The sequence below is a fragment of the Temnothorax nylanderi genome, unplaced genomic scaffold (genome assembly GCF_030848795.1).
Source record: "Temnothorax nylanderi isolate EJ_2023f unplaced genomic scaffold, tnyl_v1.0 TNYL_tig0537_pilon, whole genome shotgun sequence".
NCBI classification, from domain to species: Eukaryota; Metazoa; Arthropoda; class Insecta; order Hymenoptera; family Formicidae; genus Temnothorax; species Temnothorax nylanderi.
Window position 1 is genome coordinate 1 of NW_027249599.1, and position 105000 is coordinate 105000.

Sequence of the window (105000 nt, forward strand, 5' to 3'; positions counted from 1 at the left end):
TCTGCTACGTTCTACAAAATCTGATGTTTAGTTTTTAGATTCGGCGTATTTTGGAAACTATGTCCAACTAATTAATATTTGCGAGTCATACACGCTTGAAAAGGACCGAATTTTGCGGTTGAAACGTAGCGTCTTTTTAATAATAAAATTGCCAGTTTGGTCGAACAAAACTCCTGTGCTAAAAATTTAAACCATATAATATTTCAAACTCTCTAACGAATTTCTTTAAAAAATTTTCAGCTACATTTATCATTAACGAAGTAATTTTTTCACTATTGAATATAGTTATTGCTGTTACTAAGAGAAGATAATGTTCAAAATAGTCTTGTCGCATTACACCTTTAAGTACAGGAATAGAATAAAAAAAATACCACATTTTAAATTCTGATGCTTTCCAATGAAGTAACTCATCGATGGAACACCCAAAAAAAAATACTCTACTGATAAGTGGGGAATTCCTCTTGACACTTCCTCTAAGCAAAAAATCTTACATGAAGCATATTTTTCTTTAAGTAAGCCGTATTACTTTATAAAAGAGTGGATGCGTGAGATATAATCAAGAGTAAATTCCTCTATAGCAAATTCTACTATAATAATCCGAATAGCCTCTTAAAATAAGAGGATATGCAAGATATTAATGGCACGCTCGTAATTCATAAATATTTCCGTTTATTAAAAAATGAGAAATTATACATATCACAAACATACCAAAGAAATTTAGAAACTCAATCTATATTATTCAATATGTAAACAATAATCTATTTCTATTAAGATCAATTATTTATTTTATTAAAATTAGTAATTGTAATTGCATAAGACTTTGTCGATGTAATGGAGATCATTACGCTGTAATTAAAAAAATTATAACATGGCGTAACGATATACGACAGTCATAATCAGTGGACGTAAGTAACACACAAGCTTTGGCATATCCTGACTGTTAAAATACACCAAAGCTTATGCGTTACTTACGTCTACTGACTATGACTATTTATTAGGGAAGCCATAAGAAAGGTTTCCTTATTTTTGTCTAGTGAGGCCCTTGTAAGGATTTGATAAGGATGTTTTAACTTTATAAATATACTTTTTTCATAAATATATTTACGAACACAAAATTTCGTAATGAGCCGGCACTGGTTTCTGACATTCACCCGACATTAAGAAATATTATATCATATATCCAATTCAAAATTTTATTACTCTTTTTAAACTGAATTTGTTTCTTAAGATGATTTTTGAAAAATTATATATTTGCGCTGGTTATGACATATGTAGACTATATATAACACTTACACTAAATTAAGAAGTAGTCTACCACGTAAGGCAGTTGGCTCACGATCCAGAGGTCCCGAGGTCCCGAGTTCGAATCCCACCAAGGTAAGTGTTTTTTTCAAATACGAGAAAATATTTATAATCATAGACTGCATCTTAAGAAACAAATTTAGTTAAAAAATAGTAATAAAATTTCGAAATAAATAATTTTTTTTGTCGGGTGAATATTCGTTTTTTCTCTAGCATTAAAAGGACTGCAATCTTAATGGACCTGATCATCCAGAGGACTGGAGGCTTTTACGAGGCTTTACTGAAGTCCTCTTTAGAACCTACAAGCGGCATTTTGTGCGTTTTCTGCTATCTTAGAGACGCTAAGTAGGACTAAAGTTTCCGTGTAAATTAAACCTACATTGATCCTCTAGCATCTACAAATGTTAGAAAATTCAGGTCGAAAATAGGTCTAAAATTTCGACTCGGGTAGGTATCTCTCAAAGAATTACTCTTTCTCCACTTAACAGACCGAGAACACTCATCAAAGTCTAAAGATTTTCTGCCACGCTTTTGAGGTGTGAAATCTGCGACGAAATCAGAATCTAACCAGTTCTTGTTATTCGATTCAAATTGTTTTTTATTATAAAATGCTATTTTATATATTTTTTTAAAAGTAGTCAAAAAGCTTTGATAAATTTTTTCTTGTATTATCTTTAGTTCCGTTTCACTAAAATTAAAATGGTGAGTAATGTAATTATAAATCTTTTCTATATCTGTATTATCTCCTTCTAACAGAATGTCCGAAAGGATCCTATTTTTTATCTTAAATTGATCCATATTAACGTTCTTTTAAAACTATTTAACTTATAACTTCTAAAAGTATAACTCAAATTTCGAGAAAATTAATGAACAGAAAACAACGAACTGAAAGAAAAGCAAGGAACAGAAAGTAAATTAAATTTTAATCCGAAATAAATCTTCAAGCCAAAGTTTTAAACGCAAACAATTTTTAATAGACAATCTTTGACGTACACCAAGAAATATACGAAAAATCTGAAAAATAAACCACAATCTTCAAATACACCACAATATATATGCAAATCTTTATCGACTGCCTTAATGTGTTCGGTATATATAACATTGGAAGAGTAATTTTTCTTACGAGTTTGCTAGTGGCGCTGTTCGCCATCTAGTGGTGGAAAAAGGTTCTTTAAATAAATAAAGTCTATCATCTATTATTTATATTATATTTACTTTCTGTTCCTTGCTTTTCTTTTAGTTCGTTTTTTTCTGTTCATTAATTTTCTCGAAATTTGAGTTATACTTTTAGAAGTTATAAGTTAAATAGTTTTAAAAGAACGTTAATATGGATCAATTTAAGATAAAAAATAGGATCCTTTCGGACATTCTGTTAGAAGGAGATAATACAGATATAGAAAAGATTTATAATTACATTACTCACCATTTTAATTTTAGTGAAACGGAACTAAAGATAATACAAGAAAAAATTTATCAAAGCTTTTTGACTACTTTTAAAAAAATATATAAAATAGCATTTTATAATAAAAAACAATTTGAATCGAATAACAAGAACTGGTTAGATTCTGATTTCGTCGCAGATTTCACACTTCAAAAGCGTGGCAGAAAATCTTTAGACTTTGATGAGTGTTCTCGGTCTGTTAAGTGGAGAAAGAGTAATTCTTTGAGAGATACCTATTCTGATACTGAAATACAAAATGCTTTCCTTACTGGCTTAAGAAATGCTGGGAAATCGGCTCTAGCAAATACTATTTCTAAACTGCTTTGTTCTGAAAATGATGAGACAACAAACATAATGAATGATAAAAATATCGCACAATTTACTGATCATGAAGCTTTGACTTTGTTTGAGGATGCTAAATTAACAAAATATCAATACGAAATAATTCGTTTGCATGCAATTGCCAAAAATGCAAATATATTTCCAGTTTATAAAAAACTTTCTGAGATGAAAAAAACATGCTTTCCCTCACCAGATGCATTTCAGGTTTCAGAGGTGGGTGCGGAAATTAATTTACAGCAGCTATTAAATCACACTATCAACCGCATATTACTAATTCCAAGTGTTGAACTACCAATTGCAGTTCAAGGCGAAAGTATGTCATTACGGTTGATAGCAAAATAGGGATGTGATGGAGCATCAGGTCAAAGCAAATATAAACAAAAATTTGCTGATGAAACATTATCAGATGAAAGTATTTTCATGATTTCAATGGTTCCTTTACGCTTGGAAATTAGTACTTCATCCGAGTGGAAAGAGTTGTGGAAAAATCCTCGCCCATCATCAACAAAGTATTGTCGACCTATTAAATTTGAATATGCATCTGAATCTAAACAGAAAACAATATTTGAAGTTAACCAAATAAAGAAACAAATAGATAATCTTGTTCCTACTATTATAGATACTGATACGGGTCATTATGAAGTGAAACATGAAATGATTTTAACAATGATAGATGGAAAAGTGTGCCAAGCCTTAACTGATACATTATCTGCATCAACATGTGTGATATGTGGAGCAAAACCATCCGAAATGAACAATCTTTCTAAGTTAAAGGACAAGCAGGAAATTGTGCAAATTTTGAATATGGGCTTTCAACACTGCATGCGTGGATTCGATTTATGGAGTGTATACTACACATATCTTACCGGCTAAGTTTTTGTAAATGGGCTGCAAGGGAACCTAATAATAATATGGCGATGAAAGAAACCAAGAAAAATATTCAAAAAGAATTTCGAAAACAAATGGCTCTATATGTGGATACTCCAGAACAAGGTTCTGGATCATCAAATGATGGGAACACGGCGAGAAGATTTTTCAGAGACCCTTACATGACTTCAAAGATAACTGGTGTTGATGAAACCCTTATTCGAAGATTCGGAATTATTCTTCAGACTCTCGCTTGCGGAAAAAAAATAAATATTATTAAATTTCAAAATTATGCTTATGAAACAGCAGAACTGTACATTAAACTGTATCCTTGGTACTACATGCCTGCTTCAGTGCACAAAATTCTTTTACATGGGAGCAAGATTATAGACTCACATTTATTACCAATCGGTGAATTATCTGAAGAAGCGCAGGAAGCACGTAACAAATATTTCAAGCGATTTAGAGAATATCGCACTCGAAAACATTGTAGAAATGCAACAAATGAAGACCTTATTAAGAAACTTCTAACTTCGTCGGATCCGTACATAAGTAGTCAACGTAAAGAGTGGAAACAATCTTTCAAAAACTATCGACCTTGAAGCTCAAAGTTATTGTTGGACTTTTGTGAAAGTAACACTGTCGCATAAGAGGAGTATAACTATTTGGAGTATTCGCGTGAATAATCAATTACTTGGAAATCGTTATATGTAATTTTTTATAGAACTAGAAAACAATTTTTATTTAAATATCCGCCATATTGAATGCACCATTTTGATTTTTGCAATTTTGATTGCAGATAATGTAATCAACAATCTCTTAAACGTTTTAATATAATTTTTAACAAAAATTATATTAATTTTTAATTTTGGCATCCACCATACTTCATTTTCGCTATTTGAAATTTCTTAATTGTTGCAACATATTCACAATTAGTGGCCTTAAAAATATTTATTCATATGTATATCTTGTGCAAATCAGTTCATGATACTTACATTTATTCATATTTACTGGTACGATATATAATATATATTTCTTGTTTATGGTGACCATATTAAATTTATTATAATTAATTTTATAATTTTAATATTCTTTATTTGTTGCACTTCTGCAATGTTTTCGAGTGTAATATTCTCTAAATCACTAGAAATTTTTATTACGTTTTTCCTGTACTTCTTCAAATAATTCACCGATTGGTAATAAATGTGAGTCTATAATTTTGCTTCCATGTAAAAGAATTTTGTGCACTAAAGCAAATTCATGATTTGCGACATCAAAAACATACATATACGCAATTTAGTACAAATCGGTTTAATGCTTTCTGTTTTCCAGCCGCTATATTACATCCACCATTTTGAAAGAAAACCCAATTCAAAAATCGGCTTCGACAACATTGTTCGGAATTAAATAAGCTTTAATTTAAAAAAAAATGCATTAAAATTGAATAAGATTTGAAGGCTCTAGACAATTACGAAACACGATTTCTCATTTTGCCCCACTGTGCGTCGGCGAGGTACGGCGAGACACGGCACGGCTCTGAGATACCGCGATTTCCGCGCGAGAGTTGACATGCCGCGCGCGCGGTAGATCGTCGTTGTTGGTCGTTGTGTCAGTGACAGTCGCGCGTGCGACCGCATCGTCCAGCGTTCGCCGCATCGTCTCGGCGTCATTGTCGCCGCCGTTGTAGTGGTGGTGGTGTCGGTGGTGGTCATCGTCGTCGTCGTCGTCGTCGTCGTCGTCGTCGTCGTCGTGGTAGTCATCGTCGTCGTGGTGGTCATCGTCGTCGTGGTGGTCATCGTCGTCGTCGTCGTCGGCGGCGCGTCGAGGAATCGGCGCGAGGACGCCGTCGAGTCGGTAAAATGGTCGCGCTCCACCGCGAGTTTTTCTAACCCCCCAGTAGTGCGATTCTGTAACTCGTTATGAGGTATCGACTATCGTTGCGCAGATATTTTATATGGTAAAAAAGCTGCGCAATTGTCGTTATAGCTCATAACGACGGCATAACGAGTTACAGAATTGCACTACTGCAGGGCTGCCATATTGGGCTATTTAACGCAAATTGGGCTATCTAGAGGACTCTTGTGCGGTATAAATTTTTCAAACGCGGATTTCCGCATTTTGCTATTTTTTAAGCCACGGTGTAAAATATAATTTTTATGTAATCTTACAATTATATCTTACAGTTTCATTACACCGTGTCTTGAGCGAAAATACTCAATTCATCTGGGTTTGAATTTGTGGAAACACCGATAGTTTGGCACTATGAGATTTGCAACACTGGTTTGCAAATCTATGGCTGCATTCTACGCTTGCGCCGCACAGACAAGGAACGCACTTGGACATTGCACAACAGAGATGCCAGGTCCCAGCTTTGCACGAACACGACGAGATGGCACGTCGGTGTGACGCTTCGACAAATTGACGAGCGCCAAGCGCCACACTGACGTGCCTTGTCGTTGTGTCTGTACAAAACCAAGACCACGATTTGGCATCTTTACACAGTCCTCTTCTTGTCTGATCGTTATTGATAGCTTTTATGAGCGGGTAGTTTTAAATTTGTCTTATGGTATCTATATCGTGTGCAATTTAATAAATGTGATATATATATTGTATATTACAATAGTAAAGATGGGTAAATGGGGTAAATATAAGAAACGTTTTCAAAATAAATGGTTAATAGAGCCAGAACTGAAGAGTAAGTATCAAATCTGTACTGTTTTAACTTTATTTTTTTCTGTTTAATGCTTCTATTATATTCTTTGAGATTTAAGTTTATATATGCCCAGTGAGAAATAATAGTTGATAGAATAGATGTTGAATTAGACGTCGAATGCGTCGAAGAGAGGTCTAATTCGACGTCTTTTCATTTTTACTGTGTCCATAGATTGGCTTGAAGAAAGCAATGAGGATGATGTGTTGAATGGCAAGCAGGAAGCGTACTGTAAACTATGCAAATGCCATTTGCGTGCACAGCATAGTGATCTTATCGCCCATAAGAAATCTAATAAACATTGCGAGAAAGAGCAAGTCCTAGACAGAAGAACACAGTCTTCGATGCTACAGCATGGTTTATTATCATATTATATGATTTGTCAATTATTTATTTTGTTTAGTTTAACATACTCGTTGTACATTAAACTTTTCTATCCAAATAAAGCCTATAGTATACAATGCTTTTTTTACCTACTGGATTGCGTGGCACAGAATCACTTTATCTGGAAATTTGCTATGAGCACGCGCAATCGATCTAGTAGATAAAAAAGCTTTGTGTGCCGCAGGCTTTATTCCTATTGCTTTATTTGCTTTATTGTAGACTTTATTTCTATTATTATACAGGATATATAAACAAAACAATGACTAACGACATGAAGACTGTAGATCTGCGGTTAGCTGTCTACATAGCCATGCATACATCTATTACATCTGTGGATCATCTTGGAGAACTTTTGAGAATCTTGGGTAAAAATAGTAAACTTGAACATGTTCGTCTACACAGAACAAAGTGCTCCAAACTCATTTCAGCTGTAGTGTCACTAGCATTATTAACTGAGCTAGTACAGGACGTTGGGGATTTCCCGTTTTCCATTATAGCGGATGAATCGACCGATGTGTCTGTCACGAAGTTTATGGGTCTCTGCATCCGTTTTTACAGTCAGAGAGAAGAATCAATTATGACGGATTTTCTGGGTATAATTAAAGTTACCAAATGCACCGGTGAAATTCTTGCAAAGACACTCTTGGAATATCTTCATAAAATTGGCCTTCCCCCAAAAAATATGTTTGCAATTGGCACAGATGGTGCTTCTAACATGTGTGGGTTGAATAATTCTTTCTATACTCATTTGAAAAAAGAAGTGCCGTGCTTACAAATGATGAAATGTATATGCCATTCTTTGGACAAGTGTGCTCAATATGCTTTCCGCAAGATGCCTGATCACTTAAATTACTTATTGAAAGAGACATACAATTGGTTTGCTCACAGTGCTCTCAGACAACATGAATACAAGGATTATTATAAGGTAAAAAATGATTTTATTTTTAAAATATGTTCATATCTATACTTAGAGATTTTGTTTATGAGACTCTTGACACATGTTGTCTAATTTCAGACTATAAATGAGGGAAAGAATCCCGTAAAGCTGCAGAAACTCTGCGATACTCGTTGGATGTCATGGCTTCCAGTTGCCTCTGGAATTCTCGATCAGTGGACAGAATTGCAAGGATTCTTTAGGATGAAAGCTTCTGAAAATGATTATAAGGCTTTGACTCTTGTGGGAATTTTTGAAGATCCAAGCAATTTATTGTATGTGACTTTCTTGAAGTCAATTTTACGCGAAGTGCATACAGTCAACCTCGCATTTGAGCAAACAAATGCTGATGTCACGAAAGTCTATTCCGATCTTCGTGTTCTGTTCTTCTCTCTTTCTGCTCGTGTGCTAAAATCAAAAACAATTGCTGAAACTAGCAAGCCTGGAGTATTGCGCTCCATCGAGATCCAGATGTTACAAAAAGCTTTGTCAGAGGCACATAATCTTCAGCCCCTGGATCGAGTAAACTTTGGAGATGCATTTCAAAAAGTGCTACTCAATTTGCATATTTCCCCTGAAAAATTAAAAACCGTTCGTGAGAGATGTGCTGATTACATTCTATGTTTATGCAACCAGCTATCAGATAGACTCCCTCACAACATAGAAACTGTTGAAAAGATGAAAAATTTGGCGCCACGCTTTGCTCTTGAAAGAACCGCTAGGCCTTTATTTGAGCAGCTTCCCCTTGATTTAGTCGGTGAATAATCGATCTATAACTCCATAAATGACCCTTATTCCTTGTTTTAAATTCATTTAAATGTAAGATTCTTTTATTTTATTGTAGATTTAGACGCAGACCTAGATCTTTTAGAAAGTCAATGGCGTTCTCTCGGCTCTCTGACACTGCCTGATATATGTCCCCATCCTGATTATAATAGTGATTTACGAGAGATAGATATATAGTGCACTTTTGGAGCTGTGTATTGTCACTAAAAAACGCGGGAGGAATCTATCCTTATAAAAAGCTTGCTCTTCTTGCTTTAAAGTGTTTGACATTGCCAATAAGCAATGCAATTGTTGAACGAATTTTCAGTTTTATGGCAGCAATTAAGACCAAGCAGCGGAACGGGATACAGATGCAAATGTTGGATGCACTTTTGCGGCTACGCGTCCACCTCAAAGTAATATTTTATTATCTTTACCATATTGATATTCTTTTAATCTATTAATTAGGCAGTATTTTGAAATAGTAAAGCTAAGACTCCATTCACGCATTTCAGCTACGGCAACGCATGCGGCAGTGTGTATTGACTAATTAAAAGTCTTGGATAAGGCTTTTGATTAATCAATGCACACTGCCGTACGCGTTGCCGCAACTGAAACGTGAATAGAGTTTTAGGGAAATTCTACAATAAATTGCAATTGCCTTGTTGTCAGTCGCAAATGCTATAATACGGCGATGTGATTTGTCAATTACGTCATTTGCGACTAGCCACAAGGCATTTGCAACTTATTGTAGAACCCCTTTAGCTTAAATCCTATCCTATCCTATATATTTTATCCACAGGTTACCAAAGTGTGCTGTCAAACTTTTATTCCTACTAAGGATATGTTGTCCCGATTTAATTCTTCTATGTATAATGCTTCATACTATGCCAATGCTGGAATTGCAAGTAGTTCTGCACTATCCATTGAAGTTGACGAAGATATTGAAGAGGAAGATTATATCGCACTTACTAATTTTGATAGTAATAATGCAGAGCAATACGCACTTTCTCTTCCGGACATACCTACTGAGTCATAAAGTGCCAATACAAACTATCTTTTCACAAGGTATCTTTTCACGCTTGACGCTCATTTTCAGTGTAAAAAGAACATCAAACCAAAAATAAAAATACTGATTCGTCATTTTTGATCACGTAACGTCTTTTGACACTGAAAATAAGCGTCAGCGTAAAAAGGTACCGTAAATTGCAAATGTATAAATGTAGATTAAGGCTGAGATTTCATACATCCGACAACGACATTGTCGGATGTAGACGATCTAGAGATTCGAGAAATTTTCTATCCCGCAGCCAATCGCTACGTCCGACAATGTCATTGTCGGATGTATGAAATCTCAGGGCCAATTTCACCAACTACAGTTAGCCTTGTATAAGAGGCAGGAGCCAATAAACCCAAGAAGAAGAAGAAGAAGGTGAAATTGGCTCTCAGCCGTTCTCGTCTCTTCTATAGTCTAATCTGTCTAGACTAAAATTAAAAAAAGGTTTTAAAAAAAGGTTTTATGTATGTTAAGACTAAAATGAAAAAAAGATTTTGTTTTCTTTTATTATAGTTTTTCAAGAGAAAAATAAATATTCATTCCTTTTATTGAAGATTTTTCACATTCTAAATTTTTTTTAGTTTTACTTGAAATTTACTCTTGTATATCACACTTATTTTTTATGATTATTTTTTTGCCAAATGTAAGATACGAAAAAAAAGCGATATTGGGCTACATTGCTAGGGAATGTGCGAATTTTGGGCTAGCTCAGCTCGCTCTAGCGGCGGTTTCTGCGGCACACATTCTGGCAGCCCTGCCCCCCTGTCGCTATTTATCGCTCACCCGCGAGAAACGCGGCTTGGTTAGGTTGCTCGAGGGTCCGCGCTGATCCTATGGCACCGGAACGCCGTCACGCGTGTTCCCCGTGGTTGCCCGCGTTGACAATGTGACGTGCCGTTGGGGATTTTACGATTTGGTTAACCTCTGTATTCACGTGCCTAAATTGTTTTATGGAATAGGTAAAACAATTATTTTTTAATGTTTCGCATAAAAATTTGAAATAAATTTTTATTTTTTTCTTAAAAAACAATTATTAAAATGTATCCTATCATTTTTCAGGATTAGATGTACGTATATGTATTGAAAATGCAGTGTAACGGATTAACCCCAGGGGGGTGGCGGTTCAACCCCGGCATTTTTGAGATTTTAATTTTTGCACCGTTGTCGTTTTTGCTCTATACCGGTTAAACAAAGCGACGTAGATAAAAATTTCCTGTATAAATTTTGTAGCTAAAGGTTCACTCTTTACAGTGGTATACCACATTTAACTACAATTATTTATTTTGTTGTTAAAAATCGGCACCGAAAAAAAATAACGGTCTAGCCCCGGTCTCCCCTACTATATTTTCAATTATTCTTATAATATTTCTGCAATGTTGTTCTAATATTTCAACGAAATGTTGCAATTGTCTTTACAACATTACATTGCAACTTGTAACGTTCCTGCAATGTCTTGCAAGCTTCTATGCTGTATGAGTCTGTTTTAATTAAGAAAAACTCAAAAAATGAAAATAAAATTGTGTACCAAATTTGGTCTTAAAATGACGTCTAATTCATGTCCTTTTCATGACGTCATACTTTCGTCCACAATAGGACGCCAAATACACGTCATATAAAGGACATATGACGTCGTGGACGAAATATGACCTTAAATTGACGTCAATAAGACCATGTGTGCTACCTGGGATATTTACATGGGAAGTATATATATATATATATATATATATATATATATACAATTTCTGTAACTTTTAAAGTAAATATCTCAGAAACGGGTCGGACAATCGATCGCAAATTTAACACAGGTTTTTGGGATATATAAGTGCACAATCTTTGTAAATTTCAGTTTTATCCCTTTATTTTGACATAAGCGACATACATCTTTAATTTAGAATATTTCATAATATTTTAAAAATATTTTTGAAAAAAGATTATAAAACCAATAAAAAATAAAAATATTTTTTAAATATTTTGAAACAAGATTATGATACAATAAATATGTAGATTCGAATTAATATTTCAAAAATACATTTCAAATATTTAAGAAAATTTTGTCTGGGTGATAAAAAAGAACGTTTTTAAAAATATTTTTAAAAGATTCTTAAAATATTCTTAAAAATGTTACCACAAAAGGTTTTTAAACCATTTTAAAATATTCCTAAAATCATTTTAAAATGTTTCTCGCAATATTTTTATAGAAATATTTAGAAATATTTTTTGAAAACATTTTGTGCTGTATGGGATTTGATTGGCTGTCGTATTCTCCGGCCGCCATTATGCGCAATGTTACACCTGTCTTCTAACACCATGATATAGGAGTATAAGCAACAAGGAAGCGTCAGAATCAAAGGATCGCCACTAGTCCGTTCGATCATCGATGTCAAGCGACGTTAGGTGCGGCGGTACTGACTCGGATGGGTGACCGTGCGGCTGTATGCACACACGACATATACATAATAAAAATGTTTTTCTTTTTTTTTGTTTTTTTTTCTAAAATTCTTAATTCACAAAAGCATAACGACATATGCATACCTTTAAATGACTCATATTTGTCATTTTTAAAGCATTTTTAAAATTATTATAAACATATTTTATTTTTTAAAACAATATTTCTAAAAGATTTTACAAATATTATTGAATATATTTATTTGCAATCTCTTAAAAATATTTTTGAAAATATTTTTCTGACATGATCTGACGGACATAGAAACATTCTAAAAATATTTTTGTAAATTATTTTAAATTATTTTAATCTTCCTAAAAAATATTTTAAAAATATTTAAAAAACATTTTGTGCTGTATGGGGTTACATTATATCGCAGAACGGCACAGCAAATTCATGTTTACGCGATGGACGTCGGAAACGAACTGAAAATATCGCGTCGTGCTTAGTCTAAATCGAAGGTTGATATAGCACTTGTGACTTTTCTATCAAAATCTCATGAACAGTTGACTGAGAATGGTTTGACTATGGTACATTTTCCTCATCAGGTACTTTCAATTGTTACACACGACTTAAATTCCGTACATTCATTAACCTAACTTATTGACGCTGCGATTCTTATAATTGTTGTTTGTTAGATCATTTGAAAACCCGAAGCCTGGGTCGAAACGTCGTGAAAGTTATGTAATTCTTGCCAATTAGTAGTCGATTAAATATATGCACCTTTTGTTATTTATTATTAGTTTTATAATTTTTTTTCAAATATTTTTGGAATATTATAAAATATTCTTAATTAAGGGGATCCTGGAGCGACGGCAATTATCGATATTTATAGGTGTCCGATTTTCTTCGAATTGGCTTTACAGATTTGAAATCCCATTAACACGTTTAAAGTACGTACAGAAATGATGAGTGGAGTGACAAATTGAAGACTAAAAACTTAAAAAAATTTTAAAAATTATATATGATACTACTTTGGTGTTGCACCTTTTGTACCTATAATAGAGCTGTCACTTCATGGAAACTTTCGTTTAATATACGAATTATATAGCTTACGTGTACAAATCGAAAGTACCCCACTAATGGGACTAGATCAAAGGACAACGTTGAATCATTGAAACTAAGATTAAAAGCCTAATAAGAAAGATTTTCACTGATCGCAGATTTTATGCATGTACACACACCACTGATATATATATATATATATATATATATATATATATATATATATATGTATATATATATATATATATATATATATATATAATGGATTGCCGATAGGCCCTTGGCGATGTACCCAATTGAAGGTTCGCCATTTTACACGTCCGAAGTACGCGCATGCGTGGTGGACTGGTGGTCTGTCGGGTGCGTACGGGTGCGCGTAGTTGCGTAGGTGCATAAAAACACTTATTGAATAATTGTTTTGAGAAATGGTGAGATGTTGCTTTTGCCAAAGCGTCCAAAAAAAAAGGATGTGGACGAACATATCATAAGTAAGTATAAATTGAATAATCTATACACAACATTTATGAAATGTGACAACTACAGGTTATGTTTTCGGGTTTGTCAATTAATTATTTTTACATTTTATATAATAGATTGCTAAAGAAGACTAGTTATTGAAATATTTAACATTTTGTTCTATTCTGTATGATTAATCTTTTACAGGTTTCCTTTAGCAGATACATTTCTACTAAAACAATGGGTTAACAATGTTGTTAAGAATGAGAATCGGGAATAGCGGACTGTCGCGCCGCGCGGCCTAGTGCCGATCGATTTAACTGCTTCGGGCGCGGGGCGTCGACACTGACTATCACGCCGGCGGTGCGTGATCGAACAAGCGTTTGCCACGCGGTGTACTTGTCTACGTAGCGTATTCACTGTCTGTCTGACTAGAAGCGAGGAACCGGCGTTGTAAAATTGAGTCGTTAATAAAAGGACCTTGTTATATTGAGAACTTTGTCGAATCGATTTCGTAGTTTGGTTGCGTTTACTCTACCCTCGTTCGCGAATGTGTGTGTGCTTTCCTTCCAATCGAGAGACAAACGGTTCGCTTAAAATCGTTTGAGAGTGACGAAAGGCGATTGTCGTGGAAAGAACAGGAGCCATTCCAGGCAAGGAGAGAAGGGCGCTACGCCTCGCGAGGCAGCTCGCGTTTCCTTACAAACACTATAATAAAATAAACGCAGAGAAAGACGTGCTCCGGGTAGGACTCGATCGTTTCTCAACACTTGGTGACCCCGACGTGATTAGTGCGAGTGAGGAAGGTTCGTCGCCGGCGAAATACCGTCGAGTTTAGTTAATTAAGCTTTCGTGTTACCTGCGGGACTGAGAACACGATGACGACGTACGAGGAATTGAACAATTCAAGGAAGAGACAGCGCAAGCTATTGAGCACATTATTCGCGGATTTCGATAAGTACGTGTTAACGCCGGAGCGTTCAAATCGAGACTTGATTTGATGGCTACGTATGACCTTCTCGTTAAGGTCAGCGAAAAGGTCGCCGTGACCGACGATTCTATTTTGGCATTATTGATATCAACAAAGGCGGAGGACAGAATCCTGGATGAGGAGCAGATTGACGAGAAGAAATGGATGCTACACGCTGCGAAGAGGAAAGTACAATACGAGGATATTATGAAGAAGTTTGACCCTGCTTCGAAATCTGGAAACGGTGATATGACGAACTCGATGTTTAAGTATCATAAGATCGAGTTGCGCAAATTTGGAGGAGATATTCGGCAGTGGATAACGTGGTGGGCGCAGTTTGAAAAAATCCATGAAGATGGAAGTTTGAGCTTCACAGACAAGTTTAACTTTTTGATTCAGTGTATGGCGGCTGATTCGGAGGCAAAGAGAATTGTGGATTCATATCCGGTCAATGAGGCGAATTACTTGAAGGTGATTGGCGCGCTAAGAGATCGATACGGTCGCCCGGAATTACTGTCGAAGACTTATGTGCAAGACTATATCAGGCTGGTGATTCACCGTGCGACTAGTAAGGAAAAGGTGACCTTGGCAGAATTATACGATGATGTGACCAGTAGAGACAACGCGATTTCATCGCTTAATATCTCGGCGGACAAATACGTTGACATCCTGAAAACAGCGCTTGTGGAGGCGTGTTTGCCTACGGAGATTCTACTGGCTTGGCAACGCAAGGAGAAAGGCGATAGGAAGAGTATCTATGAGCAGCTGGTGGAATTTATCCGACTGGAAGTGCACAACGAACAGAGGCGGTGCTTACAGAAAGACGTGATAGGAGGCGCGGCACAAATCTCGGGCGTGAAGCCGAAATCGAAGAAGGGAATCAATTCGGAAAATGTTCCTACGGCGGCAGGTCTGGTTACACATCAAGGTGAGAAGCGCGAGTGTTGTTTTTGCAAAAGAAATCATCTGTCGGAAGACTGTCATAAGGCCCGCTCGATGTCCTTCGAAGAGAAGAGAAGGTTATTGAGCAAAGCGGGAGTATGTTTCGTATGTATGAAATACAAGCACCTAGCGAGGGATTGCAAGGCGAAAATAACTTGCGCGGTGTGCAAGAGGAGACATCTTCCAATCTTGTGTCCGGATGTAAAAATCAAAGAGCAACCGAAGCCTAAGGACGAAGAAAAGCCGGACGGTGCGGGTGAAAGGGACGCCAAGGCAGTGGATACCCTCATGCGAAGTTCGACGTCAGGTTTAGGCGTTCCGTTACAGACGATGACCGTAGTGATGATCGGAGACGAGAGAAAGCGGGTGCGTGTTTTGCTGGACAGTGGCGCGCAGCGCTCTTGTATATTGGCACGCACAGCGCAGAAGATGGGCTACAAACCTGTCGGCAAAGAAAAGCTGACCCACACGTTATTTGGGGGAGGAAGGACGCCGGAGCGTGAACATACCAAGTACACTATAGTTCTAGAAAGTATGGTCAATGACTATAGATGTAAGTTTGACTGTTTAGATCAGCCCACGATATGCGGGAATATCCCTTCAGTCTATCTAGGGTTTTGCGCGGATGAGCTGAAGCAGAGAAGGGTACGGCTGCCTGAAGGTGACCAAGGTTCGGCGGATATTGAGGTCCTAGTAGGAAATGATGTCTACGGGAAACTGTTGACTGGTAGGGTGGAGCAACTTTCTTGCGGATTGACTGCTGTAGAGACGAAGCTAGGCTGGGTCCTGTCCGGGAAGGTAGAGACACGGCGAAATTTGGTTCGCACAGACGTCGCTATGGCAACCACGATGTCGCTACTTAATGATGCTTGTGTCGCGGAACTCTGGTCATTAGAGGTCATTGGAATCAGGGACGAGGTGGCCCGCAAGACGGACAAGGAGTTGGAAGCAGAAGCAAAGAGGTATTTTTTGGAGACGGTGCGGAGAGATGATGAAGGGCGGTACGTCGTACAACTGCCTTGGACGTTGCCACCAGAGAATTTAGAGGACAATCAAGTTATTGCTGAGAAGAGACTAGCGACGACCACAAGGAAATTGAAAGCTATGGGACTTTTCGACGTTTACGGCCAGATATTTGAGGAATGGGACCGTGACGGGATTATTGAGATCGTGCCGAAGGAAGAGATGTCGACGCACTGCCATTATCTGCCTCATCGAGCGGTCGTGAAACCAGGAAGCACAATGACGAAAGTAAGGCCGGTGTTCGACGCATCGTGCAAGGGAAAACAAAATATTTCCTTGAACAATTGTTTACAAAAGGGACCAAACTTGCTGGAACTATTGCCTGCAATACTTCTCCGATTCAGAGAACGTAAAATAGGAGTCGTGTCCGATATAAGAAAGGCTTTTTTACAGATAGGAGTAGCTGAACACCACCGGGATTACTTGCGATTTTTATGGTGGGAGGACGGAGAAACTCTGCTACGCGTTTACCGCCATAAGCGCGTAGTGTTTGGAGTTAACTGTTCCCCATTTTTGCTCGAAGCAACAATAGACCACCATCTCTCTCGAGGACCAGGCGAGGATCGAGGATCAGACGAGGATCGAGGACCAGGCGAGGATCGAGGACCAGGGGAGGATCGAGGATCAGGCGAGGATCGAGGACCAGGCGAGGATCGAGGACCAGGCGAGGATCGAGGACCAGGCGAGGATCGAGGACCAGGCGAGGATCGAGGGCCAAGCGAGGATCGGGGCTTACGCCGGAAGATAACCAAGTCTATGTACGTGGATAATTGTGTTGCAAGTGTTGATAGCATTCGAGACTTGAAACGATTCGTGGAAGGCGCTGTAAAGATTTTCCAAGATGCGAGGATGGAGCTAGTGGGATGGGAGTCTTCTACGGAGGGTCACCTCGAGATGGCAGAGGGCACAGCACGAGAGACGACGTCAGTACTTGGCTTGAGATGGGATAAGAGAAGAGACATTCTCTGTTTGAATCTGGATTTGGAGCGTATTCATGAAAGCGTCACGAAACGCGTTATTCTGTCAGAGACACAGCGCTTATTTGACCCGTTGGGTTTTATTGCACCGGTGACTTTGAGGCCCAAGCTATTACTCCAGGAGGCTTGGGTTATGAAAATTGGTTGGGACCAACCGGCTCCAGAGGAGATTAAAAAGAAGTTCGAGGCATGGATGAAAGGTTTGAAGGCGCTGGAGGGACTTTCTATTCCACGACGCTTCACTGAAGCGAGGCGTGAGGACGCCAGCTGGGAGCTTCATGTCTTCTGTGACGCGAGTTTAAGGGCATACGCGGCAGTGGCTTACTTACGAAGCGAGGGAGAGAACGGTGTCACGGTGCAAATGCTTATGGCGAAGGCGCGAGTCGCGCCATTGAAGAAAGTAACCATCACGCGTATGGAACTACTTGCGTGCCTGATTGGCGCGAGACTCAAAACGTTTGTTTCGGAAACATTAGATTTGGAAGTTGAGACTGTGATGTGGACTGATTCGTCTACGGCTAGATCTTGGATTCAACGACAGGACAACTGGGGCGTGTTCGTAGCAAACCGGGTGCGAGAAATAAGGAATCTGACCGACCCGGAAGAATGGCGACATGTACCTGGAATTTATAACCCTGCGGATTTACCCTCTCGAGGATGCGACGCAGAAGAACTCGTAAGAAGAAAATGGTGGGAGGGGCCGGAGTGGCTCAAAAGAGAGAAAAGCGAATGGCCGGTTGGAGGGGTAACTCCTGATGAAGAATTGATAGCAGCGGAAAAGAAGAAGACCATTGTTGCGACCGTAGATGCTGTGGCAGAGGACTGATATGATTGGAAATTCTCGCGCTACCGTCAGATTGTACGTATGGTTGCATACATGTTGCGGTGCCGTCGACATGTGAAAACGAAGATTGCTGGAGCATTAACGGCAGACGAGATACATTCTGCTAAGAAGACTCTGTTCCGAATGGTGCAACAGGAGTTTCAGGTCGGGAAGCCGGGTTCGGGGGAGATGAAACTGATGCGGACTGAAGATGGATTGTGGCGCATGGTCACGAAAATTACAGAGAGAAATGATTTGATGACCTTCCAATATCCGATCCTGCTACCTGAAAAAAGTAAGTTGGTGCGCTTGCTTATCCGAGAACTTCACGAAAGGAATTGCCATGCCGGGGTACGGGTGTGTATGCGGCTATTGCGCCAGACGATATGGATCCCGCGCTCTAGGCAAACGATAAAGAAGATCGTTATGTCTTGCATGAGATGCAGGCGGTTTGCCGCCAAATCAATTGTGCGAGAGGAAACGTCGTTACCAGTAGGGAGAGTCAAGGATACAAGAGTGTTCAGCGTTATCGGAGTAGATCTGGCTGGTCCGCTTTACCTGAGAGGAGGCCAGAAGGTCTGGATTGTCCTTTTTACCTGCGCTGTGTATCGTGCAATCCACTTGGAACTGGTAGCGTCTCTGAGTACCGAGGCGTTCTTGAAGAGTTTCCGAAGATTCGTCGCCCGAAGGGGAAGACCAACACTCATCTTTAGTGACCAGGGCACAAACTTTGTCGGAGCGGCGAACCTGTTAGGAGGAATCGACTGGGACGCCGTAAAAGAGAAACACGCGGTGGAGAAGATAGAGTGGCGATTCAACCCGCCAGCGGCACCGTGGTGGGGCGGTTTTTGGGAGAGATTGATTCGTATAGTAAAAGGGATCTTAGTACGGATGCTTGGACGGAACTCTCTGGATATGGAGGAATTATCTACATTACTTTGTGAGGTAGAGGCGGTCGTAAACGCGAGGCCGCTGACCTACATTAGCGAAGATGTAGACGACCTCGTGACGTTAACACCTGGAATGTTTATCACGAGGGCGCAAACTGGAGGGCTACCGGATGTGGGCGAGATTCAAGCGGAAGACCTGAGAGGAAGATATCGACATCGTAAGAGATTGATGGAGGACTTACAACAACGGTTCAGGGATGAGTACCTGTCAACCTTGGCTCAGCGTGTTAAAGAAAAGGGGTTAAGGGCGCGAAAGGGAGTTAAGAGAGGGCGATATTGTTCTTATTGGTTCTGAACTTAATAAGCGACTTTTCTGGCCCTTAGGTAGAATTCTTGAAACCTATCCAGGCAGGGACGGCGTCGTGCGTGTGGTCAAGCTTCGGACTAGCGACGGCGTGCTCGTGCGACCAATACAAAAATTGTATCCCTTAGAGATGGAGGTTCAGGAGAGTGACGTCGTATACGAGGACGCTGAGCTGGAGGAAGGTATCGAATTAGTCTCCGCTAATTAAAAGGTGGGAGAATGTTAAGAATGAGAATCGGGAATAGCGGACTGTCGCGCCGCGCGGCCTAGTGCCGATCGATTTAACTGCTTCGGGCGCGGAGCGTCGACACTGACTATCACGCCGGCGGTGCGTGATCGAACAAGCGTTTGCCACGCGGTGTACTCGTCTACGTAGCGTATTCACTGTCTGTCTGACTAGAAGCGAGGAACCGGCGTTGTAAAATTGAGTCGTTAATAAAAGGACCTTGTTATATTGAGAACTTTGTCGAATCGATTTCGTAGTTTGGTTGCGTTTACTCTACCCTCGTTCGCGAATGTGTGTGTGCTTTCCTTCCAATCGAGAGACAAACGGTTCGCTTAAAATCGTTTGAGAGTGACGAAAGGCGATTGTCGTGGAAAGAACAGGAGCCATTCCAGGCAAGGAGAGAAGGGCGCTACGCCTCGCGAGGCAGCTCGCGTTTCCTTACAAGCACTATAATAAAATAAACGCAGAGAAAGACGTACTCCGGGTAGGACTCGATCGTTTCTCAACAAATGTACTCTTAAAGCATTGGAAACCTAGTAAAGAAAACTTATTGTGTTCAGATCACTTTACTGAGGACTGTTTTGACAGATCTGAATTTAGAGTACGCTTGAAACGTAATAGTGTTCCAACTCGTTTCGGAGATCCCTCATCATCCTGTGTAATATGCAAGCGCAAGCGTTCGCATCAATCTCCTTACTCATTCTTCAGGTATATTCTCCAAATGTTGTATTATTTGACATTAGTTCTAGAGTTTTACATTTCATTTACATTTATTCGATATTTATTCTATATAGGTTTCCCTTGGAAAAACCAGAACTCCTCAATAAATGGTTGGGGAATATGAATATGCTATTGCCAGAACTACTGAGTGGTTTTTCACAGAATGCTATTGCTTATATATGTATATAGCTATGTAATTCGTAAGATTTGGACGAGAATTAAATGTGAAACATGTGGAGCTTTTATGTGTTGTGATATTGAACCTAGTCTTAAGAACTAATTATTCAGATGGTGCTACAGAGTATTTATCGCATAAAAATGCTTTCAGATTAATTGTGACTAAAAGCAGGGGTAATTTCAAGGTTGGGTAGTGTCTAGTTAAAAAGATAAAAGTTAAGTTAAAAAGTTAAAAAGTTAAATATTTTTAACTTAACTTAGTTACATTTTAGACTTTTAACTTTTAACTTAATTTAGTTACATTTTATCGGTAACTATTAACTTTTAATTTAACTTTCTTGAAGTAAACCATGCCATAAATAAAGGCGTCGCGAGATGCCTGCCTACAACTCTACATTTATAGTATAGGACCTTGATTCTCGAACTCAACTGTGAATTTGTTTACATACGAAACGGCCCAATACTGCGCCAGTACTGGTTGTTGCAGTTCGGGTACTGGCGTAGTACTGGCAACACTACTGGCGCGGTACTGGCGCCAGTACCGGATGATAACTTGGGCCCAATACTGGCAGACAGTACTGGCCTAGCCGTTGTCTACTAGTACTGCCCCAGTACAGGATTTATGATCGGTTTAGTACTGCGCCAATACTGGTTGCCAGGTGCCAGATTTCTGATACAATGCTACGTGCCAGTATCGAGCCAGTATCGAGCCGACACTGATTTCCGATATTCACCCGACATAAAAAAAATTATTTATTTTGAAATTGTATTACTATTTTTTAACTAAATTTGTTTCTTAAGATGCAGTCTATGATTATAAATATTTTCTCGTATTTGAAAAACACACTTACCTTGGTGGAATTCGAACTCGGGACCTCAGGACCTCTGGATCGTGAGCCAACTGCCTTACATGGTAGACTACTTCTTAATTTGATGTAAGTGTTATATACAATCTACATATGTCATAACCAGCGCAAATATATAATTTTTCAAAAATTATCTTAATAAACAAATTCAGTTTAAAAAGAGTAATAAAATTTTGAATTGGATATATGATATAATATTTCTTAATGTCGGGTGAATGTCAGAAACCAGTGCCGGCTTATTACGAAATTTTGTGTTCGTAAATATATTTATAAAGTTAAAACATCCTTATCAAATCCTTACAAGGGCCTCATTACACAAAAATAAGAAAAACCTTTCTTATGGCATCCTTAATAAATAATGATCGGGACCTCATCCGGTTAGCCCTAATAAATAAGTAGTTATGAAGTTGAAATATCCTTATTAAATCTTTACAAGGGTCTTACTAGACAAAAATAAGGAAACCTTTCTTATGGCATCCCTAATAACTAATGATCGGCGCCTTATGTTATGTAAGGCCATCCCTAACAAATTTTTACACGGGTGGCTGATAGAACCTTGGCCGGCAATTGACTGCCGTAGCATCGGCCAAGCGTTGGTCTTCATTGTAATGCCAGATTATTCTATATAGGTAGGCAGTCAGTTATTTGCCAGTGATGGCCCAGTACTGTCTGACAGAATGTTGGGCGACGTACGGCTGCCAACCATCGGCCAAGTGTTGGTCTTTGTTGTAATCCCGGATTATTCTATATAGGTAGGCAGTCAGTTATTTGCCAGTGATGGCCCAGTACTGTCTGACAGAATGTTGGGCGACGTACGGCCGCCAACCATCGGCCAAGTGTTGGTCTTCGTTGTAATGCCGGATTATTCTATATAGGTAGGCAGCCAGTTATTTGCCAGTGATGGCCCAGCACTGGCTGATAGAACCTTGGCCGACAATTGACTGCCGTAGCATTGGCCAAGCGTTGGTTTCATTGTAACATCTGGCAACTCCTATATGGGGGGCCATATTCCGTGTAGTGTGATTGGTTGTATGCTTCTAGAAGAATTGACCAATCACAAAGCTCAGAATGCCCCATTTCGTATACGCTAGTCGCAGCACTATTACTTATCTCCGTGAACGCACTAAACGCAGTATAGTCGATCTGGCCACTGGCTTCCACCTCTTTACAACAAACGCTATATTTAATAACTCGCTGGACCAGAACCGAAACGAAAACGTGATTATAATTGATCATATCATTCAACATATCGACTGATACATTTGCGACGGAAAAAGATTTCCCTCAGGCACTCAAACGTGCTTTTATACAATATAATACCTCGATACCATCTTCAGCTCATGTTGAACGGTTGTTCAGTGCAGGAGGACTCGTTTCCGTTTTCGGTCCGTTCCATAATCACGTTTTCGTTTCGGTTCTGGTCCAGCGTGGCGACAAAAAAATTTAACTTTTAACTTTTTAATTACTAATTATTATTAACTTAACTTTTAATTCAATTAATTTCATTATGGATTAACTTGTATCTTAACTAAGTTAAATTTTCAAGGCTGTTAACTTTAACTTAACTTAGTTAAAAAAAAAAGTTAACTTACCCAACCTTGGGTAATTTGATACCTCCATTGTTAGGCGTATATATGTCGTAGGCAAATGGTTATTTTAGGAAAATAGCTTCTGACTAGGCAAATGCTATTTTCCTAGGCAGATGCTATTTGACTAAACCGCTGTTAGGCAAATGGTATTCCGCGGAGCATGCATTGGTGGGTAATTCTTCAGTTTAGCTACCCCAGCACAGAAATCGATGAAATTAAGCTTATTCGACGCGTTTTTGCACGAAACAAAAGAATCTGGCAGAAAAAAGTGTCGCTCTGCCCCGCGAAGCGAGATATTAATCGTTAAAGTTGACAGGAATCAGGTTATGATTCCCGTCATACCGACGAGATGTAGCGACCATAAACATGCCCCGCGACAACTTCTCACTGATTTTAGGACACGCCTTCGGCGTATAGATTAGTGACGCGCTTTAAAAGTATTTAACTGTTTAAGGGGATCCTGGACAGGGGACAATTACCGACAAAAACAGTCAGAGCTCGTTCTTTGAAACGGCTTTATAGATCGCAAAATCCTTTTACAGGAGTAAAGTATAGGTACTAATGAAGAGTGGGAATATAAAAAAAAGTGTGCAAGTAGAAACTTGCACATTGCTTCCTCATAGTTTTTAAGTGTGCAAGTAGAAACTTGCACATTGCTCCCTTATAATTTTTAAGTGTACAAATTATAAATTTGAACATTACTTTCTCACAATTTTCAAGTATGCAAATTATTTTTTTATGTATAATTATTAGTAGATATTTATTAATTTGGCTTCCTCATAGAGGAAGCTTTATGAGCGAAATAAAATGTTGATTAAGCAACGTGCAAATTTATAATTTGCATACTTGAAAATTGTGAGAAAGTAATGTTCAAATTTATAATTTGTACACTTAAAAATTATAAGGAAGCAATTTGCAAGTTTCTACTTGCACACTTAAAAAATATGAGGAAGCAATGTGCAAGTTTCTACTTGCACACTTTTTTTATTGTGATAATCTTTATTGCGACTATTTGTTATACTATTACAATAGTTTTTTATTTCTACTTTAAAATAATTTTTTAAATATATAAAAATTGCTTTTATTAATAAAATTAGAAAATAATAAATATCCTTAATTGGCTTAATTGTCTGGATTTTCTCAATATTTGAGATATCGGTCTATTTTTAATTTTATTATATTCTTCAGTCTTTTCTACTCCTATTTCATATATAATTCTTTAAAATTTGGTTGATTAGACCAAACTTTATAAGGCTTCTATGTATGTACGGATTCTCCGAAATTTCAAACGTCTGTAACTCAAAATATTTTCCACAAAAATATACACGCAAGCTAGTAAGCAGAGATGGCGCAGCAATCGAACAAAGACAGATGTCATTTCGTTAGACAAAGACAGATATAGGAAAAACAAAATTAGAAATGTTGACATTATCGACATCGAGGAAGTTCGGCCGTCACTCCAGCATCCCCTTAAAGCGCGTCACTGAAATGTACCAATGCATGCTTCGCGGAATACCATTTGCCTAACAGCGGTTCAGTCAAATAGCATCTGCCTAGGAAAATAGCATTTGACTAGGAAAATAGCAAGAATAAATGGTGAAAGCTATTTGGCCAGGCAGATAGCATTTGCCTAGTCAGAAGCTATTTTCCTAAAATAACCATTTGCCTACGACATATACACTAGCTTTAGCGACAGAGAAGTTGTTCAGAAGGGCAATAAATTGCAATAGAGGTAAAGTTCCAACTGAGCCTCAATTTGGTGCTATGTTATGCTCAAAGATATTGAGAGAATTGTTATCAAATTCTAGGAGTAATCTTTTTCCTGATTTAAATACTCATATATTTGATGATACGACTGAAGAACTCTCTGGACATGTATTTTTATTATCAAAGTTAATTATCAAAGAGTATTTAGAAATAAGAATGAATGCTTTAGCTAAGATATGTACTAGTCGTCAAACTGGTCGCAATGTTAGACACTATAAGAATCGAGAAATGGTCTGGTTGCACATATAAGGAGCGTTGCATAACTTGAACTTTTATATATATATATATATATATATATATATATATATGGGACGTTCCATGTCAACCGGGACAGGACCGTCTCCAAAATTCTATTGAACCGATTAAAATGGTTAATGGCTTAAAATCTTTGTTTTTGTGTGCTTTATCAAGTACAGTGTGGTACTTTTTAAAATTCAATATGGCGGTCAAAATATGGCGCTTCATATGAGTTAAAAACACAAATCATATGATTAAATTGTTGTTTCTAATGGAAAAAAGAGGATACATAGCTTGTGAGTAGATAGCACTAAGATTTGGATGTGTCTAAAAAAAATGGCGGATCCAATATGGCGGACAAAAAAACCAAACTTTTACCAAAATTTATGAAACTCAGTATTTGGGAGTTTTTGAGGTCGCTGATTACGAATCCGTTCATGATTTTTTAAAATTCAAAATGGCGGATCAAATACGGTAAATAAAAAACAAAATTGTTGACGAAATATGTGAAACTTAGTATTTGGAAAGCTCTCTGCGTTAACAGGGTTGAGACTGTCTTCAAATGTAGATTATGAAGCCCGCATTACTTTTTTTTTAAATTTTTTATTAATTTTTTTTACTTTTTTGAATTCTTTTTGATTTTTAAATTTATTTAACATTGTATAGTAGACATAATTTGCGTTGCATCAGAGTAGCGTTTCACTTGTAATCTTTTTGTGTCAGTCGGAATGAAAGAGTGTCCATGTTGGATTTTGGTAACACTAGGAGCTAGAGAGAATCTTTTTGCAAGTTTTTTTTGCGTCCTACTGTGCATTTCTTTGCTGTACTCAAAAAATGTTATGATTGCAAATTTATTTTTTGCCCAATTAAAAAGGTCATGCGATGTCAAGATTGCCTCGGATGATTGAGCTTGCTCATTAATAAAAAATTTAAAAAAAAATTAAAAAAAAGTAATGCGGGCTTCATAACCTACATTTGAAGACAGTCTCAACCCTGTTAACGCAGAGAGCTTTCCAAATACTAAGTTTCACATATTTCGTCAACAATTTTGTTTTTTATTTACCGTATTTGATCCGCCATTTTGAATTTTAAAAAATCATGAACAGATTCGTAATCAGCGATCTCAAAAACCCCCAAATACTGAGTTTAATAAATTTTGGTAAAAGTTTGGTTTTTTTGTCCGCCATATTGGATCCGCCATTTTTTTTAGACACATCCAAATCTTAGTGCTATCTACTCACAAGCTATGTATCCTCTTTTTTCCATTAGAAACAACAATTTAATCATATGATTTGTGTTTTTAACTCATATGAAGCGCCATATTTTGACCGTCATATTGAATTTTAAAAAGTATCACACTGTACTTGATAAAGCACACAAAAACAAAAATTTTAAGCCCTTAACCATTTTAATCGGTTCAATAGAATTTTGGAGACGGTCCTGTCCCGGTTGACATGGAACGTCCCATATATATATATATATATATATATATATATATATATAAAGAAACCTTGTATTATTTGCTTTTTTTCTATTTTTATATGTTATCCAGAATTTATGTCTGTTTTAGAAATAAAAAGAGTTCTTATATATTCTTCTTTCCAAAATTTTATATCTTTCTTTGCATGCAATCACCTTTCACCCTTCACAAATTATTTACACATTGATATAAAAAAGAATGAAACTTACAATTGATTCATTTCTCAGGTGACTGTCATTCTTCAACCTCCTCTGAGGACTATACAATTTAGGCTGCGCAAAGTGATGACATCATCTTATAGTAAAACCATAATTTTGATTGTTTAAACGTTGAGGTAATTTTTTTAAAATTAATCTAATATAGGTGAACGACAATGGAATACCTCGAATCACGACAAGTTGATTGTAATATCGCAATTACAACGTATAATAGGAATCTTTGTTTTGAATAAAAAAATCTGAATAAAGAATTATTGTCTTATTAAACAAAATCTTGTAATATTTGGGCTATTTTATAATTTGTTTCATCGATAATGCTAATTTTTTCAATTAATGCAAAAACGTTACATAAACGTAAGTTTCAGTCAAACTCATTTGAATTTCCCAATCGGAGGCAAATTGCCGGGTAAGATGGCGGCCGTCCATTTGGGGACGCTATTGAGTCCTACTGACAAAGGCGGTCGGTAATCTATGTATATATATCAGTGACACACACGCAGTGTACATACATGGCGTTGCAATCTGACAAGGACAGATATCTCGTTGGATAAGGACAGATATAGGCCGTAACATAGAAAACGATCAAAATTATTGACCCCGTCGGAGTTCGGCCGTCACTCCAGGATCCCCTTAAGGCTGGACATGGCATGTATTTTCCGCGTAATGCGTAACCGCGTAACCAATTAGAAGCGTTTCGCATTTTCGGTTACGCATATTCGCGCTTCTGATTGGTTACGCGATACGCGTTACGCGGAAAATATCAGTCCATGTAACCGCACCCTAAAAGAAAGATGCATGGTAGCGCAAGACTAACTTGTAAGTAAATTTCAGTTGCGGGCTAATATAAGCTAGAGTTCCTATAATAAAAGTTAGGACACCGTTATAGCTTGTCTCACTCCCACTTACTTCTTGGCTGAAGCATTTATAGGAACTTTAATATAAGCAGGCCTCCGGCGAACCAAAATCATGGGTTAGATTCCAATAACTCTGGCGCCTTAATTTGACGATGGTTTCTGGTAGTACTTTTAATGCTGAACAAAAAATTATATAGGTCTTATAGAGCTAACTGCTCTGGTTTTCGAGATATACAGTGTTAAAGTTAAAAATAAATAATATGAATTTTTAAATAATACTTCAATTGTGTGTGTATAAACAGTACATACGTAAGCGAGGGAGGGGCTACCGCATCTCCCCCGAAAGCAGGGGGTGGGGGTGAACTTAGGTTCGCGTGAAAAGTTGAAAACACGTACCGTGACAATGATAAATTTTGTTTTCTACTATAATAAATGTTTTCTAACTTAATTATTTTTTTTAAATTTAAACGAATAAAAAATTGAAAAATTTGCCAATTTTGGATGAAGACGAGGATGAATGTTTGCGCACATAATGTGAAGGTATGAATAATACTGACTGCTATAGCGAATTGAATATATCTATGCTAATAAGCACAAATACTATTATGCTTCACGTAAAGAATGTACACAAGAACACGCATACCTTTTCCACTCGAGACAAAAACGTAAACAACGTAAGATATTTCGAGGTCTACCCTCTCTCCTCTGACTTGAATGTAGGGCGAAACAAGGTTTATCATTATCACGGTTCGTGTTTTCAACTTTTCACGCAAACCGAGGTTCACCCCCACCTCCCCCCTGCTTTCGGGGGAAGTGCGGTAGCCCCTCCCTCGCTTACGTGTGTACTGTTTATACACACACAATTAAAGTATTATTTAAAAATTTATATTAACTTTCCACGCATGAAAAGTTTACGCATACACTTTTCACGCAAACCGAGGTTCACCCCCACCTCCCCCCTGCTTTCGGGGGAAGTGCGGTAGCCCCTCCCTTGCTTACGTGTGTACTGTTTATACACACACAATTAAAGTATTATTTAAAAATTCATATTAACTTTCCACGCATGAAAAGTTTACGCATACACTTTTCACGCGAACCGAGATTCACCCCCACCTCCCCCCTGCTTTCGGGGGAAGTGCGGTAGCCCCTCCCTTGCTTACGTGTGTACCTATGTAGGTTAGTTGACGCGCTTTAAACACTTAAATATTTTTAAAGCGCGTCACTAACCCATGTGGCACCTCGTTTCGCGCGCCTCGTATTTTTAACTTTAACACTGTATATCTCGAAAACCAGAGCAGTTAGCCCTATAAGACCTATATAATTTTTTGTTCAGCATTAAAAGTACTACCAGAAACCATCGTCAAATTAAGGCGCCAGAGTTATCGGAATCTTGCCAAATCATGACATTCGCAAGACATATCTTTGCCAGTAATACAACGTAAGACGATGATATATATATATACAAAATAATATTTTCCAAAGTAAGATGTAAAGATGTATATTTTTCAAATATTAAAAAAATCTTTCAAACGTGAAACAATTATTGCTGATTGGGTTAAACATATTTCATTTTTCGAAGCAATACTTCTAAAAGATTTTACAAATATTGAATATATTTATTTGCAATCTTTTAAAAACATTTAAAAAATATTTTATAAATATTTTGTGCTGTATGGATTATTATTAAGAAACGTTGTTGTCAATATAAAACATGTATATAACTTGGAAGAAAAGTATTTCTGGATCTATACAACTTTTTTCATTCTTATGGTGAAAATATCTTAAATTTGTCATCTATTTCTGAAATTTTGTACATATATGTATACGCGTTTGTATAGATTTAATTCACATTAAATCTATACAATTTATTTCACAAGATTTAATGGTAATTATGCATAAAAGGGACCTCCTCTCCGATGACCTTGACCTTGACATATGTTGTCAAGGTCACCCTCTTGAGTGACCTTCAGAAGGTTTTAGCCGGCGGTCATTGTTCGTTAAAAAGTTATAAACAAAAAAAGTTTGAAAAATACAGCAGCTATTTTAAGTATTGGAAGGCATAAATGACTAATATACAGGGTGGCCCATTTTAAAAGAGGCAGGCAAATATCTCGAAAAATATGAAACATACGGAAAAACTTTTCGAACAAAAGTTGTTTGGCTCGAAGGGGGACATAAGATGGTGCCATTGGTTTGACCTTGGATGGTCGTTTAAAGCTCACGTGAACGACACCTTTAATTTCTTAAATGGAAACCCCTATTTTTCAATGCATATTCTTGTAGCTAATCTCGCGAGCTTTTCAAAACACTATAATAAAGTATTTTTTCATTAAGAACTTTTGAAATTATAAGGCTTGAAAGTTCTAGTATTTTGACATAAAATACAAAATATCTTGTAAAACATTAAGTTTTCGGTAATGTTACCTTAATACTTTTATGCACAGAATAATGAGACGAATCAATTGGTATAAAAAAAAGACATAGTTGCTTTTAAGAAAAAGTATGCAGATGCGTTTTGCAAATTACATATTTTTTCTTAAAGGAACTATGCCTTTTTTTCATACCAATTGATTCGTCTCATTAATCTGTGCATAAAAGTATTAAGGTAACATTACCGAAAACTTAATGTTTTACAAGATATTTTGTATTTTATGTCAAAATACTAGAACTTTCAAGCCTCATAATTCCAAAAGTTCTTAACGAAAAAATACTTTATTATAGTGTTTTGAAAAACTCTCGAGATTAGCTACAAGAATATGCATTGAAAAATAGGGGTTTCCATTTAAGAAATTAAAGGTGTCGTTCACGTGAGCTTTAAACGACCATCCAAGGTCAATCCAATAACACCATCTTATGTCCCCCTTCGAACCAAACAACTTTTGTCTGAAACGTTTTTTCGTATGTTTCATATTTTTCGAGATATTTGCCTGCCTCTTTTAAAATGGGCCACCCTGTATATGTCGAAATAGTTTACGCATACACTTTCCACGCGAAACGGGGTACCACATAGGTTAGATGACGCGCTTTAAAAGTATTTAAGTGTTTAAAGCGCGTCATCTAACCTATGTAGGTTAGTGACGCGCTTTAAACACTTAAATACTTTTAAAGCGCGTCACTAACCTACATAGGTTAGATGACGCGCTTTAAACACTTAAATACTTTTAAAGCGCGTCATCTAACCTATGTAGGTTAGTAACGCGCTTTAAACAGTTAAATACTTTTAAAGCGCGTCACTCTATATATAATGTTTCATTATGTATATATATGAACGAGCTTGTAAAGCGCGCCACGAACCCATGTGACAACTCGTCTCGCGTGAAAAGTGTATGCGTGAACTATTTCGACATATATATTAGTCATTTATGCCTTCCAATACTTAAAATAGCTGCTGTATTTTTCAAACTTTTTTTGTTTATAACTTTTTAACGAACAATGACCGCCGGCTAAAACCTTCTGAAGGTCACTCAGGAGGGTGAACTTGACAACATATGTCAAGGTCAAGGTCATCGGAGAGGATGTCCCTTTTATGCATAATTACCGATTTAATTTACATTTAATTCACAAGATTTCATTCAGTTTTTACCTAAGCACGCGCGCGATCGCCAATTTAAACATCGAAATACAATATGCTGTCGATAATGAAAAGGAATCGAATTAAATCTCGTCGTTCTATATATAAAAGCTATTTAACGTATGCGCACACGTGCGTAATATATATAAATTGATATATCTCAAAATAAATTGAAACCAAGTAAACAAACAATTAAATTGATTAAATAGACATAAGTACTAATGGATAATACACTAGTTAACAAAATTATCGAAACACTTAATTTATATCAAAATTTCGCATATTTTCAAGTAAACGTATCTCCACGAAAAATTGTCGTATTAAAAAATTTTTTTTTATTTCTAAGGCCAAAGTCTCTTTAAGAAACTACGGTTAGATTTTGATTTTATCCTCCCTCCTCCCGCTATCTCTTCAAAAGTAAGAACGTGTTTTTTATCCAAAAAAATTGCATAATTTGCCACACTCTATGGCGTGGAATAAACTTTTTTCGCAAATGACATGATAACCATCGTAAAATATGAACATACGCTTATTTAAAATTATGCGAAATTTTGATATAGGTAAATTGAGTGTTGAGATAATTTCGTTGACTAGTGTATAATGTAATAATTAATATATGATATCATAGAAACTCACTCATGATCCTTGAAACTTTTAGGTGGCACATATTTTGTAAAAGATAATCTCGCACAAATATCAGCATAATCCTGGTTGCGTCGTTCAAATTCCTCACAATGTGCGGCTAAATGAGCGTTAACAAAGCAAACGGATGTATTGTGAATGCAACAACTTACTGCAACACCACCTTTATTGCCCTATAAGAATTTGCAATTAAAATTTAAACTTAATCAGAATCAGTCTATTAAAATTACGTTAAAAGCCCTCCATTGCCCTTGTTCAGCAAACGAACGTTAGTGCTCTCGTACGAGCGCCGTGCCGCATAGTGGTTCCAAAAACCTGGCCAAAAGCCAAATTTTCAAATATTTAATAGAGTATTCAAATATAAAATTTTATTATCTTAAAAGTTTAGTCAACCAATTTATGCGACAATTGTTTTATGATTATATATTGCAACTTTGAAATACTTCCTCAAAGTTGGACAATTTTATACACGCGTTTCATACTATTTTACAGCTATGACATCATGCTGTATAATATATATTGTAACAGAAAATGCAATATGCTGTTTATTAACATTTATAATATATTCTTTAAACAATAAAAATTTTATGAATGGATATGAATAAAATTGTCAATATAAAAAGTGCGACGCAGAGTGACGCATTCTTTCTTATCTCATAACAAAGATTATAAAGTATAGAAAATAAAAAAAGATTTAGCTGCTCATAGCTGCTCCTTGCAAAATATCAAACCACAATGTGGTGGCGCCTAATAGTAGAATCAAGAGACATAATAATGTCTCCCGCCGAGTATACGCGAAGCGACACACCGCATATATTACTAGTTCATGAGATTAGTAATGACAATAGATAATAGCTTTGTCTTCTTTATTTATTTTTATTTGTTTATTTATCGCAGTACCTAGGTCAATTGTGTATGTATGGTTTGTCAACAGCTCAATAATGCCTTACAGTTAGTTCTTTGTCTTAAGCCGGTTCTACAATACGTTGCAAACGAAAGCAACTGCTAGTTGAAAAGTGTTATTTCCACGTCGCGTTTGTCAACTGCGGTTGTCAAAAGAGAGTTGGCAAACTTTTAATTTTTTTGGCGACAGTAACTGGTAATCGGCAATCAGAATTAACACTTTTTAACTAGCAGTTGCCATCGTTTGCGACGTATTGTAGAACCGGCTTTAGTTCAACGCGAATAGAAGCACAATATATTCGAGAAGTATAAGTCGCCGCGAAATTCACGCAATTATTTTCGAAAGTAAAGGTGAATAATTAAGAGCATGTGCGGAAGCAACGTGTTTTAAATTATTTCATTGATTTATTTAATTTGAGTGAAGATGAAAATAGAAAAAAAAGAACTAGTAATGTATATGAGAAAGGATTTTTTTCATACATACTTTAATAAATGGAGAAGTAGCATGCGTATTAATAAACATTTTTTATCTAAAAATAAATAATATATATCCGCCCTATTGGATCCGCCATTGTTTTTCGTAATTTTGACTTTTTATTCGTAATCTGCGATCTCAAAAACCCCTGTATACCAAGTTTCGACTAAATCTGATATTTTTTAAATATAGGGGTGTGCTGTACCTTGGGTACAGCTGTACGTTGGAACACTCTATCATAATCGAATGGTGTTTGCATTTGGCGACAGTTTATGGTGCCAATTGGAGAGTTATTTGATAATCTTTTTAAATCTGTAGTTTTGTATTGTTGCGATTATTTACACGTAAGTTATGTTGACTTTTGTATTCTATGACGTTTAAAGTAAATTTATTGAAATTTTTACTGTAGTTTTTGTAATTTTTTGTAATAAAAATATTGTTATCAACCAAGGATAGTAAGAATGTGTCAAATATGTAGAATAATGTAGTAAATTATTTATGACCTCTTTTCTAACTGTTGTTCGGGGCGGATTAATCGACACACAATTATTATGGAACGCAAAAGATATGAACCTTTTATTACAGTAATATGCAGAGAGCGGTACAGAACAGAATGTGCTAGAATCAGTAGAACAGCAAAGTCGAACAGAAAGACCAATGCAATAGTACAACTTCAAAAAGTAAAAAGTCAGCCAATAAGAAGGCTTAAAACCCTAGAATAGTTCGAATAATCCCTATACAGTAAGGCGGCAAACTCAAACGTGGTGAATTCTAAATTCAAACACCCCCACTAGAATTCGCATCCGTTGGAGAACGCATCCCAAAGTCGTTGATAAGCTGACGATGCCGTGGTTGCGTCAATGCCTTCGTTATAATGTCAGCAAGCATCTGATCCGTTGGTATGTGGTTGACCCTTATTTCCTCAGCCTCGATCTTCTCACGGATAAAGTGATGCTTGGTATCTATATGCTTGGTACGAGGCTTGTATCCGCTCGTCATCGACAAATCAATCGCTCCTTTATTGTCACAAAGAAGCTCTACGGATCCTTCTGGATTAGGGTGGACTTCTCGTCTACTAACCTTTGCAACCATAATGCCTCTTGGCAAGCCGAAGTTGCCATATACTCAGCTTCGGTAGTGGAGAGTGTTACCGTAGGTTGCTTCTTGCTGTTCCAGGAAATGGCACCTCCTTGTCCTTTGAACAAGTAACCGGTAGTTGATTTCCGATCTTCAGAGTCGCCGGCCCAATCCGCATCGCAGTATCCAATAATCTCGGGGTTGTCCGCTTTTGAAAATTGAAGTTTCATGTCTTTCGTTCCTTTCAGATAACGTAATATCCTCTTTACTGCTTGCCAATGAGCGTTACCAGGATCGTTACTGAAGCGACTTACTACACCAATTGCGTAGGCAAGATCAGGCCTGGTTCCTAGTTGAGCGTACATCATGCACCCGATGGCTTCACGATATGGGATGTCCTTCATGGTTTCCCTTTCTTTGTCCGTTTTTGGACTCATGAGTCAGGATCTGATTCTTGTCAAGGGGCGTTGAGACCGGTTTGCAATCCTTCATGTTGAATTTAGTTAGGATCTGATCAATGTAGTGAGATTGGTCCATCCATAGTAGTCCACGTTGGCGATCTCAAGTTATTCAAACTCCCTATAGACAATTCTTAACTTCACCTAAGTCCTTCAGCTTGAACTCTTCTCTGAGCTTCTCCTTGATGAAGTGTCTTTGCTTTTGATTGTTGCTGAGAATCAACACATCGGTCTACATATATGCCAACGATTAGGATGTTTTCGCCTTGATTCTTTTCATACACACATGGATCCGCCGTCGATCTCTTGAAACCTAGATTTCTCAACACCTTATCGATCTTCTTGTTCCAACAGCGACTTCCCTGCTTCAATCCGTAAACTGCTTTCTTTAACCTACAAATGTCATGTCTGACTATCTTACCATCTTGATCGATTGGAGTGGCGGCGCGAGCCGTCGTGGTCGTCCTCTTCGGCCGCCATTCAACGCTCAGCTCAGAACTGGCACGGACTAGGGGAATCCGACTGTCTAATTAAAACAAAGCATTGCGATGGCCCTCGCGGGTGTTGACGCAATGTGATTTCTGCCCAGTGCTCTGAATGTCAACGTGAAGAAATTCAAGCAAGCGCGGGTAAACGGCGGGAGTAACTATGACTCTCTTAAGGTAGCCAAATGCCTCGTCATCTAATTAGTGACGCGCATGAATGGATTAACGAGATTCCCACTGTCCCTATCTACTATCTAGCGAAACCACTGCCTAGTGCAGTGTCGATATACCAATCCGTAGTATTTATGTTACCTGCGGTGAGAGTTGTGAAGAACGTAGAGTCCGTCTCTTTCTTCGATGTCTTCGAATCTTTGGATTCTTGTGCCGATGGTTTCGTCTTTACTTTGCTGCGACAGTTTTTCGCGAAGTGACCGTATTTGTTGCATTTATAACATCTTAGTCCTTTAGTATTAGTCTCGTTCCGAGGTTTTACTTGCTGCGCTGTGTCACTGGCCGATGACTTACGACAAACATCGTCCTTTACTTCTTGCAATAATTTCGTTTTAATTGAGTCTCCGGTGGTAGAAGTATTCGAATTCTCAATGCCCATAATCATAGGCTTATATTCATCGGGCAAGCCCGCAAGAAGTAGTGTGCCTACCCACTCATCTTTAACCTCAAATCTCATCCCGTTCAGCTTGTGCGACGTTGATACGATTTTTGTGACATATTCCTCTACGAACGCGCAATTCTCCAATCGCGTGGTTACCAGTGCGCGTAGTAAGCCTACCTTCCTTGAGAGTCCCGAATCCTCGTAAACTTCTCTTAGCTTGTCCCAAGCCTCTTTAGCGCTTACTGTGTCTTGAACATGCACGTAGATGGACGAATTAACGGAGAGTATTATTTTCGCTCTCGCACGCCTGACTTTTGCTTCATCGGCGACCGCACCTGTGACGCATCCCCATAAGGGGGGCTTCTGGTTCTCAGAGGCTAAAAAAAAGGAAATTTTTATGAATTTTTTTATTGACAATAATGCAGTTGAGGTTTCTAAACCTTTTACAATATTTAACTGCTTATTTGAAGAAGTAAAAAAAATTTTTATATTGTAAAATAATTGCAAAATGGCGCCGTGGTGTATCTCTAATCGGAACGCCTCGCCAACAATCTGCGGGAAAGATAGAGAAAAAACTAATTGATCAATCGACTTGATTCAAAGTGCGTTAGCTAAAGAATGAACAACCATTCTATGTGAACCTTAAACATTGGTAAAAATATTAATTTAAATAATTGTTATTGCATAAAAACGGAAAATATTTTTTCTCAAAAATGTCATGTTTTTGTTCAAGTGCTAAAAAATTTTATATTTTACCATGTTTTTAACCATGTTCCTGGTTCACATAGAATAAAAATATATAAAAATTAATAATCTTTTTCGTTTTTTTGTCTTAGATCAAAATTGCGGGCTACATTTTTCCCGCAGATTGGCAACTCGGTTGGCGAGGCGCTCCGATTAGAGATACACCACGGCGCCATTTTACAATATAAAAAATTGTTTTTACCTCTTCAAATAAGCAGTTAAATATTGTAAAAAGTTTAGAAACCTCAACTGCATTATTGTCAATAAAAAAAATTCATAAAAATTTCCTTTTTTTAGCCTCTGAGAACCAGAAGCCCCCCATAAGTCCTCGTGTTCGAGATACGTCTTCATGGCGAATGCCCACGTACTGTAGTTCTCTCTGCCAAGCAACTTTTCTATCGGTGGTAATCCGATACTCGCGTTCGATTGTGCCTTCGATGCAGCCTTCCTTTTGCTAGATTAACTCGTTCTACTATCTAGCGAAACCACTGCCAAGGGAACGGGCTTGGAAAAATTAGCGGGGAAAGAAGACCCTTTGAGCTTGACTCTAGTCTCTAATTCGTTCTTTGTGAACAGCGTATCGCTCGATTCTTCTTACTCTGCAAGAAATCCGCACTTTTATCAATATCCGGGCGTTATTCTGGGCCCATAACCTGTTGTTCGGGGCGGATTAATCGACACACAATTATTATGGAACGCAAAAGATATAAACCTTTTATTACAGTAATATGCAGAGAGCGGTACAGAACAGAATGTGCTAGAATCAGTAAAACAGCAAAGTCGAACAGAAAGACCAATGCAAGAGTACAACTTCAGGAAGTAAAAAGACAGCCAATAGGAAGGCTTAAAACCCTAGAATAGTTCGGATAGTCCCTATACAGTAAGGCAGCAAACTCAAACGGGGTGAATTCTAAATTCCAACACTAACCTATAAACTATCAACCAATTTTTTATTAGAAATTGGTTTCTATGTACCTTGGAACATGAAGGTTGATGTACCTTGAAACGCTATTTCAAAAGTATATTAGCTGATTGTTATCTTTATATAACCTTTAGTTATTTGTTTAACCACAATTTTTTCCATTTTTATTAACAGCTCGAATTAGTAGCTATTTTTTATTTTATTTCTATTTTTACCTTTTTGTTTTATTTTATTAATAAATATTTTATCAGAGAGAGAAAAGTAAAAGCAATTAAGAAAAACACGCAAGGTTACTTATCAAATTCATGAAATAAGAGAGTGACTGTTTTTATTTATGATGATAATGATTTATCTCGTCAGATTTAATTTTTTTTTTCAGTTTAATAATTTACCAAAATGTAACTAAATTTAATAAAATATTATATTTCTTTGAAAAAATTTACATTTCTTAAAAAAATTAAAATTTTTTAGTGTTTCGAGGTACAATGAGAGTGTTCCAAGGTACATTAGGCTGCTGTACCTTAGAAGGCTGATGTCGCGGTGGCTGGCGTAGTGGCAGCCATGCGGAGGATAGGCCTCAAGGTGGCTCCCCAAAAAACGCAGGCGACGTTTTTCCATGACCGCGCGAAGGGGAAGCCACCTGGGGCCTACATTAGAGTAGAGAAGATCCGTATCCCCGTGGGGGCCCAGCTGAAATTGCTGGGCCTCTGGTTGGACGGAACTTGGAGCTTCGGCGAGCATTTTGCTCGCCTGACTCCCAGAATCCGGAATGTGGCAAGTAGCCTTGCTAGGCTGATGCCCAATCTGGGAGGGGCGAGCGGCCGTGCTCGTCGGCTGTATGCGACGACGGTGCACGCCGTGGCACTGTACGGTGCCCCAGTCTGGGCACCTGCGGTGGGGGCTTCAAGGCGCATCAAGACGCAACTGCGTCAGGCCTAACGCATTATTGCGCTACGGGTGTCACGAGCGTACCGCACCGTCTCGCATGCGGCGGCCACAATCCTGGCTGGACTCCCCCCATTAGAACTCGCAGCTATGCAACACGCTGAGGCGTATAAGGGAGTGAAGCGGCTGTGAGCGGGGGGAGCCGTGGTACCAGACGGGGCTATAAGAGAGGTCAAGCTCCAAGCAAAGATGGTCCTTGTCGAGAGATGGGCCGTATATCTCGCCGACCCGGCGCTACCCGGGCGGAGGACCATCGATGCCGTCCGACCCTGCCTAGCAGACTGGCTAGGCAGTCGGGGGTATGGACTTTCATTTCACGCTACGCAGATGCTCACCGGGCATGGGTGCTTTGGTGAGTACCTGCGTAGAATAGGGAAGGAAGCCACCACGCGATGCCACCATTGTGACGAGGGTAGGGACTCGGCGCAGCACACGCTAGAATTTTGTCCAGCGTGGGCTGAGCTGCGCCGAGTCTTAAGGGAGGCGGTCGGTGACGACCTGTCCCTCCCGGCTGTTGTGGCGGCCATAGTCGGAAGGGAATAAAAGTGGAAGGCGTTCCTGTCGTATTGCGGACAGGTCATGTCCGCAAAAGAGGACGCCGAGAGGATTCGTCGTGGGGAGCGCGCTGCTCCTGCGGTGGATCCTCCATAGATATTCATACGGGCCACTAGCTCGTTCTTCCCTCCGAGTATTATACGGAGGTACTACCACAGGTAGGAGTAGGTTTACTCCTTTGGCACCCTCCACCGACGTGGAGGTGTCCAAAGGTGGGAGGTCGGCGACCCGGCGGGCAACGGGCGTCGACTATCACTCCCAACGCAATGGGAGGGGTGTCGCGGTGCCGGTGTCCGCACCGCGGCACACAATTGATTAGCCGGCTCACTTGAGTCACCGAGCCTTAACAGGCTCAGAGCTGGAAGCCAAGACTAGGCTCTAGCACCGGGGGGAGTTCCGGATGCATAATAACTGTTCCCGGGCGCCCCCCATAACGGTGCAGCGAAGGACACCGTGAGGTTTTAGTCGGTAGGCCATGCATGCAGTATCGTGGGCGATGTGCATGCATGGAATCCGACAATCCCCCAGTTCCTCTGCGGAGGGCGGGGGGGTCTTCCCCTTCGGGGCTACTGGGTAAACCGGGCTTAGGCCTGGGATCCCAGTAGTAGAAGATTCCCTCACGTTAAAAAAAAAGGCTGCTGTACCTTGAAACAAAAATTCCATTTGTAAAAAAAATGCTGTATTCTCTTACCACATGGTAATAAAAATTTGGGTTTTTTGTATACTAAAATACATAGGTATTGTACTTTAATAATATATTTTTTCGAATTTTTTAGATTAAAACTGTGGCTCAGAAAAATCAAAAACTTAAGTGTTCCGAGGTACAACATCTTCCCCTATATGTTGGATCCGCCATTTTGTTTTTCGTAATTTTGACTTTTGATTCGTAATCAACGACCTCGAAAATCTTAGTATATCAATTTTTATTTAAATTGAAAAACGCCTTCATATTTTGGCCAGGTTTTTGAGATTTGGGATTACTGTGCACCGCACCTATACATGTGTCACTGTATTAGTACGGTGTTGCCACAGTTTTCTTAGATCAACAGTCTTATAAGAAAAATAGGACGAGACATTTATCGACCGATTTATCGAACTGCCATAGTAAAGTTTGGGTTTGACAACAGTGCGAGTCGCGTCAACTGTATGCACGTATTTACTGAATTTGCTCTCTTCAGATATATTGCGCGTTAAAACTTTTAAAGTCTATAATCTAAAAATTGTACTAACGAAATTTTGGAAAACAACCATATAAATATAATCTAGATATTTAGAATATTGTGTGGCGGTTGTGCGCGTCTCTACAGAACGGCTGCCCGACCACAGAGCAAGACGCGCACAGAGGAAGCGTGCTCTTCCGCAAGCTACCCTCACGCGGGCTGGCGTCAACCCCCGCGCTCACCGCTAGGAGTCGCGGAAAAGAAGCAACAAACATAACTCGTAAGAGAAAAACAATCCGAGGAATATAAAAGAGGACCAAAGTCACCTTTCATCTCTCGGAGTGAGACGAGGAAACTCAGAGCTATCGAGAACCTCAGAGCCGGAGCACGATAGGAATTTTTGATAACCGAAGCCATAGAATGCATGGAGCAACGCTCACCGGCGGGCATAGCCCTGGTGAGCTTGTCGCCTCCCCAGCTGGGATCGTAACTGACGCCTCCGCCGTAGTAGTCGACACCAGAACGCCAGCCTCCGGACGAGAACGAGAACGTACCAGCACACAGTACGCCAATTGACGTTGATACCAATAGAGATCTCCCCTCCGAGGAGGACGAGACTCCCATGGATTTACCTCACGCCGTGAAATATAAGAGTGCGGCGCTACACCAGCCCTTGGTACAATCCGAGTTGGCTCCCCTCGCCGGTCTCACCGTTACCGCCTTCACCGCCGAGGAAATTCTGTGAGAGAGTAACACAGACCTCCGACTGGGAGACGACTTCAGAGGAGGACTACACCAAAGCCTACGACCTTCTTGGCCCAATATGGGCTATGCTCACTGAGCCTCTCCTACCGCGAGAGAAAAGTCCCGAAAAGAACTTAACATACTTTTGTCACCGGTGCCGCCAGGTTCCCTAAAGCACACTCAAACAGAATTTAAGCAACTCTGTTAATATTGTACATAGTACACTATAAATAATGACGAATAAATTTTGTGTTATACCATAACCAGGTGTATTCCATTCGAGAACCTCTCTGCGAAACAAACGCTCCCACAATTATAAGTAAAGTCAGAAAGTTTCAGAGTCAACTTTTATGTCACATCTACACAATTAAAAAAATAAAATATGAACTGAGTGTTCGCTTCATACGAGGGCAATAGAGAGTTAGGTTGAATGTATTATACTGTTATAGTATCATACGTATTATGTTTAAGGATGGAATCAAGTCCAATACACTTAAAAATCCGGTCAAATAATTAAATTTCATTTTTTAGGATTCGAGTAATATTTGTAAGAAATAACATTTCATGCATTGTACTTACGAAGTAATCAATCCCGACTAGTTAATTTTGAATTTTAGAATAAGTATCTGCAGGATTCAAGACTACTTATAAGTTCTATCATAAAAATCAAATGTTTTACAAATAGTAATCGACCTATAAGAATAAAACTTAGTTTAAAAAATATATAAATGTGTAAAGATTTTAAGTAACTTAGGATCCCCACACAATCAAAAATATACGTAACAAGAAACAGATATTAGCGTTTAGGAATAAGAAATCAAGAATAAAGCTGGTGTAGCATTGATACGCGGCTTCCGATAAGATAAAAATCTATTCCCTGTTTCTGTTGTCTGTGTTTTTCATTGTGCATCCTTTATTTATGATTCTTTAGTCCTAGAGACCTATAAGCAGAGATGCGCCAATGACTCCCCACCACTTCCCGGCGGCCACCATCTTCTAACCACAGCTGACTACAAGCGTGGTCATGATGCCAGAAACGGAGCTTGGTAGCATGCTAGAGCATGTGGGTGGATGTTTCCCGTGCCTTTTCCGTGCCGTACACAAATGGGTGCCGTGTATATGTACAGCACACATGTACGCAATTGGGATCTGACATTCGTCGCCATGACATCTGGTGGTCGAAAGTGAAAGCACTCTGGGCTTGTATATGAAGTAGGGGTAGAATTTTCCGGGAAGTGCCATAAAGTGTATAGTTTTTGTTACCGATTTTCTGGAAACCAGTTTTTCTAATTTTTCTAATTTTTCGGGAAATAATTGACCGAATTTCAAAGAATTGTATATGAAGTAGGGGTAGAATTTCCCGGGAATTGCCATAAAGTGTATAATTTTTCGTTACCGATCTTTTTGAAAACCGGTTACGAAATTTTTCCAATTTCTCGGGAAATAATTGACCGAATCTTAAAGAATTATATATGAAATAGGAGTAGAAAGAACTAAAGAATGTAATAAAATTAGAAAAATTGCTAATAATAAAAGGGTTTCCGATTTTTGTTTAAAAAAATGTACGTGATTGCTCTAATTTCCGCAAATTTTGAGATATCAAGCTGAATTCTTTTTTATGAATAATTTTTATGGATAATTTTTTGTTACCGACTTTTTGGAAACCCGTTTATATATATATCATACTATAATATAAAATCTGACTGTTTGTCTGTCTGTCCGCGAACTCCTCATTCATTAATGGACCGAATCTTAAAGAATTATATATGCAGTAGGGGTAGAATTTTCCGGGGATTGCCATAAAGTGTATAATTTTTCGTTGCCGATTTTTTGAAAACCGGTTCCGAAATTTATCGAATTTTTCGGGAAATAATTGACCGAATCTTAAAGAATTATATATGAAATAGGAATAGAAAGAACTAAAGAATGTAATAGTATTAGAAAAATTGCTAATAGTAAAGGGGTTTCCGATTTCTGTTTAAAAAAAATGTACGTGATTGCTCCAATTTCCGCAAACTTTGAGATATCAAGCTGAATTTTTTTTATGGATAATTTTTCGTTACCGATTTTTTGGAAACCGGTTTGGAAATTATTAAAATTTTGAGAAATAATAAGTATCTATTAATTGACCGATTTTCTTGAAACCAGTGCCAAATTTTTTAAAATTTTTGGAGGATAAGTTTAATTTTTCATTAATGGATAATTTTTTATTAATGGTTCGATTTTCTTGAAACCGGTGCCAAAATTTTTCTAATTTTTTGTTGATGATTTTGATGAAACTGGTACCAAAAGATTACTAATTTTATGGGGATGGCTACTATGGGGTTGAAAATTGGGTTTCATGGAGTTCTATTGGTGCTCCTAATTAATGGGTGAGTTTGGGGAGAGGGGAATAGATTTTGAGCCCGCGCAAAGCGCTTCGCGCGGGTTCAAAATTTAGTTCTTTATTCTTTTATGCTTTAATATAAATGTTGAATTTTTTTCTCCGCATTGTAAATCTACGAGCAGAATTAATTATTCAGTTCGCGGTTGTGAAAGTAAGGCTCAAAAAACTTTAAATGTTCGATTTTATTGCTTTCCTAACCCCAAAATGAATGCTTCATGTCAAACATTTATTTGGCAATTTAGAGAAAATTGATCGTTTTAAAGTCTGGAAAAATGCATTAAAAATAGGGAAAGTGACCCTTTATATGAGAAAGTGTTAGCTATTCTGCGCCATATTTGGTTAAGCCCCGCCTCCATATCAGATCCCAATAGAGCGCACGATGGCGGAAAAACTACGTAATTCACACTGATCAATCAAAAACAGGTATGTCTATGGCGCATCTCTGATTATAGGGGCGGTATTCATAGTCGGATCTTATTTCAAGACCGTCTTAAGTAATGTCTTAAGTTGCTAATACGGTCATTTGATTGGCTGGACGGAGTCTTAAGACTGCTTTTGACCAGACTTAAGACGATCTTAGATATAAGATCCGACTATGAATACCGCCCTAGGTCTCTTAGGTCGGTATTCATAGTCGAATCTTATATTTAAGCCCATCTTAAGTACAATTTTAAGATGTTATGAACCAATCACAGAGCCGTATTAGCATCTTAAGACATTACTTAAGACGGTCTTAAAATAAGAACCAACTATGATAATTACGCCATTATGCAATACCGGCCTTAGTCCTAATTGCTAAAGGCCTGGGCACATAGAAAAACTTAAGGGAGGATTATAGTGTAACTAAACAAAAAAAAACAATTTTTTTCTTGCATAATGGCGACGCAAAGATTTCGCGAGCGCTCCTGGTGGCAAAATGTAAAACTGGCGTAAAGCAGATAGACTGGTCGTAGGTAGGTTAGCCGTGGTTTAACAGCATTTTCTTATATTTCTTGTACTTTTTAAAATGCTGTCCGTAATAGATGACGTAATGAAAGCTACAGAGGGATTTGTGAGACGTGAAGGCAAAGAGACTAAAAAATGGGTTGGTCATCTTTGTTGGCAAGAAAAATAAGAAAGATCCCACAGTACTTTTGCAAGCGCTTGTCCTCAGAACTTCTGGCTTGAGCAATCAACATCCTTATTTAGTTGACCTTTGGGTTGAGCTGTCTAAGGATTTTGGCTCAAGGCTTATAAGTGAGCAGTCTCTAGAATGTAGATGTCCAGCTGGTTAATCACAAAAGTGTAAACACATTGTTGCAGTGATGCTATATCTGTCCAGGTATGTTACTTTATTTAATTGCTATTATATTGGACACTCATTGCAAAGCTGTATGTCATACAAAGAAGTTTGTTTTAATAATACCAAATTTGTTCTCTTGTTTTCAGAGTTGAAGAGTCAGAACTAGATGACCTTAGTTGCACTGACATTGAGCAGCAATGGGGACTATTAAAATCTGCCACTTTGAGGGAGTACCAAGCAAAATGTCTTTCTGAGTTGTGCCATGTAAAGTCTCAGAAAGATGTATATGTGTCAATAATACCAGAGGTTACAAAAGAGCAAAGATGGTGTAATCGACTAACATGTCGTAAGCGCACTGCATAGTGTTGTATCAATAAATAATTATATCAATAAATTCCTGATTTTTTTTATTGATTTATTTACATTTCTATTAATTGCATCACTAATCATAATAATAAATAAATTTGATTAGATGTTTGCCATAATTATGTGCTTAATTGTTATGATTTTATACTATAAATTTATTTACTTTTAATGAAAAGAAATAAAATTGAAATTTCAATGGAATTAAATAAAATAAAATCAAATTGTGCGAATAGTTTCGTTAGAAAATTTAATAAATGTGTAATTATAATATTTAAGAAATTTTTTATTGCTAATTAGGGTTGCCGCTGACCCAAAAATTATGACAATATTTAGTCATGTAATTTAAAATTTGTAAGTTTTGTACAATAAAACATTTTCAAAACAAAATATCTTGTGTATGTTATTGCTCACTACTAGTTAAGCTGTTCCTTTGAAAGTTTGGTTTGTACCATCCTTATTTACAACTTTCTATTATAACTCTCTGTACTAAAGAAACTATTCTTAATTTGGGTGTAGTTCCGAATGACCCCTGCTCCCGATCGACTTAAAATTTTACAGATAAGTTGTTTTTGATGTGAAAAATAAATTGCGCGTGGTCCCAACTTCGGGAAATAAAATTTTTTTTTATAATAGCATTTATCGACTAAAATCGATTCTATATGATATATATGTTACTATAAAAGTGATAAATTCGATAATTATACATAATTACCGGTTATTATGCATAATTTTCAACATACGGTGATAAATGTGATAATATAGCAAATTTATCAATTTTACCAATAATAACCAAGACTTTTTGGTAAAAGTAATGGTAATTATTTAGTTTAGGGGCCTCACCTCAAATATCGATGTAATTATGCTCAATCGACGCGTTTTTGCACGAAACGAAAGAATATGGCAGAAAAAAGTGTCGCTCTGCCTCGCGACGCGAGATATTAAACGTTAAAGTTGACAGGAATCAGGTTGTGATTCCCGTCATACCGACGAGATGTAGCAACACTGAACATGCCCTGCGGCCACATACGCATGCTCAGTGGGCGCACGCGCATGCTCAGTGGCCGCACGCGCATGCAAAAGTGCGCCAATTTTAAATATGATGACTATTGACTGGTCAATCGTGCGGAATAACCAAGCGTCTTGATTCAAGCAGTTAGGTATCACGCTGGGAGTTTGTTTAGTTTTATTATGCGGGGGAAGGGGTTCCGCCGCAGGCTACTTCTATGTAAAAATCACAACTTCTATAAAGCAGGGCATATACACACGTGTGTGCCCTGTTTTAACGAAAATCACAACTTCTATAAAGCAGGGCATACACACGTGTGTGTGTGTGTGTGTGTGTGTGTGTGTGTGTGTGTGTGTGTGTGTGTGTGTGTGTGTGTCTGTGTGTGCGCAGTACATGCGTGGGCGGGGAAATTTTGCTCCCCTGCACCCCCCTTCCCATGCATGTACTTTATAATTTCGCTTTACAACTTAGCATGTACTTTAAGTTGTAAAGCGAGTTCCACGCTTTCAACCACGGGGGGGTGCGGGGGGGCCGAAGGCCCCCCCCTCGCACCGCCTCGTCTGTGTGTGTGTGTGTGTGTGTGTGACCACGCGAAACGAGGTGCCACATGGGTTCATGACGCGCTTTACAACTTAAAGTACATGCTAAGTTGTAAAGCGAAATTATAAAGTACATGCATGGAAAGGGGGGGTGCAGGGAAGCAAAATCCCTTCGCCCACGCATGTACTTAAACGAGCTTGTAAAGCGCGTCAAGAACCCATGTGGCACCTCGTTTCGCGTGGACACACACACACACACACACACACACACACACACACACACACACAGACGAGGTGGTGCGAGGGGGAACCTTCGGCCCTACACACTGCCCGTCGCTACTACCGATTGAATGATTTAGTGAGGTCTTCGGACTGGTGCGCGGCAATGCGTCGGCATTGCCGATGTTGCCGGGAAGATGACCAAACTTGATCATTTAGAGGAAGTAAAAGTCGTATCAAGCTGAATTCTTTTTTATGAATAATTTTTATGGATAATTTTTTGTTACCGACTTTTTGGAAACCCGTTTATATATATATCATACTATAATATAAAATCTGACTTCGGCCCCCCCCCCGCACCCCCCGTGGTTGAAAGCGTTGAACTCGCTTTACAACTTAAAGTACATGCTAAGTTGTAAAACAAAATTATAAAGTACATGCATGGGGAGGGGGGTGCAGAAAAGCAAAATTTCGCACGCAAGCACGCAAGCACGCACGCACGCACGCACGCACGCACACGTGTGTATGCCCTGCTTTATAGAAGTTGTGATTTTCGTTAAAGCAGGGCACGCACACACGTGTGTATGCCCTGCTTTATAGAAATTGTGATTTTCGTTAAAGCAGGGCACACACACGTGTGTATATGCCCTGCTTTATAGAAGTTGTGATTTTTACATAGAAGTAGCCTGCGGCGGAGCCCCTTCCCCCGCATAATAAAACTAAACAAACTCCCAGCGTGATACCTAACTGCTTGAATTAAGACGCTTGATTATTCCGCATGATTGACCAGTCATCATATTTAAAATTGGCGCAGTTTTGTATGCGCGTGCGGCCACTGAGCATGCGCGTGCGGCCACTGAGCATGCGCGTGCGGCCACTGAGCATGCGTATGTGGCCGCAGGGCATGTTCAGTGTTGCGATATCTCGTCGGTATGACGGGAATCATAACCTGATTCCTGTCAACTTTAACGTTTAATATCTCGCGTCGCGAGGCAGAGCGACACTTTTTTCTGCCAGATTCTTTCGTTTCGTGCAAAAACGCGTCGATTGAGCATAATTACATCGATATTTGAGGTGAGGCCCCTAAACTAAATAATTACCAAAGTAATAAATATTTCATTAATTTTGTTATGGGTGGAAAAGTGTAATCTATTGTATTCACGCATATATTTTTTCATCCACACAACAATTAGGTTGGGTTAGGTTAGGTTAGTTTTTTTGGAGGTGGAGCCCAGGGGGGCGGAACCTACTGCCTCCACGCATACACTTTCCACGCGAAACAAAGGGCCACATGGGTTTACAATTTTCCACGCGTGGAAAGTTCACGCATGTACTTTACAAGGCACACTATGTGTCTAGTTTAATGGTAGTGGAGCCCTCCGCAGGGGGGCGGAGCCTACTGCCTCCACGCATACACTTTTCACGCGAAACAAGGTGCCACATGGGTTTATAACTTTCCACGCGTGGAAAGTTCACGCATGTACTTTACAAGGCACACTATGTGTCTAGTTTAATGGTCGTGGAGCCCCCCGCAGGGCTTTTACTTTTACCAAACGTACTATTACTTTTACCAAAAAGTCTTGGTTATTACCGGTAAAATTGATAAATTTGCTATAATTTATCACATTTATCACCGTATGTTGAAAATTATGCATAATAACCGGTAATTATGTATAATTATCGAATTTATCACTTTTACAGTAACATATATATCATATAGAATCGATTTTAGTCGATAAATGCTATTATTAAAAAAAAAATTTATTTCCCGAAGTTGGGACCACGCGCAATTCATTTTTCACATCGAAAACAACTTATCTGTAAAATTTTAAGTCGATCGGGAGCAGGGGTTATTCGGAACTATATCCCTTAATTTTTCTTTATTCATACCTTAAAATAACATGATGTGAGAAAAATACGATTTTGCTTCAAAAAGCTAGTATTCATTGTTTACGAATTTTAACTTTCATATGACAATTTAAATCTGTCTGATTTACGTTAGTTCAACTTGCGGTCGCCAGGCGCGCTGGGGAGAATCTTTGCATCACCAATAAGGCTTCAAGAATATATTCCCAAAGTGCTATCGTTGAATTCACAAAATTGATGAAACTAGAACCCCTTTAGTGAGACGCGCTTTGGATCGATACAGCACAAATATGCGTCTGTACCGACTTTGCAGTTTCCTCAGCATTCTATCGTTGTGGGAATAAAATTTTGTATATACCTGCCTAGATTCTCAACTATAGTACTCTGTCTGGTATAAACGTGTGTTTGTATTTACGTGTATTTTTGTGTGTATGTGTCTGCAAACCGTGATAAAAACCGCCGAACAAGAATTCTTCGAGGAAAAGGAAGGCATTTTATGGGCCCGGAATAGCGGACTGATTTAACTGTAAGTATCGTGAAAATATCAAAAACTTTATTTCTTTATTTAACTGTGTTTCTTTTGATTCGCTATAATAAATCCACCATTTTCAATATTGAAAATCTGATATCAGATTCTGATTCAGCGACATTAAAAACCTTTTATACTGAAATCTTCATGCATCTTTATGTGCTTTTTCGCCTGACAGCAAAGAAGTAAACTTTAAACGCATTTTTCTCAAAACTAATTTTTCCAACTTGGCGTGCAGGATAACTCAAAAAGTGATTAATCAATAACTTTTGCAAAGTACGATTCGATTCCTTATAATTTTTTCTAGAAATTGATCCTACTGTTATAACTTTATTGTTTATTTATAGCATTTTTATTAATAATAGAAAATTGATTTTTTGATTGAAAAAATGTCACTTTTCTTGCGATTGCTGTGACTCCGTCAATTTTTCATATTTTTATTTGCAAGTAGGTTCAATCTCCGCGAAATTGACTAATAGCGAATTTGGTTGGACGCAGCAGTGCACATTAAAGCCGTTGTACACTGATTTAATCTCTAAAATTTAAAATAAAATGCAAATATTTCGACTGATAAAATGCCCAATACACATTTTACCAAATAGTACAGTAAAGAATATTAAAGATTTCGTGACTCAACCCGTTTATATTAAACATACACTTCACGTTTATTTGTGCGACGGCTTTAATGTGCACTGAGTGCGCACTGGTGTGTCCAACCGAATTCGCTATAAGCTTTAACGAAAATATTGGTTTTTTGCTTTCAGATAAATCAGCTCGTTGCTACACTGTACACCGAAAACCGATGCGCTACCGACATTGTGTCACAAAGTTGTACGCCAACACGACAGAAATTAAAAAATTTGAAAAACCGACATATCTTTTTCTTCTTTAAGAATGCCTTTTTATATTTAAAAAAATTAATCTATCACTTATAATTTCCTTTAAAAAAAAATTCCTAAAAATTGTAATTTTTTGCCCGGTTACACTAGAATTCCCCCTTAAGGATGTATTGGGTATCTTCCAAATGATGCGAAGTCGATAATTTGTGAGATTGTTCTTTTAGTCTTCCTGATGTGCTGCAAGAAAGTTTAAACGAATCCACTAAATGGTTTCTGAGTTATAACGATTTTAAGGATGTATTGGGGGTAGGGGAGACCGGCGCGGAGTCGTCACCGGGGCGGAGTCGTCAACAATTATCTCGAAATCTGTATGTTGTGTAAACTCGCCATTAATATTGTAAACACTACTTATGGTGCCCATGTGACTGACGGAGTTTAGTGAGATTATAAGCCATGTTGTGATTTTCATTAAAGCAAACGTGTTTTGGGAGGTAAAAAGTAAAATTTTTTGCGCGTCAAAAATTTTAAATATTTTAAATATTTTCTCTCCGAATCTCGAGATAAGTGATTCTAAAGAGTAATGCATGCTAAACACAAATCCAGTAAAATTTTTTATTTTTGTTGATTTCTAATATTTCATGAGCGATCAAACTTAAAATCTGTGTCCGGGGCAAAGTCGTCACCAAGCCATATCATGGAGGCTTCGGGCGAAAATCAAAGTCGAAGAAGCAGCAGTGGTCGGATTCCGGCGAGGACTTAGATAATATGTGCTGTGTGTGCTCAGAGATAACAGAATAGAGCTGAGACGAAAAACAGTGCATTTCGTGCGAGCGTAGGGCACATAAGTGTGTGCGCTTTTCTTGTAATTATTTTCGCCATCGTGTTTTTAATTAATGTTTCCATTTTTCTATTAAAAAATAATTAATAAAATGTATCCTATCATTTTTCATGATCGGAATTATAAATTTTCATTTAAAATTTAGTCCAAGAATGACGACTCCGCCCCGGCAATTTTGACATTTCAATTTTTGCACCTTCGTCGTTTTCACTCTATACCAGGGGGCCTATTACGTATCTTTTCACGAGGTGAAAATGCGAAAAGTGAGAGAATTTACTAGAGTATCTACAATTTTATTGGTCGAAATCTAGTAAATCTGTTCACTTTTCGCATTTTCACCTCGTGAAAAGATACGTAATAGACCCCCAGTTGAACAAAGCGACGTAGACTAAAAATGTCCTTATAAATTTTGTAGCCAAGGGTTTACTCTTTACAACGGTATATCACATTTTACTAAAATTATTTGTTTTGTTGTTAAAAATCGGCACCGAAAAAATAGTGACGACTTCGCCCCGGTCTTCCCTACTTCAAATATATTCAGAAATAGCTGAAATTTTGAGATGTTTCTTTTAAATTAAATTAAAAATACTCTGTAACTGATTTATTAAACGATTTAAAAGTTATTTAAGTTTAAAGTTGATAAAATTAACATTATCCCTTATGGAGAATCGAGATTTTTGCTGTAAATTTAGAAGAGGATATAAAGGGTCTGGCCAGTTTTCCTATGGCGGAATGCCTTCCACGATATCGAGCTGATTTTCATACATAAAGTAACCTCATGACCCAACACTAAATTACCGTTTATACCAGCTTCTAGAACAACATGGTTCCGGAGTTATGACGTCAAATTAAATAATCAAAAAGTTTTTTTTCTCCGGAACGAGAAAAGCTAGGACCTTGGAAAAAATATGGGTAGTAGGATACCTTAGGAGGGTTCACACAAATATGGTTTAATTTGATTCCGACATCTATAGGGTGTCCAAAAAAATATTTTAATTTTCAAAACGATATTTTTTTAATACCCGATAGAGATACCACTATCATATTTTATATGCAACATCACTACTTACCCATGTATAATATATTTTACTCGAGATGATCGTAGCGGTACAACATAGTTAAAAACACAAAAAATCAAAAATATCCCTTCTTTTACACTTGAGTTACAATGAGTCCTCTGATTTTTCTTTTTGATTTAATTTTACTATTTTTTTATTTAATTTGGATTTCACAGTACTTTTAAAATTGTAAATGGCACTCACTTTCTTCAAAAAAAGAGGATATTTTTGGTTTTCTTTTATGTTTTTAACCATGTACCACCACGATCATCTCGAGTAAAATATAAATCCAAAAATCCAACCTAAGTGGTAGTAGTTTTATTTCTTTTTAACAAAATTATTATATCAGAAAATTGCGTCACGTAGCTCAACTCAAGTGATATGTATTTTTCAAAAAATATATAAAATCTTTAAATTGCGCCAATTACATCTATGTATTACCTTAAAAATAACTTTTGCGCTTTTAAAAAATTAAACCCAAGTGGTACGTATCTTTGTATTCCCATTCAAGGATCTTCCTATTCTAATTCAAGTGGTAGTAGCTTATTTAATTCTTCTTAGAAGAATAATATTATAAAATTGTGTTACTTTACTCAACCTAAGTGATATATAAAAATTAGTACAAAATTAAACATTTATTTAAAAGAAGTAAGAAGTAAGAATAAATAATTGTTTCATAAAAGTTTCAAAAGTTTTAATTTAAAAAACTTGGCGCTTCTAAACAAAATAGTATATTAATAAAACAATTTCTATAAATGGAAAAAATACTTTACTTTAAACTCTAAACTTTAAACTTTACTTACTTGGTACATGGTTAAAAACATAAAAGAAAACCAAAAATATCCTTTTTTTGAAGAAAGTGAGTGCCATTTACAATTTTAAAAGTACTGTGAAATCCAAATTAAATCAAAAAATAGTAAAATTAAATCAAAAAGAAAAATCAAAGGACTCATTGTAACTCAAGTGTAAAAGAAGGGATATTTTTGATTTTTTGTGTTTTTAACTATGTTGTACCGCTACGATCATCTCGAGTAAAATATATTATACATGGGTAAGTAGTGATGTTGCATATAAAATATGATAGTGGTATCACTACCGGATGTTAAAAAAATATCGTTTTAAAAATTAATTTTTTTGGACACCCTATAGATGTCGGAATCAAATTAAACCATACTATTTAGAACCCTCCTAAGATATCCTACTAGCCTTATTTTTTTCAAAGTTCTAGCTTTTCCCGTTCCGGAGAAAAAAACTTTGATTTTTTAATTTAACGTCATAACTCCGGAACCACGTTGTTCTAGAAGCTGATATAAACGGTAATTTAGTGTTGGATCATGAAGTTACTTTATGTGTGAAAATCAGCCTGATATCGCTGGGGGCATCCCGCCATAGGAAAACTGGCCAGACTCTTTAAAAAATCAGATATTTCTAAAACTTTTTTTTATATGTAAAACATACATCATTGATATTGTATTTTAAGTTTAAAAACTTTTTTTTACTAAAATTTTTTTATTTTTTAATTGTTTAAACAATACTAATTATTTAAATAACAAAAAACCATACTCAAACTGTTAACGGTAATCCTCTCTAACATATAAAAAATATTGAGTTGTTTGACATACTATACATGCAAAGTCTTCATTTTAGTAATTATTTATTAAAATGCTAACTTTTAGCAGAGATTGTACGGCCAATACATCCTTAAGCAGTAAGACGTAAGCTGTAAGGAAATCAACAATTTGGATTCGCTATCGCTTACGTTATGTCTTAAGTTCTTGACTGTTTGGCTGATAAAAGGCCGGTCTACAATGGGTGTCGTAAGTTGTGTTGTGAGCGCACAACGAATAATAGATTAAGTATTGCACTTGGCAACTCCGAGTTGCCTCCTATCGGTAACTTGACCCTAGCGACGAGGAACGCTGACGCGAAGACCTGCCCAAGTTTCGGGAATGACCAAATATGGTCATCCCGGACATTTGACCACAGTGCCAAAAACGCTGACAACGAAGTCAGCAACACCGAGCGGATAAAGAGCCCGCCTTTCCGACGAGTGGCGGGCAGTCGGTCGTCAGCTAGTAACGATACGAGAAACGTGCGTCTTATACGAAAGTATTTTCTGTTACGCGAGTACCGGGATTAGCAAAGAGGAAACCGCATTAAACTTGTAAAAGGGAAATATATTTCACTCATTTATACATAGTGATTTATTTGTTCTCCGACCCGAAATCCTAAAAGAACCTTGTGCCGGCACATCCCATCCTTGAGGCACAACAGTTGTGAGTCGTAAGAATTGACCAATCACAGTCTATTATTCTTCGACCGCAAGGAGAATAATAGACTGTGATTGGTCAATTCTTACGACTCACGACTTACAACAGCCAATTGTAGACTCACTGCTTAAGTTTTTCTATGTGCCCGAGCCTTAATATCTAAAATTCCTCGTTCCTTATATTTTTGATTATGCGGGGGCCCTTACGATGCTAATATGGCTCTGTGATTCATAACATTTTAAGATCGTACTTAAGACGGTCTTAGGCCGGGTCTACAATGAGTCGCAGTCATAAGAGTCATAAAAGACTTTCGCACACGAATTGCCAATAATATATCATTTATCCTTGTTGTTCACCTTGTTATTAATCTTGTTGTTACGAATGTTAAACAAGGATAAATGATGCATTGTGTGCATTATGCATGAAACGGAATGCATCCAGAGTTCAATACTATGCCAACAGATATAAACCTACTTTGTAAGATACTTAATTCCATCGCTAACTTTATGACAATTCATAAATTTTTCAAATCAAATACTCATCAGAAACGATTAAATTCAACAAGTTTAATTTAGCATTGTTATCTCAAATACATTGCGTACATTATACAGGGTGTTTCAAAAGATTACTGCCAAACTTAAGGAGCGTATAGAGGGGTCAAAATAAAACAACTTTCAATTAGGAGATCCCATGTTCTCTGAAGTAATCCTGAGTCAGTACAGGCCTTTTGTTGAGGATAGAAATCGAAATTCCGTTCGCGAGAGAGGAGTTGTTGGGTGCCGTATCTCTCTCAACGGCCCTGATCGCAGAGGCTGAGCTCTCGATCTGAGACAACGGCCCTGCCACGAAGCGCAGCCCAATAACTCTTCGCTCCCGTTCAATTTATGCGAACTCATGCGAGTCATGCGCACGCGTTCATGTAATCCGCACCGCGGTTCGATCACGGATCGATACGATTCGTCCCCCTCTGGAACGCACACGGCGTCCCCGCCAAGCAATCCTGTACTGACAATGATTGTCTCCGCGAAAAGACAGAATTGTCACAGAACTCGAGCCGAAAGGTCGACAAACCGTTCGCCGCGACCAGCATCCTCGATCGATCGCCGCGCGAAACGGAGGTCATATGCTCCACCAGCCGTCTTCAACGGGGAAGTGGACGACCTCAGTGAGCGAGAACGTGATTCTCCTCACCGACCTGTCGAATCAAGCGCTCGTCTCCGAACGGGGCCACGCGCCGCGAGACGCCGCGAGTTCGTGCACGGGACTCTTTAAGCCTTCCGCGCGGTGAGATCACGCCTCTCACAGTGTCTATAAAGGACAACTCTGTATCTCTGCTGTAATTAAATATTATACCAACAACGAAACTACTGCAATAAATTCGCCAACACTCCTCGCCGATCTCTGAAGCACGCTTCGCGCCCTTGTCAGGGCGAACTCCGGCAAACCTTCGTGTCCCGAGGCTTCCTCGGCCGAACCCGAAACACCTTTGAATGTATGGAACTCGGATAATATACCAATGAAATAATTGTAATTTGCTATCCTTCCACTAGATTTATTTTGTTTTTATTAAGGTTTTGTTTTATTAAGGGTACCGTAAGATACCTGGGATATTGAGAGTGCGCCAGAGTTCTGTTAGAAGATGCAATGCTTACATTGAATGTAGAGGTCGCTAATTTGAACATCTTTTGTAAATTCTGTTTATAAACTAATGTAATCCTTAACAAAACCTTAATAAAAACAAACTAAAGCTAGTAAAAGAGCAAATAACGATTATTTCATTGGTATATCATCCGAGTTCCATACATTCAAAGGCCTGTACTGACTCAGGATTACTTCAGAGAATATAGGTTCCTAATGGAAAGTTATTCTATTTTAACTCCTCTATACGCTCTTTAAGGAGGTTCAGTGGTTACAAAAAAATGCAGCCAATTTCATGAAATTTTAATATAATGTTCTGGAATGCAAAATAGAATTATGTGAATTTTTTGGGAATTTTTCACCGTCCCGTTTTGAAAAAAATCTACTCCAAAAATTGTACTTTTTAGCATAGGTTCTTATGGGAAATGACATATTGCACACCTTTAGAATGAAATAAGTGCAAGAAAAAATGCAAATAATAAGGAAAAAAATATGCACATGTAACTTAATAATTTACAAATAAATGAGTGAAAGAAAGGGGAAGGTTACCGTACATTTCGTAGAAAAATTAATTATTAAAGCATAAATTGCTTGATTTTTCGTCTGCTAGACTGCCACGGACGGCCACGGTCGTGAGCAGCAGCACGCACTATACACGCGGCGACCAATCAGAGCAATCCCCTTCACTCCCACTACTTCAAACGCTAGTACGCTGTTGCCAGAACCCCCGCGTCCCACTACTCCCCCCGATGAAGCAACTGAACCTCCTTAAGTTTGGCAGTAACCTTTTGAAACACCCTATATACTGAAGATGTGAATTGACAAGTACTTTGACATGTATGATTTTAAAGTAAATTTATAAAATTGTGAATATTAGAAACTCACCAACTTCCCCATAATTCCCGTTCCTACTGTGTCAGTACACACATTCTCAATGAATGGCACATGAGCCTCAAGTGCATATACCAACAGCATTATGCCCACTAATCTGACAAGAGCAACTTGCGTATAAATTCCTTCAGGATGAAGTGAATTGACTATAATTTGCCTATGGATAAATTTTTTAAGTTAAACAATTGCTGTGTGCTAACACATTACTTTTTCAGGTTCAACACAAATGACATACCTCCATTCTTCTTCTCTAGGAGTTTCATGAAATAGAAATGCCTCTTTGCTTAAATCTAATTCTTGGAATCCAATAGCGTATATATCTGGTGGCATTTTGTCTATGCTCAACCATTGATCTAACTTAATGCCATTTGGGGGTTGCCCATTTACGTTCCACGTGCAAGTAAGTATACTATAATTATAAGTAATCATGTTACACATGAACAATCGTGATATGCACGAACACATTTTTTAATTTAATTAAAAAAAGATTTGGAATGCAGAGTCGTAATAACATGGGATAACGAACCGAAATGTTTTACTATACGTATAATCATCTTCTTTACAGGCCATCTGATATCGTACCACCGATTCTCTTGCAGCTACTGGAGATCTACCAGAGGCGATGCTTTGTCTTGGTATTGCTAAATCATGATTCTCAAGATTGAGCAACTGTAAAAGATTTTTTACTCTTACAACAGATTCCATCACTCTTATTTATTTCCATAACATTTGTTATTATTATTATACATTAACTCACAGAATCGACAGCATCTTGGATATCTTTACCACCGGTAGTTAAATTTCTTGTACTTCTCGTTAGCTTTTCGATCCACGAAAATTCTGCCGCTGGGCTCTTAGCTGTCTGATACACTAAAATCACAATTATTTTATTTGAATATCTTCTATAAATGCCTTTTACTAAAAATTACATCAGATGCATACGCGCATGTACATACCTTCTATCGCTCGAAATATCTCTGATACTAAGGAACTGGTTGCTTCTCCAAGTTTCATTTCAAATATCAGACGAAGTTTTCTCGATGTGATATTCATGTATATATCAAGACCATCCTGTGCTTCACCATTAGTATCTTTAGTTAAAAAAACAAAGAAAGGAAGAAGTTTTGATTAGGGAATTTTTAATTAATTACAGATATTTATTTAAATAATAAAAAAAATCGGTAATTGTATAGATGGGGGGGATCACCTTGGATGACCTTGATATTTTAGTATGTTGTCAAGGTCATCCTCCTGAGTGACCTTCAGAAGGTTCAGCCCGCGCTCGTTATTCGTTAAAAAGTTATTAACAAAAAAAGTTTGGAAAATATAGCAGCTATTTTGAGTATTGAAAGACATAAATGACTAATATATATGTCGAAATAGTTCACGCATACACTTTTTTTTTGTTTAGTTTTTGTTTAGTTTTGTTTAGTTTAGTGACGCGCTTTAAACAGTTAAATACTTTTAAAGCGCGTCAACTAACCTATGTAGGTTAGTGACGCGCTTTAAACAGTTAAATACTACCTCCATAGGTTAGATGACGCGCTTTAACAGTATTTAACTGTTTAAAGCGCGTCACTAAACTAAACTAAACTAAACAAAAACTAAACAACAAAAAAGTGTATGCGTGAACTATTTCGACATATATATTAGTCATTTATGCCTTTCAATACTTAAAATAGCTGCTATATTTTCCAAACTTTTTTTGTTAATAACTTTTTAACGAATAACAAGCGCGGGCTGAAACCTTCTGAAGGTCACTCAGGAGGGTGACCTTGACAACATACTAAAATATCAAGGTCATCCAAGGTGATCCCCCCCATCTATACAATTACCAAAAAATCAAATTAAAACACAGGCAAAATTTTTAGTTACACGATTCAGTTACTTTAATTATATTTTTATGACAAAAGATCAAAAGAAACACGAACTACGATAACTTGTTTCAAATTTAAAAACTAAATAATGTAAGTATTTTTAAAAGCTTTAACACAAAGCCCTAAATCTACAATTATTGCAAAATTGTTTTAAGTAAATAATTTGATTAATTTTTTCCCTCACATACAATGTATAAAAAAAGATATATACATACATATGTACATATACATATATATATATATATATATGTACATATAAAAGAAGAATTTTTTCTATTTCAATTTACATCAGAAACGTACTCTTTTAATTTGTATGTCATGTAACACCCTATATAAAGTTAATTGTATACAGTTGTAATTATAGTAATTATTGAATAAAGTCAATCCAACCAGCACTGTCTTTTAAGGCCTGTGTCCACGATGCTAGAACTTGATCCAAGTTGTAGCATTGTGGACACAGGCCTTTAGCCGAGCGTACATCAGTGAGCCGCGCGCCTAGTAGTGTGCGCTCACTCATACTACCAGGCGCGCGGCTCACTGACGTACGGCCGGCTAAAGGACGGCGCACATCGTTAAAAACGGGGCCAAAATTCATTTTTCACGACTTTTTAAATACGTATTTTTAATTACTAAGTCTTATTATATGACACTTCAAAAATAAGATTTTACTATAACATTTAATCTAAGTTATTTGTTCATAGAAAATATACGGTTGTTAACCCTTAAATGCCACCCGGGGTCTAGCGGACCCCAGACCCTTTAGAATGATATATTTTCAAATGTTCCTGCCAAATATGGAGCTCATATTTATCTATTTATTATTTTTTATTTTTTTGATTTTGGAGCCAACATTTTAACTGTTGGCGATCTTAATTTTTTATACTATGTTGAAATTGAAATTTTAACAATATAAGCATTTTATTCTCTTTTCTAAGCCTTGAACAACATTGAAAATAATTTTCATAACTAAATATCAAAAAATCAATAAGTAAGGAGACATTTTTCATGCTGGGGTCTTTTAGACCCCATGTGTCATTTACGAGATTCTTGAGAGGTGTGGCATTTAAGGGTTAATAAAGTAAGGAATTTGTACTTTAAAATTCTATTTCTATAACAGTTTGCAGCAAATTTGCTAATATAATCCATAAAATAATTATAGTACATTTAACCCTTTATTTTTCAAGCATGATAAAGCAAATCCAACATATAGTAATAACTTTTGTAAAGTATTATAATTATAAAGAGGCCTTTCTTTGCCCGAATTATACATAAACGTTATTATTATTAAAAATGTAAGCAAGTGTAAGCTAAGTCTCTTGGGAAAAAAATGTTCTGTATAGTATCCAGTTTAAGTATCTTTTTCATTTAAGTGCGGATAAAGAAGTTATTTGATCATTTAGTGTGATTGCGGTCTCTTTCATTATATACCAAGTTCCATGCCTAAATCACTAAAGATAGAAAAATCGTTATAGTACTATTATAATGCATTAATAAAAATATTCAAACAAGTAAAAAAAATGTACTATAAGAAAACGAATAGCATATTATATTTATCTTTTAATCAAATGTATGTAATCTTTTTAATTACTTTGCTATCTATTACTATTTGTTCGAAGGGTATATATATATATATATATTGTATATATATATATATACAATATATATATATATATATAACTTTACCTTTTGTATCTTTTCCAAACTGTAATTGTGTATAATTTATTTATAATTAACATGACAGTGTAATGACCGATAAAGCAAAAGTTAAAATTGTTTATTTTACCATTTTTTCCTCAAAATGCGATGACACTATATATGTTTTTAAAATCGCTTGTTCTTGACGCGAGACGTTATCTCTTGAAACACAAGATGCTCGTCTAAGTCATATGACAATCAAAGCTGATGGGAGTATAACATTATTATATAATAATTCCTATTTTGTAGTTGTTACAGAGAAATTTATTACGAAAGACCCTCCTGGCCGTCCATTAGTTGCTTTCGACAATGCTAGTGCAAGATTAAAGAGGAGAAAAGCGGCTAAAATAATAAAGCAATATAATATTAATTAATTATACAGTGCTACTATTTCAAATCTTAGAAGAGCGGAAATAATAAAGCCGTTAGCATTATAACAAAAAGTACTAATGCAATTAAAAATACACAAACAGTAATTACTTGTTTAACATCCGAAAAAGCATTACAGCAAAACTATTAAAGGAAAGTTATAAAATAAGACAAAATAACATTAAGATCTTTTATTTAAATGTTGATGTAACAATTTCAATGAAAAAAATTGAAATATAATGTACATAATACGCATAATATATAAAATGCGAAAAATCTTACGTTTCATAATTTTTTTTATGTGTAAGGAAAATAAGTTGAGTAATTTATATACCGAAATTGATTAGAACAATGCTTGAAATATATGTAGATATTTTTGTAATTTTTTAATTTATTTTTACTGAAGTTATAGAATTTTGGCCGCGTTTTCCGCGACTCGGCCTACTGTACGGCACTGAGTGGATTGACTTTACTCAATAATTACTATTTTACTAAGCATTATAGAAAAAAATAGCTCAGGACTTTTTGACTCAATTTTTTGTAAGGAATATCATTGTGTAAATAGTGGGCGCGATTTTGGTGACACCCTGTATATTAAAAAAAGTATGTGTATTAAAAGAGCACATTTCTGATGTAAATTGAAATCTTTGAAGTAGAAAATAAACCTAAATCCAATTCAAAATAGTTATCTATTTAGAAGTGTATAAATACATATGTGGGGCATTCCATGCCAAATCACCGAGGATTTTCCTCGACCATTTTTAATTTGGCAGAAAATTTTTTGTTTTTATACTAAATGAAAGTAGCTTCCATGATTTTTTTTAGATTTTTATCTTTACCCATACTTAAGTTATGGATTTTTTCAAAAATATGCGGTTTAAAATTTCAAATGCCCGTAACTTTAAGAAAAAAGATATTGTAAAAAATGAGGTGATCCTTTTTTTCGTTTTTCACTGTACTTTTCGAAGAAAATATCGATAAAATTTTTAATATGACTGTTTTTTTAGAATTCAAATAAAAAATATTTTTTTCTCAATGCGACTGTTTTGATTTTTTTTCAAAAAAATCTCACAAATCCTAGACTTAGTTTCGAAATTTTTAAGCCATTGGTGAAGATGAGATTTTAATAACTTCGATTTTTTAAGGGACTTTTTCTTTATTTTTTTTCGAAAATAATTTTTTTTAAATAAGATGGACTCTACCGATGGCTATCAAAAAATTTGATAAATTTATAGACAGCAATCCTGAAATTTCGATCTATAGATAAAGAGGAATTTCGAATATTTTTTATTTTTTAATTGCATTTTTACTTATTTTTATTATTGAATTAATTTTTTTAAAATGAAATATTATAAATTGGGGAACTTAACTTAATTGGGGATAGCATGTGACACATACGCATGAATAGTCATACACACTGTACTCTTATATTAGATTTCTAATCTCGATTTGGAGAATTCATCGATGTTTTTCTTGTTGTGCAATTCAGGGAAACTCGTTTCACGTTCGTATCAATGGTATATCTTTTACATGAAGCACATCTTGTGATGAGTTGACAGCGATCGCTGTTACTCGAGACGCCATATTAGGATAAAAGTAGGTAAGGAAATCTGTAATTCCGTAATTTTTCTCGTTTTCTATATAAAATCAGAGTTTCCCTGAATCAGTGACGTATGTACTGCTATTATGGAGAAGCATTTTTAATTCTGTCAAATTAATACGACACTACATGAGTAGAAAGAAAATGGTAATTTTATCGATAAAACAGACGACTCCAGCATCACCTTAACATCAAACAATGAATCGGTAATATTATCTTGAAGTGCTGAAATATCTGCCAGAAAATGTCAGGAGAAAAAGGCTGGAACTGTGGAGAAACAAATCCTGGTTCCTCCATCACGACGTGTCCACACACGCATCAATGCCTATTTGTGAATTTTGTGCCAAAACGGAGACAACTGTGCTTCCCAGACAATTTTCTCGCAGATGTTTCAGCACTTCAAAATAACACTACTAATAATTCACTGCTTGTTTGATGTTAATATTTTGGTTGTGAAACGTATTGTCATTCATCTTGAAAATCGCAGAACACTTACAATGCTCTCGTAAACAAAGCGATACAGCACGATAACTAATCACAATAGAAAGACATGATAAACAGGAAGTTACTTGCTAAGATCGCTGCTGGTAGCACTGCTTACTGCACATTGGTATAACATTAGGGGTTTTTTGGCGATTGTTTGGTATGGTTTGGTACACATACCAAAGTTGCTATCGGTGGTTGCTATTGGTTCTGGTGCAATTTGGTACCCTTTGGTTACTTATACCAGAGTCACGCCAAAAATCGCCTATTGTATTAAGGCACTGTTATAAACGCTCAGAAAAATTTTTTAACAGACCACGTAGTTTTTCAATTAATGTTCATAATTATATCAATATACAAAGTATCAGGTAATAAGCTAACCACTTCTCGTGGACAGGTAGAGTGAATTAAACTGAAGCAAAAAGTCATTGTTTTGTAAGTTTCAAAATAATTAATGAGAAATGTACAAAATGGTAAAGAACTTTTTGACCTGCCTACAAGGAGTGGGCCACTTATTACCTAATATCCTATATAGAATTAATATACAACATATAGAAAAGCTTGAAAGATACCTATACCACATTTGAAATCCTGATCAATAGGCAATATTCCTTCCAGAGTAAGATCGCTATACACCTGTGGTGGTGTTCTTGAAGTTAGAAAGATTGCTAAAGCATGGGTTGTACCTTTGTAAATAAGAGCTATATATCTTGAAGATTGTATCCAGCCTTGTATTAATGACGCTTCTGTAGCCTTAGATTAATATAGTTAAGGCATTGCAAAAATGTATATTATTCAGTAATATCAAAGTGTGATGATAAAATGATTTATAATTCAACATAGTATCTTTAAACAATAGTAAATTGCGATCAATGACAGTGAGAGCTTTCCAGCAAGCGACACAAGTCAACAGAAACGTCGTTCTATCTTTATTTTTTTGGCAATGAGTAACAAAGACAGAACGACACTTGTATCGACTTGTGTCGCTTGCTGAAAAGCTCTCAGTATATATCTGCTATTCATTAAGTTCAGAAAAGGATACAGTTACAACGGTCTCGCCCGACACAAATTTTGATTGCACTATCGCTAATGGCTCGGATGTCGACATCTCACTTGTTCACCGTATATAAGTAATCAATTAAAACTTATATAATTATCTGAAATATACAATTTATGTATATCTGCTTTACTTTGTATGTTATAATGTATAATATAATGAAAATAAACAGTCACTTTTGACAACTCACTTCTGGAACTTTGTAAAGCGAGCAAATAAGAACTGTATATATATATATATATATATATATATATATAATATTTCACGGTCGATATGCACACACATGGGATATCACAGGGATGCGTTCAGAAATTCAACCTGGGTAACTCTAAAGGTGCTTTTACATGGGAGCGTCGAGCGCATGAAGTTAAGGCCATCGCACACAAAATTGCATATGCCCGTTCTAGACCCTGCTGAGTTTCCACTGAGCGCGTCATGCGTCGCGTTATCACAAGTTAACCAATCAAAACATCCCATTTTATTACATTACTTGTTAGGCTGAGTTTCCACTGAGCGCGTCACTCGTCGCGTCTAGAGTTCCTCTAGTAAGAGTTAGGACACCGTCCGCCATTAATGGGGAATTATGCGAACGATCGAGAGAGACAGCCTCCCCACTCGTACTTTTCATGGGTCTTTGTCTCACTCCCACTTATAGCTTTGTCTCACTCCCACTAACGTCTTCCCCATTAATGGCGGAACCAATCAGGAGTCAGACGGGGTGTCCTAACTCTTACTAGAGGAACTCTAGTCGCGTCGTCTGTCGCTAACAAGCCGTAATCTTTAAGAAATTGACCAATCACAGTCGATTGTTCTTCTCACATTCAACTGTGATTGGTCAATTTCTTAAAGATTACGGCTTAAATCAACGGTTACGGCCTCTATAAATCAGCCTTAAGGCTCAGTCACAATGAGAAAAATAAGGAATAAGATAAAGGAATATGTTATGTAGCGACGATTGTCGGTTGCACTAACGACGGTGTAACGAAAAAGCTATTCTGTAACTGAAGATAGCGTAGGCTAGCAATGCGATATCGATACAAGATGCAATGGCTGCGTTCGGGGAGCGCGCTATTAGCGCTATTGCATCATTCTATCTTTATCGCTCATCAAGTGTAGAACAAGGATAGAATACGCAAATAGCGCTAATAGCGCGCTCCCCGAACGCAGCCAATATCGACGTCGTTACGAAAACGACTATAGCCGGATTGATATAACTCCATCGCTATAGTATTCAACCAATCAAATCTCTCCCTTTATATACATTTCTCAATGAGTTTAGGAATGCTGAAAACGTTATATCTTTCAAATGTTTAAAACAATTATAATATAAGTATAGCCATTAGTAGCTGCGACCAAAAAGTATTTTGGCTGTGATATAATAATAATTGTGATATTTTAGTGATCCGAGCACTCAGCTTAACCTATACATTATGTCACAGTAAGTACATAGAAAAATTAATAAATAATACACGAAAAGATAATAGCTATGTGCAAAATCAGTGTTTAATAAGACCAGATGTTCTCAGACAGCACGCATGTCTAAAAGCCGTCATAAAAACATCTTTTAGGCTGCGGTCCATTTGATACTACAGATGCTTTGAAGCGTTCTTGTTCTTCGTCTTTCTTCATTAAAAGAGAGAAGACCCAGGTAGCAGGAGTGACGTCAAATGACGTATTAATAACCTCTTAATGACGTCTCTAATGTCAATAAAACGTCATTAAGACGTCTTTAGTCGTCATTCTGCTACCTGGGAAAGAATGCTTTGAAGTAGCTATATTTGTAGCTACAGTACATGTATACTGTATATAAATAATTCACACATATTTTTTTCAGAAGAAAGGAAAGAATCCGCCAAGGTAGGGCCACCATGCAACAAATAGAAGCTTTAACCCTTAAATGCCACACCTCTCAAGAATCTCGTAAATGACACATGGGGTCTAAAAGACCCCAGCATGAAAAATGTCTCCTTACTTATTGATTTTTTGATATTTAGTTATGAAAATTATTTTCAATGTTGTTCAAGGCTTAGAAAAGAGAATAAAATGCTTATATTGTTAAAATTTCAATTTCAACATAGTATAAAAAATTAAGATCGCCAACAGTTAAAATGTTGGCTCCAAAATCAAAAAAATAAAAAATAATAAATAAATAAATATGAGCTTCATATTTGGCGGGAACATTTGAAAATATATCATTCTAAAGGGTCTGGGGTCCGCTGGACCCCGGGTGGCATTTAAGGGTTAATAAGCTATATAGAAAAACACCCAGAAGTGGCCACAGGAAAATTCACAACAATGAATGCCCATGAAGATTTAGAAAAACAATGACAAGATCTAACAATACACTTAAACTCATTAGTACCACATGGAAAGGGAAAAGACGTAAAATCCTGGAAAACTGTAAAGGCTATTCTACAATTGCGTAAACGTGGTCGTAAGTAGTTGTAAGAGTGTTGTACGGCGTGGTTGTAAAGCGGTACTGCGGTTGTAAAGCGTGTTGTGGAAGATGGTTGAACTTCATCTTTCACGACTACGCCAGATGTGAACGTAAGAGCCAACCAATCAGAGTGCATTCGAAATACACACTGCACTCTGATTGGTTGCTTTAATCAAGTTTACAACGTATCGTTACTCTATTGTAGATTGATCCGTTGTACAAGATTCACGACTACTACTACTGCTACTCCTACAACCCCAGATAGCCAAATCTGTTCGAACAAATAATGCCAAATACTTGCTACAAATTTTGGTTTCAGAAATGGTACAAATTTGCATCAAAATTTGTTTTATCAAATGTTGTCGACAAACTGCTAGCAAATACGTATCAAAACATGCGTACACAATTGACGCCAAATTGATACCAAATATCGAGCAAAGCTTAGTAGTACCTGATAACAAATTGGCACCAAATTGCTGTAAAAGTTTGTTGACTAAACCTAACGCCAAATTGATGCCAAATATTGAGCAAATTTTGGTAACAAAACTTAAGGGTCGGCAGGAGACCCAGGCAAACTCAGGTACACTCAGGTGCACTTTATGCACTAAGTGCACGTTAAACTGCACTTTAACTCCTATTTTATTTATTATAAATTTTTAAGAGCAAAAATGCAAAATCGGGCTCTTTACCTCCCTGCATTATTATATAAAGAGTATATAAAAAAAAATTCACGAATCTATGTAACTTATTTTATGAGAAATATGGATATTACGAATTACGGATTCGTAATATCCAGATTTCTCATAAAATAAGTTACATAGATTCGTGAATTTTTTTTTATATACTCTTTATATAATAATGCAGGGAGGTAAAGAGCCCGATTTTGCATTTTTGCTCTTAAAAATTTATAATAAATAAAATACGGACTCGCAGCGAGTCGCAGCTAAGCCAACCCGACAGAGGTCTCCACCGTGTCTCCTGCCGACCCTTAAGAACAAATTGACGCCAAATACCAAGCGATGTTTAGGGCGTTTCATTCAGATGGCGCGACACGTAAGTCGCCACTTTCAACGCGCCCCCACCTCCTTCCTCGCTCTTGTTCAGTGTCATGGCCGCTCTTGCTGCGTTTCTTCGGACGAGACGAGTACGTTTTCCTTCTTTCGTAACTGATTGAGCTAAGCGGCACGTATTCTGGAGACCAACCGAGCGAGATTCGACTTCCCAAGGAGAGCTCACCGCCAGGAAAAGGAGAGCTTGTGAGGGAGGATTGAGGCGAGGAGTCCGGTCCAGCGAGCAGGGCCCTTCCGATATTCTCATTTGGGACGCCATATTGGAAGATCGACATTGATCGTGGTAGTACAAGGGGCTCTGCAAGGTTAATTCTCGTCTTAAGATCTGGAATTGCTCTCATTCTTGTGGCTCTGGTTTATATTCTAGCCCTAGAATTGATCTCGTAGACAAAAGCAGAGGCCCCCCTCTCTTTTCTTTTCTTTTTTTTCTTTTCTTTTCTTACTTTGATTTCAATCAGTAATCCAGACTCCTTAATTCCGCCCTGTAAGATCTGGTTAATTCTCGTCTTGAGATCTTGGAATTGCTCTCATTCTTGTGGGTCTGGTTTATATTCTAGCCCTAATGTAATTTTAATATATGCATTACAATTTTACACTGTCAAATAATAAATAATATCGTTTGATAATAATAACAACAGTATAGATAATAGTAACAATTTTATTACTTGACTTATTTCATTCTATTTTTGACAACTCGTATATACATTAATTGTGGCTAAGGTCTATACTATGTCATAGTGTAGATCTTAGCTACATTTCTGGCAAGTCAGTCCAAAGTATGCGGCTTTGTTCTCTATCCTTTTTATCTGTAGCAATTTTATTTCTTTTTATTTTTTAATTATTTTTTATGTATTATCTCTTATGTATCAGGTTTCTGAAGAAGACTAAGTATATAAAGTCGAAACGTAAAACGTTAATTGTATTTAAAATTTGTTTAATTAAACGAGATTTTGTTTTTAAATTTAAATTGATGACCTTTTTATAACTCGAGAAAATCAGCCAGCCTTCCATCCTATAAGTTTATTTTGTACTGTTAGTTTAATTAATTTAGTTATATTTTTTTCCATTAACATTCTATTTGTTATAGTGATTGTGCAGTAGAAAATCTGAAAAAATAAATGTTTTTAAAGAGTAAAAATAGTATATATTTTGAAATCTATGTATTTTATGTAAACATAACATTTAAATTTATTTGCAGTTTATTTTAGAACATGCCAAAAAACACCGTTTCATAAGCTTTCTAAGAAAGTTAAAAGGCAGAAAGTGAATGTTGAAGTTGTAGAAGAACTCAATTCAACAGATTCTTTAATTGAATTCGATCAGTCGCATATTCAGCAAGCACATGCTTCCGTTAAAAGCCAAAGTTCCGTAATACCAGATTTTCTTCATAATCAAAAAGAATCTGAACTTTCTCATTATTCTTAACTTTTTCATCATTCTGAACTTTCTCACCATTCTGAATTTTCTAATAATTCTGATCATTTTGAGTACTCTGAACACTTTGATTTCGAAAATAACGATAATTATAGAGATATATTTAACATTAACAGACACACCGGCAACAATAACGAGGCTCATTCAGATGACAACGATGATAATTCTGAAAACTGCGAGAATAGTGATGAGAATAAAAAATATTCGAAATGTTTCGTGAAAATAAGAGTTATAAAGAAGAGTTATAAGAGTATAAAGAGTTATAGGGGAGACCGGGGCTAAAAAGTCTACGGGGTAAATACGTCTAATCAAATATCTCGGAACCTGTATATTGTGCGAACTCGCTATTAACATTGTAAACGCTGCTTATGGTACCCATGTGACCAACGGAGTTTCGGCAGGTTATCTGCCGTGTTATGGTTTTTACGAGGCCAAACGTGTTTTCGGAAGGTGAAAGTGAAATTTTCTGCGCGTGGAAATTTTGTAATATCTGCAATAATATTTGCTCTCCAAATCTCGAGGTACGTGATTATAAAGAGTAATGCATGCTGAACACGAATCCAGTGTAGTTTTTTCATTATCGTTGATGTCTAATATTTCATGGGCGATCAAACCTGAAACTTGTGTTTGGGGCTAATCAGTCTACAAGCACCCGGGGCTAATCGGGCTAATCTCATCACTGTGGCGCGTCGGGCGCACGACTTCAGCTCACGGCGATTTCAGGTTAGGTTTCCCTCGAGCGTGATTCTGTCTTCCCTTGCACGTGCGTCAGTTTGTGTAAGAGGGAAATGGTACGCACGTATCGTCGCAAAACGGGTGTTTTGGCCGACCGAAAAGATGGCGGACCGTTGTTTTCGAGATCGCTCGCGCTCACGGCACGTCGGCGAGGTACGGCGAGGCACGGCACGGCTCTGAGATCCCGCGATTTCCGTGCGAGAGTTGACATGCCGCGCGCGCGGTAGATCGTCCCGACTCCCGACCGCGGTAAATTGTCGTTGTTGGTCGTTGTGTCAGTGACAGTCGCGCGTGCGACCGCATCGTCCAGCGTTCGCCGCATCGTCTCGGCGTCATTGTCGCCGCCGTTGTAGTGGTGGTGGTGTCGGTGGTGGTCATCGTCGTCGTCGTCGTCGTCGTCGTCGTCGTCGTCGTCGTGGTCGTGGCCGTTGTCGTCGTGGTGGTCGTGGCCGTCGTCGTCGTGGTGGTCGTGGCCGTCGTCGTCGTGGTGGTCGTGGCCGTCGTCGTCGTGGTGGTCGTGGCCGTTGTCGTCGTCGTCGTCGGCGCGTCGAGGAATCGGCACGAGGACGCCGTCGAGTTGGTAAAATGGTCGCGCTCCACCGCGAGCTTTTCTAACCCCCCTGTCGCTATTTATCGCTCCCCCGCGAGAAACGCGGCTTGGTTAGGTTGCTCGAGGGTCCGCGCTGATCCTATGGCACCGGAACGCCGTCACGCGTGTTCCCCGTGGTTGCCCGCGTTGACAATGTGACGTGCCGTTGGGGAGTTTACGATTTGGTTAACCTCTGTATTCACGTGCCTAAATTGTTTTATGGAATAGGTAAAACAATTATTTTTTAATAACGTTTCGCATAAAAATTTTAAATAAATTTTTATATTTTTCTCTTAAAAAACAATTATTAAAATGTATCCTATTATTTTTCAGGATTAGATGTACGTATATGTATTGAAAATGCAGTGTGACCGATTAGCCCCGGGGGGGGGGGGGGGACCGATTAGCCCCGGCATTTTTGAGATTTCAATTTTTCCACCGTTGTCGTTTTTGCTCTATACCGGTTAAACAAAGCGACGTAGATAAAAATTTCCTTAATAAATTTTGTAGCTAAAGGTTCACTCTTTACAGTGGTATACCACATTTAACTAAAATTATTTATTTTGTTGATAAAAATCGGCACCGAAAAAAACCAGACTGTTTAGCCCCGGTCTCCCCTACTCTTATAGTCTTAAAGAAGAGTTATAAGAGTATAAAGAATATGTAATATTATGTAATAAAATGTTTCATTCTACTTGCCGTTTGAATCTGATTAAGGCAAAATTGTAATATTAGTTTGAAATAGAAACAATTTAAAACAATTTAAAATACAAGGGAAATGCTTTAGTTTTATAACTATTATATTCTTGCAATATTAAAAATTTTACATATTCTTTCTTTGATTAAAATATTTCTCAAAATAATCTTGGAACTGTTGATGAAATATCGTGTATTTTTTTATCTGTAAAAGTTTAAAGTTTTGTTTGAATAGTTTAAAAGTTTTGTTTAAACGGTTTAAAAGTTTTGTTTGAACAGTTTTTTTCTGCTGTATATTAATTTCTATTACATCAAACACTACAAAATTCACTTCGGTTGCTTGCACCTAAATGATGTATATTATTCTTTTGTTATTTCTTTCTGACAACAGTACTGCATTATTCCATCGTAATCGACGAACTACGCACATTGTGAACATTTGTTTATTTCAATTTTGCATTCTTGCAAATAATAAATCGTGTTTCAAGTTTGAACTAGTTGTTTAAATATGCACGGTAGTTATTATTGTATGATTAAAGAAAGGAAAGTTAGTAGTATTAGGTTTATAAAAATATTGTTTTAGATGCATTTTCATAGAAATTATACTCGTGTTTTCAGTAAGATTCTATGAATCCTTCTTATACCGGCCAATGCATTATCTGCGCACGGAGTATGTGTTCCAGGCATTATATAAGATTCTCGAGTGTTTACAAATATTGTATGTGCTGTTGACAAAGTTAAATGTTTGCATATGTCAGTAAATTCACATTGTATAACATTTACTGTAATTAATATATAATTAATTACTTTATTGCCACCGTTAGATTTTATAAATGTCTTATAATGTTTTATAAATATAAAGATTTCTTTTAACATATGTAACATATGTATAAAATAATTTATTGTAAATCAATAACAAATTATATGCTTTTTTATAATTTAATGCTTTTAATTTTTCCTAAAAAAAAAAAAATATTAGTATTTATTAATGGCTACGTAACAAGGCTTGCTGCAATTTGGCGTCAAGCTGTGTCATCAAGATTTGCTCGGTATTTGGTGTCAATTTGGCGTCAAGTTCTTTCGTCAAGGTTTGCTCGCAATTTGGCACAAATTTGCTGTCGAGCTTTTGTTGGCAAGCCTTGTTCACAATATGGCGCAAATTTGCCGTTGAACTTTTGCTGCCCTGTTTTGCTCGATATTTGGCGTCAATTTGGTGTCAAGTCATGTACACAAGCTTTGCTAGCAAAACACAAGCGTATTGCAGACACAGATCGCACCGAATTTGTCGACAAGTTTTGCGCGTATTTGGTGTCAATTTGGTTACAATTTGCTGACAAATTGTTTACTGGGACCCTACGTTTACGCAATTGTAGAATAGCCTTAAGTGTATATACAAATAATAATATATTTTTTACATTTAATTTAATAATTATATTTTGAAATAAATAAGATATAAGGGCCAAAATATATAACATGACGTAGCCATATACGACAGTTGTAGTCGTAGACGTAAGTAATGCACATTCTGACGTTAGAATACGTCAAAGCTTGTGTATTATTAGTGTCTACGACTATGTCTGTTGTATATATTTACGCCATGTTATGTGTTTTGGCTCTAAGGCTGGGGTCCCATGGAGCGGATTACGCGGAAGCGGAACGAGCGTATCACCAATCACGGCATCATTCTGATAGAACCCTTTCAAAGATTCCGTCGAAACGGTCCCGTGATTGGTGATACGCTCGTTCCGCTTCCGCGTAATCCGCTCCATGGGACCCCAGCCTAAGACTCTGAAAACTTAAACAACTTATATGGGCAATAATGGGCACGCGGGTGCTCGATGCGCAGATATAATGAAAAAAATATAATAACACATGTATTAATTATTATACTTTTTGAATGTAATAGGTCTGTTTTCTATTACTGCACTGCTGAAGTAGTGTACATTGGTGCAGTAAGTTAGAGTGAAACAAAATATACTTGTCCCACTCTAACTTATTGCACCAGTGCCCAGGTAGAACAGCAAGTCACAATAAAGTCAAAATGATGTCAAAATGACTGCAAAATGACGATTTTTGGTCATTTTACCATCATTTTACCATCATTTTGACGTCATTTTGATTTTATTGTGACTTTCTGTTCTCCCTGGGTGTGCACTACTTCAGCAGTTTAGCAATAGAAAACAGACCTAATATATTTGTGCACCAAGTATTACGCGTGACTTTCATTGCCTATTCCCCTTTATTGAATAATATTTTTATTTTGTTACAGACATGGCGAGATCATAAGTCAAAGGTATCAGAAAAGGTGCAAAAAATGAGAAAAGGAAGGGCAGCCACTGGAAATAATCCAGTTAATATTATTTTGACAGATTTAGATAAAAGAATTTTGGGCATAATTGGTCATGATTATGTCCAAGGCTTGCAAAATGTACCGGATAGTTTCCCAGAAGAACATAATGTAAGTAAAAAATTAATTTTTTTTTTAGAATAATTAGGCCTGTTCTTTTCAGCTGAACTTGTTGCACGGTTTATCTTTCTTCCTTTTCTTTTTATGTTGGAGAGAAAAAGAAAAAAGATGAACCATGCAACAAATTCAACTGAAAAGAACAGGCCTATTTTGTATACACGCATCCACATGTATCCATCATGTTTATATAAAACAACATATTTATATCTTACACTTGTAGAATGCTATTCAGGAATTATCCTCCGGAAACGCGACATTATTAAATGATGTCCCAGCTCCTATTATTATTCCCGTACTACAACATGAGACAGATGGTACATTTCTTTTATATTTTTGCATGAAGTTGGATATCAATATAGAAAATAGATGTATTGTTTATATCAAATTTTTTTCTTTGTATAATTTAAAAAAAATAAAAAAAATGTACAAATTGTTATTTTTTAGCTGATTTAACTGGAAATAAATATAGAAATACAGATATACAATTTGAAATTGAAAATTATGATGAAAATGAAACACAAAATGAAACACAAGATGTAGCACAAGATGTAACACAAGATGTAACACAAGATGCTTCATCAATACCAGGTACTGTATGTTAGCATAATATTAAAATATGTAGAAATGTCATTATGATGAAATTCAACTGAATTATATGTATATGCTGAATATTATTAATCTTTTATCATATTTTTAGAAAATACAAGACAAAGAAGGAAACGTACAAGATGTAAGTATTTTGCATTGCAATTCTGAATAAAGAAATTCTGTATGTTTTTTATTTTAAATTAAATACTGTTATTTCCTAAATTATAGATGCAAGTACAGAACGTTTAAGCGTGCAATTAGCTGATGCACGAGAATCATTTCAAACAATAGCAGACAAACATGCTGAAGCAATGACAGTTGGTTTTTTGGAAATTTATGCAGAACACATTTCAATTCTATTTAATGTAAATAATTTTTTGTCTTTATAGATATTAGCAGAAGCTATGAAACTACAAGCGGAGGCTACTGTCCAACTTAGTCATGCTGTAGAAAAGATGGCAAAGAATGAGGAACGCCAAACAAAATTATTAGAATTGATTTATAAAATGTTCAATGAAAAAAATACATAGCTTTTATTTTATCTGAAAATCATCGTATATACACAGTTTCACTTTTTATTCCTTTAATCCTACATATTTTCCTCATTATCCCACGCACAATAATAATTAGGAAACCGCTTTCGCATGATTTGTTTCTGTATTCGTTGCGCTACAGCTCCAGGTGGTCTACGAAGCACTACGTCTTGTATTTCTGCTACATTGTCTCTCTCATCAGGTTCTGCCTGTTCATTTTGTACAATTTCTTCTATTTCATCAAATGGCAGCCGATAATATAAACGCATGTTATGCAGAACTGCGCACGTATTTACAATCTGTCCTGCTACTTCTGGAGCATACATCAGAACACGTTGATACGACAGACATCTCCACGTTCCCTTTAAAACTCCAAAAAATCTCTCGACAATACTCCTTGCTTTGCATAACTGTTCATTATAATGAAATTGTCGACTCTGTTGTGGGTAATGTGGCAGTGGTGTCATAAGCCAAGGTTCTAAGGGGTACCCAGCATCACCTATATATATGCAGAAAAAGAATTTTAAAAAGAAGGTTACATAATGTAACATAGTACTTGTAAAATTAAGAAAAAACAGTAATTATAACATAAAATCCTAAAATTCCAATAATTTCAAAAATTAATTATTACATTAAACGTAGTAGAACAAAAGCATGATACACTGAATATAAAAGTTGTTATGTAATATTTGTTTGTGTTTATATATTTGAGTTGTTTTAGCTTTTAATAAGCTGTGTATGTTTTTCCCTTTTTTCAAATTTTGATTATATATCATGAAAATTTATAATACTGTTGATAGAATTCACAAACTGTAAAACAATTTCTAACAGACATAATATGTATAAATGACGCATAAAGACATTTATATTTAGTGTACTGTACTATTGCTTTATCTTATCAAGTAACAACAACAATGATTCATAACTTTGAAAAGTTATAGGTTTTAGGAAATATGTTGTCTACAAATATACAGAGTGTTTCTTAAAAACCGCCCACTTACTACATGGCACTGTTTCTTTTCAAAAATTAAGTCGAAAAGTTCTGTACCATTTTTTTTTGTATAATGTTCAATAATTACTACTTTATTAAGCATTACAGAATAAAATAGCTCAGGACTTTTTGACTTAATTTTTGAAAAGAAACAGTGCCATTTAGTAAGTGGCGGTCTTTAAGAAACATCCTGTATATTATACTGCACAATAAATTATAAAAAAAAAGAATTATTCTGTATACCTCAAGACTTACCAATCAAATAAGTTCTTCTTTCACCATGGTTGTAAGAATATTCCATGACATTTCTTATTGCAGAAGCACCCCATATGTAGGCATCGTTTCTCGCTCCCGGATATCGTGCATTAATATTGAGTATTTTTAAATCTGGATCGACTATCTGTAAAAATGTTATATGTAATTACATATTGCTATTATTAATACATATTTTGTATAATCAGTTGTAAAAAAATGACACATTTTGTTTTAATGAGTTATGGAATAAACAAAAATCACATACGATCGACCTTATAAATTTTACCTATCGTGATACTCATAAAAGCAAAACATTCCAGTCGACATGGAGCATCAGTTACACTAAATCTGTATTATATAATTTCGCATTCAACAATGTAAAATGTATTATAATATAACATAGGGTGACGGCTGGTCTGGTGGGTAGAGCGCCAGATTCGTAATCCGGAGAACCGGGTTCGAATCCCGCTAGGCCACTGAGAATTTCTCAGTGAAAACGCCGTCCCCCCATCTAGCGGAGAGAGGTATCCCTAGGTGGAAAACTGGGCTCCGTCTTTCGGAAGAGACGTTAAACCGTTGGTCCAAAGGAAATGATAATAGTAGGGAAAATGATAATAGTAGGGAAAAGAATTGGATAGGGTTGGGTACGTCCCTTGAAAAACGCCTCTCCCCTCTTGAATTGGATAGAATAGGATAGGGTTGGGTACGTCCCTTGAAAAACGCCTCTCCTCCCTTGAATTGGATAAAATTGGATAGGGTTGGGTACGTCCCTTTAAAAAAAAAAACGCCCTTTAAAACCCCTTGGGGTATATAAAGTATATATCTTTATCCTTTTTTTTTTAATATAACAATATGTGTTACATTACATTTTTACATTGTTGAGTGCAAAATTATTATTAACTATAATTAATTATAATTAAATTAAGAAAGATGTGATGTAACTGATGCTCTGTGTCGACTGGGATGTCATAATCTTTTAGTAATTTATTATATACATATAATATCATATACAATATTATATGTACATTGTTAATGTATTTTAAATAGTTTAAAAATAAAAAATTAAGACATAAAATATAAAACATTTCAGTTATAAAACTTACTGCTTGAACATTTAAAGAATGATTTCCATGGTGGTTTACATAAGCCTCCTCATGTATTTGCGGTGCAAGAATATTAATATGGGTGCAATCTATAGCACCAATAGCACCTGGAAATGGTTGCGGAGCTTGTGCAAATTTATTTCTTGTGAATGTTTTTTCTTCTGCCGTTATAGAGAAGCTTATTCATCGACGCAAGAAATGTATATTCATTAACAGCGCAACTTTTCTTATGCAACGGCTAGCGCACGGTTGCCCTGCTGAAAATGACCGATTGAATCCGATTGGTTCCGCATTAAATTTGGTGAAATTGAATCGGAATGAATGCGTTTTCAATCCGGTTAATCGGATGCCCGATTGGAAGTGAATCGGTTTTAATAACAAATCAATCGGAATCGTTTTTAATTCGGCATTTCCGGATTGATCTGAATCCGCCGTTATCGGTTTTAATCGTATTAATGCCAATTCATTTTAATCGGGTGAATAAATAAGACCACACGAATCGTATTGAATCCGCATCAATCGTAAAATTTTAATACAACACCGGAATCGGATTTAATGCGATATTTCCGGATTCATCTGAATCCGACTCAATCGGTTTTAATCGTATCTGCGCTTAATCCATTTAAATCGGGTAATTAAAGTAGCTATGTGAATCGGATTAAATCCGCTTTAATCATTAAAATTGTATATAACACGTAATTTTTACGTAATAGAGTTCTTACTACAGGATTTCTTTTTGGTAAAGTTATGAGTTCTATATTTGCAAAACTGTAAAATGTTTTCATTTAAATAAATACTGCACATTGTAATAAATTTGTAGTACAAAGAATGGAATTATAATAAAGTAGTAAATAATCCTGTTTATACATATATCCGGAATTCACGGATTCTATCAGTTTGAATCGGTCAGTCAATCCGTATAAATCATTATAATTTCGTGATTTCGGGGTTCACGAAATCATAACGATTTAAACGATTGACTAAGACCAATTCAAACCGATAGAAAACGAGTGAAATTACATCCTTGAGTACGAATCCGTTTCAATCGTTTCCAATCGGTATAATCGTTATGAAATCATGACAATTCAAACCGATAGGAACCGATTGAAATTACATCGTTAATTGATTACGAATCCGTTTCAATCGGTTTCGATCGGTGTAATCGTTACGAAATCATAACGATTCAAACCGATAGGAACCGATTAAAATTACATCGTTGAATACCAATCCGTTTCAATCGTTTTCAGTCGGTGTAATCGTTATAAATCCGTGATTTCCGGATCAAGAATCCAGATTCATGCGGATTCAAAATTTTTAATCGGATTCAATCGGTCATTTTTAGCAGGGTGGCTTACAACCAATTCACATTGATTACCAGCCGGTCTTTGGTAACTACCATTAGCAAAAAAGCCAAACGCTACCAATACTTGTACTTCTACAGACAAGCCGGTTATACGCTGTTTCTGCAAATAAGGTCTTAGAACAGTGACAATGTCCATGACCACTTCTTTATTTACTCTAAATTGCGAGATGAATTCATTGTTAGAGAGCTCAAATGGATTTGGGGCATCGCGTAGTAATCTTCTCTCTAATCTTCTTTCTATCACTCTTACTCTCTCTTGGAGAAAAAGTATATTTATTGCTAAAAATTCTTCAGCCATTTTACCTTAAAAATTAAAATAATAAATTTTAAAGGAATTTTTATTAAAAAGATATATCTGCTTTACAAGAAAAACTCTATTTTTAATCAACAACATTTGGCAATGTCGTGACAATTCGACCATTGGTTTTGGTTAAAAATAGAGTTTTTCTTGTTAATCACTTATTGGCGGAACAAACATATACTTTTCTGTATATCTGCTTTACATTAAATATAAAATTTATACATACGTGGACTGACGTGCACGCCTCGGGATAAAATAAAAATATTCCAAGCGCGCGTTTTCCTCGTCGCGCTTGTCTCGCGCAAAGAAACGGGAAGAGCACGGGATTCGTGTTACGAAACACGAGAAATCGTAGTGTTTCACGATTTATCTGGTCCGAGGTTGAAATGGAACACCTATATATATATATATATATATATATATGTATATATTCTACATAACATAACATAACCTTAAATCTATCACCTTACAAATTTTAATAAATATGAAATTTATATTCTAACCTTCTAACCGTCTACGTTGCTAATTACAGCCTAGTTTGTCGTTATCATGTCGTTATAGCTTATCGAGGGGTCCTATACCCCTCGATATCATAACGACAAAATTCGGTACTTTATCGATACTTTTAACGACATTTATCGTTACGCTGAATCACAGAATACTATTTTTCGTTATAGTGTCGTTACATCTGCGTAACGATATCCCTAGCTAGTGAAATCGTCGTTAGGAAGTTACAGAATAGAGGCCTTCTGAGCCCTTAAGGGTCGGCAGGAGACACGGTGGAGACCTCTGTCGGGTTGGGTTAGCTCCGAGTCCGTATTTTATTTATTATAAATTTTTAAGAGCCAAAATGGAAAACCGGCTCTGTACCGGGTTGCTGCTGATCTTACTGATTAAATCGAGCATAATTTTAATGAGATCCGTTAATTAATTTGGCTAAAATTTGGGAAAAACGAATCCGTAACACAGTATAAGTAAGAGAACAGTAGGTTCACTCCGTGTCAAAGCCTTTGTTCTTCGTGGCAAACGTCCGCCATGATGTTGATTGTGCGAGCGTGTTTTATTTGAACCGCTTACTAGAAACCGCTTGATAATTATATAAGAAATGAAAAAAATATAAGAAATATTATATTAATTAAATATTTGAAGCAAAAATGTCACAACACATTTTATTCACGTTTTAAGTAAATAATACACATTTTTTACATCTGTGACATGTAATATGAAAGGTAGGGTACCCTGTGACATGTAATGTGAAAGGTAGGGTACCCTGTGACACGTAGTCTATTAACTCTTTTCTCTACAAAAAGGAAAAACCAAGATTGTGCTAGAGAACCAATTTATCAATAATCGTGTCATATTTGTTTCATCAGATGACCTAAGAAATTGAAAACTGAAAACAAAGTCCTATAACCTCACTTTTTGTCGTAACCTATCAGAGATCAACGAATATTGCCTCACAGCGACTCGATTACATGTGATCTGTAACTAAAGGGTGAAAAAAAGAGAAAATGAAAGTGTGGATATGATTATCGATAGAAATTATTTCATTTTATAGGAAAATTTAGGCACTAACATTTACTATTCCGCGATCGAAACACACTACGGAAACTCGCGCTGTCACGTAGGTAGGTTAGGTAGTTCTGTAAGCATGGCACAGAGGACCCCATCAACCTGCGTCACATTGGACCCCACTGAACATCGATATTATTTATCGTAAATATTTCAGATACAGAACAATTAAACGTTTTTGTGCGCACGTTGGTATTGAACCTAGATCCCGACGAACGTCTTATGAATTTTTTTTTAACTGTAGAATCCCTAGAAATCCATCCCTGTTAACCATCTCCGATAGAAAACGATTAAAAACGGCTATATCTGTATCGTTTTTAAATCGTATCTTATAGGTTCTATCGTTGCATATTTAGAAGACAGATAAAACATTAATCGAATCGAATCGGTTTCTATCGTTTTAGATCCGAATAAGGAAATAACTATACAAATTTTATAGTTATAAATCGTTTTCTATATGTACAATTATTGCCCGTCTGAATCAATCGTATATACACAATATAGTATATATCGTTATTTATGGTAATAATTTTGCCGTATGCATTAATACGGATATATAAAAATAAAATGATAGACATCTCATCGATATTTATATGACTTAACTGAACCAACACATCTATCGTTTCTTATCAGGATTTTCTGACATACAACTTGTGACGTGACATTTGTCGCGTCCTCCACCCAGACGGTAGCTCGGCCGAGGGGAAGATCGGGGATGGCGCCTCGACCCGAGTCGAGGGAGGGCAATCTGCGATAACTAATCTTTTAGTTAAGTTCCGTAGGAAAAACCGGTGGTGCCGGGGAACGAGATCAACGAAAATATGTAACGACGAAAGTCGCGACGAGGGAAGGACGGGCGCAGGGAGGACGCGCGGCGGAGTGGTCGGCCGACGGGCGGGCTACCGGGATCTGCCGCGAAGGAAGCGCCGAAAACGCCTCGCACAGCACGATACGGCCCCGCCGCAGCAGAACTACGGGCGTGCCACCGCGACTGCAGCGCGGGTGGACGACCCAAGCACACCCCGACGGCGACGAGAGGGCCGAGCGGCGCCGCCACGGCCTGGCCAGCCGGGCGGGAAACTGCGAGGGGCCCACGCACGCACGCCGCAGCTACTCGAACGGCCCGCGGAAAGTAGCGGAAGTCGTCGGTAGCGTCGCGAGCAGGGCGACACACACACACGGCGGGGCGGAAGGACCGCGAGCGTGAGGGCGCGCGGGGGCCCAACGTAGTTCCGCCGAGCCGACCGCTCCACACTGTCGAATCAGCCGTTGACGAGGAGCCATCCCAGGACGAGCGCCCCGACGCCGCCGAGCCGCAGCGAGCAGCAATTGTGTAAGATCTCCACTCCGGTGCCACCACGTAATTAAGGGCTCGATCTCGGTCGCGACCTGGCGCCAGTAAATGTCAATACCGATTCGATTACCGTGTGAATCGGCCTGATTAACTGTTGCCTGTAGATACCGGCTCCCGTTGCGTGGGCGCCGGTCAGCTGATCGCGGCTATAGCCGGAACCGCGGGCGCGTGGCCGGCCGAGATCGTCGCCAGAGAACTTGTTAAGAGCCCTCCTCGAAGGCTCGCGTGATCGACAGTCAATTCGCGGTCGGTGTATTGTGTATTTCGTGAATCGTGAGCAGGGACGTGCCGCGGGCGGCGCGTTCCGGCCGATACGGCGTGTAGTGTTGCGTATTTGTGAGTACCGGTGCTCCTCGTGCGCGGAGGAATGCCGCACGTTTCGGGAGATATTGCGTCGGGCATTGTGCGTTGCACCGCGGGCTTCGCGGAAGTTTTGCGTCACGCGTGTGGGCCAGTGCCGTCGCGTTAGCTCCCGAAGGAATTTCGCGAGCGTATCGGATAGCGTTGCGTGTTTGTGAGTTCGCGTCTCGGGCCTTCTGCCGTACGTGTGAGAACCGTTGTATGTTTGGAATCTGGGGATTGTGGCCGGCGAATTGACGATATCGCGGAGCCGCGTTTATACGAGTCGGGATTGTCAGCTCGCTTAAGAGATCCGCGGACCCGGGTGCCGCGTGTCCGGACGAGTACCGGCGTGCTCGTTCGCGAGGAGAGTCTCGCGGGCGTGGATACCACGCGCCCCGTGCGTGCTTCGACCGCCGGCTCGACCGCCGCATCGTTACCTGCCATCCGGGCGATATCTGGCCTGAGATTCCCGATATGATTTGCCTGTTTCGTTGTGAAATATATTTACTGTTTATTATTGCAATTTATTTTGTGTGTTGATTGCGTTACGTCCCCTCTCCACCGTCACCCTCGTATCACGGAACTGCGCCCTGAGCTCGCGCCGAGGTCGTAAGAACGAACATTATCGAGACGTGGTGCGTCTATAATCGCACCTGGCGCCCAACCAAGAGGTATCGATAAAGATCCCGGATACGGAAGTTACGGTAAGAAATTTGACACTGTTGTCCTCCTCGGGCTATCGTCTGGTCATTAGACGGTTAATTTGCAGCCGCGCCCCTTCGGCCGGCGAGACCGAGGGAAATCGGGTTGCAAACTTATCATCTTTTTTACGGCAGCAAATCGGTTCGTTTTCTATCGTATATCAATGATATAAATTGAATCCGCATCAACCAAATCGGCGATTAGTTCGCGACAATGCCGCTAGGCCGCGCATGATGGAAAGCGCTTCTCGTATTTAAAATACATCCAGTTATAATATATAAGCAGACCCCCTGCGAGGCGAAAAGCAGAGAAATCCAGTATCGTAACTGGCAGTAACTGGAGGGATCTCTTCCTATAAGGACCTCCTGGCGGTAGCCGCCCCGGACACCAAACACCGAGCCCAGCGGCCTCCGACTCCTGGCGCTAGTTGCCCCGTTCCCGGCATTCTTCAAAACGATAAAAACCGATTGAAAGAAATGAATCGGTTATGAATCTGTTTCCTTAATTCACGATTCGTAACGATTTAAATGGATTGACTAAAACCGATTCAAACGATTCATTAACCATATTATATAAAAACGATAGAAACTGATGTGCAGTTGAAAAGACATTTACGATAGGATCCCAAGTATTTTGTAACGTGAATTTCTGATGGAGTATCGTAAATAAACGATTCACTAACCATATTAAAAACGATAAGAAATTTTTTATCGTTTTCTATCGTTGGCGGTTATCAGGGATATTATACATATCAAAAAGTTATGACAAGTAAAAATTTACTTTGCAAGGCTCCAATTACATATCTGCCTTTAACTAAAGTATACTATATGCTTATTTCGGCATAATTTTTTGATGGAAGTTATTGATAAAACAGTTTCTCGTGCAGCATAGAATACATGTTACGTTCATCTAGTTACTTTACAAGTTATTATCTAGTTACCTAGTTATTTTACAAGTTTGTTCATTTTGCGTTCTCGCACGTTTTCGGGTGTCACCGCCATGTCACAGTTAGCAATCTTTCCTTTCCGTTTCCGGCATGCATCGCGCGTTCGTTTCCGTTAGTCAAAAAGCTCTGCTCGAGAAGCGCACACGAAAGCGAGTTACAATAAACCAGTTCGTCTCAATACATCAGTACGCTTAATTATTCTCTCCCTGCCTCTTTCGCCTCCTATCACAGCCTCAACAGTCACCCTAGCCGCTCTGTGATATTCGTGTGTAGGAGAGGGCTGCGGGAGAGACATCGCGAGTCGCGCGGCCGTTGTGCGGGTTAGCCATATTAGTGAGCGTTGTTGCCGTCGTGATTGTGCGGACGCACGAGAAAAGTAGTCATGGGTGAAGAGATCTCGGTGCGAAATGTCACAAAATTTGAAATCAGGCCTGGAAATTCCAGCTGAAACAAGTATTTGTGGCGTCGGGAATACTCGATGTGGTCGACGGAACGAGAGTCATGCCACAAGAACGTGACTCGGTGACTGCAAAAACGTGGATGAAGGACAATGCAAAACCCATGTTCTTAATGTCGTCGTCAATCGAATATGGACAGCTCGAGAGTCTACTGATCTGTACAACCGCGAAGGAAATGTGGGATAAATTGAGTCGAGTCCACGAACAAAAGAGTGCGTCGAATAAAATATTTCTTCTACAAAAATTCCACGAGTACAAAATGGCCGCGAGTGACTCGGTCGTGCAGCATATATCGAAAGTCCAAAACATGGCCGCACAGCTAACAGACATTGGCGAGACCGTAACCATGCAACAATTATTGCAAAAGTTCTCGCGAGTTTAGTGTCGAAATATAGCCTATACACGAAACAGACTATAGAGAATCTTCAAAAGCTACTAATTAAAGAAGAGGCGCGGATGAGCATAGACAGTGATTCGGCGAGTGCGTTGGCGGTCCTGCGACATGGCGGGGCATCACAGAACTCCGAGAAGGACGAGAAGAAGACTCGCCGCTTAAAGAAGTATGTCGAGTGCTACTGATAAAGGACATTACGCCCGTGAGTGCCACAACAAGAAACGCGACAACAGTGATCAGGAAGATAGTCGGTCCAACGACTGCGCGTTCATGGTGGAAACTTGTGGTCCCGGAAACAGAAGCAAATACAAAGTGCCATCTGCCGAACTCTGTAAGCAACTGCTGAGTGCCGAGCAAAACAAGGTGTGGCTTACCGACAGTGGGGCCTCTAAACATATGACTTATAGACGCGAGTGGTTTACCGAATACAAAGTACGTAACAAGGGTGACACTGTATCGCTAGGAGACAATAGACAATGTGCGATAGTTGGTGAAGGTGCAATAGACATAGAGAAGTTAGTCGACGGACAGTGGCGAAAGGGGCGCATTGAAAATGTACTTCATGTGCCTGAATTAAAGAAAAATCTGTTCTCAGTAGGGGCATGCACAACAAAAGGATTCTCAGTGAATTTCTGCGACAGACAAGCAACAATTTTGCGTCAAGGAGAGGTTGTAGCCTCGGGACTAAAACAAGACAACGAAGTGTACAGAATGTTCTTTCGAGTGACAGATTCGAAGAGTGTCAACGAGGTAAACGTGTCAACCGCGAACTTACAAGTGTGGCACGAGCGTCTCGGTCATGTAAACAAGCGAGTGCTTCGTGAAATGGCAGACAAAGGATTGGTTGGCGGGATAAAAATGTCAGACACTCGTGAGTTTTTCTGTGACGCGTGTCAGGTCGGCAAGTCTCATCGTTTGTCCTTCAACAAGCATCCAGAGAAGGCGTCCACAAAACCCGGTGAACTAATTCACACCGACGTGTGCGGCCCTATGTCTGTGGAGTCCCTCAGCGGTTCAAGATATTTTTTGATACTGAAGGACGACGCGTCAGGATTTCGGTACGTGTACTTTCTTCGACACAAGTCGGACGTGTATGATCGTTTCAAAGACTTCGAAAAGATAGTGTTCAACAAGTTCGGTGAATCAATCAAAACTCTACGTTCTGACAACGGTCTCGAGTTCTGTAATAAGAAAATGGACGAATTTCTGGCCATGCGTGGAATCACAAGAGAAACCACGGCACCGTACACTCCAGAACAGAACGGTAGAGCCGAACGGGACAATCGGACAATTGTGGAAAGTGCGCGAACCATGATACATGCGAAAAGTCTACCACTAACTTTATGGGCGGAGGCTGTAAACTCCGCCGTGTACATCCTAAACAGAACCTTGTCTTCAAGTACGCGCGAGGGTGTTACACCGTTTGAGATGTGGACCGGCAAGAAACCAAGTTTAAAGCATGTACGTATTTTTGGTTCGAAGGCTTATGCTCACATCCCGAAGTAGTTCACTCAAAAGTTAGATGTGCGTGCGAAAGAAGTGATACTGGTCGGCTATCAAGGAAACTCTGACAATTACCGAGTGTATGAACCCGTGTCCAAGAAAGTGTCAGTGACAAGAGACGCGACTTTTCACGAACAACTCGGCAAAGTGCCATGAATGAGTAAAGGTACTGCAGAGAATGTATCTATTCTATGGAAAAACACTGAAGAAGTCGAAAATCGCCAGGATAGTTCACCTGAGGGGTCAGGTGATGAAGCCGAAGAAGGAGAACACGAAGATCAAAATCAAATACGCTGTCAAAATCAAGAGCCACAAGCTGCGCAACGACAGCTCAGGGATCGATCTACCATCAAACTGCCTAAGAGATATGAGACGAATGTAGCTGAGTACAACACTCCTGTTACAGTCGAGGAAGCACTAAAAGGAATCGATGCTTCTAAGTGGAAAGAAGCAATCGACAACGAGTTACAAGCCCACAAAGAAAACCAGACCTGGGTAATTGTGAAGAAGGTTCCAGACACGAAGATAATCGACTCTAAATGGGTCTTTAAGGTTCTCAAGGACACTCAAGGAAATACTCATCGTTTCAAGGCGCGGCTGTGCGCCCGTGGATTCATGCAGACACAAGGAATTGACTTCTCAGAGACGTTCTCACCAGTTGTGAGATACGACTCACTGAGAGTACTCCTCGCAGTAGCAGCTGAAATGGATCTGGAGCTAGGTCAATTTGATGTTCAAACTGCGTTCCTGTACGGTGATCTCGAGGAGACTATCTACATGAAGATTCCAGAGGGTCTTGTAGTTGAGGAAAATGTGAATACCAATGAATATGTATGTAAACTGATAAAATCCTTGTACGGACTAAAACAAGCGCCGCGTTGCTGGAGTGATAAATTCCGTACGTTTCTTAAGCGTTTCGAGTTCCAAGAAATTTCAGCCGATAAATGTATTTTTATCGGTCAATTCACAGGCTCTAAAGTGCTTCTAGCATTGTTTGTAGATGACGGACTAATCGCAGCAGAATCTCAAGAAGCTATAAACTTTGTGATTGAATGCCTGAGTAGTGCATTTAATATAACACTAGGTGACTCAAAAATGTATGTAGGGATGCAAATCGAGCGAGATCGAATAAACAAATCTATTTTTGTACACCAAAGCGCGTATGTTAAGAGGAGTCTAACAAAGTTTCGTAGTAATGAAGCGAATAAAGCGATGTGTGTGCCATCGGATCCAAATGTTGTTTTGCATCCAGCTGATGAATATAACGTAGAGTCGAGCAATGTTCCTTATAGGGAAGCGGTTGGTACACTAATGTTCTTGGCGACCGTATCTCGTCCTGATATTTCTTATGCAGTAAACTCCGTGAGTAAATATCTTAACAATCATAATCACGAGCACTGGAGAGCTGTAAAGAGAATATTTGCATACCTTGTTGATACAGTAGGGTGTGGTATAGAGTACAGAAGCGGCGGAAGCAACCCTATTCTAGTTGGCTTCTCAGACGCGGATTTCGCTAGCGACGTGGAGACCAGAAGGTCAACCACAGGATATATTTTTAAACTAGCAAATGGTCCTGTAACATGGTCCTCTCAGAGGCAAAAAATGGTCGTGTTAAGTACGACTGAATCCGAGTATGTAGCGGCAGCTTCAGCAGCAAAAGAAGCAGTTTGGCTTAGGAGGTTGTTAGAAGATATTGGGTATCCGTGCTCCAATGCAACAACACTATATGTCGATAATCAAAGTGCGATACGTCTTGTGAAAAACCCAGAGTTTCATAAACGTACCAAACATATAGATATCCGGTTTCACTATGTGCGAGAAAAGACCGAAAGTAACGAAGTAGTATTAAAATACATTGCAACTGAACTACAGACAGCCGATATATTTACGAAAGCTTTGCCGAAAGATCGATTTCGTATGTTATGTGAAAATATTATTACGTATAAAGGTCATGCTGAGCGCTCAAACGGCGGAAGTGATAAAACAGTAATAGAGAAAAAGGGGCTATTAGGGTCGAACGCGGTTCTTCGTGCGTGGACGTGGAAATCCTTGATAAAGAAAGATATTTATCCAGAAAATTAGTCTCTGAAATGACTCATATAAAATTACAGAGAAATAGTATTAATTTGCAGGATGACACCGAATTTTTACAAAACGCATATATAGCCGTTTTAAATAAATTGTAAACTATGCCCATGAACGCTTCTCACTGGCTAACTGAACTTGTGACGTGTCGAGTTCTGGCGTTGTCATTGGTACTCTAGACCAGATATCATAACAATTTATTATCTTATTGACACAACTATCTATGTTAAACGTTATCGATGGCGTGACTTGTGACACGCTCCTTCTTTTCAAATTTTGTTATTTCATTGCTGCGTAACGTGTGGACGGGACGGATAAGTCCTTTCGCTACTCTTATTGTATACGGCTTCATGCCCCACGTTCACCTTGACCTTTTGGTGAGTCTATAAAGCTTTTTCGCTCTTATTTCATCTAACTTTTTTAAAAAAATTACAGATAAGGATCATTTGGTCCACGTTAATTCGAGTCTGTAAGCTCGCCAGTTGACAAGGGGAACGTACGGCAAATCGCTTGTTAATGCTGAGGATGGCTCAAAAATGAGCCGAAACGTTTATTTTCAATGTACTCCAAGAAGACGAATAAACTGATTCCACGCACGAAAAACCGCGTTCGACCCTAATAGCCCCTTTTTCTCTATTATTGTAATTCCCGAGGGTCACTCTATGATTTTATTGATAAAACAGTTTCTCGCGCAGCATAGAATACATGTTACGTTCATCTAGTTACTTTACAAGTTATTATCTAGTTACCTAGTTATTTTACAAGTTTGTTCATTTTGCGTTCTCGCACGTTTTCGGGTGTCACCGCCATGTCACAGTTGGCAATCTTTCCTTTCCGTTTCCGGCATGCATCGCGCGTTCGTTTCCGTTAGTCAAAAAGCTCTGCTCGAGAAGCGCACACGAAAGCGAGTTACAATAAACCAGTTCGTCTCAATACATCAGTACGCGTAATTATTCTCTCTCTGCCTCTTTCGCCTCCTATCACAGCCTCAACAGTTATATGTTTTGAAAACGAAAGTTTTCATACCCACCGTCACTATTTTGCAGAACGTTAATACTGTTATGCCGTGTCGCCGGTTGGTGACGGCTTACGGCAAAACGTTTATTCTTTTCGGGATCTCTTGACCTTACGAGTTGGAACTCGGTAGGCACAGGCGGGCAGACTAGGAAGAGTTCGGGTTTGTAGGTGGAACGGGGTGTAGGCGTCGTTAAATTAACTTCACTTCGTTTTACTTATATCGGAGCTTTATTTCCGCGCCCCTTTACACTCACTAATTTACACTTAGCTTCGCCTCTTACATCTACTTTAACTCGTCCGCACTTCGTTATACTTTCGCTTGCACGACACGACTTACGAGAACGGTCACGGGCAGAGACTCGGGTGTAATACTCTCCGTCGCGGCTTCTTCGGCGGTCCCTTATATTGTTTTGAGTTATGCCCTGTCGGCGCTTTTCCGTCGGGTTCGACGGTCCCCCGAATGAGGTCGGTCAGTGACCGAGCGTATTCGCAATCTCGCTGTACTCCCGCGGTTCCGCGATGGTCAAAATGCGTTGTCGCACATTCCTATGCATCTCGCAATATTGACGCGGAAGCTTGGTGAACTTCCGCGGTTCCGCGCTTGTCGAAGTGCGTTGTCGCGCATTCCTATGCATATCGCAATAGTTCGATTGACGCGGAAGCTTGATGAACTTCCGCGTCCGCGTTGGCGTAAATTGAGAAGTCTTTCGAAAGACAATTTCCTCGAAGTCTTTCGAAAGGCTATTCTATAATTTCATTATAATGAATTTAATAATTATCCGTTGTAATTTTACCCCGTGGCTCAAGGGAGCCCACTCTCTCCTACTTGCGCAGTACTATCCAAGTAGAACAAAAAGTCAAGATGATATCAAAATAACGTCATATTGATAGTTTAGTGTGTTAATTTAGTATTTTATTAATTTAATATTTCCAAGATACGTTACGAAAAAGTAGTACTAGCAATCAGTACTCAGTACTGAGTGATCAGTACTCGTAGTATTGACAGTATTAGTATGTTAATACTCATGAATATTGCAGAACGGTCAGTACTGTGCCTATTAGTTCTTACAGTACTGGCAGTACTATCATGATAGTACTCCGAATATTAATCTGATAAAGTACTGACCACTTCAATACTTTGAAGTACTAATGAGTATTATTGCTTGTAGTACTGCCAGTACTGTAAGCACTGACAGACACAGTACTGACCATTCTGCAGTATTCATGAGTATTAACATACTAATACTCTCAATACTACGAGTACTGATCACTCAGTACTGAGTACTGATTGCTAGTACTACTTTTTCGTAAGGGTTGTGCAATGCAGCCACGTATTCCTTAATACTCTCGCCGTCTTGCTGTTTCCGGGTTTGAAAACGAAATATCTCGGCGATTTCTAATGATGCAGGCGCGTAAAATTCTGCCAAGGCGGTTGTAAGGGCGGCGTAAGTGCTATCGTGTGGCTCTGCCGGCGCCAGCTTCTCGCAAATAATATCGAATGCGGCCGGTCCAATAAAATGTAGTAAGTACGTCACCTTTTGTGCTTCCGGGACCTTATGCACCGTGAGCCCTGCCTCAAATCGTTTCAGCCACCTCTTCCAGTTTGCTGTAGTCGGGTCGAATATTTCGAGGCCCAGACTTCCTTGGATTACTATCTTCTCCTCAGCCATTTCTCTCGATTACTGTAGTGTAAAGCTGTTTGCACGGTACCGGTGCTCGTTCTACCACGTGGCGCGTTTTTTTTTGCAGAACCGTTACCACGAGTCGTGTATATCGCGGTATTCTTATCACCACGATCCCATCCTCGTCGCCAGTTCTGTTGTGTATTTGTGGATTGGGGTATACGGTAGAAGGTGAAAATAACGCTCGCAAGCTCTCTTGATTACTGTTCACGCTTTACTATAATTCAGACTCGCCTTCTTATAAAAGAACAAGCTCGCGCGCTGACTGCTAACAAAGGAATGCGCGGTAGCGGTAATCGGTGGCGCCGCGCACGCGGATATACGCGGATATCGTCTATCGGCTGTTATATAAAACTGCCCCCTGGAGTTACGCGGGTTATTCAATCCGCGTCACAACAGTATACTAGCTGGTTACCCGGGCTTCGCCCGGGAGTCGTTTTTCTTCAAACGACTTCATTTGTGTTTCAATATCCTTATTGTTGACAAACATAAGGAGTGTGTCGGGTGGTTGATTTAAAGACGGTTGTTTAACTGTTCCGCATGAATAACACATTCTAGGTGCTTAAGTTTTAAACTTTTTTGCTTGACAATGATCACATATTGGATCCATTTTCCCAATTATTACTCTCGGATAAAATTGATATTCGTAATTTGAATCATAACTAAATGCCTCTAATTTCAAATCGGACCGCATAAATGTTTTCATGGATTAAACATGTAACCGGTCTTTTTCTACTCGAGTTTCACACTATTGAGTCATTTCCGCTTTTCCGATATTTCACTTACCGATCAGCGACATCATCCCTTGGTTTACTCGGGCGTTTTTTCGGGAATTTTGAGATTGCTCGCTCGCGATGTACACAGAACCTTGATATTTCACTTACAGATTACCGACTTTATCCCTTGGTTTTTTAAGCAGAAATCGGTAAGGCAAAAATTAGAAATCGGTAAGTCAAAAATCGGAAACCCTTTCATCGATTCTCGCCAAATACATGTATAACTTATACACTTTTCATGCAGAAATCGGTACGGCAAAAATTAGAAATCGGTAAGGCAAAAATCGGAAACCTTTTCACCGATTCTCGCCAAATTCAATACCAACCTACCTTTAATATACTCTATCCATAAAAAAAATTACGGAAATCAGAGCAATCACATATATTTTTTTAAACAGAAATCGGTAACTCCTTTATTATTAGCAATTTTTTGAATTCTATTATATTCCTCAGTTCTTTCTACCTTTATTTCATATATAATACTTTAAGATTTGGTTGATTAGGAAAATCTAAACAGGAAAAGTCATTAAGTACGACTCTTTTAAAGACCTTAAAATTTTAGATATCCCGAATTTTTTTTTCAAATTGGGTTGTAGCACAATGGTACATAGCCTATGTTACTCAGGAGGACATAAGCTATCCACCAGTGTAAAAATTATTGGAATCGATTCAGTAGTTTCTAAGATTACCCCGAACAATGGTACAAACTTTTCTTCTTTATATAATAGACTTTTATTTGTTACTTTATTTACAAATATTGGGCTAAATTCATTCGCAAGAGAAACATGCGCAAATTCTGCTCTGTTGCAAAAGTTATTGATTGGCTCTATGGTTTTTAACCAATTAACTTGTAGATTTTTCGTAAGAACGGAATTTGCGTATGTTTTTCTTGCGAATGAATTCAGGAGTCAAGCCCGAAATGTGTGTGCAATTGGAATTTTATTTTGTCACTATATATATATGTATATAGTATATAAGAGATTTATTTATTTTATTTTTTGATCTACAAATAGTATAATAGTTCAGTGCAATGAAACACAATGTGAAACACAAATGTGTATGTAATGGTAATAATATAACTAAGTTTTTACTGCTTAATAAATTAAAATGATGAAAAACAAGATTGTTTGCACTCCTCATTTTTTAAGTATTTTTTACCTTAAAAAAGTATAAAATAAAGTATATTATTTCAATCAAATTTCGACCTTACTTCGACGTTGAAACAACATCGAAATGATAGTTGAATAGTCGTTGATATTTTATACGCTTTCGACGTCGAATCGACCAGAATTTCGACATTTGGTTTTCGACGTTGATTCGACGTCGTATCAACCAAACGTTTCTGACTGGGATGGTTTTGTGTATTTTTTCGCAACTACCAGTAGTAGATTGATAAGTATACTTTATTACCCCAAAGGGTTTGAAAGGGCGTTTTGAAGGGACGTACCCAACCCTGTACATTCTTACATCCTCCACCAACAATCCACATTGGCGTTTTGAAGGGACGTACCCAACCCTGTATATAGATTTCACTCTTCCTATCCCGACCTGGCCCTATGCGGCCTTATACATTCTTGTTCCCTCCCTCCCCTTCTCGTCCCCTATCCTTTCCCTCTCCCCCGCTGCAACCTCCCCTTCCCCTACTTCCCCCTCTCTTCTGCCTCTCTCACGAAAACGGAAGTCCAATGATCTCATACTCTTCCTATCCCGACCTGAACCTGCAGCCTTATACAATTGACAATCTTACATCCTCTAACAACAAGCAACCTTGACGTTTTGAAGGGACGTACCCAACCCTGTACATGACATTCGTGCTTTCTATCCCGACCTGCCCATTTGCGGCCTCATACATTCTCGTTCCCTCCCTCCCTTTCTCGTCCCTTATCCTTTCCCTCTCCCTCGCTGCACCCTTCCCTTCCCCTACTTCCTTATCTCGTCTTCCTGGAGACTTTAATGCTAGGCTCCCTTCTCCCATCCATATCTCTCCCATCTACCCCCCTCCCAACCAGACTCCTTCTCCCTGCTTCTCTCTTTCTACCCTCCATCTCTTTCTCTCCTTTTTCTCTCCTCTCTTGCCCTTTCTCTCTCCTCCCTTCTCCTTTTTAGCTCCTCCTCTCTTCTCATTTCTTTCCACCTTGCTAGCCCCTCTGCGTCCAGTCTCCACTCCATTTCATCCATCCATTTCCTTATTCTCTCTGCCAGCAACCCCTCCCTCTGTACCTTCATCTCCTCCTTCCTGTGCTTATCCGTCTCAAACTTCTCCCCTTCCTCGACGTTCTTCCCTTCACTCCTGCCTTCCTCCCTTCTCGTACCGCTCACCGTCTTACTCAACCTTTCTTCTTTTTTCTTTCCTTCCTCGGTACCGATATTCTCCTTCATCTCGCTCTCCACCCTCTTCTCTCTTTCCACCTCTTTCTTCTTCTCCTCCGCCTCTCTCACCAGCTCTTCCCAACATCCCTCTGACCCACACTCCTCTTTCTCCTGCCTCACCATCTTCTCTTCCCTCTCCTCATTCGGCTGTCTCACCTCGCACCCCCGGCTCGTTCCCGCTCCCCCCTCTCTACCCTCCAGTATCAACCTTATCTTCTCCAACTCCTCCCCCACCTTCGCTATTCCTCTCAACAGCTCCTTCACCTACTCCATTTCTCGCCTTTCTCCTTGCCGTCCCTCCTTCTTCCCCTCTCTCTCTTCCTTCGTCCTTTGCACCTTTGCCCTTTCCTCTTCCGATCTGTCGTCCTCCCTACGTTCCTGCGTCTTCTCGCCGCTCTTTCTATCTCCTTCCTCCGTTCTCCAATCCTGCCTCGGTTCGCTTTTCCGCCACTCTTTACCTTACTCCTCCTCCTACAAGCAAACTTTTCTCAAATCCTACCCTCTCTCTTTCTTTCTCTCTTTCTCCCTTAACCCCGAAACGTGTACGTGTGTGTGTGTATGACTCTTTGCCTTTCCTCCCTCCTGTCTCTCACTTCCTTCTCCTCTACTTACTTTTCTACTTCCTTCACTTTCACCTATTTCTTCCCTTCCCTTCTTCTACTTCCTTGCTTTTCTCTCCTTTTCGCTCGCTGTTTTTACCTTCTCTACGTCTTCGTATTCCGCCTCTATTCTCCGCTTATCTCGCAAAACCTACTATGCCCGATCGACGTGACTGCCTGTACTCTCCTTGTGCAATCGATTTCCCTATCGATCCCTCGCTCTCCATCTCTCGTCTCTCATTCGCTACCGCGCTGACGTGCGTTGCGTATCCACCCTAGGCTTTCGCCTGCTCGCTCCTCGCGCCATCTCGCCTCTCCTCGTTACCGACCGCTCCGCACGTCAGCACTGCACGCTTCTCTTGCCAAGTCCTGCCGCCCCGCAGTGATGCCAACCTACTTTTTTGAGGCAGCTGACACCCCGCGCCGGACCGGACTTCCAGCCGAAGCTCACCTCCATCGTATCTCGCCCGGCCAACCAGCGCTCCTCGCGTCACCACTCCGTCCGATCAGGCCCCGCTTCGTGCCATCTTCCTCCTTCCACCGGCTCTCAAATCTTTCGTCCCTGCCCCTTCATCTTCCTTCTCGTCATCCTAACTTCCAAGATCGCTCTTTTTTCCTCCTTCACGGCTCTCGAACCACACCGTCCTCTACTCTACCTCCATCTCCTCGACCTCTTCCGAGCGTCCTCCACCAGTTCCACCACGCTGCAAGGTCGGTAAATGGCGCGTCGGTAGCGACGCTACATAAGGTCTTCCGCCGCACTTCGAGCTGTTTGGATCCAAAATGGCGACCACAACGCTCAGCTGATCCAAGATCCATAGATAGACGCGACGACAGGTACGTCGCGTCTATCTACGGATCTTTAGGAATCCTTTAATGGCTGCGTTTTGCCGAACCTCTGCTTAGCTAAGCGCACGTAAGCAGCGAGCGCTTGCTACGCAATATTTGGCTGGACAGAAGCGCTGAGTAACCAGATAGCCAGTAGCCAGCCGATATTTCAATAGCGCTAAGCGGCGCTGCAATCAAAATCGCTACCAAACGAGCGACTGTTAGGCTAGCGGAGGTTCGGCAAAACGCAGCCAATGAGGGATAGGACACCGAGGCTGCAGGATGCGGATTGGTCGTCCGCCATTAATGGGATATTTCCGCTTTGAGTATATTTTAGTAAAGATTGTGTATAGTATATGTCAATTTATGACATATAACCACAGTATAACTGTACATACTGTGTCATAACTGATAAAGTGAGCAAGAGAAAAAATAAAAGTGTAAGCATTGTACTTAATAAATCCAATTTCATTAAAATTGAATGTGATTTTATATTATCATTTAATACTGAAATGAGAATATATATAGAGAATACATAACCTTAACTATAAATCATCAAATTAACTAATATTGATAAATATAAGCTCAGACTATCGCGTCAACACATTTTTAATATAAAAATGATTTACAAAATTGTTCTGTTTTTTTTTCATTTATTGAATTTACAAATATGCTAAATTTATATAAAAACTCTTAAATTTATCAAACAAATTATTTATTACATTATTTACTGCATTTATTAACTTTTTGTGATAAATTAAATTTATCAGTATTTATTGTTTGTTACTATTTACTTAATTTCTTAATTTACGGAATTTATTTCATTTAATTAAGTTTTATTTATTTACTTCAATTTAATTGAAATAATTCCTTAATTAGAATTGAATTTATGTAGACATATTTTCGATACAGTTATTTTGTTTTATTAAAAAATGACGTGTAATGCCTGCCGTCACTTCCGCTCCCATTAATGGCGGCTTTGTCCCATCCTTCATTAAAGGATCCCTACGGACCTTGAGCTAATCAGCCAAAAAATATAATGTTTGATTTTTAGATAAATGTTAATGTTTAGGCTGTTTAAAAGTTAAGTTAAGTTAAAAAACAAAAATAAATAATACTTGGTCGAAATTAGAAAAAAAGCAGCATGCATTCTCAAATATATTAACTAATTTTATTACTAACTCTTAATTATAAACATTGAGTGTTTAAAATAATTAGAATAGAAATTAAATTTTCCAATAATCTTATATTTTTATTAATAAAAATGTAATTATAATAATTAAAATAATAACCCAAATAATACATTTTATTCCGCCAGTAATAATTAACAGCAATATCATTTAAATGGACTTTAACTGGCGATTAAAATATTGCAAAAAAAATATTTATTTAAATAATATTCATACTTTTGATAATAAGACTCCTAATTTTGTAATATACCGTACATCAAATCGATCTCAGAGGGTTTTACAACGTTAGCTAAAAATATCAATTTTCACCCGGCGTTTACGATTCCGTTCAAGTTGAACAATTTTATTGCTACGGATAAGGATAAATTGGAAAAATCGGCACACTGTGGAATAGTTTACAAGATAAGTTGTTTTGATTGTGATGCCACATATCTGGGGCAGTAAAAAAGATAGCTTAAAACCAGAATCAAAGAGCATAAATCTGACATTATGAAGAAAAGCGGATCTCCATCAGTTATTACGGAACATCGCCTTAAAACGGATCACAGATTAGATTGGGAAAGGGTAAAAATCTTGGATAATGAGCCGATATACAATAAGCGGCTCATTTCTGAGATGTTGCATATTAAAGACAGAGCGAGGGTCTTAATAAACATAGTGACACTGAATTATTGCCAGAAGCTTATCTTCCAATCCTTAATGCACTCCCTCCTTCCTGATTCCCACTTAGGTGCCTTTCCCCTCCTATACTCAGTCCCTTCCACATGTTCCACTCGATAATTCTCTGACTCTCGCATTTGACATTAGACCGACCACAGCATAACAAGTATTCCTCGACACGCGTTTCTACTGTTCAAGGTATTAAGAATAACTTTAAATTGTATTACGTTTAATTTCAACATTTATAAATTGAGTGGTTCTTGTAAGGACATTCGGCATCGGTCCTATCCAACCCCTGACCGTAATTTGTTGGACAATAGAGACGGATCCTTCCTTGATCGACTTATGGACGATAATTGTGCACGATGAACGGTGTTTCCTGCTTTGGCGAGCGGTGATTGGGATCGACACGATGACTATGTATGCGATCGACGTTTTACACGAAAGCATGTATGTAAGCGATTGGCGGTTTTAATTATGATAGGATAAGGGGGTTACTGTAATTTTTAATTTTAATATGTAACGACTATTGCGTTTATTTATATTCAACGATCAATGTCATTGTTTGTTACACTGAAGAAGGCCACAGAACTGGCCGAAACGTTTGTTGTTGATTATCTGTAATGTTCAGAATATATTATAGCAGCACAAATATCTTGCTAGTTCGCAAGCCCTTTGTTTAAATATTTGTTAAATAATATTGCTATTAAAATAAATATTTGAAAACAATAACAACATTGCTTTGCAAATAATTTTGATTTTTAGATAATAGATTGCTTATAAGCACTTTTTGAAGCAAAGGATTTATTTTTCGATAAACGTATTTTCTTTTTTTGATCGTTAACAAAAATAATTTGTCGAATATGAATATATCGACGTAAAATATTGTAGAAGAAATTACAAGGTTTAGTACGTTCCGCACAAATGTTTGAGATAGTTAATTCTTTATAAGGTGCCCATTTTTCGATCATTTGTAATAAATGCTCAAATAATCGAGGGTGCACAGCACATCTATCAAAATGCGCTTGCAAATGACCTTCAACTAAAGAAATATAGTTAAATATACCATTTGAAGGATTTTCTAAGAATCCAAAAGAAAGAGCTTTGGTATAAAATGAATACTGACCATTATCATCAGTAAAAGCTTTTAAACAATCACTACAAGCGTATTTTTTTCGTAAAACATAAGAAATTGCACTTCCTAGCACGTTGTTTATAATATTACATTCTAATCTATTCGTTATTGGGGTTACATATATATAAGTGTAATTTTGTGTATTTTCATAAACGGGGGAATACATACAATCCTCTGGCAAAATCCCAATTAAATCTTTTCCTTTCTCTGGTTCTTTTGATAAAAAAAATTGAACGTAATGCTCATCATTATCTCATCTTCATAATTTTTTTTGGTTTTCCGAGTGTCTATAAATTGACATAATGTAATCAGTCGTAGACATCGTTTAGTTTCTAAAGTAGTTGGATTATCGTTTCCATGTCGACGTAAAGTCGAAAACAAATTTTCTATGGCATCTTGATTAAGGCGAGAGGTTAAAAAAAAGTTATATCCGTTTTTAAATAACAAATTCACGAGTGTTATAGTATTTAAAACTGACATTTTTATACCCGTCTGAACTGGTTTCCATGACTTGCCAATTATTATATTTTCTATTAAATCTAAAAAATCATCAATAATAGCTATTTTTACGTTTTTATTACTTAAATTTATAGCTTCACTTTGGTATCTGCTATTCATTACATCAAACCAAGCTCGAACCTTTCTTATAAACCAAGCTGTAGTTTCAGCTTCTTTATCTATCATTTTCAGTTTAATCAAAGTTTCCAGAGCAACGGCAGTTCTTACATTAAATATATGCGCTGCTGGTGGTACTTGCATTTTATTAAAAGAAGAAAGCCTTAAAATCTCAGCTGTTATATTTGGTGCTAATTTTAAATCACTATGTCGTTCTTGAATTGCAACTAATTCTTCAAGGTATTTAAATCGTACTTCATTACATGGCAAATTTTCAGACTCTACAATTGATCGGGCTATTATAATGATGGAATTATTGGTTAACGCCATTCGTAAATTTTTTAAAAGATGTGGAATATCTGGAAAGATATAAAAAGAATCACCAGTTCTTACCACCAACGGTACAACGTTATCCCTCGAAACATTTACTCCTAAGTTGCGCCATATAGCTTGATTTTTCGGACCCATATCACAGACTAATCCATGAACCCTAAAGCCTATTTTCTCGACTTCTTCAACAATTTCTAAAAGTAATTGGGTCATTACACAATTATCTGAAGATTTAGACGTCAAATGCCACGAAATAATTTGCTTCCAGTTTTCTGTTAGTCCTCTGAGCATAAAAACAACAACAGTAGTGCTTGGTTTTGCCCGTTCTTCACACGTTGTTTGTCCAATAAATGACCCTGTAGTTATAGATTAAAAATATATATTTCAATTTTAACGTACTTTGGATTTCGAACCAATGGGTTACGCCTATGAACTGTATAGAGAGACAAGGAAATGACTAAATAACAAAATATGAGGAAAAAAATTATGTTATTATTATTACAATCTTCTTACTCTAACACTATTACTTATAGGTATCATTATTAATACTATTATCAAAATCATTATTTTAATTACAATTATTATTCTTACAATTATTAATATTAATATATTAATATTATTATTATTATTATTATACAATTGAAAATATATTCTATTTATTAATAAAGAGACTGTAGAAAAACACTCATGAATTAGTACTTATATACAGAGATATACAGAGTGTAGGAGTTTCTTTTAATAAGGATGCTAAGTATATCTATTTTTGTAATCATATTTTGTAATTATTAGTCGTAATATAAATATAAAGTTCAGTTTGTATTATATATACCTGTGCTAACATCATACTCCAAGGATTTTTTAATGTCCATTTCATCCATCAAAACTACACAATCACTTTGATGCGTAGATGAATGAGTTTTCTTTTTCTCTGCCATTAATGAAAGGACGTCTTTTAACAGACGAGGAGAGAAATCAAGTTTATTGATGTGTTTGCATAAAGTAGAATAAGCTGGTAAAGGTAACTGGAGATCTTTTTTCAAATATAAATACGCCTTCCATCCAACTGTAAACAGAAAGTATCAAAATTAGTGTTAATTCCATACAAAAACTAACATTATTTTATTTAAAAATTGAGGGAATTACCAGCATATCTTATTTGTATTGCAAGTTTCAAGCATTCAGGAGACCATTTTGGTTGATGTGGATTAGATAATCCTGCAGCAAATTTCTTGAAAAATGGAATCTTTTCCAATTTTTCAGATAAGGTACAACATTTTTTCTTATAAGATTTCATTTTTGTTGTTATTTTTAGTCGTAATAATTTTTCATTTTTATATTTCGACTTTAGCATATTAGCTTTTGCATTTAGCATATTACCTTTTGCATGCTCTTTTTCTAATTGCAGTTGCAAGTATTTTATTTCATTAGCTTGTTGGATAGTACCTTGTTCATTAGAAATATATTTTGTTTGTAACATAAGTGTGTCACTGTCACCATCAGTTTGAATGCTTGTATCTGTGACCATTTTTGCTGATGGAAAATGTTCATTTAGTGAATTTCCATCGATAACGTTCCATTATCCCTAATATTACTGTTGAAATTAGTTAAAATTACCGGATTAAAGTCTTGAACATAATCATTTTCGAATAGGTTTTCGTGAGGAGTTTGTTGCCCTGCAAATAATAAATGTAATTAAAAAATAATAATTATTATCTAATATCCACAAATATTGAATAAAAAAATATGATTCTACAATAATTCTTACCAACTGCTAACTGGTTATTGAATGTAATTGTTGAATTTTCATCATTAAAAATAGTTGGAAGAGCGTTTGGTTTTAATTTTCGCCATTTATCCTCTCGGTGGTTTTCAAATTGGGAGTCATCAAAGTGACGCTACATAAAATAAAAAGTGATAATTAATACTTGCTCGAAATTTAAATTTTAATATTTTTAATTGACATAATTCATTTACATACCTCGCATAACCTCGAAGTCGGTGCTATACTTTTGCCGCATTTTTCGAGCCATACTTGTTTTCGTTGCTTGTCTTTGGGAAACCGAAACATACGAAACCCGTTTTCACTGCGATTTTTGCAATGTTTTGCACAGCAGCCTACCATTGCAGCTTTTCGTCTTTCCGACGAGACACGTCCGTACACCATCAGCGCGAATGGCGAACTACGCACACAGTAACAACTATTGTACGACGTGCACTAATACACTGTCACTGGATCCAAAATGGCGGCCGTCGGAAGACCTTATGTAGCATCGCTACCGACGCGCCATTTACCGACCTTGCTCTGGGCCACCGTCCGCTCCGGCCTTTTCATACCCTCCTCCCAACTACTAGTAGTATTTCCGTAGTATTTTTGGGGAAATCCCAGTTGCGCACAGAATAAATCGGACACAGCAGGTTGAATCAACCGGACACAGTAGGAAACAAACACACGATAGTTGCAATCGGATACAGTGCTATTCGGACATAGTAACAATCGGACACAGTGATAATCGGACACGGTAAGAAACGGACACAGTGCCAATCGGACACAGTAGGAAACGGACACACGGCGGTTACAATCGGACACAGTGCTAATCGGACACAATAGGAAACGGACACAGTAACACCCAGAAAGCCAAATGCTGTAAGTTTGCTGCCATGTTGCCAACAAGCAGCTTGTCGTTTATGCAACTAATTTTGACAAACTCGGGACAAGGTGAGACAGCATTATGCTTGTCGGGTTGAACTCATATGAATTATATTTCTATTAACAGCAAATTGATTGCAACGTGACAGCATCAATTTGTGAGGGATTTGTGACAATTTCATATTGTCAACACTTCGTTAGGAATGAGATATAATTAAAAAACTTCATAGCTTGATGACATATACACAATAACGGATGGAAATCATAGCTCCGGTAACTTAGCCGGTCAACTTCGACTTTATTAATTTTTTTTTTTAATCGTTTGTTGGTCGTTTGTTGGTGATTGTTGGCCTAATTACAACGTTTGTTGGTTCTTAAATTTTTTTTAAATTAAAAAAGAAAAATTAGCGTTAAGTTAGCCGGAAAAATCTCATTTTTAATTAAAAAACGGTCTAATCGATGCGTAATCGTTTGCTGATGATTGTTGGTCTAATTTTAGCGTTTGTTGGTTTATTGAATTCTATTTATTGCATTTCCCCGTAGGGTTTACAAGGCGTTTTTATAAGGAACGTACCCAAACCTCTTACAAAACCCATTCCCCTAGACCTGGCCATTTGCGACCTCACAAACATTTTTTACCCTCCCTCCCCATAATCCTCTTCACCCCTCTTCTTCCTCCTCCGCTTCCTCCGAGACTCCGTCCCTCATCCTCCCTCCTTCCCTTCTCCGCTCTTCCCTACTTGGCCCACTCTCTCTTCTTATCCTTCCCTTCATCGTCGGAGCTCATTAGCAGCTTCTCCTCCATCCTGCTTGCGATTTCTTCGTCCTCCGTTCTCCCTGTACTCCTACGCAGTAATCGGCACTAACTATATTTTCGCTAGCGATTTCAGTATTTATTATCAATTATTATTATAATAATATTTTAAAATTTTTAAATCCTAATTAAATAAAAATATAAAATAAATTACATAATTTTTTTTGATTGTTTATTAAATAACTAATAATTTTAGGAATAATATTGATTTATAAAAATCCAATACAAAATTGAAAAATTTTTTTAATACTTTTATAATTTCTAATTATTCGGATATAAATACTAAATATTTCAATAATTATAACTTTTCAAAAATAACTACTAAATATTTGAATAATTAGTAATTTGCAATAAAATATTCCTAAATATTTCGATATTTAGTAAATAAAAAAATAAAAAATTTTTAATTATTAGATTATTTATGGTATAGGGGAGACCGGGGCTAAGCCGACAACGGGGCAAACTTGACACTAGGCTTTTTGCCAATTTAAATCTATCGTAGAAACTTGCCTTTCCTACTGTAAATGCGTCTTTATGTGCCAGTATTATCAACGGAATTTGGTAACATTCTGAGTTATAGTGTAATTTTTAACGCGACATAAGCGTTTTTGATAGTGAAAAGTAATTTTTCTGATCTCTCGAAAATGTCTACTCTTTCATCGAGCTTTACTCTTGCGAATCTACCGGTAAGTGATTTTGATGGGAAATTTGATGCTCTATATGAATCCGATAATCGTTTTTGGATATTTTCAAAATTTTCATGTTTTTGAAATGACAAAAGTGAAAAACGACGTCCGGGGCAAAGTCAACACCACGCCGTTTCGTCGGCTCCCAGTAACAAACGATGCTTGTCATGCAGCCGTATAGCTCATGACAAATGTATGCGCACGTCCGATCGCGAGTTTACCTGCATTAATTGTTTTTCAGACATGAGTTTAGATGAAGATAATTGAAAGTTCAACAATTTTTGTTCTCATTATTTCAAATGATTGTTCTAGCTACTTTATTCCGAATTTTTGTACTTTTTAAATACACAATAAACAATGTATTTTCATTTTCAGACAGTAAAAAATAAGTTCCAGATCAAATTGTGTCGATCAGACAAAGTGTTGAGTTTGCCCCGGCGGAGTGTCGAGTTTGCCCCGGCATTTTTCAATTCGAAAATTTGTCTTCGCGTCACTTTTCCTTTCCTGGCGGCAAAACAAAGCGACGTACAGTAAAACTTCCTGAATCAATTTTGTACCTGAAGAAACACTCTTTAAATATGTACCATTGAATTTGCCTAAAAATTTTAATTAAATATTAAAAATTGCCTTTGAAAAAATAGTGTCGGCTTAGCCCCGGTCTCCCCTACTTCCCGCTATGAAAATCGAAGATTTTCGAAAAATTCGGGAAATTATTGTTTTCATCCCGATTTTCACTAATCGAGTATTCATCAGATGTCGATGTTTTGAGGTCCTAGGAAGCTATTCTGATCATTTTCAGAGGGAGTCCGAGTGTGTATGTGTGTGTGTGCGTGTGTGCGCGTGTGTGTGTGTGTGTGTGTGTGTGTGTGTGTAACCCTTGAATATCTTTTAAACGAATGGACCGATTTGGATGGGACTTGCGCCATTCGAAAGGTCTTACCGGAACTTAGATTTCCTGTAAATTTAGACTTAATCGATCAAGTAGATTCGAAGATATCCTTAAAAGTATACTTTTGCAAAAAGTGTTTTTTCTAAATAACTTTTAAACTAATTGACCGATCGATTCCAAAATCTAATCAGCTCTAAAACTCAATAAGCTGCGTTGAATGTTGCAAGTCCGACCTCAATCAATTAATTCGTTCAAGAGATATTGTGAACGAAAAATTTGTAGAATTAGAAATTTTATTATTTTTAGTACGTAACTTCTCAATTAATAATCTGATCGTTTCCAAAATTTAATGAGTTCTGAAGCTCAATAAGCTGCGTCGAATGCCGCAAACCGGACTTAAATCGGTTAATTTGTTCGCGAGATATCGTGAATGAAAGATTTAAAAAATTACAAACTTTATCATTTTTTGGTGATAACTTTTAAATTAGTAAACTGATCGATACTAAAATTTAATCAGCTCTAAAACTTGATAAGCCGCGTCGGATGCCGCTAACTTGACCAAAATTGTTCGAGAAATATCGTTGGAGAATTTTCAAACAAATATTTTTTGAAATAACTTTTAAACTAATCGACTTATCAATTCCAAAAATTTATTAACTTTGAAGCTTAATAAGCCGCATTGATTGCCGCTAATCTGAATAAAGCCGGTTAATTTGTTCAAGAGATATCGTGAACTAAAAATTTGAAAAATTACAATTTTTTTATTGAAAATAAAAATTTTTTCATGTTTCTTACAAAATTCCGGATTTTTTCAATTCGTTTAAAACTTCCTGAAATTTTCTGATTTTTCGAAAATGTGGCCACCACAGTTAATGATTGATAAATTAATAAATATTTTATTTTAGGTAATTAT

At 37.7% G+C, this 105000-nt stretch overlaps 5 protein-coding genes, 4 long non-coding RNA genes and 2 pseudogenes across 17 annotated transcripts in view; 6 read left to right on the forward strand and 5 right to left on the reverse strand.

The window, feature by feature from the left end:
* The first annotated feature begins 6580 nt into the window (after positions 1-6580).
* LOC139783752 (uncharacterized) lies at positions 6581-8506 on the forward strand. Its single transcript, XM_071722902.1, has 5 exons — positions 6581-6647; positions 6837-7019; positions 7289-7971; positions 8062-8245; positions 8418-8506. Exons 1-5 carry the CDS (start codon positions 6581-6583, stop codon positions 8504-8506), a joined length of 1206 nt encoding a protein of 401 aa, XP_071579003.1.
* LOC139783747 (inositol polyphosphate 5-phosphatase OCRL-like) lies at positions 6664-64267 on the reverse strand. 8 transcript variants are annotated; one of them, XR_011721366.1, is made up of 11 exons: positions 64122-64266; positions 63917-64031; positions 63447-63627; positions 57807-57941; positions 57608-57720; positions 57377-57519; positions 57086-57259; positions 56845-57007; positions 32037-32215; positions 8298-8554; positions 6664-8194 (listed from the first exon to the last, which is right to left on the reverse strand). XR_011721366.1 is itself a non-coding variant. In XM_071722897.1 (10 exons), exons 2-10 carry the CDS (start codon positions 63980-63982, stop codon positions 8533-8535), a joined length of 1176 nt encoding a protein of 391 aa, XP_071578998.1. In that variant the 5' UTR covers positions 63983-64031; positions 64122-64266; the 3' UTR covers positions 6664-8532. The 8 variants fall into 8 exon arrangements, 7 of the variants coding, with proteins under 7 accessions (XP_071578998.1, XP_071578996.1, XP_071578995.1 ...); XM_071722897.1 differs by having other exon boundaries at positions 6664-8554; XM_071722895.1 differs by lacking the exons at positions 6664-8194; positions 8298-8554 and adding an exon at positions 10397-10740 and having other exon boundaries at positions 63453-63627; positions 64122-64267.
* Positions 13755-23172, reverse strand: LOC139783750 (uncharacterized). Its single transcript, XR_011721368.1, has 2 exons — positions 22610-23172; positions 13755-22239 (listed from the first exon to the last, which is right to left on the reverse strand). It is a non-coding gene; the product is annotated as an uncharacterized lncRNA (long non-coding RNA).
* On the forward strand, positions 47843-50188 carry LOC139783751 (uncharacterized). Its single transcript, XR_011721369.1, has 2 exons — positions 47843-49313; positions 50081-50188. It is a non-coding gene; the product is annotated as an uncharacterized lncRNA (long non-coding RNA).
* On the forward strand, positions 55286-60132 carry LOC139783749 (uncharacterized). The gene is made up of 3 exons (XR_011721367.1): positions 55286-55813; positions 57066-57250; positions 57416-60132. It is a non-coding gene; the product is annotated as an uncharacterized lncRNA (long non-coding RNA).
* A 3811-nt stretch (positions 64268-68078) lies between the features above and the next one.
* Positions 68079-69129, reverse strand: LOC139783741 (uncharacterized). Its single transcript, XR_011721365.1, has 2 exons — positions 68414-69129; positions 68079-68244 (listed from the first exon to the last, which is right to left on the reverse strand). It is a non-coding gene; the product is annotated as an uncharacterized lncRNA (long non-coding RNA).
* Positions 69130-69869: 740 nt separating this feature from the next.
* LOC139783739 (uncharacterized) lies at positions 69870-74504 on the forward strand. Its single transcript, XM_071722889.1, has 7 exons — positions 69870-70187; positions 73162-73350; positions 73580-73673; positions 73804-73947; positions 74057-74089; positions 74176-74264; positions 74337-74504. The coding sequence occupies exons 2-7, from the start codon at positions 73207-73209 to the stop codon at positions 74475-74477; spliced, it is 645 nt and encodes a 214-aa protein (XP_071578990.1). The 5' UTR covers positions 69870-70187; positions 73162-73206; the 3' UTR covers positions 74478-74504.
* A 32-nt stretch (positions 74505-74536) lies between these two features.
* LOC139783740 (putative nuclease HARBI1) lies at positions 74537-79287 on the reverse strand (annotated as a pseudogene).
* Positions 79288-83910: 4623 nt separating this feature from the next.
* Positions 83911-84249, forward strand: LOC139783745 (uncharacterized). The gene has a single exon (XM_071722893.1). It carries the CDS (start codon positions 83911-83913, stop codon positions 84247-84249), a length of 339 nt encoding a protein of 112 aa, XP_071578994.1.
* A 12848-nt stretch (positions 84250-97097) lies between these two features.
* Positions 97098-105000, forward strand: part of LOC139783743 (uncharacterized) — an 18191-nt gene continuing 10288 nt past the window's right edge. The window contains exons 1-2 of one of the 2 annotated variants that reach the window (XM_071722890.1): positions 97098-97169; positions 97239-97421. The gene's annotated coding sequence lies outside the window, so the exon portion shown is untranslated. The remainder of the gene's footprint in view (positions 97170-97238; positions 97422-105000) is intronic. The other variant, XM_071722891.1, reaches the window with a different exon arrangement.
* On the reverse strand, positions 99862-101367 carry LOC139783744 (uncharacterized; annotated as a pseudogene).

Bases quoted from the DNA above. Each gene is read 5' to 3' on its own strand.
- LOC139783752 (XM_071722902.1), top strand. From the start codon at position 6,581: ATGGGTAAATGGGGTAAATATAAGAAACGTTTTCAAAATAAATGGTTA. The intron at 6,648-6,836 runs GTAAGTATCAAA...CTGTGTCCATAG, and splicing joins AATAGAGCCAGAACTGAAGA to ATTGGCTTGAAGAAAGCAAT. The intron at 8,246-8,417 runs GCAATTTATTGT...TGCTGAAACTAG, and splicing joins GGGAATTTTTGAAGATCCAA to CAAGCCTGGAGTATTGCGCT.
- LOC139783747 (XM_071722894.1), bottom strand. From the start codon at position 63,982: ATGTCGACATCCGAGCCATTAGCGATAGTGCAATCAAAATTTGTGTCG. The intron at 57,260-57,376 runs GTTCGTTATCCC...TTATAATTATAG, and splicing joins ACGTATAGTAAAACATTTCG to TATACTTACTTGCACGTGGA. The intron at 57,008-57,085 runs GTATGTCATTTG...ATTTATCCATAG, and splicing joins CCTAGAGAAGAAGAATGGAG to GCAAATTATAGTCAATTCAC.
- LOC139783739 (XM_071722889.1), top strand. From the start codon at position 73,207: ATGAGAAAAGGAAGGGCAGCCACTGGAAATAATCCAGTTAATATTATT. The intron at 74,090-74,175 runs GTAAGTATTTTG...CCTAAATTATAG, and splicing joins AAGAAGGAAACGTACAAGAT to ATGCAAGTACAGAACGTTTA. The intron at 74,265-74,336 runs GTTGGTTTTTTG...TTGTCTTTATAG, and splicing joins AACATGCTGAAGCAATGACA to ATATTAGCAGAAGCTATGAA.
- LOC139783745 (XM_071722893.1), top strand. From the start codon at position 83,911: ATGCCACAAGAACGTGACTCGGTGACTGCAAAAACGTGGATGAAGGAC.